We start from the raw sequence: 118828 nt of genomic DNA, 5'->3' as shown, positions 1-118828 counted from the left end.
GAACTTTTGCATAAAAGAAGTCTTTCAATAAATAACCACATATCTAATGCGGTCCTTCTTGTAGTAGACTGAGCAAACATATCCGAATAGTATCGATGGTATAATATGAACTCGTCACTAAGCAATAACGCACACATGACCTGACTAAACTCTCAGGATTAGAGTTTAAAGGTCAAAAGCTTCCCACAGTGAATGGGGGGAAAAAGTAAGCAGATTTGTTGACGTCCCATACAGCAGTAATGAGAATTTTCATAGAAAGAGATCAGAGGAACTCAACATACAGACCCCTTTGAGTTGTAAGTAGTGTTGAGTGAACTTGTGTTTTAAGTTCGGCGTCTAAAGTTCGGGTTATCGAAGAATCACGTTATGGATTCCGCTACCACGGACCATAACGGAATTTATAATCCATAACGCGATTCTTCGATAACCCAAACTTTAGACGCCGAACTTAAAACACAAGTTCGCTCAACACTGGTCGTAAGCAGATTTCAAGTAAAGTAAAACCTTGTTCACATGTGAACCCCATGGTCTAGAATTCCTGCAAATTCTGGGTACAACCAGAGTAGCGCTACCACCAGATTAGATATTGTTAAAGGGTCTAGCGTTTTTATGGGTCTGAAACAGAGTTAGAAGCATCAGACTATGGAAAGGAATTTTTAAAGAAATGAATTGGACAGCCAATATTCAAGAGAAAAATATCCAGCCGACTCTTGCTTCTCAGTGTGGATTTTCCCTCAGTGCCAAACTGATGAACTAAAGAGTTAGATGGAAGAAGGAGGTGCACCTACCCTTTCTGCTGCCTGAGGAGAAAAATGTAATCTCCCCATCCCACAACCGATCCTTCCCAAGTATGGCAGCTTTTCAATGGCCACGTCAGAAAACCCAGATAGAAATGCCCTATATGTCTCAAAAGTTTACTGCAGGTGTGACCTTTAGCTTTTACAAATGGTAAAAACTGTGGACAAATCTGGGGTAAATTCCACAGCAAAATCCAAGGCATAACATTTGGATTGTGTAGCAAAATTTTTAAACTTGTCCTTAGCAAAAAAAAAAAAAAAAAACCCTCCTACCATGTGTAATACTATGTTTTGTGGATATTGTTAGTGGAGGGGTTAAGAGGGCTTGGAAGAGAATGCGTCCTGGAAGCATCTAGTGTCCAGTGGTTGGTGTCTACCTTCTCTGGCTCCAGTGCTGCCTGGTGCGCCAATCACTGGTCTGTGCCTAGGCTTGCAGGAAGGGATCCTGCTGTACAACCAGGAATAGGTGTGTCGCACTCGTAACAGGGATACAAGCTCGGACAATTAGGAAGAGGTGATGAAGGTTGAAGATGCAGAATGTTCACAGCAGCTTTCTGCTCCTTTGTGAATCTGGCAGCACCGTGTGAGAATAAAAAAAACCTCCTGAACAGTCCCTTTAATTCAGAACCTTTCCTCCGACCCTTGGCGACAGAAAAAGCTGAGCAAGCTGTTTGTACTACACATGTCATGTATTGGCACGTGCACAGTGCAAATGAAAAATAAACCAAACACACTACAGATGGCAGAAAAAAGTGTTTTGTGAACTGTCCATAAATTTACAGACTGTGGCCAAAAACAATGTGTAGAGTCCACAAAGAATAATAATAGATACAAAGATTACTTCCAGCATAGAGGACTAGAGGAGTGGTACTGTGCAGTGTCCATACATAGAGACTAAGATACTGAGGATTACATCCAGTATACAGGACTACAGCAGTGTCCATATATACAGAATAAGAGCAGATACTGAGGATTACACCCAGTATACAGGACAGGGGAAGTGGTACTGTGCAGTGTCCATACACACAGAATAAGATACTGAGAATTTCATCCAGTATACAGGACAGGAGAGAAGTGGTACTGTGCAGTGTCCATATATACAGAATAAGAGCAGATACTGAGGATTACACACAGTATACAGGACAAGAGAAGTTGTACTGTGCAGTGTCCATATACAGTCAGGTCCATAAATATTGGGACATCGGCACAATTCTAACATTTTTGGCTCTATACACCATCACAATGGATTTGAAATGAAACGAACAATATGTGCTTTAACATCGGTCAGCTTTAATTTGAGGGTATTTACATCCAAATCAGGTGAACGGTGCAGGAATTACAACATTTTGCATATGTGCCTCCCACTTGTTGAGGGACCAAAAGAAATGGGACAATTGGCTTCTCAGCTGTTCCATGGCCAGGTGTGTGTTATTCCCTCATTATCCCAATTACAATGAGCAGATAAAAGGTCCAGAGTTTATTTCAAGTGCGCTATTTGCATTTGGAATCTGTTGCTGTCGACTCTCAAGATGAGATCCAAAGAGCTGTCACTATCAGTGAAGCAAGCCACCATTAGGCTGAAAAAACAAAACAAACCCATCAGAGAGATAGCAAAAACATTAGGCGTGGCCAAAACAACTGTTTGGAACAGTCTTAAAAAGAAGGAACGCATCGGTGAGCTCAGCAACACCAAAAGACCCGGAAGACCACAGAAAACAACTGTGGTGGATGAGCAAAGAATTCTTTCCCTGGTAAAGAAAACATCCTTCACAACAGTTGGCCAGATCAAGAACACTCTCCGGGAGGTAGGTGTATGTGTGTCAAAGTCAACAATCAAGAGAAGACTTCACCAGAGTAAATACAGATGGTTCACCACAAGATGTAAACCATTGGTGAGCCTCAAAAACAGGAAGGCCAGATTAGAGTTTGCCAAACGACATCTAAAAAAGCCTTCACAGTTCTGGAACAACATCCTATGGACAGATGAGACCAAGATCCACTTGTACCAGAGTGATGGGAAGAGAAGAGTATGAAGAAGGAAAGGAACTGCTCATGATCCTAAGCATACCACCTCATCAGTGAAGCATGGTGGTGGTAGTGTCATGGCGTGGGCATGTATGGCTGCCAATGGAACTGGTTCTCTTATATTTATTGATGACAAAAGCAGCAGGATGAATTCTGAAGTGTTTCGGGCAATATTATCTGCTCATATTCAGCCAAATGCTTCAGAACTCATTGGACGGCGCTTCACAGTGCAGATGGACAATGACCCAAAGCATACTGCAAAAGCAACCAAAGAGTTTTTTAAGGGAAAGAAGTGGAATGTTATGGAATGGCCAAGTCAATCACCTGACCTGAATCCGATTGAGCATGCACTTCACTTGCTGAAGACAAAACTGAAGGGAAAATGCCCCAAGAACAAGCAAGAACTGGAGACAGTTGCAGTAGAGGCCTGGCAGAGCATCACCAGGGATGAAACCCAGCGTCTGGTGATGTCTATGCGTTCCAGACTTCAGGCTGTAATTGACTGCAAAGGATTTGCAACCAAGTATTAAAAAGTGAAAGTTTGATTTATGATTATTATTCTGTCCCATTACTTTTGGTTCCTTAACAAGTGGAGAGGCACATATGCAAACTGTTGTAATTCCTGCACCGTTCACTTGATTTGGATGTAAATACCCTCAAATTAAAGCTGACAGTCTTCAGTTATAGCACATCTTGTTTGTTTTATTTGAAATCCTTTGTGGTGGTGTATACAGGGAGTGCAGAATTATTGAGCAAGTTGTATTTTTGAGGATTAATTTTATTATTGAACAACAACCATGTTCTCAATGAACCCAAAAAACTCATTAATATCAAAGCTGAATATTTTTGGAAGTAGTTTTTAGTTTTAGCTATTTTAGGGGGATATCTGTGTGCGCAGGTGACTATTACTGTGCATAATTATTAGGCAACTTAACAAAAAACAAATATATACCCATTTCAATTATTTATTTTCCCCAGTGAAACCAATATAACATCTCAACATTCACAAATATACATTTCTGACATTCAAAAACAAAACAAAAACAAATCAGTGACCAATATAGCCACCTTTCTTTGCAAGGACACTCAAAAGCCTGCCATCCATGGATTCTGTCAGTGTTTTGATCTGTTCACCATCAACATTGCATGCAGCAGCAACCACAGCCTCCCAGACACTGTTCAGAGAGGTGTACTGTTTTCCCTCCTTGTAAATCTCACATTTAATGATGGACCACAGGTTCTCAATGGGGTTCAGATCAGGTGAACAAGGAGGCCATGTCATTAGATTTTCTTCTTTTATACCCTTTCTTGCCAGCCACGCTGTGGAGTACTTGGACGCGTGTGATGGAGCATTGTCCTGCATGAAAATCATGTTTTTCTTGAAGGATGCAGACTTCTTCCTGTACCACTGCTTGAAGAAGGTGTCTTCCAGAAACTGGCAGTAGGACTGGGAGTTGAGCTTGACTCCATCCTCAACCCGAAAAGGCCCCACAAGCTCATCTTTGATGATACCAGCCCAAACCAGTACTCCACCTCCACCTTGCTGGCGTCTAAGTCGGACTGGAGCTCTCTGCCCTTTACCAATCCATCAAGACTCACTTTCATTTCATCAGTCCATAAAACCTTAGAAAAATCAGTCTTGAGATATTTCTTGGCCCAGTCTTGACGTTTCAGCTTGTGTGTCTTGTTCAGTGGTGGTCGTCTTTCAGCCTTTCTTACCTTGGCCATGTCTCTGAGTATTGCACACCTTGTGCTTTTGGGCACTCCAGTGATGTTGCAGCTCTGAAATATGGCCAAACTGGTGGCAAGTGGCATCTTGGCAGCTGCACGCTTGACTTTTCTCAGTTCATGGGCAGTTATTTTGCGCCTTGGTTTTTCCACACGCTTCTTGCGACCCTGTTGACTATTTTGAATGAAACGCTTGATTGTTCGATGATCACGCTTCAGAAGCTTTGCAATTTTAAGAGTGCTGCATCCCTCTGCAAGATATCTCACTATTTTTGACTTTTCTGAGCCTGTCAAGTCCTTCTTTTGACCCATTTTGCCAAAGGAAAGGAAGTTGCCTAATAATTATGCACACCTGATATAGGGTGTTGATGTCATTAGACCACACCCCTTCTCATTACAGAGATGCACATCACCTAATATGCTTAATTGGTAGTAGGCTTTCGAGCCTATACAGCTTGGAGTAAGACAACATGCATAAAGAGGATGATGTGGTCAAAATACTCATTTGCCTAATAATTCTGCACTCCCTGTAGAGCCAAAAATGTTAGAACTGTGTCGATGTCCCAATATTTATGGACCTGACTGTATACAGAGTAAGAGAAGATACTGACAAACAGACAGTCACTGCCTTACTAACTTACAGGCTGCTTCTACTCCTCTAAGTCTTGAGGACCTTAGGTATTGTCATGTGATATACTTGTGTGTCCACATCTACTGCGCTCATGTATGTATAGGGACTATAGTGCTGTGAACTGAAGCAAAAACTGAAACAAAAGCACAATGTACAATAATTCCCAAATACATACAGACGTGGACAAAATTGTTGGTACCCTTTGGTCAATGAAAGAAAAAGTCACAATGGTCACAGAAATAACTTTAATCTGACAAAAGTAATAATAAATTAAAATTCTATAAATGTTAACCAATGAAAGTCAGACATTGTTTTTCAACCATGCTTCAACAGAATTATGTAAAAAAATAAACTCATGAAACAGGCATGGACAAAAATGATGGTACCCCTAGAAAACACAGAACATAATGTGACCAAAGGGACATGTTAATTCAAGGTGTGTCCACTAATTAGCATCACAGGTGTCTACAACCTTGTAATCAGCCATTGGGCCTATATATATGGCTCCAGGTAATCACTGTGTTGTTTGGTGATATGGTGTGTACCACACTCGACATGGACCAGAGGAAGCAAAGGAAAGAGCTGTCTCAAGAGATCAGAAAGAAAATTATAGACAAGCATGTTAAAGGTAAAGGCTATAAGACCATCTCCAAGCAACTAGATGTTCCTGTGAGTACAGTTGCACATATTATTCATAAGTTTAAGATCCATGGGACTGTAGCCAACCTCCCTGGACGTGGCCGCAGGAGGAAAATTGATGACAAATCTAAGAGACGGATAATCCGAATGGTAACAAAAGAGCCTAGAAAGACTTCTAAAGAGATTCAAGGTGAACTTCATGCTCAAGGAACATCAGTGTCAGATCGCACCATCCGTCGTTGTTTGAGCCAAAGTGGACTACATGGGAGACGACCAAGGAGGACACCATTGTTGAAAACGAATCATAAAAAAGCAAGACTGGAATATGCCAAACTACATGTTGACAAGCCACAAAGCTTCTGGGAGAATGTCCTGTGGACAGATGAGACAAAAATCGAAGTTTTTGCCAAGGCACATCAGCTGTATGTTCACAGACGAAAAAATGAAGCATATCAAGAAAAGAACACTGTCCCTACTGTGAAACATGGAGGAGGCTCTGTTATGTTCTGGGGCTGCTTTGCTGCGTCTGGCACAGGGTGTCTTGAATCTGTGCAGGGTACAATGAAATCTCAAGACTATCAAGGAATTCTAGAGAGAAATGTACTAGCCAGTGTCAGAAAGCTTGGTCTCAGTCGCAGGTCATGGGTCTTGCAACAGGACAATGACCCAAAACACACCGCTAAAAACACCCAAGAATGGCTAAGAGGAAAAAATTGGACTATTCTAAAGTGGCCTTCTATGAGCCCTGACCTCAATCCTATTGAGCATCTTTGGAAGGAGCTGAAACATGCAGTCTGGAAAAGGCACCCTTCAAACCGGACACAACTGGAGCAGTTTGCTCATGAGGAGTGGGCCAAAATACCTGCTGAGAGGTGCAGATGTCTCATTGACAGTTACAGGAAGCGTTTGATTGCAGTGATTGCCTCAAAAGGTTGCGCAACAAAATATTAAGTTAGGGGTACCATCATTTTTGTCCATGCCTGTTTCATGAGTTTATTTTTTTACATAATTCTGTTGAAGCATGGTTGAAAAACAATGTCTGACTTTCATTGGTTAACATTTATAGAATTTTAATTTATTATTACTTTTGTCAGATTAAAGTTATTTCTGTGACCATTGTGACTTTTTCTTTCATTGACCAAAGGGTACCAACAATTTTGTCCACGTCTGTATATGGGGCTGTGCTACAGTGCAGGACTGGAGGCTAAACTGCTTCCCCTCTGCAATATTAAAGCTGTGAACCACCTGAGGCTCAACTCGCCTCATGGATGGTGCGCCCTTGAATGGAAAAGTGCGCAATCTTACAGTCACAGTGTCACTCCATGTAATATTGCACTGGCTCAATAATTATAATATTAAACATAATAATACACCATTTACAATAGATTTCTGCACAAAACCTTTTATCTGGAGTGATGTTTTAAGCATCATCTATGCTAGATTTGAAATGAAGCTTTCCACAAGAAGCAAAGGCTATGTATATGTTAGACTTCAGATACTGTTGTGTAAAGCATGATGTAAATGCTGCAGACCTGTGACAGATTTTACCCTCTGCATCTGCAGCATACATTTAGTTCAGATTATGTGAAGATTCTGTTGTGGAAAATTTCTGCAGAAAGTGGGTGAGTTAAAAAAATAAAATAAAATCTCATCCATTTTGCTGCTACTGTAAATGCTGTGGATTTCAGGTCTGTAATTCTGCTGAAGATATTCTGCCCTGTATCTCTCTTAGTGCATGTTCACATGGTGGATTGCTGCTATTTTTGTACTTTGAATGCTGTGGACCTGCTCGTGGTTTAGACATTCAATGTAGCGAAACCACTAAACCACGAGCGGGCACCCACAGCGCCTTCCAGTGTCGTCTGTCCGGACACTGTGTCAAGAAGGAACATGTTCCTTCTTGGCGCGGTTGTGGCTTTAAAGAGGACCTTTCACTCGTATACAAACTATAAACTAACTCTATCTGTGGGCAGAGCGGCGCCCAGGGGTCCCCCTGCACATACTAGTATGCCTGGGCGCCGCTCCGTTCGCCCGGTATAGGCTCCGGTGTCTCAGCTCCGTCTGTTGTATTGGACTGATTTTTTGTAGGAGGCGTGTCCCTTGCTGCAGTGCTGGCCAATCGCAGCACACAGCTCATAGACTGGCTATGAGCTGTGCGCTGCGATTGGCCAGTGCTGCAGCAAGGGACACGCCTCCTACAAAAAATCAGTCCAATACAACAGACGGAGCTGAGACACCGGAGCCTATACCGGGCGAACGGAGCGGCGCCCAGGCATACTAGTAAGTGCAGGGGGACCCCTGGGCGCCGCTCTGCCCACAGATAGAGTTTGTTTTTAGTTTGTATACGAGTGAAAGGTCCTCTTTAAACTGCTGGAACCATGAATGGCAGCACTGCCTCCTATTGCAAAAATGGGAATGCGAGGCGCAATTTAGGTAGAGAATCTGTGTCCAGAATTCCAACGGGAAATTCCACCATGTGAGGGGGCCATTAAAGTAGCATAGACATGATCTAAAGAGTCACGGGACTGCGAAAGTGCTGTAAGTTTCCTCCTCTTAGGGCTTATGCACACAAGCGTATTTTCTTTCCGTGTCTGTTCCGTTTTTTTGTGAACCGTATGTGGAACCATTCACTTCAATGGGTCCTCCAAAAAAACAAAAAAACGGAAGTTACTCGGTGTGCATTCCGTTTCCGTATGTACGCATTTCCGTTTTGCAAAAAAATAGAACATGCCTTATTACTGTCCGCATTATGGGTTAAGGATAGTACTGTTATATGAAGAGCCAGCTCTTCCGTTCCGCAAAATACAGAATGCACACGGATGTCATCCGTATTTTTTGCGGACCGCAAAATACATACAGGTCGTGTGCATGAGGCCTTACTGAGAAGTTTGTCCAAGATAATTTAAAATTCTACTAATGCCCTCAAACAGGAAGAAGATATGCTCCTCAGCTCCTAGCAAGCTCTGCCTCCAGTGCCACAAGATGTAAGGTAGCTATCCTATAAGTCAATGTTCAACCTCTTAAACAGGCCTTGAGACATGACTTGCATAGTAATTAATTATTCAAGTCATAACTCAAGGCCTGTTTAAAAGATCGAACATTGAGCTTGCTAACAGCTGATTTGCAGGGCCACTTTTGCCATGAGGCAAGATGAGAATCTTGCCTCAGGGGCCAGCTGACCTGCCTATGATGGGGCGGCAGTTTATGCTAGGTCACAAGGCCAGAAGCCTATAAGTCAGAACAGCGCAGGTGTTGTTACTACTGGTGGCACTATAGGAGGGTCTTAATGCCCTATGGGGGCAATATTAATATTGGGGTACTGTGGGGGCATTATTATTATTGGGCACAATATGGAGTGCATTACTACTAATGGGGTTGCTATTGGGGGTACTATTACTATTGAGGACGAACTGTGAGCGGTGGAGACTCTCTGTATGGCACCATTATTTCTGCAGTATAGGGTTTGTGGGCATTGGAGAGAACAGTGGGTACAGTATTGGGGGTAGCAGCAGGATGATATTTTTGGAGCACCAGGAATGGGAGGATTCTGAAAAAGTGAGGAAACTAAGATGTCTGTGTGCCAAACTCTACAGAGACAAGATGCAGCTGATGTCATCATGGTGGTCCGCTTCCAATGGAGAAGATGAGAAAAGAGAAAGTCTATATTAGAGGAGACGTCACTAGATGGTAAGAGGTACAGTATGTGGTGCTGTATTCTCCTGTATGTGTGATAGCTCTGTATGCAATGCTCATCTACATATGGTTTTAACAGTAGTACTGGCGGGGAGGGATTTTTGCCTTAGGCAGCAGAAAGGCTTAGAATCAGCCCGGCTGATTTACGTACCCTCTTCCCAGAATTCGAGAGGAGCGTTGCCTGGCCTATAAGACTCCTCACGCCAATTAGGCGCTCTCCATAAATAGATATACTATCTCCTAAGAATTAATGCCCTCAGATACTGTAATAAAAAAAAATTACATACCGTACACCTTTCGTCGTCTATGGTCCCTCTCCTACTTTTTACAGACTTGTCTATGAGCGCCGCAGTCAACCACTGTTCTCAACGGTATACCTTAGGGCAAATTCACACGACAGTATGTATTTTGCGGTCTGCAAAAAATATGGATGACGTCCATGTGACATCCATTTTTAATTTCTTTAATTTCTGATCCATTGTAAAAATGCCTATTCTTGTCCGCAAAACGGACAAAAACAGGACATGTTCTATTGGAACGGACATATGGACACCATGTGCAGTCCGCATTCTTTGTGAACCCATTGGAATAAAGTGGATCGGATGCAGACCAAAAATACCGTTGTGTGAATGCACCCTACGGATAACCAAAATGTATTGCAGTGGCCCATGCTGCATGTTAGACACCTCATGGCTGGTGTACTTTATGCAATTATTTTGCGCCAAAAAAATAGCGGACTTTTCAAAACTGCATGGCAGGTTGGAAAAAGCGTTGCGAACAGATACATTTGGCAAACTTCATGCACAACACTTTTTCAATCACCCTGCAACATACAATCCTATATGCTCATGAACTAACAATTAATATGCTTGCTAAAAAAAAAAAAAATTAGATCTAATGGCTTGCAATAAATTGGGATTAAGGCAGTAAATCTGATTAAACTCAGACTCTAGCAGACGAGCCAGATTTTCTTCGAGATTATGCTGACTTCTTTGGGGAAAGGTATTTCCTGGGAAGTTAATCTTTCTTTCTGAGAACGTTCTCGGTGACCGCGCAGCCCTTCAAGTCTTCATTATTCGGTTCAGTACAACCACAGTTTATAAATGTTTTATTTGTGGGGTGAACTAGGCTCTCACGCTGGTACATTACACTTGATTCTCGAGGAAACACATAAGGAACATACATTTTACCACAGCTGTACAAATACAGATCTCCTTCACTCCTCATAAATCGTCCTCACACATCCTTATGGTACAGAATTTACAGAAGAACATTAAAGCAGAGCCATACATTAAAAAAAAACAGGAAATGAAACCAAAATTCCCTGGATGAATACGGTTTCTATAGAATATAATTTTTTTTTTCATTGCTTATACAGCACCAACACATTTGATAGCACTGTGCACACATTGGAGCAGATTTATTAACCCTATTGATGGCCTAAACTTAGACCTGCGGTGAAGGGATGGACCCTTTGAGGGTCATTTACAAACTGATATAAGTCATTTTTTTTATGTATATCCCTCACAGATTGCGGCGCAAAGGAAGCTGGCGTAAATTTAGACAGGCGATGGATACGCTGAAGTTAATGTAGAGGCCGGCACCTGTACATAACTGTGGCAGATCCACCACCAGCGCAAGGGTTATTAAGACCGGCGTCTAAAATGCCAGTCTAAATAAATGATCATTTTTTGTCTAACACTATACATATTATGTGTTGGCTTAGTTTGAGACAGGATTTTACACCAGAATTGTGGCACAATTTTGTCATAGAAACATAGAATGTGTCGGCGGATAAGAACCATTTGGCCCATCTAGTCTGCCCAATATACTGAATACTATGAATAGCCCCTGGCCCTATCTTATATGAAGGATGGCCTTATGCCTATCCCATGCATGCTTAAACTCCTCCACTGTATTTGCAGCTACCACTTCTGCAGGAAGGCTATTCCATGCATCCACTACTCTCTCAGTAAAGTAATACTTCCTGACATTTAAAAACCTTTGCCCCTCTAATTTAAAACGATGTCCTCTTGTAGCAGTTTTTCTTCTTTTAAATATTCTCTCCTCTTTTACCTTGTTGGTTCCCTTTATGTATTTAAAAGTTTCTATCATATCCCCTCTGTCTCGTCTTTCTTCCAAGCTATACATGTTAAGTTCCTTTAATCTTTCCTGGTAAGTTTTATCCTGCAATCCATGGACCAGTTTAGTAGCTCTTCTCTGAACTCTCTCCAGAGAATCAATATCCTTCTGGAGATATGGTCTCCAGTACTGAGCACAATACTCCAAATGAGGTCTCACTAGTGCTCTGTAGAGCGGCATGAGCGCCTCCCTCTTTCTACTGGTAATGCCTCTCCCTATACACCCAAGCATTCTGCTAGCATTTCCTGCTGCTCTATGACATTGTCTGCCTACCTTTAAGTCTTCTGAAATAATGACCCCTAAATCCCTTTCCTCAGATACTGAGGTTAGGACTGTATCACTGATGTTATATTCTGCTCTTGGGTTTTTACGTCCCAGGTGCATTATCTTGCACTTATCAACATTAAATTTTAGTTGCCAGATTTTTGACCATTCCTCTAGTTTTCCTAAATCCTTTTCCATTTGGTGTATCCCTCCAGGAACATCAACCCTGTTACAAATCTTTGTGTCATCAGCAAAAAGACAAACCTTACCATCGAGGCCTTCTGCAATTTCGCTGATAAAGATATTAAACAATATGGGTCCCAGAACAGATCCCTGAGGTACCCCACTGGTAACAAGACCATGGTCTGAATATACTCCATTGACTACTACCCTAATCCATTCAACAATATGGGAGTCCAAGCTCAAAGACTGCAGTTTATTGATAAGACTTCTATGTGGGGGACAGTATCAAAAGCCTTACTAAAGTCTAGATAAGAGATGTCTACTGCACCTCCGCCATCTATTATTTTAGTCACCCAATCAAGAAAATCTATAAGATTAGTTTGACATGATCTCCCTGAAGTAAACCCATGCTGTTTTTCATCTTTCAATACATGGGATTTTAGATGTTCCACAAACCTCTCCTTAAGTATGGTTTTCAATAATTTTCCCACTATTGATGTCAGGCCTACTGGCCTATAGTTGCCCGATTTCTCCCTACTACCTTTCTTGTGAATGGGCACAACGTTTGCTAATTTCCAATCTTCTGGGACGACTCTTGTTACCAGTGATTGGTTAAATAAATCTGTAAATGGTTTTGCTAGTACACCGCTAAGCTCTTTTAATAGCTTTGGGTGTATCCCATCAGGCCCCTGTGACTTATTTGTATTAATTTTAGACAGCTGACTTAGAACCTCTTCCTCTGTAAAGACACATGCATCAAAAGATTTATTATTCTTCCTCCCTGAGGTCCTTTTCCTTCATTTTCCTTTGTAAAATCTGAACAGAAGTATTCATTGAGGCAGTCAGCTAGTTCTTTATCTTCTTCCATATACCTTCCTTCTTTTGTTTTTAATTTGGTAATTCCTTGTTTTAATTTCCTTTTTTCATTTATGTATCTGAAGAATATCTTTTTCACTGACTGAGCTAATTTCTCTTCTGCCTGCTCTTTAGAAGCTCTTATAACTTGTTTGACCTCTCTCTGCCTAATCTTATAAATTTCCCTGTCATGGTTTTTTTTATTTTTATAATTACTAAATGCTATCTTTTTATGATTTTGGCCACTTTTGCTGAGTACCACAGTGGTCTCTTCCTTTTTTTTTTTGCTTTTACTGACAAGCCTAATGCAATGATCTGTTGCCTTCAATAGTGACACTTTAAAGTAGTCCCATTTCTCCTGGACTGCATTAAAACTGTTCCAGTCTGATAGGGACTCATATACCACTAATCTAATTTTAGAAAAGTCAGTTTTTCTAAAATCTAAAACTTTTGTTTTTGTGTGGTGTGACTCTATACTTATAGTAAACCACACTGAATGGTGATCACTTGTCACATCTTAGACCACTTCCCTCTTCAGACTAGACACAGAAACTTTCTCTAAACCGAGATGCACCAAATTATGCCACTTTTTGGCGCAATTTACACCAAAATGTAGATGTACTCATATTAGTAAAAGTGGGAAATTGTTATCACATCAGAGTAGGACTACCTAATTCATTCTATATTATGCACAAGGAGAGCAATGAAAGGGGTTTGCTGGCCCCTAAAACATGGCTGAATTGGATCTAAATAGCTAACACTAAGTTTGTAGTATAGTCAGAATTTAATTTTAGAGCCAGTGACTCTTGGCCACTGCCACGTTTTGTGGTCCAATATCCATAGTGATATTACTACAACATTCAGGGGTTGTCTGCTGCTATCATATAGCAATTGTGTGATGGTAAGAAGATAGGGGGCAGTTTACTTGAAAACTCCTTTGACCTATCGGTATGCTTTTGAAGCGTTTGAGAAAACCAATAAAAATGTAAAAACATGGTCACAGTTTGCAGGATCTGCTTTTGGCCATCATCAAACCTAAGACAATGCCCTAGAACATAACAGAACCATGAAGCTGCCATGTTGGATGCGTCCAAGTTGGAAATTTTATTGAGAAAGTTTGCAGGGAATCTGTCAATATGGTGTTTTCATAAAATCAGTTTATTGGGTGTAGCACAAGCAGAGCATTGCAGTCCTCCATATTCTTGTGCTGCAGTTTTCTCCCATTCTTCCTCTACTGATTGATGGGGTTCTCCTGATTATTGAGCACAGGGAGAAAGCTGTCAAACAGTGGCAGGAGGATCTGACGGCTTGTGAGGAGTCTCCTGAGCTTGTGCGTATCATTGAGAGAACTCCTGGCTCACATTTTAATTGTACTGCACCTTATTAACGGTGATTGTAAGAAAACTACATAATTTTATCAAGTAGATAACACCCCACTGATATCAAGGTGTCTGTAGCTACTACAAGCTGTCCTGGATAAGACAGCAGAAATCTGGTCACAGATTGCCTTTAAGAAAGTGATAAGGCTAGTTTCACGCTAGCGTTAGAGCCGGCAGGCTGTACCAGCAGGGAATATCCTGCCGGGGCTCTTTGGATCCGGTGTTGCCGGAAACTATACGATTGCTGTCCAGCCTCATGAACTAGAATGGGGACCGACGAAGATCCGTCCGCAACCCAGCAAATATGCACAGAGTGGTTTTAGTCCCGTTGATTCTCTGCATATTTGCCGGGTTGCGGCCGGATCTCTGTGATTTTTATAATGAGGATTGACAAAGTAAAAGTCTCTGATACGTTGCCTGGAATCTTAGCGCTGCTGATCCCAAAAAGTGACGTGGGTCAAAGTCACCAGGTAATTTTCTGTGAATCTTGTATAGAAAAGATTCAGCAGCGCGGTCCTATACAAGCTTTACAGAGAATCCTCATTATAGACTCACCTGTTGAGTTTAACACTGGATTGGAACGGTGACAATAGTTGTCCAGAGTGAAGAAGACAAATGAAGGCAAGCAGACTTGAACGACAATTAGTACTAGACGTACGCATCAAGGTCAACACTTTATTACCATATACATATATCATCATTTATATATTTATGTCAGGTTAAAGAGCTTCCATTCACTGAAACAAAGGGAATTGTAAAACATCTTCATTAAGCAGGAAGAGGAAATCAGACAACAGATCCTTGGAAAGATCTACTCCTTAACACTGGAGTCTAAAAATGTCACTCTTGAGGCGTCCAGCACAGAAATAGGAAGGCCAAATGAGTTATCACGGCACGCCTGCACAATAGAGTTCAAGAAAAGGACTTCATGAAAAATAACACCAGATGGGCAATGAAACGAAGAAACTGGATGGAGCCACCACTCAATAAAGCAGGCCCTGATGACGATGGTAAATCAGACACTGTGCAGGAAGCACGTGAACTGAAGTGTTCCTTTTTTTATGAGTGTACCTGTGTACGGTCATAAAAAACAGGAATGCTCTTTGCCAAGGATTGAGGCTTTAAAGGGGATTTGTGAGTTCAATATTGTTGGCCTATCCTCAGGGTAGGTCACCAGTATCTGATCAGCGGGGGTCTGACTCCTGGCACCCCCACCGATCAGCTGTTTGATGAGGTCACGATGCTCCACTGAACGCTGCAGTCTCTTCCTAGGCCAGTGACGTCACGTTCACCATGGCCTAGGTGCATCTTAGTCCCATTCAAAAGAATAGGCATAGCCAATATACAATGTATGGTGCTGTGCTTGGTATGCTGTGAGGAAACTGCAGCATGCAGCTGATCTGGGAGGGTACCAGGAGCTGGACCGATTAGATGCAGATGACCTATCTTGAAGATAGAGAGACCATCAATATTGAACTCCCAGAAAATCCCTTAAGAAAGCAAGTTGCACTGAGTCAAGGTATCAAAACAGTAGAATTTCTAAGGATAAATCAACTACAGTAAACACAGATTTTTTGTAGAATGCCTATTAAAATGTATTGCACATGCCACCCTCTAATAGCATCAGAGGCCCAGTGGTCCTTCAGTGCCATGGTCTGAACATGATCCTTCAACTAGACAATGATTCTGTCTTATGTTGGGAAATTGGAGATAGTGTAGATAAGTGCACAGTCTCTCCCAACCAGGCCAGAGGCAATGATCACATTTCTATATTCTGAGAGAGTCTTCATTATTTCACATAGAATAAGAGCAGCTAAAATAAATTAGTTTTCTACAGATACATCCTTACCCTCATCTGGAAAATTGAGAACTTTCTGTTCGATATAGTTTGGTTACTGTACCTGACCAGTATTGGACTTCCCAAGCCAGTATTTAAAATCAGGAGGCCAGTGCCAGGAAAAAATGTAAAAATAAATAAATAAAGCAAATTGATTCTAAAATTTGGCCTGATTTTTTATTTTATTTTTACAAAAAATGCTGATTGTAACAAACCCGAATTTGGGGTGATTCAATGTGGGAGAATCGAGATTAAGAGAGAGAATGAGAGGCTTTTCCAATCAGAGCACTTTCGATTTGGGTCAAATTTATTAGAACCCTAAATGAATTGGATTGCCAATTTGGACCTGAAAATAAAATAAAAAATAAATCATTCATTGAGATTTAAAGGGGTTGGACCATCTCAGACATTGATGGTATATCGCTGGGATTTGCCATCGTCAAGTCGGTAAAGTGCGCTAGGAAGCTGCACATGTGTGGCCACTCTCTGTTCACCTCTAAGGGAGTCTCAAAACTACCTAACCACCGGCTGGGCTATTTCAAGCAGTCCCACAGAGGTGAATGGACAGATGATATTGAGCTTGCGCAGTGTTCTGTCCATTCACTGCTATGGGACTTACAAAAGCACCTGAGTGGGGTGTGATTTCCTTCACTTCATTCTGGAGATAAGTGCAGGTCTCACCTCTGGGACCTACTACTATCAGACATTGATGGCATATCCTAGCAATATGGCATCAATGTCTGAGATAGGCCCACCTCTTAAAAGAAATAGCCTTCCAAATGCAAGGAGTGGAACATAGGAAAAAGTTGTAGTGGAAGGAGGTGTGCAAGTCCCTACCACTCAATGGAGACAAAGTTGGCGTTAGGTTCGAATGGTGAGCAGAAAACCATGGTATGAGGGGAAAATGACTTGGAGAGGCTGAGCGCAGGCGGTCTACACATTGTGGTGAGGGTGAGTTGTATTTCTGGAGGTGGGAGCACAGCCCTTAGACATGGGTGCTAGGTCCCGCTGAAGTGTCCCGTCTTGTCATTCATGACAGAAATAAATGGAATGATTTAGGTCATAGGCCACAGACGAGCAAGTTCAATGTGGGAAACTTGCTGCGTGCGGCAGTGCGAGTTCCCATTCTTAACTCTGCTCCTCTGACAGCATATGTGTCCCTGCGAGACCTGGAATCTACACTGAAATAATGCAGTCAGTGTAATTCAGTAGATTCCAGGTCTCGCAGAGACACACATCCGAGGAGCAGAGGACTGACACACGTTGCGAGTTTCTCGCATTGGACTTTCTCGCCTGTGTCTGGCCATAGGTGGACAGAGATGTAGGATGCGTGCAAGGGCTTGTTGTGACAAAGTTAATGCACACACCAAAATGGTAACTCAAACCTGGTATGACACCATAGCCACAAAACCAATCCCCTGGCCATTATTTTGCAGGAATGGGCATCTCTATCATCTGACGTATGCACTGAAGGCCCATTATGTACAGAGGAAGAAGCAATAGCGGAGAACCTCTTGAAAGCCAAACATGATGGTGGAAAAGCTCAATACAACAAGGGGAGGTGCCGACAACTACAAAAACTACTTACTACAAATAACATGTATGCCAAACAGGTCCCCATATTAACAGGACGTACAGGTTAGTGGTGGGCTTTATGCACTTTTGTATTTACTGAAGCGGTTTTCATGTATTATTTTTCGCGGTCACGGTTCGGGTAGCTGGTGGAGAGTGACATTTTTATTCGTGTAAACATCTAATCAGATACAGTGATAGAGGTACAACATAATACTATACTACACACATAGTCCTAGCCTAAGAGGACTACAATTAACATGCTGCAGTGACCAGTCCGCATCCTCTTCATGATTCTTTATAATGCTATTACGTCATACCCTGCCATGCTTGAGATCCAGTGTGTACATCGAGCTCCGCTCCCCCCCCCCTTCTAGTAAGTGATGTGCTGACATAGGAGCAGAGACCGAACTATCTTAAGAATCGCAACGCACCAAGTCTAGTGGTGAACGACAATGGAAAGTCAGATAGAAGTCAATCCGGACATGGGTACAGCACTCGTAGCGTCTTGGAACACACACTCACATTTACAGCTATTCATAAAGAGAATTTCGAAGGGTTACACTGATCTTTAACTCTGTCACAGCCAGGGGGAAGGCGGGCCTTGCTGGCCCGTTCAGAAATTAAGTAAAACCGCCAGTAGTTACCTGCCATACACATGGCAAAACCGGTTGCTGATCAGTTAAATAAATTTTGCGGAATCTTAAAATCTGATGTCACACCCTCCCCGTGGTCTGGATCAGACAATATGGCAGAGGAAGTATCTGCAGAGGGACCAGTGGGGGACGTGGGGCTCTGGAAATGTCTTCTTTTTTCTTTTTAGAAGATAGGAATGTAGTTATCAATCTTGGCTCGGTGTCTCTGGGCGATGCACTCTGCGATCCACACAATGTTCCGGCATTCCTGCTCCTTTAGCTTCACAAATGCATAAAACACACCAAAGTGGAACTGGTTCAAAAAGGCCAATTTATTCAACTTCACCTGTAAACAGGGAAAAAATAATAATTAACAGTCACAAGGAAGAAATGGGCAGAACATATAAAGCTACTTTCACACTTGCGTTTGGTGCGGATCCGTTATGGATCTGCATAGACTAGTCCGTTCAGATAATATAACCGTCTGCATCCGTTCAGAACGGATCAGTTTGCATTATCTTTAACATAGCCAAGATGGATCCGTCTCGAACACTATTTAAAGTCAACGGAGGACAGATCCGTTTTCTATTGTGCCAGATTGTGTCAGTGAAAACGGATCTGTCCCCATTGACTTACATTGTGTGCCAGGACGGATCCGTTTGGCTCAGTTTCGTCAGACGAACACCAAAACGCTGCGACGTCAGAAAGCCAGAGTGCCGTACTCTCGCGATGCGAGAGCTAGCGCATGCGCAGTGTCGTCACAGTGTTCCTTGCCTGTGCTGGCATCAGCCTCAGGGAAGAAACTACGCATGCGCTAGCTCGCACATTGCGAGATTACGGCGCTCTGGATTTTGGACGTCGGGGAGCAAAGAGGAGATTCTGAGGATGCGGGGCGGTGCTGGGCTCCTTCACGCTGGACTCTTCTCACGTACAGGACACATCTCAAAGTTGAGTTGTTTGGAAGAAACACACAACACTATGTGTGGATAAAAAGAGGCACAGCACACCAACATCAGAACCTCATCCCAACTGTGAAGTATGGTGGTGGGGGCATCATGTTTTGGGGCTGCTTTGCTGCGTCAGGGCCTGGACGGATTGCCATCATCGAAGGAAAAATGAATTCCCAAGCTTATCAAGACATTTTGAAGAACTTAAGGCCATCTGTCCACCAGCTGAAGCTCAACAGAAGATGGGTGTTGCAACAGGACAACGACCCAAAGCATAGAAGTAAATCAACAACAGAATGGCTTAAACAGAAGAAAATACGCCTTCTGGAGTGGCCCAGTCAGAGTCCTGACCTCAACCCGATTGAGATGCTGTGGCATGACCTCAAGAAAGCGATTCACACCAGACATCCCAAGAATATTGCTGAACTGAAACAGTTCTGTGAAGAGGAATGGTCAAGAATTACTCCTGACCGCTGTGCATGTCTGATCTGCAACTACAGGAAACGTTTGGTTGAAGTTATTGCTGCCAAAGGAGGTTCAGCCAGTTATTAAATCCAAGGGTTCACATACTTTTTCCACCTGCACTGTGAATGTTTACATGGTGCGTTCAATAAAAATTTTATGACCAATTTGTGCAGAAATCCATATGATTCTGAAGGGTTCACATACTTTTTCTTGCAACTGTATTACATGTGGTTTTTACCGTCAAAAAGCCATCGGGCTGCACCCTCTCCACTGCAAAGGGAGTAATCTGCAGGAGAAATCGGCTCGTGCTCAAATCCACAGTGCCGCACCTTTTCAGCTGCTTTTTATGTACGCAGAGTGTAGATGAGAATTCAGAAACTTGTATCCATTTTGCTGGTGCTGTACAACGCTGCGGATTTGTCCCATGAAAACTCACGACGGCAAATCAGTCATGTGCGACCCTGGCCTAAGACGGCGCCAAAACAAGGCACAAAGTAGGTGGAGAAAAAAAAAATGGCGCAAAAGTTGTCAAAAAAACACATGTGCAGCATGTCAGAAATAAAACAAAACTGTGGCGCTTGCGCAGATCAAGACACAATCCAGGCGTCGAGATTGATACATCTAATTGAAAATATTTAAAAGGATTTTCCGAGATTTAAACACTGATGACCTATACTCTGGATAGGTCATCAGTGTCTGATCGGTGGGGGTCCGACACCCGGGACCCCTGTTAATCAGCTGTTTGAGAAGGCAGCGGCACTCCCGTGAACACTGCGGCCTTCTCACAGTATACCAAGCACAGTGCAGTACATTGTATAGCGACTATGCTTGGTATCACGCTCAGCCCCATTCACTTCTATCACGTGGCCATCAGTCACGTGGCCTAGGGAAAGCTGCGAGAAGGCCAATCAGCCTTTTCCCAAACAGCTGATCGGCGGGGGTCCCTGGTGTCGGACCCCCACCGATCAGATACTGATGACCTATCCTCTGGGGTGTTTAAGTCTTGGAAAACCCCTTCAAGATTAAGGTTTATTTAGTGCCTGCGCCATTTGTAGCTTGCGCCAAAATTGTTTTAAAAAGCATCGAAAGAAAATGTGTCACGACATGAGAAAAAAAAGCCCCTTTTTGTGACGCAACGTGCAACAGGATGTACCATGAGACATTATCCACTACTTTTTATACCACCTGGTATAGTTTTTATACAAAATGGGCATCAAAAACTGTCTAAGACTGCGCCAAAATGAGGCGCAAAAAAGCTGCACAAAAAATAAATAAAATTTGGAGCAAAAGTTGTCTAAAAACTGAAAAAAAGCAAAAAAAAAAAAAACGTGAGTAGAATGTCGTAAATGAAAGAAAGCGGTGGCACTTGCACAGATCACGACACGATCCAGGCGCAGTAGTGATACATCTGCCCCAAAGTCTTGTTAATATAAATAATTACCAATTACATTTTGTTAGTATATAAAAAAAGTGCTAAAACACCCAGATTTACAGACATCGGGGGCATTTTGAGTTATTAGGCATGGGTAAAATCCTAAATAATTTGGTACCGTATGTCTAGGTAACGAGTTCCTTTAAAATCTACGACAGCGCGGCGCCGTTACTTCTCCTTTAACTCCCACTGCCTGAGACATCTCTGTGAAGTTGATGTAAAACATGCATGACTGTCTTGTTTTTGATCCCACAAAGCTGCACAGTTTAATTACACGGAAATCTGGCACAAAGTCAAAGACCTTATCAACCTGTAAATGTTTTATGCACCACGACTGAACTCTTAATTAAACAGACTGGCAAAAACCAGTTACAAAGCCACTAAAATCTTGGCAAAACATGTTACCCTTTGGCTTAAAAAAAATATGAAAAAAAAATAAATGTGGATAAGGGTACTGGCAGGGGCTCAGCTTCATCAAACAGTCTGTAGATGAAATGCACCGCTTAAGTATCATGCCTGGTGGCGGGGATGGGAAAATGGAAGCATTAAAGGGGTCCTCCGACTTTTATAGAAACCTTTCCAGTGTCCCTAAGGCCCCATTCACACGATCGTATTTTTTTGTCCTACTCTTGTCTGCAAATGCAGTCCGCAGTCCTAGGGCTCATTCACACGAACGTAAGGACTCCGAGCCCGTGCTGCGGACCGCAAAGAGCGTGTGACTCCCGGATTGCGGTGCAGACCCATTGCCTTTTTCACAATGGCCACTAGACCTGCAGCCACATGGGCCATAGACACAATAGACAGGAGAGTCCCCCATTGACATCTATGGGAGCGTTTTCTAGCCATGCTCTGTGACCTGTGCAGAGATCAGGAGGGAGCAGAAAAGTTGCGATATTACCTCTGTTAAATAGAGGTGATGCTTGCCATTGTAATCCTGCCGGTGATGATAATGATCTGACTGCTGAAAAGTCACGACATACGATTAGGCCTAGTGTCTGTTGTAAAGACCACTCTAATATATATATTTATATATAGTGACAAATTAGTATTAGTAGTGGAAAATTAAGAGAAAAATTAAAAATTCTATAAAATATATGTTCAACAATAATTTTCTGATAACCCATTCGGGGTCCCTCTGATGGCAGGTTCCCTTTAACGTGTAGGGCCTCTATACTATAAATGTGAACTACCTCCAGAAGTATATGAAGACAGGCCTCCTTAATTAAAGGTGATGTCTGCATTCAGTAAATACAGTCATGACTCTTCTTCTCTTACTAGCAGAATCCAGGACCTCTGCCATTTGGATGATGACCTGGCACCAGCACAACTCGTCTCTGGCCCCGGAGGATTAGAAAGAGCATTCTGGGACGGACCGCAGCCAACATCTTGTGTGCTAAAAAAGTGACCGAGGCGTAGTAACAGCCAAGCAAACATCTGCTCCTAATGGCTGTTATCAGAGAAGGGCACAGTGTAGTTGCGACACGGATGTGGGGTTGGGTGTTTCAGCTAGGCACCGTATCCCTCAGATGGCAGGGTCATATCAGGCAAAGGAGATTTTATCTTGTAATATTGGTAGAAGGTTGATGACTAGGTAATCGCCGTGCCAAATACATGCGTAAAAGGGCGCGAATGTGTAATCACGGAAGCTTAATCTCCTGATAGTATATCTTTTGGTGGAAACTTACAAAGGCTTTAAAGCGAAAAGTGGCACCATCATTTGGGACTCTTGCCCTTCTCGCCACTTTTCTAAAATTGTAGTGATAAGGGGGCAGGTCTTAGCAGGAGGGGGTGGAGCCTCCATAGCCCACCTCCACAAGCCGGCATAAATTCTAGCGCACATCTTCGCCAGCCCATAGCCAACACAGATTTGGGTTTCTGGCCATAGATGTCACAGTAAAAGCGTAAAGCGGTAGACGTTTCCGGCTGGAAAACGTTAAAACTAAAAAGGTTTGTTGATTGAAACTAAATCTAAAAGCAAGGGCTAAACCCAAAGCTTCATAATAAGGCAGAAGACCCCTAACCTAGAGAGTATAAGATGAGTGATGACCGAGGTGGCCACGTAACGTGATGGAGATTATGCCATCGCCACTCGTTCTGAATGAGTAAGGATCTACGCATCGGTGAAGGCTTTGACCAATCACATTTAATGTTACTCAGCAGTGTTTTTTCTTACATCACATGACAAGCTGCTGGGCTGGACAGAGGCCTTAAAGGAGATTTCTACAAATTCTTGATGGCCTATCCTCAGGATAGGCCATCATTATTATCTTTTTTTTTATTTTTTTATTTAATTATCTTTATTAATTAATATATCAAAACATTAAAAGTAGAAAAAAAGGATACAATTTCTCCCCAACCCTATTTCCCTCCCTCCCCTCCCCGCCCTACCTGTGGTGCGTCAAAATAAGGACCCTTATAAATAAAAAAATAAAGAATTTAAACACAACTAATCAATCCTCCAACCACCCCATATCTTAATCCACTTCTCCTCAGCTTCCCTCTGTTTAAAGATAATTTTCTCATCGTTTTTTACCTTAGCAACTAGATTTCTCCATGTAGTTATATCTGGAGTGTGTCGAGCAAACCAGGTCCGACTGACCAACACTCTGGCCAACATCAATATCCTGCTCAGAAGGATCTTTTGATACTTGTGATTATTTAATTTGAAAAAATCATTAAGCACAAATACTTGTGGTTCAAAAGGGATTCGTATTTTAAGTTTATACATAATACAGTTATTTATATTATTCCAGTAGTTTGTGAGTTCAGGACAAGTCCATATCATATGAAGAAAATCCGCTCCTACGGTGTCGCATTTGGGGCAGTTGGACGTGTCTCTTAATCCACATTTGTTCATCCATAAAGGAGTGATATATAATGTGTGGCAAATATAGAATTGTATTAAAACATGGTTGAAATTCTGGGATAGTGAAACTAAGTTCCCAAAAATATTCCCCCACCCTTCTATTTGTAAATTCGGACAATCCAGCTCCCACGCTTTTTGTCCTGGTGACTGTGTATCACTAAACCGTGCCTTAAGTAATAACTTATATATATTTGATATTTTTATTCTAGGGAGTGTGCCCCCTACCCAATCATTTAAAAAGGATGAATTATCTATATCCAACACCGATTTATCATCCAAACTGGATAGTGCTGAACGCAATTGAAAATACCTAAACTATGAAAGGTTTCTTATATTATGTGTCATCTCTATAAATGGTTTAATATCTCTATCCTTAACTACCTGTGAGATATACAGAATTTTATTCTTCTGCCAAAATGTGTCGGCTGCAATATCATCTAGCTTTTGTAAGTACAAGTTATGCCATAGGGGCGTAAATGTAAGTGAACCCCTAACCTTCAACCATGTCCTAGTTGTCGCCCACATTTTCAGGAGCAATTTTATAGTCTCTCTATAGCCACTCTCATAATTCTTCAATAGACCAGATTCCAACAAGGTAAAAATATTATTGTGGGCATGGCTAGTTACCAATTTCCCCAGCAATGCACTGTTCTCTGATTCGTAGCACATCAATAGCTGGGCTGCAATAAAGTACCCTTTGAAGTAAGGCTACTTTCACACTAGCGTTCGATCGGATCCGTTCTGAACGGATCCGATCATAATAATGCAGACGGAGGCTCCGTTTAGAACGGATCCGTCTGCATTATTTTGGCATATAACAGCTAAGTGTGAAAATAGCCTCGTACGGATCCGTCCAGACTTTCAATGTAAAGTCAATGGGGGACGGATCCGCCTGAAGATTGAGCCATATTGTGGCATCTTCAAACGGATCCGTCCCCATTGACTTACATTGTAAGTCTGGACGGATCCGCACGCCTCCGCACGGCCAGGCGGACACCCGAACGCTGCAAGCAGCGTTCAGCTGTCCGCCTGTCCGTGCGGAGGCGAGCGGAGCGGAGGCTGAACGCCGCCAGACTGATGCAGTCTGAGCGGATCCGCTCCATTCAGACTGCATCAGGGCTGGACGGCTGCGTTCGGGTCCGCTCGTGAGCCCCTTCAAACGGAGCTCACGAGCGGACCGACGAACGCTAGTGTGAAAGTAGCCTAAGGGAGATTTAGCCCCCCACACTCCACTGATCTATACAAATATTCCAGCTTTATTCGAACTCGCTTTCTTCCCCATATTAAGTCATTAATTATTCTTTCAATGAGTTTGAAATATTTATCTTGTATCCAAATAGGTGTATTCCTGAGCACATAAAGAAATTGTGGTAGTATCACCATTTTAACTAGTGAAACTCGATCAGCTCTAGATAGGGGAAGTCTCAGCCAGATCCCTATTTTAGCTCTAGTCCTTACCATTATGGGGATCAAGTTAAGTTGTACAAAATTTTCAACCCGAGGTGATATAGTCAAACCCAAATATTGGGCTGGACAGAGGCCTTAAAGGAGATTTCTACAAATTCTTGATGGCCTATCCTCAGGATAGGCCATCATTATTATCTTAACAGTGGGGGTTTGGCACCTGGCACTCCCACTGATTGGCGGGTTTGAAAGGGCACAGTAGCGCTAAGGCCTCCTCACAGTTTACTAAGAACAGCGCCATACACTGTATAGTGGTAGTGTTGGTATTGCAGTCCAATCACTTTAACGGGACTGAGCTGCACGTATCAATATGAAGTTACTGACCTAGGAAGAGAGGGTGGCACTCACTGGAGCTGATAGGTCACCAATATTAGATAGGTAGGGGCCCAATCTTGAGGATAGACCATCAATATTAAAGTCCTACAAAACCCTTTTAACGAATATTAATGAGCAGCCATTTTGATCAAAGGGGTAGTCCCATCTAAGACAGTCATAGTATATCCAGAGCACATGCCATACATGTCTGATTGGTGATGGTCCCACCTTGGGAACCTCTATCTACTGGAAGAAAAATGGGCCAGTGACCCCCGATACCACCAGGTGAGGCAGGCGTAACCACACGTGTGGGTCTCTCTCCATGTACTCCAGCCACAGGATGAACGGAGAGAGTGAGGCCCATACTCAGTCTTTCCTCTTCTGTGGATATGGAAGAGATGAACATACGTGCTTTATGTAGAAAACAGCCTTCACAAAGTGCAAAGTTTATCATATTCTAAAATGACGGACTCACACCGTAAAAAAGCATTTTGGTGACTGATGGTTATTACATGGAGGTATACAGCTTTCTTCTAGAATATTCCTCTACTGGGGATCCAAGATTAAAACTGTACTAACCTGGCCCTGGGGCATTTCTTAGGCCTCTGTTCACATAGTGTCTTTTGACACCAGAAATTTAGAGCGATCCTTTCTTGGGTGTCTTCTTTCAAAGGCTTAAAAATTCCAGAAATGAATGCTGTCCGTTGAACAGAGGCAGTGGGAGAAGCACTGTCACTACTGGTTCCAGTGGTCATGTCCGGATGGTGGTCATCACCGCCAAAAACCTCATACAGGGAGGGAGCTGCTGGGGCTAACCAGATCCAGCACAACCCCAGCAATGACAATTGTCACTATAATAGGGCTGTTTACCCTGTAAATGAGTGCAGCCCTGGTTACAGTCAAAAATCTGATCAAAATAAAAAAATAAAGTAAAAAGTACTCCTCCCTCATCAGCAGTTGCTGTAGCACCAGCCCTGACCCATTAACTTTAGACTGACATGTAATACATTAAAATAGAACACAATGCCAAGACTTGTACTAGTGATATGATTACTGTAAATACAGCTAGAATAAAAAAAAAGAAAAAGTTATTTTAGATTTTTTTTTAGCTGAGAAAAGACATGGTAAAATGATGAAAAAAAAAATAAAAAGAGTGAAAAAAATAAATAAAAGTGAAAAAAATTGTAGCTGCTAAATGGATATGCTTCAAACAGCTGGACTGTGTCTAGTCCTGAAGAATCAATCAATATACCTCGGACATGAAGCAGTAAAAGGCCTCATGCACACGACCGTTGAGTGTTTTGCGGTCCGCAAATTGCGGATCCACAAAACACGGATGGCGTCCGTGTGCTTTCTGCAATTTGCGGAACGGCCCGGCCAGCCTTTAATATAACTGCCTATTCTTGTCCGCAAGAACCACAGAACGGAGCAACGGATGCGGACGGCACACGGAGTGCTGTCCGCATCTTTTGCGGCCCTATTGAAGTGAATGGGTCCGCATCCGAGCCGCAGTTGGACCAAAACAACGGCTGTGTATGCATGAGGCCAAAGCCACACTCACATGTGTGTAGGGAGGCTCCACTTTAGATTTCATCAGATGTGACGGGAAGAATAGAGAGGCAGAACACCGAAAACCACAATGAAACCCAGTGCAAATCGGTTCTAAACCGATTGAATTACCGGTAGTTGAGAATTTCTCCCCCCCAAAAAATTCAGATTCTAGCAAATGCAAAACTTTTGTTTTTAGTTTTGGATGAATTGCTTAAAATGGCGGCCACCATTGTACAGGTCAGAAGACCCACCACCAAAAAGGGATAATTTTTGGATTCCCTCCCTTCCCATTTTTTTAATTAAATCTTACAGTGCAGTGTGTTCTTAAACAGGCTACACCGGTTACCATCTGTTTACCCATAGACATATAGGTCACTGTCACTTTGACATTTCTAAGGGCTCATTCACACGACCATATGAATGAGTCCACATCTTGGATACAGTCCTGAGAGACCCCAGAGGGTCATACAAGACTTTTCAAGGCAACTGGGGCCCGAATCCAATCCGACGACCGTTTCAAGTGAATAGGACCTGAAACAAATTTCAAAAGATTTGGTCGTCTCTAACGATGAGTCAATAGGGTCCATTGGGGGTGGGGCATTTGTAGTCTTGAAGTGATGTATCCAGAAATGCGAACGGAGTTCAACACCATAGTCCCTCGAGCACCTTCTTACACGGCTGTAATCATCTTCATTTGGTGCCGTTCCTGGGTAAATAAAGCAGAAACCTCATGGGACGGTCTTAAGTTATTCTGGTGATTAAGCCCGCCTGTGCAGAGGTGTCGTGGTCACCCGCAGGCCTTGCAGCCGTATACAGATTACATGTGGTGGCGAGTACACGTAACCCTTGAGTGCAGAAACATCTGCCAACAGCGTGCGCGTTCCTGACCTCGATGTAACGCAGGTGCTAAAGCAGAACAGTCATTTGATACTGAAGTGGAAAAAAATAAAAGCACACACTCAGCAAAGCAGCAGATGGATCCTGCTCTACCATGACAAAGTAGGGGAACGACAAAAGAAAATGAATTTTCATACTACAAAACCATCTGTAATATATAAAAAGGCCAAACGAGGCTCAAAAATAGCAAGAAGGATGAAACCGTTCATCTGGATCTCATCATTCTCCACGAGCAGCTAATGAAGAACCAGAGAAGTTCTGCCGCAGCGCTGCCAAACCTTAATGGGTCTGCCTTGCTAGACATTGTGCTGCTTTTCTGCAGCTGTATGATGAAGGGCAGGTTCCAGTACATCCACATATTGTTACCTCGTGTTCGAAGAATCGGTCTTCCAGGGTTTTATCTCCGGGATTGTTTCCTGCGCCTTCAAACAGCAGTTTATACTCCTGAAAGGAAGACACAAGTGTATGAGAAGCTGCGGCAACATAATCCACATGTACAGACGTAACACGGGTTGTGCACTTGGCAGCTGAAGGCATCTGTGTTGGTCCCATGTCCATATGTGCCCGCATTGCTGAGAAAAATGATGTTTTATTATATGCAAATGAGCCTCTAGGAGCAACGGGGGCGTTACCATTACACCTAGAGACTCTGCCCTCTCTGCAACTGACGCACCCTCTGCACTTTGGTGGACAGGGCCAGGTGTGATCATGCTTGCCTGGTCCTGTCAATCAAAGTGGAGCGGGCGCCGTAGTTGCAGAAAATACTCCAACTTTTTCTCAGCAATGCGGGCACATACGAACATGGGAACAACACCCATGTCTTCTGCTGCCAAGAGTATATAGAAGTATATACAGGTCAGCCAGTTTTATAGGAATAGATCTGCTGACAGATGCTATTTAAAGGGGGTGTACCACTAAAAACACTTATGCCTCTATCCACAGGATAGGGGAGAAGTCTTTGATTGCAGGGGCTCCAACTGCTGGGACCCCCCAACGATCATGGGAACTGGTCTCCGCAAACGCCCCATGAGAATGAAGTGGTGGTGTGCATGTGTGTCCACCGCTCCATTCACTTCTATGGGACGGCGAGTACAGTGCCACTAAAAACACTTATCCCCTCCCATCCACAAAATAGGGGATAAGTATTTTATTGCCAAGGCTCTGACCACTGGGACACACAGCAATCACAAGAACGGGTGTCCTCAAGTGCCATCAAACTGGCCGATAGTAATCCACTTTGGATCCCTATTTTAAAATATTTTTAAATGCGTAGATAGGAATACCCTAGTAATTCACAGAAGTCTCGTTACGAACTTCGCCTACACGGAACCAATACATTTTAATGCTGTACGGAAACCGAATTAAAAACTAAGGTTTTGAAAGAACTGACTTCAGCTCTTTGATCCGAAGCTAGATTCGCTCAAGCCTATCAATAAGGGATATGCATTGGCCATAGACCAGTTAAAGATAATATAGCTGAATGTCATGGTGGGGAAGGAGGGAGGGGGGATATATCAAGACTGGCGCATCCATCCACTAGTCTTGATCTTCCTGCGCTGGCGTGAGAGGCAGAAGCCTCTTAACAAATCAGGTGCATCTCTGCCCTGCCGTGCGCCAGAAACTACAGTCTACGCCAGCTACAGGCTGTAGTAGACTTCAGCCATAACTTCTGCCACTTTCTAGTAAATGCAGCGGTCACGCCCCCTTCCGCTAAGCCACACCCTTTTTCTCAGCAATTCACGTGCGCCATAATGTGTGACTTTTTTTTACACGCAAAAGCATTGATAAATTCCCCCCTTTGTTTCCTCCTACTGATTCACGGAGAGGACCAAAAAAATCCCATAAGACACAAACCATCTGGTCTAAAAGGGGAAAGTTCCTTCCTGATCCTATACATTTAGGTGCATAAGCATTTTTATTATTTTCTTCTAAAAAATGATCTTAATATTTTTTTTTCTGCTGTCACCAGCTCCTGAAGTGACTATTCCACAGATTCACAGCTTTTGTGTTAAAGCCTTGTCACTTCTGGAGACTGAACTTTTTCTTATCCAGTCGGAGGCAGTGCCCCCTTATCTTTTGAGGGAACTTTACATGGAACGGTTTTACACCATAGCCCCCTTAGACACTTCTTCTCAAGACTAAATAACTTAAATGATTTTAATCTTTCCTCATAACTAAGACCCTCCATGTTCCTTATCATTTTAATTGCTCCTCTTTGTACTTTTTTTCCAGCTCCAGGACATCCTTTCTATGAACTGGTGCCCAAAACTGAACTGTATATTACAGATGAGGCTGCACCATTAATCTGTCTAATTCCAATCTCTCCCAATCTCATGAGTCCATACTACTTTTTCTATCCATCAGTATTCTGCCGGCCTTAGAACCAGCTGATTAATGGAGGTCATCTACTAATGTTCTACGCCAGTTTATGGGTGCAGAAAAATGGCATATTTGCCACAAGTGCAGTTTGGTGACAAAATTTGCACCTTTTTAGCCTTTTCAAACACCGTTTCTGCCCCTGGTTATAGTAGTTTTCTGTTTTGATGCACAGACAGCAGAAGATGCCACAAAGTAATTAAGAGATGCGCGCCTCTTGGTAAATTGGTCAGATCTTCTGCCAGTGGGGTTTTTACTAAGGCTGGCATGTGAAACGCCAGTCTTTAGTAAATGACCCCCTGTATGTTGTCAGTTAGTCTACGATCTACACTCCTAATGAATCCGGCTGTTCCTGGGAAGCAGCGAGCTGCGTGGAAAGCAGGAATGTAACATTTACTTACCGGGTAATAGTCCGCTACTGTTTTGACCTGCTCATAGTCATCAGCTCTGGCCAACTGGGCCAATCCTTCAGGGTACAATTTACCGCAGTGTGGGAACAGCTTGGCACGGTCTTCTTTTGAGAGCTCAGTGCCAAATGAATTAATTGTAATTATAAACGCCCGGCGGTCAGCTTCAAACTGTAGAGAAAGGGAGATCATATCATGAGGCTTAAGGCTTAAAGGCATCCTATGCACATTTCACAGACTATAATGCAATGCACAGAGTTTTCTGCCTACGATAGTTATTCTACACTAATCTCGACCTTCCCATGTTGTAAAATGTTCTGTGTAATATGTGCATCATCGAAAAGGCCTAAAACAGCATATATAACAGCTGGACAAAAGATCCCACGTAGCAAAAGGGATTTCAGAAGGTCCAGAAAGATGTGGAGAAAATGCAACAGATCCAGGGCTGGTGGAATAATGGTAAGTACATAGGATGGTTGCGGGGGCAGGGGCTTCTATCAGTATCATGAAAGGCTCAGCGTTGGGCGTGAAATAGCCTTATACTTAGCAAGACCTGCGGAAAGAGAAACTGATACTTTGGCATAAAAGCTACTGTGGAAAAAAATTGATTAACAACTGCAGGATCAGACTACATAAGGTTCATTTGTAGTCCGTAACCATGGAGACACCTCATTTTCTATGGAAGTTGTTTCACCAAAAAGTAGATTTAATTTAATTAAAGAAGCACTTTCACAAAAATTGGTATTCTCTGACATGTTAGAAAGGTGCATGATGTAAACTGTAGTGAAGGTAATCTTCTTACCAGTGACTGTATTTGTGAGTTACAACCTCCCTTCTGACCCTCAGCTGTGTCATGTGACCAACACTCTGACTTTCAAAATAACATCTTATGTGTGCACAGGAAGTCAGTTTCTCTATGTTTTCCTATGGGAGCCCTAATGTCATCTCATGAGAATGAATGGGGAAGTAACTGACTTCCTGTCCTGTATCAGTTGGAATTCAGAGAGTTGGTCACATGACACAGCTGAGGATCAGAAGGGAGGTTATAACTCACAAATACAGTCACAGGTAAATAGATTAGCTTCATTACAGATAACATCATGTAGCTTTCCAACAGATCTGAGAATAAAAAAAATTGCGGGAGTGCTTCTTTAAGTTTTATTTTTTCTTCAATATAGATACAATTTAACAAAAAAATACAGTTGCCATTTTCTCAAGCATGCTGCAAAATGAACGCACTCTTTCCAAAACTTGAAGCCATAATAATAAGAAATAAATATTCCACGTTTTTGGTCCCTACCTCAAGAATGGGACACATGGCATCTGCGGTTGTGCCTCCGAGGCTTTTACAGAATTTGTAGAAAGACTCCAAGTAAGCCTGAAAATCAAAGAGCAATTCATAACATGAACAGCTGTAAATCTCAAATCTAAAAGGGCAGCCATAAATTCCCCTATTCATTTTAAAGGGACTCTGTCAGTGTGTTGACTCTGAAAACGGATGGCAGCGCTAGATAGGTAATTAAACAGCGTTCCAGGTCTCCTAACTGTTTTGCCCGAGTCCAGCTCGGTCAGTGGGAAAAGCAGCTAACTGGAGGGAGAGGGCTGCTTTACATGCTGCTTTCTCCTGAATGGTAGCAGCTGGAAACATGCAACTGGTCTTGTTTGAAAGCTGACATTCTACAAAAGGACAGCTAAAGTGCAAGCAACAGAGGAGAAATCACTGTTAGGAATCGGGTCAGGAATTATCGCAGGTAGAACCTGATTTTACTTTCATTCACAGCATCCCGATTTCTATCTGCGATATCTTCCACTGTGCTGAACATATTGCTGACATTCTGGTATTGTCTGAAAGCTTGGAAGCCAGCATTCAAACAATACCAGTTGCATGTTTGTAGCTGCTACCATTCAGGAGGTAACAGCATCTAAAGCAGCCCTCCCCCTCCAGTTAGCTACTTTTCCCAATGCTGGAGTTGGACTCTGGCAAAACAGTTAAGGTACTTTCACACTAGCATTAAAGTTCCGTCAAAGGGGCTCAATACCAGAAAAAAACGCATCAGTTTTGTCCTAATGCATTCTGAATAGAAAGCATTCCGTTCAGTGTGCATCAGGATTTCTTCAGTTACGTCCCTTTTACGGTATTTGGCCGGAGAAAATACTGAATACCGCAGCATGTTGCGGTATTTTGCCAGCCAAAATTCCAGAACACTTGCTGGAATGCTGGATTATTTTCCATTAAAATGTATTAATGATCCGGTACCAAGTGTTTAGGAAATTGCCCGATTTGTAGAACCAGTTTTCTGGTCTGCGCATGCGCAGACCTTTAAAGATGTGAAAAAAATAAATACCAGATCCGTTTTTACAGATGACACCGGAGAGACAGATCCGGTATTTTAATGCATTTGTCAGACGGATCAGCATCCAGATCCAGAAACAAATGATCTCCATTTGCATGCGGATTTCCGGATCCGACAGGCAGTTCAGGCAACGGAACTGCCTGCCAGATTCTTCTAACGCTAGTGTGAAAGTACCTTTAGGGGGTTAAATATAGCTTTGTGTATGGTTTTAGTAACAACATGACTGGGAAAGAAGTTTTAATCCAGTAAGTGTCGCTACAACAGGTGTCACAATACTGAAGTGTCCTCCACTCTCTGCTGTAAGACCTCCACAGCTTCTCCTCTCTGCTCTTGAGTGACAGCTGTAGAGGAGATGGATCCTACAGTCGAATCTCGAGCAGATGGGAAATAGCAAATACAATTAGGCTCTTAGAAAAAAAAATTGCCTCTCACTAATGGACCAAATAAACCAGTCCTAAAGAAGTGATCGACTTCTGTTGCTCTAAAGGCAGAACATGTGTTGGCCAATATTCTGTGGAAGTGCTTTCAATAACAAGTAGGCAATCAAACATGTCTATCCAAGCAGTTCTCTAAAAATCAAAGAGTAGGCGTACCATAACTTAAGATGGAAGTGATGTGGCAATAAAAAGACACGTGGAACCCGTGGGACTACAGCTAGCATGGGTAATCCACGTTAACTATGTTACAGCTCAAGACCTTGTCCAGTAAGTCGTGAATGGTCAAGTAACTCGTTAAGGAATGCTTCACGTAACCTCATATTTTATTCTTCTTACACTTATCTGTCTCTTTACTCGGCTGTAGCAGTAACATGCTTGTATATCCCCGTGACCACTGCAGCCAATCTTTCAGTGGTGTATTGGCGGGTTTACACAGTCCAAGTGTCGAGGACGGATGTTCCTACGAATGCTCATTGCTGATAATCTAAAGGTCTAGTCTAGTCTAGAGGTGCAGCCGATCACCCGAGGAACGAGCGAAATGCTTGTTCATCAGGTAAAACAGTCTTTTATGCAAGCAAGTAAATGATTATTTCTGGGCAGCAGATCGTGGTGTCTAAACAGTGATCTGCTGCCCAGAAATAATGCAGCTTTATGAGGATGACCAATCGCAATAGCGACCCCTCGTCCTAATACTGTGGAGCGCTTCACCCCCACTGAATAAGCAGCCAGTTGTCAGAAAGACAACTTCCTGATAATCAGACGCTCCCCGTTTTGTGTAAATCCACCATATGGCTTGAGCCTGTTGAGGTCGTGGTTGGTTGCGATGGTCATGTAGGTACAAGAACACCTCAAGACTACAGCCAGGTGAACAGAGACCATCATGGAGCACTGGAGCGGCAGGGAATTTAATGGGTAAGTAATGTTTCTTTTCTTCTGCTGTGCCCAAGGGAAATAAGGATCATGGTGGCAAGTTCTAGCACCTTCCTCACCCAAGCACTAGTAGTATTGTACAGGGTGGGCCATTTAAATGGATACACCTTAATAAAATGGGAATAGTTGGTGATATTAACTTCCTGTTTGTGGCACATTAGTATATGTGAGGGGGGAAACTTTTCAAGATGGGTGGTGACCGTGGCGGCCATTTTGAATCCAACTTTTGTTTTTTCAATAGGAAGAGGGTCATGTGACACATCAATCTTATTGGGAATTTCACAAGTAAAACAATGGTATGCTTGGTTTTAACGTAACTTTATTCTTTCATGAGTTATTTACAAGTTTCTGACCACTTCTAAAATGTGTTCAATGTGCTGCCCATTGTGTTGGATTGTGAATGCAACCCTCTTCTCCCACTCTTCACACACTGATAGCAACACCGCAGGAGAAATGCTAGCACAGGCTATCAGTATCCGTAGTTTCAGGTGCTGCACATCTCGTATCTTCACAGCATATGCTGTGCAGCACCTGAAACTACGGATACTGGAAGCCTGTGCTAGCATTTCTCCTGCGGTGTTGCTATCAGTGTGTGAAGAGTGGAAGAAGAGGGTTGCATTCACAATCCAACACAATGGGCAGCACATTGAACACATTTTAGAAGTGGTCAGAAACTTGTAAATAACTCATGAAAGAATAAAGTTACGTTAAAACCACTAAGCACACCATTGTTTTTCTTGTGAAATTCCCAATAAGTTTGATGTGTCACATGACCCTCTTCCTATTGAAAAAACAAAAGTTGGATTCAAAATGGCCGACTTCAAAATGGCCGCCATGGTCACCACCCATCTTGAAAAGTTTCCCCCCTCACATATACTAATGTGCCACAAACAGGAAGTTAATATCACCAACCATTCCCATTTTATTAAGGTGTACCCACCCTGTATAATTCTGGCAGCTTAGCATCATAGCATTATTTGGATACTGGAGTATAAGAATTTATCAGTGCTTTGTGGAGCAGGTGTCTTTCTACAAACCGGGCAATGTGGTACAATATGAAGTAAATGGGTTCTGAAACTTGGTCAATTTCCACCACATTTGACATTTCTTTGGATACTGCTAATGACACCTAATACACATGTTGGTAAATGTGAGGCAGAAAGCGAGCACTTTTAGGGTATTTCTTTTTCCAAAGGGTACCATGTCAAAATGAAAAAGTGTGGGTTCTAGGCTTCATTGTAATAAACATGGAAAAGCCAAAAAACTTTGACTTTTAGTTTTTTTCTCATAAAGACCAAGTCTTTAAAAGGGGAGAGGTTATTTGTACGCACCTTGTAAAGTGTGTTCCTGATTATTTCAATGTTCATTTCATCCAGATCTTGCTCTGATATGCAATCCTGAAAGAATGCAGCTAAAAAACAACCAAAACAAGTAATGTCCTTAATGCAGATCAGCGATAAGATAACTAAAGCATTCAATCTTTAGTTGTGAGACACGGATTATTATGGCTACAACCACCAAATCTCCAAGATCTCCACTTCTAACTTGTATGAAACCAAAATGATGGAAGAACTTTGAAGTTTCTCATTGCAATTCTTACTAAAAAATGAATTGCTCATGTGCAGACCCAGCATGATCACATAGGAAAAAAATGTCGGAGGGGTAGTTCCCCTATCCTAAAAGGGAAAGATAGCAGATGGAAGGGGGTGAGGGTTACCGGCAGGGGACTTTGTGTTCCCATGCCTGAGATTTTCTTGATAAATGATCATTCATATAATATTGAAGATAATTTGACCAGTTCTGGTTCATGATCAAAAGATTCCAAGCAGGGGACCCTACTCTATGACATCCATATGGTATATCAGGGCAGGAGTTGGCTCCCAAAGAAAGCTCCATGGAAGTCATAGAAAAGGGGCCAATGAAGTGATATGAGAACAAATAGCAGCTCTAGATATGGTATAGGACATGGACAGTCAAAGTTCTCCGGGCAAAATCTGCAGTTCGCAAGGGTTGTAAGACGAGAAAAGGTACTGCCGTCCCGAGACAGTAATGCAGTATATAAAACTTACCTAAAGGAGTGTCAACGAGTATGGCATTGTATAGCTCTGCAGGTGTCTGGGCTATGTTTACAGCTTCCATCTGTTCAAAGCTGCCCAAGGGGTGGCACTTGGGCACAAGCTCAGAAATTGAACGCTGATGCAAGGTCCCGGTAATCAGCAGGATCACATTGTCAATCATATAGCTGTACCTGGTTAGAAAGAAGAAGAAGAAGAAGAAGAAGAAGGTTTCAATTGACTCTCCTTATACTGGCTGTGCCTCGACCATAGGGAAGAGATGGAAAACTTGTAGATTCAGCACCAGTTTTATCAAGATCATTAAAGGAACGATGCCACTTCTGCAAATAGGCTTTTCTGTGTGCACAGCTCCTGTGCAGTTCCATGTGTCGCCATGGTTACAGACCACGATGCATGTGATCTAGAAGTCTTCGGCTACTTCCTTACTTCTGTCGCTCCTACCGTCTGTGGGAAGCAGAAGAGATTGGGACGACGGCTAGATCAAATTACACACAGGATATTTTTTGTCATCTGTAACCATGGAAACAAATAGATCTGCATTGGAACTGTTTACATAAAATGGTACGATGCTTTTAATCACGAATATAAGAATTGTAGGTAAACCCTCAGTCAGAAACCCAGATGCCAATCCCACCCCTGCTCTTTTATCAGAATATTACCACTTCCAAAAAAAAAAAAAAGGAATAAGTATTGAGGCATTTCCAGAACTCCCACAGAAATTAATGCATTCCCAACCTGCTGCTACGTTCATTTTGGGAGCCCCGCGTAGTTCGGGGTCCCAAAAACTCGTGTTCGGTGGGGGTCACAACAGTAGGACCCCCACCAATAGTTATCTAATAATATCCCTCTATGTGCAAAGGAGAACATTATTTTTAATACATGTACCGGTAAATCTAATAAAATGATCAAAATACAGTGTTCTACACAATGAAATATTAATGAAATGGCTGCACCACTCTTACACGTTTCGAACCTGAATGGTTCTTTGGCCTAGTACACCAAGAAGATCTTATACTTGCTTATGCTACAAATTCCTTCATCACAAAACGTCTTAGCCTTATCCTCATATAAAGAAAATAACTGGTAAAATAAAAAATGAAGATCATTCCACCTAAGTAAAAGGCAGCAGGTAAACCCATGGCCCCCCTACGTACAGCACCCGGACGTTTCGACACCAGCAATTACAGAAAAACAAGAGCGTTGTCAGACAGATGGCAGACTAGTACTCCTTCCCGCAAGAGCGAGGACTCACGTTTCAGCATTTGGAATACAACCCATGCGCATCAGAGTTTATTTTTCCATAAACATGAGAAGGGAACATTTGTGCTTGTTGACACTGAGCTGCCAACATCCATATCCGTTCCTAGAGAGGAAAGCTGAGCACAAGCGCAGGCAGAGAGCAAGCCCCTCTGGACAAACAACAGCCTATACCAGGAATGGTGAGACAGTTTGTCAATGTGACCCGAATACAATGCCGGGAAGGAATATGGCGGCATGGCTGGACAAATACCAGACACAACCCGAGGCACAATGCCCTTTATCTAACTACATAACCCGGGGTACCTTCACAGGACGGCATCCACTCTAGATAGAAGGTGAAGCTGTGGAGGAAACATTACTGTCACCACAACAAACCCTCCATTAGGCCAGGTTCACATGCACGGAGCATCTTCTGCTGTAGGAACAAGAGGTGTCTATTATTCTGCTGGTCAATACAGCTCTGTACGCAGCAGTATTTTGTCCTGTTTGTTTTATGGAATCCCTCCCAACGAGGATGAGAAAAAATGGCTTCTTCCTCATGAAGCTTTTACCTTCCTGTGGAGGAACTTTGCAGGATAAGAGGCTGAACTGGATGGAGGTATGTATTTTTTCAGCCTTACAAACTTTGGGGGTCATTTATTAAGACCAGCATTTTAGACGCTGGTCTTAAAGCCCCATATCTGGTGGTGGATCCACCGGAGTTATGAAGCGGCGCAGGGCTCTCCATAACTCCCTAGCTGTCTTACATTTAGACCATTTTTACGCCTAAAACAGTTGTAGAAAATGGTAAATGAGACGGGCCTACCGACCCGTTCCCCGTCCACTTTTTTAAACCTGGCGTGAGCGGGGAAAAGTTGCAGATTTCAGATTCATAAATGACCCCCTATGCTACTATGTCCTCCTTTTTTTTTTTTGCAGGCATATACTGCGCATTTTGAAGACGGAACATCCCCTTCGTTAGGTTCACTGGTAACCTCCTGGAATGAAGACACACTACTGTACAAGTGATGTGCAGCGTCCGGCCACACCAAATTCACTACTAAAAGCCAGTGCTGCCTTCTTCTTGGGTAACTTTCAGCCAAGAAGGAATTCATGAAAAGCAAAATGAGAGGCAATAAATAAAGCCTATAGGAAAGGGGTAAGGTGTTAAAGGCATCTTAATAAGTTATATATACACATTAAGAATTTGAATAGAACAGTTGAGAAATGGTGGAATATGAAACAATCCACCTCCACAAGATACACTGGTGTTCGTGGGAATGGTTTATAATAAGAAGATATAATATGATTTTGGATTAAAGGGGTTAATATAGAATTTGATATTGACCTATCCTCAGGATAGGTCATCAATATTAGATCGGTGGGGGTCCGACTCCCACGACCAGCTGTTTGAAGAGGCCGTTGCTCTGGTGAGCGTTGTGGGTCTCTTCACAGCTTACCACACACAGCGCCGTACATTGGATAGTGGCTGCGCATGGTATTGCAGCTCAGCCTCACTCACTTGAACGTGTGTAGGCCACGTGACCAATGTACAGTGACCTCACAGTTGCTCACTGTTGATCATGCTGATGTCCATTGCCCCAATGTTTAGAAGACATATACTTCTTGGAGCACCGAGAGGCCGGCCAGAGCCCTCAGAGCAGTTTGTTTACACCCCTTCAGCTTTTGTCCCTCCCCTTTTCGTGGATTGGCAGGGCTAGACATCTCATGTAGTCCTGTCTTCTTGCGCATGCGCCATGCCTCCCGGGCTCGGCACTTGAGCAGTGGATCTTCTGCTGCCCTCCAAGGAGCACAGATTCCTGAGTGATGAAATTTCGAGACCTGCCCTCTCACGCCTGGGAGGGCTCTCCCAGTCTCAGTGCTTTCTCAATCGGGATCTGCACTGCTTGGAGAGCAGCAAGAGATCCACTGCACAAGCGCTGAGGCCGGGAAGCATGGCTAAGACGCAAGAAGACCAGACTACAGGTGATATCTAGCCCTGTCAATCCAGAGGAAGAGGGAGGGACAAAAGCTGAAGGTGTGTAAACAAATTGGTGCTCCGATGGCTCTAGCCAGCCTCTCGGTGCTATAGGAAGTTTATCTCATATCAATAAAAAACATATCACTCGTTTATCCGGTGATATGCGGCACCTTTACACAGGCCGATGAGAGGGAATGAGCATTTCTTTCATAGGAATGAGCACAATATTGATAATTGGCATGAACATCGGGCCGTGTAAATGCAGCTTTAACAAGATGGTGCTAGAGCAAAGAGAGAGTGATAGGAGAGATAGGATAGACAGGGAAATACTTTCTCACCCTATACGATGTCCATATGCTCTAATATGGCGTATGGAGAGAGATTGTCCCGATTTTAAAGGTTTACTAGGATTTTATCAGCACAAAAAGAGGGAAAAAACACTACTGTGATTTCGGCAGAAACTCACTCTTCCTTGACCTTTCCTGGCAAGAAAACTTTAGAGGAACAGAGTGAAAGTGTGCGGCCAAAACAGGAAAAAATAAAAAATAAAAAGATGATCTCGGATGACAGTCTCCCAGTGCAGGATTTAAACAAATTTACGTTTCTTGAGATTCTCAGTCCTAGAGATAGGCGAGGTGAAGAAGCGATCATGGATTGCACCCAAGAGCTCTTAAAGGAACACTTCCATAAAAGGTGTTTTTTAGCATATCTCCCTCCCGAAAATGTCACTTGTTTATTGTAGATTTTGAATTTATGTCTCAAACAAATAGAGTTGGCGCACAAAGGTGCCTTAAAGGAGATGTCTCACTTTAGCAAATGCCATTCATCATGTAGAGAAAGTCAATACAAGACACTTACTAATGTATTGTGATTGTCTATATTGCCTCCTTGTTGGCTTGATTAATTTTTCCATCATATTACACAGGGCTCGTCTCCAGGAGTTATGACCACCGCTGCAGAGGTGACGGGAGCTGATGTGCATGTGTGCCCATGCATACTCACACGGTGACGGCCACCAGAGAGGCATAACTTTTTCCTAAAGTGTGCAAGCCCGACCACCACTGCTGGATTACAGAGTGGTCATAACCATGGAAACGAGCAGTGTATAATGTATAAGTGGGAAAATGAATCCACCCATCCCTCTGAGATGATCTAAACCCATGCAGAGACAGGGGGAAGGTCTGTGACCTGCCTCCTTTCCATGCACACCGTCTGCTCTACCATACCAGCTTCCCCAGTCATCTAGAGCAGGGATGCCCAACCTGCGGCCCTTCAGTTGTTGCCAAACTACAATTCTTAGCATGCCTGGACAGCCTACAGCTATTAGAGAATGCTGGGAGTTTTAGTTTTGCAACAGCTGGAGGGCGGCAAGTTGAGCATCCCTTATCTAGAGTATATGCAGCTCTCACTTCTATCACTTCACTCTGCGCATGTAGGGTAGATAGCGACTAGAGCCACATTATTGGTCTAACTGCATTCTAGATTGAGAAAGAGCCTTCAGAAGCGGCCCCTCGTCTGCAGCCACACAACCTGAGCTGGACCCATGCAAAAAAACATTGTCCTGTTCTGCTTGAATAAATCCACTTCCATCTCATCAGTGGTGGTGGTGGTGAAGGGACTATATACAGGAGGACGTAGCAGAAACTAACATGAAATGTGATAGGATGGTCTTACCATGGATAGATTAGTCAAACCTACTTGAATTGTTTTTATGTAGAGGTAAGCAGAAGCCTGGGCAGACGGGCGGCTGTGAATATGGTGTTTCTTTTGGACTTGGCAAATGCATTTGACACTGTCCCTCACAAACATTTAATTGTTAAAGATAGGTTAGAAAGGCCAATTTCACACAAACATACTCAGTGTCAGAAATATTTCCAGTCCTGAATGCTGTTTCTTTGACATGGACCCAAGGCATTATGATGAATTATAATGCTGTGTGTTCCTGCCCGACCTCAACTCTAATGAGCTGTACTCGCATAATACCATCAGTACAAATCAGAGTTGAGGTTGGCTAGGAACGCACAGGATTATAAATCATCATAATGCCCTGGGTCCATGTCATAGGAGCAGCAATCAGGACGGGAAATACCTCTGACACACGGAAGGTATTTCTCGCACTGAAGATGTTCATATGAAACTGGCCAAAGTATAGTCGGTAACTGCATTGAAAACTGTCTCAAGGACTGTATCCAGAGAACTGTGGTCAATGATTCCTAATCCGAATGGACCCTAGCTATAACTGGTGTACCACAAACTTCAGTGCTGGGTCTGCTACTGAACTTAGAAAAATGTATTAATGATATGCAAGATGGAGTTAATAGTACCTTTTTACATGACACCAAGCTATGTGGTACAAGGGTTTGCTCAAAATATTTGCGGTGAGGAGTTAAATTGGTAAAGTCATTTAATTCTGGGAAATAACAGGTGTCAATTTTGGCTCTTTTTTAAGGTAGGAGTGCGGCTAATGTTACACATGTTGGTTATAGTGCATTTCCTTCTGAAATACTGGGGAAATGGGTCATCCCAGATATTGTTCTGATGAAGACCATACTTTAATTAAAAAGTTCATTGGAGAGGGAAAAACTGAGAAATGGAGCAAATTATAGGCTGCTCAGCTAAAATAATCTCTAATGCCTTTACGTGGCAACCAAAACCTGAAAGACATCGAAGGAAGCAGGGAACTACTTTTCAAATGGATCTAAGAATAGCCAAAATGGCAAGAGCTCAACCCATGACTACCTTCAGAAAGATCAAAGAAGATTTGATGTTACCAGTGAGCCCTGCTACAATCAGAAGACAAAAAAGTGAAGCCAAGTTAAAAGCAAGAACTCCACGCAAAGTTCCACTGTTGAAAAAAAATGTCCTGAACAGATTAAAATTTTCCAAGGAACACACTAACTGGCCCAATGAGAAATGGCGCAACGTTTTATGGACTAATGAGTGAGCACTCCATACAGTATTAGAATGTATTGGCTCCGATGAGCCAAAGTTATTACTTTCCTGAACTGTTTCAGCTCCAATGTACCACTTGGAACCGAAACATAGTTCGGGAAATGTTTTTATTTTTTTTTACAGTAGAAATCAATTTATAAAGTTTTTACACAAAGTCTCGTGAGACTTACCGAAGTAATAACTTCAGCTCATCGGAGCCAATACATTCTAATACTGTACGGAGTGCTGATAATACCAGATTCCTAAGTGATTTCAGAGACAAGCATGCTGCACACTGGAGGAGGGACTAAAAGGTTTAAACTCCCTCTCCTACTATGTCCTTCCCCCATACCATGTAGATTGTAAGCCCTCACGCGCAGGGCCTACTCTCCTTCTGTACCAGTTTGTAACTCGTCTTGTTCATGCTTAGTGCAATTGTCTGTATTATGTATGTATACCCCTTTTCATATGTACAGCACTGTGGAATGAAGGGCACTTTAATAATAAATAAGAAGAAGAACTCTGACACATACATTCGGGGAACTCCACCTAGAACTGTATCCTAGGTAGGATGCAAGTATTGATTTGCCCCATCTCTTGTAGACCATGGGTTGTCAGTCATGTGTTATGTGATAAAAAGCCATGTGTTATAGCATGTTCGACTGAGTCTCATCTTATAATATTGCATATTTAGGCTACTGATGTATTTACTTTATATTCGGTATGTGATTTGTCTGTGTTATCCTATATTTAATCACACTTAGTAAATATATTTATTCACATAGCCTGCATAAGATTATTCATTCTAAAATCTTTTGAATTCACGTTTTGAAACAGTTTGAATATGTCAAAATTATTGAGATTATGTTGCCCTATGCCGAAGAAGAGAACAACATCTTGGTTACAGACAAACAGGATTGAGGTAATGGAGTGGCACCCAGCCTCAATCCCATAGAGAACTTGTGGGGTGGAATAAAAAATATGGTTTATATGAGGTAAATTTTAAAAATGTAGAAAAACGGAATGGATGGAATGTAGTCCAATTGTCCAGGACTGGAAGACCTGTTCAGAGAGGCCAGAAGTTGGTCGACTCCATGCAACACAGATGTCAAGCCGTTCTCAGAAACAATGGTTATGCCACTAAATATTAGTTCAGGAATTCAAAGTTAAGTGAAATCTAAAACATTTTCTTCAGTTTACACATAAAAATTTTTAGTCTTTAAAGAAAAATGCTGGCAATGCCATTTTTTGGAACACCCTAATATTTCATTTTTTTTTACTTTATATAAAGTTTGGTTATGGTTTGATTTGGAATTGAATGTGCAGTATTTTTTATGCATTTGCATTTATAGAAATAAACGTTAATAATGATTTTGCTCTTTTTTTTTTTAACTCACTATTTATTTTTATTTTTTTAACACTACTGTACGTCACCTCAGAATAGATGAAGCGGATGGACAATTTTTTTTCCCCCCACCATTCTATGTCCACCAACCAGGACAAATCACCTCATTAGAAAATGTTTCATGAACTATTGACTCTTCCTTTCTGTTTTCCGTATGAAAAATAATGAGAGAAAACCTTTTAATGTTGCAAATGCAGCAGGCACAAGGTCACCAGCTTTCCTAAACCACAAAAAAAAAAAAGCCAGAAAGAAAGAAAAATAACCATAAGCAATAGAAATGAGGTCATCTAACACTAAACAAGAGTCAAACACAAAAGTTCTGTTTTCAATCACACGCGGGAATACTGGTTCATGTTCTGCATCACAAGCGATGTTGAAATCACCATATACAAGATGCGGGAGCCATCAGGATAAAATAAACACAAAGCAGGAGGTAGATTTCGTTCTCTAAAAAAAATTATTGTATTCACTGCAATTACTTAACGGGGTCGTCCCATGAAAAATATTCGACATTTTTCAAACCAGCACCTGGATCTGAATACTTTTGTAATTGCATTTATTCAATAAAATGTATCTGTATAGCGCCACCTGCTGTTTATTTTTTTTCTTATTTCTTTGTACCTGCTCACTGAGAAGGCCGCACATGCTCAATTTCATCCTTCAACTGCCTCCTGAGCTGTGATAGGGAGAGCATGGACACGCCTCCTGAGCTGTGATAGGGAGAGCATGGACACGCCTCCTGAGCTGTGATAGGGAGAGCATGGACACGCCTCCTGAGCTGTGATAGGGAGCGCATGGACACGCCTCCTGAGCTGTGATAGGGAGCGCATGGACACGCCTCCTGAGCTGTGATAGGGAGAGCATGGACACGCCTCCTGAGCTGTGATAGGGAGAGCATATACGAGCCCCGTTAAATGCAGCAGAAAGGATACTGCCCTTGAGCGGACAGCTTGATATAAATTTAGCAGAGCAATGAATGTGGAGATCTCTGGATCCATGTGAGGTACACGGCTGGTTCTAGCTTGGTTAGAAAGAGGCTGTCATGTATTATATGATGTCTGATTTTCCTTTTTTACATTAGTCATGGGATAACCGCTTTGAAGTGGTTTTCTCAACTGGGACACTGATGGCATATCACTAGGATATGCCACTAATGTCAGATAAGTGCAGGTCCCAGAGGAACCCACACCTATATCCAAAACAAGACCCCCAGGGTGAGTGGATTGCAGCTAGGCATGCCCGGCACCCTCTATTCCTTTGTATGGGACTGGCTCGGATATCTCTAGTAGGCCCAAAGAACTAAACGGAGAGGTGGTCGCTCACGTGCAGTGCGTTCTGTCAATTTCTAGGGGACTTCCAAAACCAGCTGAGCACGCTGTCATGTGGTGTGCTCCCCTTCACTTTCAGGGCCCATTCTGGAAACTGAGAAAGGTATAGAACGTACGACGCATGCGTAGCTGTGCTCCACTCACTCCGGGGGTCTCGTTCTGGAGAGGGACCCACACATATCTGACATTGGTGGCATACCCTAGCGACATGCCACCAACCCCTTTAACAGAAATATTTTGCTGATAAAATGCTAAAGACAAGGAGATGGGGATAAAGATGAGCTGTTACCTCTCCTGACATGTCTGATGCAACTACTTACATCCCCTGAATGAATTACCAGCAGTTTGAAATGAAGGTCCAGATGGGTGTTACCATTTAAGGATGTGTCCCTACACAGTCTGACAGTGGCAGCACTGATTGGATAGTAGCAGACTGAGCAGAAACACCACCCCAACTGGTGATGCCCAGCTGGACCTTCGCTGTAAACTGTTAGCAAATCATTCATAAACTAGCAGGAATAATAAAGGAATGGCACATCATAGAGTCCTGAGAATAGATGCAACAGAATTGTTATTACAAGAGGGATGCAAGTATTTACTAAAACAGACATGTATGGAGAGGTGACGGGTCCTCTTTAAAGAGGATGTGCACTTTGGACATTCCCTTTTTTTATAGAGGGATTAAGCAGAAATTGTTCAATTCTCCAGTAGTGCTACCTTCCCAGATAAATTGTCTAGGGGCCTCCACCTCCCGATTTATTTAAAGGTTAGTCTATCCTTTTTACTTTTTTTTATGCTAATGGGAGGTTTGGTCACTGCAGAGTGGGTTTTCAGTCCAAATTCTCTTAAACGTTGAGATCCTGTATGACGAGACAGATCCTAAACTGGTTTAGTGCTGAACTGGTGAGCAATTCCAGCTGCAGTGTTGAACAGATTGCACTCTGAGATTCTCCCCATTATCCTGTCCTCTTTTACATTTGTCTTCCGTGGATGACCAGCCTTCTTGAATGAGTCTGTGACGTTGCAAAAGTCTAGATTTGTAATGACCAGAGTCTCTTGCTATGAATGATGGGGTCATCCCTTTGGCCTTCTTCTGGACAACCTGCTGCCGGCTCACGATCTTAGTTAGGCTGCCATTTAAATAGGGTTTGTCAAATAATTATGGGAAATTAGCACCAGGTACCAGATTAACACCAAAAAACTGGGAGGTATCTAAAAGTGTTCTCTAATTTTAATCAGTGTTCTTTTCCAAATATCTCATTGAAGTCTTTATACTGTGCTTCAGAATACCTCATGAAATATGCCTAAAATACTGCTCTTTTACTCCTGTTTGGATAATATATACGGTTACTTTGACATTTAGGAAATTGTATGTTGTTCTCTACTTTTGATCTCCAGTGTAGGTGCAGGTCCCAGAGGTCGGACCTACACCCATCAGACATTGGGGACAAATCCTAACATTATGCCACCAATTTTCAAGGTGGGAATACCCCCTTTAAAAATTAATTAGGTGTGAACAGAATGGCCCACCTGTCATGGCTGTGTCATGGTCTTGTTGCTATGCCAGGGGCAATGTGTCGTTTATGCAGAATGTGTGTGCACTGCCTCTTTTATCCTGGTTCTCTGTCTGGTGCTGGAGGGGTTAACTACCTGGCTGCGTGTGGCCACTTGGTTTATATTGCCTGTGGCCTGTAGACTGGAGTGAGTTGTCCTCCAGCCTTTGTTGGTGCTGGAGCTTTGCTCCTGACCGGCTTATTCCTTCTGCCCAGTGCTCGAGGGCCACCTTGTTGAATCAATGTCTCTTACCCTTCAGTCCCTACCTTCCCTTGTATATGTTTGGTGTGGGTTATGTTCTGTGTGTGCTGTATGTCAAGTTTGGTGTTCTAGGTTTGGTCTGTTTGGTGTCTGTTGTCCAGCATGGTTGCTAGACATTTCCCCTGTAAGTTGTGTCTTTGGCGAGAGGCCCCCTGGGTTCCCCGGAGGGGGAACCACAAGTCAGTGCGCAGCTCTGCCTGGGGCCGCCATGCATCCTGTCTGCATGCGGGTCCAGGCAGTGACTGGTGTGCTGTATACCTGTGTGTTGTTTGTACTGTGTCCTGTGAGGTGAACGGGTTCCAGTACTGTTGCATGGGGTCCAGTCGTCGTTGTTGCAGCGGCAGGTAAGTGCGTGTTATTCTTGGCCCTTACCTGCCAATCCAATGGCTGTTCCCTGCCTTTTCCTTCCTTGCATCTAGGCTGGTTGAGACTCCTGTTCATCAGTGTCTTGGAAGAACAGGTAGTCTCACCCCTGCTCCTATTCCAGGGATTATCAGGGCGTCTCAGGGTCCGAGATTCCTGGGTATGAGCCGTCCTACGATCTGGGTCCGCTCATACGGTTAGGAGTCAGGGCGAGGATTAGGGAAGCTCTAGGAGGTGACCTGCTCCCCTTTTCCTGGTGTCCAGGCCGAGCTGCTTCACTGTTTACCCACGTTATACGGTGGGGAGTTTTTTCCCACTCCCTATTGTGACACCACCATTTCACCTCGTCAACTTTGATTATAAAATCCACTCTGGATACCATGTCTCAGTTTTGGAAAGAACACATAACGGGTAGGTCATTTGGATGAGGGCATTACGCCATAACTCACAGTCATGGGTTTTAAGTCATACTGTCAGTATTTCAAGTATTTTAGACTCACAGAACCTTCGTCTTTGGGCCATTGAACATAAAAGTCCTAATCCCTCAGTTGTGGATGTAGAAGCAGCGGGAGACCATGTCCTGCCAAAGAACAGCTGCTTCCTTTTTGTGGTCCTACAGGCTTTGGAAATAGAAACCATTAATTATCTGACTTGGCAAACCAAGACAAGTAACTTGGGTTAAGGAGAAGTTGCTCGATAGATGAGAAAACCATTTGTGCCCTTTGCTTTGTGTTACTAGGCAGTAAAACCACTGGATCATGAGGCGATGCCGTGGAAAGCCGAGATCACTGACACAGAAGACAAGAAAGGGTTATGCACGTATATTGTTTAATTGTAGCTGTCACACAGGACCAAGGTCTCCGCGTGTGAGGAATAACAGAATTGTAAAAAAACCTCAGCTGAGGAACTCACGCACCAAACGGTGGCTTAAGTGGGAAAATAGGAACAACTTGAATTTAAAGGGGACCTGTCAGCAGACGATGCGGTGTTATACACACTCAGCATGGATCCATGTAATGAGGGGTTTGTACTATACTAGATTTTTTTGTTGAGTAGTCACAAGTTTTGTCGCAAGCGCTGTTTTAAAAGTTGAAATGAGGGCGACGCATTCGGAGACGAGCTGCCTTCCTCCTCAAGTCATTGAATCGTGACGGCCTGAGGAAGGAGGCAGCTCTCCTCCAAAATTTGTCGCCCTCAATTACAACTTATTTGTTATAGCTAGAGTTAAAGGGGTTGTCTCGCTTCAGTAAGTGGCATTGATCATGTAGAGGAAGTTAATATAAGGCACTTACTAATGTATTGTGATTGTCCATATTGCCTCCTTTACTGGCTGGATTCATTTTTCTGTCACATTATACACTGCTCATTTCCATGGTTACAACCACCCATGCAATCCATCAGTGGTGGTCGTGCTTGCACACTATAGGAAAAAGAGTCAGCCTCTCTGGTGGCCGGAAGCACACATAGCTAGTACTTTTTCCTATATTGTGCAAGCACGGCCACCACTGATGGATTGCAGGGTGGTCTGTAACCATGGAAACGAGCAATGTATAATGAAATGGAAAAATGAATCCAGCCAGCAAAGGTAGCAATATGGACAATAGCAATACATTAGTAAGTGCCTTGTATTGACTTTCTCTACATGATAAATGACACTTACTGAAGTGAGACAGCCCCTTTAAGCGAACCTTTTAGCAGCTTCAAGTTGGGGTTCGGGGATTAAGTGCATTACGTAATGGATTCTGTTCTCATGGAATCCATCACGTAACTCAATGCCGGCATGCCACATAATACAAGTGTATGGCCAGCTCAGAGGGTTCCGTTCTGCTGGCCTTACACCTGTATTATGACGGCATGCAAAGCAGAATGCCTCTAAAGGCTGGCATTGAATAACGTTATAGATTCCGTGAGAACTGAATCCATTACATAATTCACTTAAACCCAGAACCCGAACCTGCCAAAAGGCAGATTCGCTCAACTCTAGTTATAGCTTTTTAATACATTTTAATTTTTGCATGATCAGTGCCCCTTAGATCTAGCATTACAAGGGCATGGTCAAATGCTCCACTGCCACCAGTCACTGGCTGCAGCAGAGCATGTGACCATGCAGGGCTGAATGTAAACACTCCAGGGACCAGGACATGGGCACAGCAGAGGAAGCGTGAAGGACAGCAGCAGGAAGCAGGTAATTAAAGGACATCTGTCAGCAGCTTTGTACCTATGACACTGGCTGACCTGTTACATGTGCGCTTGGCAGCTGAAGGCATCTGTGTTGGTCCCATGTTCATATGTGTCTGCACTGCTGAGAAAAGTGATGTTTTATTATATGCAAATGAGCCTCTAGGAGCAACGGGGGCGTTGACATTACACATAGAGGCTCTGCTCTCTCTACAACTGCTGTGTCCTCTGCATCTTGTCCGACAGGCCAGGCATGATGATGTTTTCACTGCCTGGTCCGGTCAATGAAAGTGAAGAGGACGCGGCAGTTGAAGAGAGCTGAGCCTCTAGGTGAAATGGTAACGCCCCTGTTGCTCCTAGAGGCTCATTTGCATATAATAAAACATCACTTTTCTCAGCAATGCGGGCACATATGAACATGGGACCAACACAGATGCCTTCAGCTACCAAGCGCACATGTAACAGGTCATCCAGTGTCATAGGGACAAATCTGCTGACAGATGCCCTTTAAAAAGTTTTCCGGAGACAGTGGAGGACCAGAGCACCGTCGAGCAGGTACGTATGAATCTCGTGTTTCGAGAGGCAGGCTATGGGAATCGGATATCAAGTAATTTTAACAGAAAACTGCTTTAACTTTTTGTTTTTGAAACATGTTAAATAAATGTAAAAAAATTTTTTTCAACAGAATAGCATGCATTTTTTATGCAATTTTAACGGCACCTCTACTGCTACATGTGAATATATCCCAAATGTAGACATAGAAACATAGAATGTGTCGGCAGATAAGAACCATTTGGCCCATCTAGTCTGCCCAATATACTGAATACTATGGATAGCCCTGGCCCTATCTTATATGAAGGATAGCCTTATGCCTATCCCATGCATGCTTAAACTCCTCCACTGTATTTGCAGCTGCCACTTCTGCAGGAAGGCTATTCCATGCATCCACTACTCTCTCAGTAAAGTAATACTTCCTGATATTACTTTTATACCTTTGCCCCTGTAATTTAAAACTATGTCCTCTTGTAGCAGTTTTTCTTCTTTAAATATTCTCCCCTCTTTTACCTTGTTGATTCCCTTTATGGATTTAAAAGTTTCTATCATATCCCCTCTGTCTCGTCTTTCTTCCAAGCTATACATGTTAAGGTCCTTTAAAATTTTCACCAGAGAGGTGAGCTGGATTAAGTATTTTATATCCTTTAACCTTACTCTGCTCTGGGCTAGGGATCCATGGAAGCAGAGTTGCCCGCAGCTTGCTGAAAAACTGCGGAATTAGGCTAGTTTCACATCTGTGGCCGATATTCTGGCAGAGAACAGCCTGCCGGAGTTCTCCTGGTGCAGCACTGCCGACTGCAACCAGAATGCCCGCCGTCCCATTAACTATAAGGGGTCCGGCCGCAATCTGGATTTTTTTATATTTTTTTTTAATGTAGAAATGTCCAGACAGAAACCGCTGCCGTTTGTGTACATCCGATTGCTAGCATTCCCTGCAGATACCGGCGGCCGGATCGCCCTGCCGCAGATGTGAACGAAGCCTTAGTGAGACTTCAATGCTTTGCTATGGAGAAAAAAAAAGTTACAAGGACCTGATTCTTGCCAAGGATAAACTTAAACATAGGAGTCCTATTTAGGAACACCTCGGGCTCCGGCGCACACACAGCGAGGTCTGCGTTACTCTGTACAATTGTCCGCACTTGTAACTTTGCTCCCAGGAGCTTTCATAATGTTTGCCTATGCTATAAAGGTCTCTGGACACGTAGCTCTATCTGTGCTGTAAGTACACACTAAAACAGCACCTGGCGGGGCGCCCAGTACTCCGGCGGCGGGGGGCAGAGCTGTGTAACTGTGGCTAATTATGAACCACAGCTATAAACCTGTGTCAGTGAGTAACTAGCAGTTCTGCCAGCTGGACGGGGTCCTGCCATGTTGTGGGAAACGCAGTTTACTCGCTAGATCCTTCACCGGGGCGGTTGGCTTCGACTCGCTTAGGATTTCAGGCACCCAAAATGACATTTCTTTTTACATGTCGGAGTCTGGGGACACGGCGTAGATCTTCACACACAGATATGCCCATTCTGTGCATGCTCCTGTTCATTAGAAGGTGTGTAGGGCACAGAAGCCACCTTGATGCCTAGTAGATGGGCCCGACACACGTTTGATCAAAAGTGTGTGCAAAGAGCTTCTATTTTTCCATTTAGAGTAGGTGTAATACCACTTTAATTTAGAATAATCCCCATTTTTCAACTCTATTGTTTGTATGTGAAATGTTGTGCAGCCATTTTTTTATCAACCATGTTTGCTTGATGGATATGCACCTGTGACTATGAATATGAATGTGCTGGTCTAAATGTTCTTGTAGTAATAGACAACCAGATTCTACCTCTGGTCTATAGCAGATCTGCAAATAAAGGCCATACTGTCCATCCAAATTGTGGACAACCCATTCGGGTGCACAGAATGGCATTTAATGGAGAGACCTACAGTCAGGTCCATACATATTGGGACATCTACACAATTCTAACATTTTTGGCTCTATACACCACCACAATGGATTTGAAATGAAATGAACAAGATGTGCTTTAACTGCAGACTGTCAGCTTTACTTTGAGGGTATTTACATCCAAATCAGGTGAACGGTGCAGGAATTACAACAGTTTGCATATGTGCCTCCCACATGTTAAGGGACCAAAAGTAATGGGACAATTGGCTTCTCAGCTGTTCCATGGCCAGGTGTGTGTCATTCCCTCATTATCCCAATTACAATGAGCAGATAAAAGGTCCAGAGTTCATTTCAAGTGTGCTATTTGCATTTGGAATCTGTAGCTGTCAACTCTCAAGATGAGATCCATAGAGCTGTCACTATCAGTAAAGCAAGCCATCATTAGGCTAAAAAAAAAAAAATCTGAGAGATAGCAAAAACATTAGACGTGGCCAAAACAACTGTTTGGAACATTCTTAAAAAGAAGGAACGCACCGGTGAGCTCAGCAACACCAAAAGTACCCGGAAGACCACAGGAAAACAACTGTGGTGGATGACCGAAGAATTATTTCCCTGGTGAAGAAAACACCCTTCACAACAGTTGGCCAGATCAAGAACACTCTCCAGGAGGTAGGTGTATGTGTGTCAAAGTCAACAATCAAGAAAAGACTTCGCCAGAGGGATTACAGAGGGTTCAGCACAAGATGGAAACCATTTGTGAGCCTCAAAAACAGGAAAGGCCAGATTAGAGTTTGCCAAACAACATGTAAAAAAATAAAGCCTTCACAGTTCTGGAACAACATCCTATGGACAGATAAGACCAAGATCAACTTGTACCAGAGTGATGGGAAGAGAAGAGTATGGAGAAGGAAAGGAACTGCTCATGATCCTAAGCATACCACCTCATCAGTGAAGCATGGTGGTGGTAGTGTCATGGCGTGGGCATGTATGGCTGCCAATGGAACTGGTTCTCTTGTATTTATTGATGATGTGACTGCTGACCGCAGGATGAATTCTGAAGTGTTTCGGGCAATATTATCTGCTCATATTCAGCCAAATACTTCAGAACTCATTGGACGGCGCTTCACAGTGCAGATGGACAATGACCCAAAGCACACTGCAAAAGCAACCAAAGAGTTTTTTAAGAGAAATAAATGGAATGTTATGCAATGGCCAAGTCAATCACCTGACCTGAATCCGATTGAGCATGCACTTCACTTGTTGATGACAAAACTGAAGGGAAAATGCCCCAAGAACAAGCAGGAACTGAAGACAGTTGCAGTAGAGGCCTGGCAGAGCTTCACCAGGGATGAAACCCAGCGTCTGGTGATGTCTATGCGTTCCAGACTTCAGGCTGTAATTGACTGCAAAGGATTTGAAACCAAGTATTAAAAAGTGAAAGTTTGATTTATGATTATTATTATGTCCCATTACTTTTGGTTCCTTAACAAGTGGGAGGCACATATGCAAACTGTTGTAGTTCCTGCACCGTTCACCTGATTTGGATGTAAATACCCTCAAATTAAAGCTGACAGTCTGCAGTTAAAGCACATCTCGTTTAGGGCTGCAGCTAACGATTATTTGAATAATCGATTAGTTGCCGATTAATTTCTACGATTAATCGATTAATCGGGAAAAACAACAAAATTACAAAACAGAGAGGTTTATATGATCTTACTTGAAAAATTATGTTCAAAGGCCATATTAAAACAAATTGTGGACGACACTATTATGGGGGATCTGTGGACGACACTATTATGGGGGATCTGTGGACGACACTATTATGGGGGATCTGTGGACGACACTATTATGGGGGATCTGTGGACGACACTATTATGGGGGATCTGTGGACGGCGTAGTCATGGAGAGGGGGATCTGTGGATGGCGTAGTTATGGAGAGGGGGATCTGTGGATGGCGTAGTTATGGAGAGGGGGATCTGTGGATGGCGCAGTTATGGAGAGGGGGATCTGTGGATGGCGTAGTTATGGAGAGGGGGATCTGTGGATGGCGTAGTTATGGAGAGGGGGATCTGTGGATGGCGTAGTTATGGAGAGGGGGATCTGTGGATGGCGTAGTTATGGAGAGGGGGATCTGTGGATGGCGTAGTTATGGAGAGGGGGATCTGTGGGTGGCGCAGTTATGGAGAGGGGGATCTGTGGGTGGCGCAGTTATGGAGAGGGGGATCTGTGGGTGGCGCAGTTATGGAGAGGGGGATCTGTGGGTGGCGCAGTTTTGGAGAGGGGGATCTGTTGGTGGCGCTGTTTTGGAGAGGGGGATCTGTTGGTGGCGCTGTTATGGAGAGGGGGATCTGTGGATGGCGCTGTTATGGAGAGGGGGATCTGTGGACGGCGTAGTTATGGAGAGGGGGATCTGTGGATGGCGCTGTTATGGAGAGGGGGATCTGTGGATGGCGCAGTTATGGAGAGGGGGATCTGTGGATGGCGCTGTTATGGAGAGGGGGATCTGTGGGTGGCGCAGTTATGGAGAGGGGGATATGTGCACTGTTAAGATCCCTTTCCTCATAACAGTGCACAGATCCCCCTTCCCATAGCAGTGCCATACACAGACCCCCCCTCCTCCCCATAGCAGTGCTATACACAGACCCCCCTTCCCATAGCAGTGCCATAGACAGATCCTCCCCCCCCTAGAAATTACTATAAAACAGTCTAATAAGGGAGGGAATATTGTGATCCTTGATAGACAACAATATATAACTATGTGTGGGAATATTTTATTTGATCATCAATGTTACGAGATCTTACATGATAACCCTCTGGAACAGTATCGCAAATGTTTGGCTACCTTTGTGAAAGAAGCATACACCACCCACCTAGGAAATAAATGGGAGATGGACTTTGCTTCCCCCACATCCAGTCATGGCCCATATTCCGTCTACCTATAGTACACAAAGGGAGACAAACAAAAATGACCCAGGGTATCCCCAAGGCGGGTAAGAGACAGTGCCCACCCTGAATAGCCGCAGGGGATACACCTAAAGTGTAACTCGGTAAAAGCTCCCGAGTGAAATAGCAGAAACAAATGAAAAGAGAGCTCATATTACCAAAAATATAAATTTTATTACGATAAGTTAAAAATAACAGAAAAAAAGAAGGGTAAATTAGTACATAAGATGCCGTAAAACAAGGTGATGGGAGCGGAGAAAAAACAGCACCACCCTGGGAGGAAGGAGCACACGGTTGTAACTAATTGAAAGATGTAATATGCATGATATCTAGCATGGGGGTAAGCGATCTTGGGTACAGTGCCCAACCCATGCAAAAAGTGAATGGAAAAATAGAGCCATACAGTATCAGGTAAAGCACGGTCAGCTCATGCACCCCCAATAGAAGTAGATACAAACGTATAAGGATAGAAATATGTATCATAAGGGGCAAAGTGCCGGTGGACAACAATTGACCACACAATCAGCGGGGGGCAATGGGAGACCAGAGCTTACCTGAATAAACCGTGTGCAGAGAAACCCAGGGTGGCGCTACCCCAACGCGCGTTTCGGCGTACCTTCGTCAGGGGGTCTGTTATTTTTAACTTATCGTAATAAAATTTATATTTTTGGTAATATGAGCTCTCTTTTCATTTGTTTCTGCTAAAGTACACAAAGGCTGTAATCCTCTAAAGGATGCGTTCAATGCCTTGAAAACCTGAGTCTCCTGCATGTGAGTCCGCGATGTGTCTGGCTAAGGGGGTATCTCCTCTTATTGCGGATATCCCGGCTAAAATGCTCACCTACACGTCGTCTGAACTCATCAGTGGTTTTCCCAACATAGTGTAGGCCACAGGAGCAAGCAATCTAATTAAAAATAAACTTGGTCCTGCAATTAATGAAGGTCCTCATCTCAGAACTTTGAGAGGTGAAGGTGCTGGTAAACACTTAATAATTGCGTCTCGCTCTAAGATACTCTCCTTTTGGTATGCCCTTCCGCAGTGCCCAGGGGTGGTGGCTCTCCCACTGCAAAAGATTGTTTGTTGCTGTGGGTTTTCTATAAATCCTTGTGATGAGGCGCCCATCCCTTCCTCTAGTAATCGTTAAATCCAGGAAGGTAATGGAGTCATTGTCAATTGTGGAGGTAAAAAACAGTCCCATATCATTGATATTGAGCTGCTCCGCAAAAGCATGAAACCGTAGGGCATCCCCCTTCCACAAAATCAGAATGTCATCAATGTATCACAGCCACAGCTGGACACACGATGACCACTCCTCACATTGATCCCCAAAAACAAATATCTCTCTTTCTTCCACCAGCCCAGATAGAGGTTGGCAAAAGTCAGGGCACAGGGACTGCTCATTGCCACTCCTCGAGGCTGGCGGAAGATTTTCCCATTAAAGAGAAAGATGTTATGTTTTAGAATAAAGTCAAGTAGAGTCAATACAAACTCATTATGCTTAGTACAGTGCGTCCCTCTCTCACTAAGGAAAAAGCGGATCGTTTCCTATCCCCTGGTATGTGGGATGGAACTGTACAGAAGCCTCCACATCCACGTCCAGGCTGGCCAAAAGTATAGTATATTTCCGGAGGGGACCGAATGGTCTATAGTTTCCTAAAACCTGTACAATCTCGCACATGGCTTTCTACAGATATTAGGGGCAACTTTAGATGCAGTGGCTGCATCGCATGCGGCTCTTTGAAGGTTAGCAAAGTGTTTACCAGCACCGTCACCTCTCAAAGTTCTGAGATAAGGACCTTCATTAATTGCAGGACCACGGGAGTTATTTATTTGATTATTTGCTCCTGTGGCCTACAGTATGTTGGGAAAACTACTGGTGAGTTCAGACGAAGTGTAGGCGAGCATCTAGCCGGGATATCCGCAATAAGTGACATACCCCCTTAGCCAGACAAGTCGCGGACTCACATGCAGGAAACTCAGGGGTGATTCGTTTTCAAGGCATTGAACGCATTCGCCAGTCACCCGGAAGGGGCGATATCGACAATAGGCTTTATACAAAAGAGGCTTGAGTAGATTTTCCGCTTATGCACAGAGAAACCTAGAGGTCTAAATGAGAGAAGCCGCTATACTTGCTTCATTTAGCTCCTTAATTTATTCCCCTAGTTCTCTAAATGACTGACTACTGCCCTTCTTATCATTGATAGTGCGTTCAGGTTAACTATTACTAGGAACAGCCCCTGGATAATGGTCTGCGATTGTTCCCGCATCCCCTAACATCCGGGTGACTGTCACTACTGATGGATTGAGTCACTATGATAAGGTGAATGCATCTATCACAGAGTACCACTATAGTATAAAACGTAACCTTTATTATAATATTATATTAAAATAACCCTACATATAGCACGTATTGAACAAAACAACACATAGTACATATAGACGGGATACGATGGTCGTCAGTCTTTCATGATGTAGGAAGGGGAAATTTCATAGGCAGGGTGGATATAGAAACTCGGGGCTCTCTCCCTACTAGTCACCCTAAACTTTGATCCCTGCCTACAAAACGGAATGGCCGCCCCGATAGGGGCGATCCCGTATTCAGGAACCTTCTATATGCCCTAGGATGGCCCTAAAACCAGGTGATACCTGCCCACCCTGGGTGGAGGGTGGTGAAGATTGAAGCATGTACTGTTATGCCGATCTACAATAAAAACGACCAATACTGACGGATGCTGGAGAATATTCCTTTATTTCTCCGATACCGGCCCACCCTATTGGGGTGGCCTATAGTTGATAAAGTGGCCTAATATAGATACACACAAAATAATAAATGCGGAATATATCAAAAATGTATTTGCTCATATGATGATGGAATTCATATACCCACAGTAAAGACTATTATGAACAAAGCAACTGTCCAAACAGACACCAAGTACACTTTAAACTATTGTATATTAATAATGTTTTTATAAGGGTACCTCGATAGTTAGAAGGTCCCTTTGTTCCAAAATCCCAACGCGTTTCGCCCGGTTTAATAAATCGGGCTTCATCAGGGGACACTCAACACGTGTCCCAATAGGCATCAGACAGGTATAAAGCATAGTAGTCAAGCATTCAATGGTAACAATATACCAATAATTAATAACATATGAGTTTATTTATCACTATGAAATTTTGTCATTTAACGCTTAGGATGGATTGCGCTTACTTGTTACTTTTTGGATTGATGTGATTGTGAACGCTACTTATGAAATACATTGTATCTTTTGAACACAATGTTCTTCTGTACAGCTGACAGGATCAAGCTGAGGGGCAGTGTTTTAGTGCGTCTAGTTCCCCACCGCTGCTCTCACTATTCCTGATTATACAGCAAGGAACAGAAGTATTTGAACACCCTGCGGTTTTGCAAGTTCTCCCACTTAGAAATCATGGAGAGGTCTGAAATTCACATTGTAGGTGCATTCCCACTCTGAGACACAATTTTTAAAAAAGTTCAGGAAATTACATTGTATGCTTTTTAAAGAATTTGTCTTGCACTGCTGAACATAAGTATTTGAACACCTGAGAAACAGCAAGAATTCGGGCTCTCAAAGACCTGTTACTGTGCCACCTCTACTCCACTCATTAATCTAACTTAGTAGCACCTGTCTGAGCTCTTTAATGACACCTGTCCACCTCACAGTCAGTCAGATGCCAACCACTACCATGGGCAAGACCAAAGAGCTGTCAAAAGATAGAGACAAAATTGTGGACCTTCACAAGGCTGGAAAGGGCTACGGGGCAATTGCCAAGCAGCTTGGTGAAAATAGATCAACTGTTGGAGCAATTGTTAGAAAATGGAAGAGGCTAAAAACGACTGTCAGTCTCTCTCGGACTGGGGCTCCATGCAAGATCTCACCTCGTGGGGAATCACTGATCATAAGAAAGGTGAGGAATCAGCCCAGAACTACAAGGGAGGAGCTGGTCAATGACATGAAGAGAGCTGGGACCACAGTTTCAAAGGTCACTGTCGGTAGAACACTACGTCGTCATGGTTTCAAATCATGCATTGCACGGAAGGTTGCCCTGCTCAAGTCATCACATGTCAAGGCCCATCTGAAGTTTGCCAATGACCATCTGGATGATCCAGAGGAGGCATGGGAGAAAGTCATGTGGTCAGATGAGACCAAAGTAGAACTTTTTGGTCTAAACTTCACTCGTCGTGTTTGGAGGAGAAAGAAGGATGAGTTGCATCCCAAGAACACCATCCCTACTGTGAAGCATGGGGGTGGTAACATCATGCTTTGGCGGTGCTTTTCTGCGAAGGGGACAGGACGACTGCACTGTATTAAGGAGAGGATGAATGGGGCCATTTATTGTGAGATTTGGAGCAACAACCTCCTTCCCTCAGTCAGAGCATTGAAGATGGGTCGTGGCTGGGTCTTCCATGACAACAACCCAAAGCACACAGCCAGGATAACTAAGTGTCTCCGTAAGAAGCATATCAAGGTTCTGGAGTGGCCTAGCCAGTCTCCAGACCTAAATCCAATAGAACATCTTTGGAGGGAGCTGAAACTCTGTGTTGCTCAGTGACAGCCTCGAAACCTGACAGATCTAGAGGAGATCTGTGTGGAGGAGTGGGCCAAAATCCCTGTTGCAGTGTGTGCAAACCTGGTCAAGAACTACAGGAAATGTTTGACCTCTGTAATTGCAAACAAAGGTTTCTGTACCAAATATTAACACTGATTTTCTCAGGTGTTCAAATACTTCTGTTCCTCACTGTATACATTTTGGTTATCCCCTGTACCTTAGCTGATTAAGCTGCCTAAGGATCCCTCTAGACAGATATATCACGGGCAGAGGCACATAATTGCTTACTTAGAGACGGTACTTTGTGATCTGCGGCGGTATGTCCTGTCTGGACACGCCCCTCTCATCTGATTGGCCGCCTCAGACAGGCCCCCTGCTCGCACCTCAGGCACATCCCTATTTAAGGAGGAGGAGCCGGCGGGCGCGTACGGCCATACTAGTGCCGATACAGCTGCGCAAACCATGCGCGGCGTCCTCCGCCAATTTATTTAGGCAACTAACCAGTCACTCTGTAGACTTTGCCCATAAGTTCCTGAGGAGGTGCCCGATATAGGGTCACTAGAAACGCGTCGAGCAGGGCTGGGCATGATTAGTTAGAATTTTATTCTAACGGTGGTAGGGGTCCTCTGGGTGACCACTCTGACTGTCAAGTATACGGACAGCATGCTGGCATATCTTGGGCTAAATATAAAACATTGGAGGCTTTTTAAAATACCTGGGTCACTATCTGTTTTTGGTGGTGGCATTGCTGGGACTGCAAAGATACAACAAGCCCAGCACTGTCTATTGCCATTCTCACTGCGGATGGTTACCTCATCATTGTGGACATCCATAAACAGTGCCAATAGGCATCCGCAGTTCTACAGGGGATAGTTGTACATACATATACATACATACATACATACATACATACTTCATTTGCCTCTCTCTAGATTTCAAGAGAGGGATCAGCCACATTTTAATAAGTATCTTTAATAAAGTAGTATTTCTTTTAACCGTCTTATTAGGCAGTGAGTATCTTTTAAGTTAGAGACGGAAAATCGCACAAATCATCCCTTTGTGATAACATTTCATTAAGTTTCTGCAGGTGGCAAAAATAAAATAAAAAATAATAATTTATAAATGACAGCACTCCTGGCATTATTTAAAGGGGTTCTGCAGTTTGTTTAAACTGATGAGCTATCCTCTGGGACCCGGGACCCCCGCCGATCAGCTGTTTGAGAAGGCTGCGCCACGGCCTTCTCGCTGTTTACCGCAGTCCCAGTGACGTCACGACTAGTATCAACTAGCGTGGGCGGGGCTAAGTTCCATTCAAGTGAACAGAGTTTAGCCGCACCCCAGGCCAGTGATACTAGTCGTGACGTCACTGGGCCTGCGGTAAACAGTGAGAAGGCTGCGGCGCTGCCTTCTCGAACAGCTGATCGCGGGGGTCCCGGGTCCCAGAGGATAGATCATCAGTTAAAACAAACTGTAGAACCCCTTTAATTTTTTTTTAAATGACAATCACTAAGCAGATAAATAATGCAATCTTTTTATAATATGGGTGGTTATGGATGCGCTGATAGGAATTATGTCAGGTCTCTTTTCATTTATTTCCATTAATAAGGGGCTTTCCACTGGGAAAAAAGACAATTGGGTTTTTAACAATTTGTTTTCCTCCCCTAACCCTTGCATAACGTTCAAGTGGTTGTCCTAGTTCAGAGCTGAACCCTTCTCTCATTTTAGGCCTACTGCACACGACCGTTTTTTTCCCCGTTTACTGGCCGTTTTTTGCGTTCCGTATACGGAACCATTCATTTCAATGGTTCCACAAAAAAAACTGAATGTTCTCCGCAAGCATTCCGTTTCCGTATTTCAGTTTTTCCGTTCCGTTTAAAGATAGAACATGTCCTATTATTGCCCGCAAATCACGTTCCGTGGCTCCGTTCAAGTCAATGGGTCCGCAAAAAAAAAAAAAGGGAACACATACGGAAATGCATCCGTATGTCTTCCGTTTCCGTTCCGTTTTTTGCTGAACCATCTATTGAAAATGTTATGCCCAGCTCAATTTTATCTATGTAATTACTGTATATGCCATACGGAAAAACGGAATGGAAAAACGAAACAGAAACGGAAACACAAGGGAAACAAAAAAACGGAACAACGGATCCGTGAAAAACGGACCGCAAAACACTGAAAAAGCCATACGGTCGTGTGCAATAGTCCTTAGCCTGTATGAGTGGAGTATCGAAGCATTTCTAGCTCTGATGCTCCCCCTTGCCTTGTGCTGCATTGGAGCTACAAATACTCCGATGCTCCACTCATACAGGGTAAACGAGAGAAGGGGTTCGGCTCTGAACTAGGACAACCTCTCTAATGCTCCCTCTGATCACTCATATAATACACAGCAATACTTCTGGACTGCAGTGTATTAATGCCTGTCAGCATCTAACAGGCTTCAGATGTATAAATATATCAGGGGTCAGTACAGAGATCTATCCCATCATCTATTTATCCCCAGGACTGTGACGAGGAGACATCCTCTGCATCTGGAGGAAAGAAGGTTTGTACACAAACATAGAAGAGGATTCTTTACGGTAAGAGCAGTGAGACTATGGAACTCTCTGCCTGAGGAGGTGGTGATGGCGAGTACAATAAAGGAATTCAAGAGGGGCCTGGATGTATTTCTGGAGTGTAATAATATTACAGGCTATAGCTACTAGAGAGGGGTCGTTGATCCAGGGAATTATTCTGATTTCCTGATTGGAGTCGGGAAGGAATTTTCCCCCCTAAATTGAGAAAATTGGCTTCTACCTCACAGGTTTTTTTTTTTTCCTTCCTCTGGATCAACTTGCAGGATGACAGGCCGAACTGGATGGACAGATGTATTTTTTAGCCTTACAAACTATGGGGGTTTTAGACGCCGGTCTTAATAAAGCCCTGCTCTGGCGGTGGATCTGCCAAAGTTACGAGGAGGCGCAGGATCCACTGCCGCTGCTAAATGTAAGAGAGCTTCCTAGTTGTCTTACATTTAGACCTTTTTCTACTCTTGAAACAAGCCTAATGGTAAATGAGACGGGACTGGCGTGAGTGGGAAGAAGTCGCAGATTGCAGCACAACTAACCTCTGCGCCGAAATCTGCACCTGAAAAAGGCCTAATTTAGGTGTATTTCAGCTTGATAAATGACCCCCTGTGTTACTATGGCAGACCTCATGTAATAACTCTGGAGCGTCGATTCGTATTGCTCTGTGTTGTGCTGTACCCCTGTTATTGCTACTAGAAGTTGCACTAAAGGTACAGATGGATGTTACCAGTTTGGGGTGTGTCTCTGCAGACAGACACACCTGCTACTGGTAACACCCAGCAGTACCTTTACTGCAGACTGCTGGCAATTTATTTGTAAACTTCCAGCAGGAATAATAAAAGAACAGCACAATATAGAGTCATAACAATAGATGCTCCAGAATTGTTACGTGGGGAATGCAAGTATTTACTAAAAAGACCTGTAAGGAGAGGTGACTGCTCCTCTATAAGGCAGGAATAGGTTTCCGGTCATTATACCACCGATAGGCACAATACACTGCACTCCCAACTATCAATACAATACATGTACCCCAAAATGGGGGCACAGAAACTGTTACTCATCTAGCATAAACCATGCATGCTGTATATTACACACTCCGTACTATGACAGTCACAAGGCAATGCCAGCTATACCCCGTAGATGCATGCAATGGCCCTTCAACAATGTCAAATAAAGATTAAAGGGAGTGTGTTATCAGGAAGTTCACCGCTAAACCAGCCACACCTTGTAGGGCCCGCTCAGCTGAACGTAATGATACCTTTTCACTTTCAAGTGATCAATTCAGTCTGGAGAAAAAGTACTTCTAATCCCGGCATCCTCAAACTGTGGCTCTCCAGCTGTTGCATAACTACAACTCCCACAATGCCCTGCTGTAGGCTGATACCTTTAGGCTGTTCGGGCATGCTGGGAGTTGTAGTTTTGCAACAGCTGGAGGGCCACAGTTTGAGGATGCCTGTTCTAATCCATATATAGATAAGCAGTTAAGTGCACTGAGGGCGGGACCAAGCCACTCTGTGCACCCTTACTCCTTCTACCAGCCCCTTCCTCCGCTTCTTGAGTGACAGGGCCAGGTTCCTGCATAGTCAACTCACACGTCTGTCAATCAAGGAGAGGAAGGGGCAAGGGTGCACAGAGTAGCTTGGGTCCACCCTCAGTGCACTTTACTGCTCACTCGCATATACAGTACAGACCAAAAGTTTGGACACACCTTCTCATTCAAAGAGTTTTCTTTATTTTCATGACTATGAACATTGTAGATTCACACTGAAGGCATCAAAACTATGAATTAACACATGTGGAATTATATACATAACAAAAAAGTGTGAAACAACTGAAAATATGTCATATTCTAGGTTCTTCAAAGTAGCCACCTTTTGCTTTGATTACTGCTTTGCACACTCTTGGCATTCTCTTGATGAGCTTCAAGAGGTAGTCACCTGAAATGGTTTTCACTTCACAGGTGTGCCCTGTCAGGTTTAATAAGTGGGATTTCTTGCCTTATAAATGGGGTTGGGACCATCAGTTGCGTTGTGGAGAAGTCAGGTGGATACACAGCTGATAGTCCTACTGAATAGACTGTTAGAATTTGTATTATGGCAAGAAAAAAGCAGCTAAGTAAAGAAAAACGAGTGGCCATCATTACTTTAAGAAATGAAGGTCAGTCAGTCCGAAAAATTGGGAAAACTTTGAAAGTGTCCCCAAGTGCAGTCACAAAAACCATCAAGCGCTACAAAGAAACTGGCTCACATGCGGACCGCCCCAGGAAAGGAAGACCAAGAGTCACCTCTGCTGCGGAGGATAAGTTCATCCGAGTCACCAGCCTCAGAAATCGCAGGTTAACAGCAGCTCAGATTAGAGACCAGGTCAATGCCACACAGAGTTCTAGCAGCAGACACATCTCTAGAACAACTGTTAAGAGGAGACTGTGTGAATCAGGCCTTCATGGTAGAATATCTGCTAGGAAACCACTGCTAAGGACAGGCAACAAGCAGAAGAGACTTGTTTGGGCTAAAGAACACAAGAAATGGACATTAAACCAGTGGAAATCTGTGCTTTGGTCTGATGAGTCCACATTTGAGATCTTTGGTTCCAACCACCGTGTCTTTGTGCGACGCAGAAAAGGTGAACGGATGGACTCTACATGCCTGGTTCCCACCGTGAAGCATGGAGGAGGAGGTGTGATGGTGTGGGGGTGCTTTGCTGGTGACGCTGTTGGGGATTTATTCAAAATTGAAGGCATACTGAACCAGCATGGCTACCACAGCATCTTGCAGCGGCATGCTATTCCATCCGGTTTGCGTTTAGTTGGACCATCATTTATTTTTCAACAGGACAATGACCCCAAACACACCTCCAGGCTGTGTAAGGGCTATTTGACCATGAAGGAGAGTGATGGGGTGCTGCGCCAGATGACCTGGCCTCCACAGTCACCGGACCTGAACCCAATCGAGATGGTTTGGGGTGAGCTGGACCGCAGAGTGAAGGCAAAAGGGCCAACAAGTGCTAAGCATCTCTGGGAACTCCTTCAAGACTGTTGGAAGACCATTTCAGGTGACTACCTCTTGAAGCTCATCAAGAGAATGCCAAGAGTGTGCAAAGCAGTAATCAAAGCAAAAGGTGGCTACTTTGAAGAACCTAGAATATGACATATTTTCAGTTGTTTCACACTTTTTTGTTATGTATATATTCCACATGTGTTAATTCATAGTTTTGATGCCTTCAGTGTGAATCTACAATTTTCATAGTCATGAAAATAAAGAAAACTCTTTGAATGAGAAGGTGTGTCCAAACTTTTGGTCTGTACTGTATCCTTATAGTTTCTTCAGAATAAAAAAAACAACGGTTCACTAAGTGAAAGGTTCTATATTCAGTAGAGCCATACAAGTAGCGTACTACAAGACATGGTGCCTGGTTTAAAGAGGAGCAGTCGTCTCTCCTGACATGTCTACTTTAGTGTCTACTTGTATCCCCCATGTAATAACAATTCTGGAGCATCTTCTCTTATGACTATGTTGTTCCCTTATTATTTCTGCTACAAGTTATGAATGAATTACTAGCAGCTTCCAATGAAGGTCCAAAGGGGTGTTATGAATAGGGGGTGTTGCCCTACACAGTCCAAAAAAGTGTCAGACTGAGCAGGGACACACCCTCGACTGGTAACCTCCATCTGGACGTTCATTGCAAACCGAAATTCATTTATAAACTTCTAGCAGGAATATTATATATATATATATATGGAACCATTCACTTCAATGCGTCCAAAATAACTGATCTGTGACGGAAGTGACGCAAACGTTTGTTGTTTGTTTGTTTTTTTCTGAGGATCAGAGGAACGGACAGCTAAACATCGACATGAACCCAGCCTTAGAGATAGGGTCAAAACAAGAAACAAAAAAGCCACACACTTACGTGATGAAATCTAGGAAACTGGCGAGAGGCTCGTACGACTGATTTCTCATGTGCCTGAACTCTACCACCATCTTTTCCTTGAGCTTGTCGTCAATGACAGAAACGGCAAGTGGCGAGGCTTCATTAGACAGGAACGTCCCATAGTCTGTACTCTGAAGATGTAGCTTGAGATCTGCAGGACACAAGAGAAAGTCTTCAGCATGTTAGCAGAAAAAAAAAAAAAAACTATTGCAATTCTTCCCAACTACTGCTTACTGAAACTGCTCCGACGGGATAGCAAGCTAGTGAAGAATTCCAATGGAATGGTGGTCATCAGCTTAAAGAGCATCTGTCAGCAGCTTTGTACCTATGACACTGGCTGACCTGTTACATGTGCACTTGGCAGCTGAAGACATCTGTGTTTGCCCCATGTTCATATGTGCCCGCATTGCTGAGAAAAATGATGTTTTACTATATGTAAATGAGCCTCTAGGAGCAACGGGGGCGTCACCATTACACTTAGTGGCTCCGCTTTCTCTGCAACTGTCATGCCTGCCATCTCCTTCAGTATCCAGCGCAGGTACAATACAGGAAAGAAGCTCGCCGGCAGTTCTCTTCTGTACTGTGCCACATACTGAAGCTTGTGGCAGGCACGGCAGTTGCAGAAAGAGCAGGAGAGGCAAGCGGATTTATTTTTTTGCCTCCGATCTGAGATTTGATTGGGGGTTTTATTAACATGGGGGTCTGATCTGAGGTCTGAATGGGGTCTTAGTAACATGCAGGTCTGATCTGAGGTCTGAATAGGGGTCTTAGTAACATGGGGGGCTGATCTGAGGTCTGAATAGGGGTCTTAGTAACATGGGGGTCTGATCTGAGGTCTGAATAGGGGACTTAGTAACATGGGGGTCTGATCTGAGGTCTGAATAGGGGACTTAGTAACATGGGGGGCTGATCTGAGGTCTGAATGGGGTCTTAGTAACATGGGGGTCTGATCTGAGGTCTGAATAGGGGTCTTAGTAACATGGGGGTCTGATCTGAGGTCTGAATAGGGGTCTTAGTAACATGGGGGTCTGATCTGAGGTCTGAATAGGGGTCTTAGTAACATGGGGGTCTGATCTGAGGTCTGAATGGGGTCTTAGTAACATGGGGGTCTGATCTGAGGTCTGAATGGGGTCTTAGTAACATGGGGGTCTGATCTGAGGTCTGAATAGGGGTCTTAGTAACATGGGGGGCTGATCTGAGGTCTGAATGGGGTCTTAGTAACATGGGTTACCCCATAGAAGTAAATAGGTTTGCATCTGAACTGCAAAAAAGGGATCTACATTTTTACGGACAGTATACGACCATCTGAATGAGCCCTTACGTGGAGAAAGCAGCAGAAGAAAGGACATGTCTCCCTGATAAAGGACACACCTCTCTAAACTTTGATAGGGAGAGAGCTGCAGCAGAAAAGACCCATCCCATGAGAAAGGGCATGTCCTTTAACTACAACAGAAAGGACACACCCCTGAGCTGCCAGCCTGAAGGGAATTAAGGAGAGAAACTGGAGCAATGAACGAGGAGATCTCTGGATCCATGTGAGGTACAGGGCTGGTCTAGCATTGCTTGAAAGAGGTTTCCATGTACTATATGAGGTCTGACCCCCTTTAATACACACAGTGACCACTGTTATAGCAAGTAATTTTTGGTTGAACAAAACAAAACAAAAAAATAAAAAAAATTAAACTTTGTACGATCAGCCTTACAGACTTATGATGTGTGGCCAGAGATTTGGGTGTTTTCACAGCATATTTCCGTGTAGGTGTGAGATGAACAGTAAAACCGTAGAAGCTAAATACAAATGACTATTTTAAAAAAGACTTCCACACTACTTCACAAGTAGAATAGAGTGTACTTCAGCGAGGGCAGAGAAAGGGTGCTTCTCTTTTAAATTGCACCCTATCCAATGTATCCTCCGGATAGGTCAGTAATATCAGATTGGTTGGGGTCTGAAACACCACCGTCCACCTGTAGGTTAAAAGGGTTCTCTTGGAATTAAAAAAATAAAACTACTAAAAATAATTAAATATTATTTTATTATAAATATATTCTCAAACACCTTTCATTAATTATAATGGCTTGATTTGTCTGGGGAGCAATCATTAAGAAAATAAAATGGCTGTCGTCCTATTAGTACACACAAAACTCGTCCTAATCACACAGGAGGACAAGTTACTTCAGAACACTGAGCTAAAGAGCTGCCTCATCCTCCTCTCTGCTCATCAGGGATCATGATTCTGAATACAGATGATAAGATCATCAGCTGAATATATGTAGGAATGGAGTTCATGAGGAGAAATGAAGTACAGAGAGGACAATGGGGGTGTAGATAATGAGCAGGAGCACTTGTTTACAGTCTCCATTACCACAGCCCCACATCACCACAGTCTGTCCTGTCCATCCTCTCTGAATTTCATGTCTCCTCATGAGCTCCATTGCTGACTAGATTCAGCTGAAGATCTTATCAGCTGTATTTAGGATCATAATCCCAGACAAGTAGAGCAGAGAGGAGGATTAGGCAGCTCTTTAGCTCAGTGTTGTGAAGTAACTTGTCCTGCTGTGAGATTAGGACAGGTTTTGTGTGTACTAATAGGACAGCGGCCATTTTATTTCCCCTGATGATTGCTCCCTAGACAAAACGAGCCATTATAACTAAATGGACATTTATTTGGGAATTTTAATTTTCTTAATTCCCAGAGAACCCCTTTAACTGACTACAAACAACTACTAGGTAGTCTGATCTTGCATTCATATTGCCAAATATCTGCCCCCTACATCCTAACAAATGAATATCACTAAGACATAGGGGAAAGAAGTAAAGGACTGAATGATCAGACTACACAGGGGTTGTTTGTGGTCTGTTACCATGGCGACACACGTGTCTACCACTCCTGTGCAGACCTAACATGTAATACTATCCAATCAGTTTTTTCACAGCCAGATTAAAAGGGGTTGTACCAGGAAAAATATTCTTCTCCTGGATCTGAATACTTTTCTAATTGCATGTAATTAAAAATGATATATAGCTCATTGACGTGAAGCGAAGACTAGACCGGTCTGGTCTATACCCACAGAAGAGCTACTGTAACACAAATTGCTGAAAGAAGTTCATTCTACCTATGATAGAAAAGGGTGAGAGAGTTTACTTGGTATGGGGCTGCATGGTTGCAGAGCATTCAGAGTGCCCATGCTGACCCCTGTCCACTTCCATAAATGCCTACAATAGGTGCAAAGGTATTTGAATTGAACCATGCGGCAATAGAAGAAGTTCTCTAGAATTAGGTTTTCTTCTAGATCATGTGGATGGCCAGGTATGTGTGTGTGTCACTTAGCTGGGGAAGAGATGGCATCAGGATGCACTATGGAAAGAAGGCAAACTGGCACAGAATGGTTTGAGGAACATGACAAAAGAGTTCAAGGTGCTAATGTGGCCCCCAAATTTCCCAGATCTCTATCTGATCAAGCATCAGTTGGATGTGCAGGAAAACCAAGTCCGATTCATAGAAGTTGAACCTTGCAACGGGACTCCAAAACTTTTCATACGTCATATCGGCAAAGTGAAGCCTCATTTGGCCTTAGTCTTAGGGAGTGGTGGGAAGGCCAGAGAGGCCTGGAAAGCTTCTCATTAAAGGAGTTTTCAGAGAATAATTTTTCACGGATGACCGCATCCTTAGGGGAAGAATCGTACTCAACTACTCCTCCCCGACTCCGGTCCCGCATGCTGTCTCTTGCACGTCCATGTTCCCATCCATGGCTTGTTTACTTCCTCCCCAGCACTAGAATGCTCATCTGCCCTACTTCAGCCAACCACTGGTTTCAGTGGTGACGTGTCCACAAGAAGCACATTACCTCTAAAGCCAGTAGTTGACCATCCCAACACCGGGGTGGAGGTAAACAAGCTACGGACCAGAAGATGGACACCAGGAAAAAGTATTTATTCCTGGACAACCCCTTGAAGCTCAAGCTGCTGGGCTCATTACTGAGCAATATATGGCCTCAAGTTGCTCACACACAAGCTCAGCCACAGAATCCACATGTGGATTAACATTACCTGCTGGGCTGCAGAGGAAACAACGGCAAGCACAGGCACACCCGGTAACCCACATGTGGATCCTGCATGAGGGCTGCACCATGTATGGGCACACTTAGTGCAAAGTGGGATAGAGCCAGGATGCCAAATGCAGCTGGTATGAGAACTGGTGAACTGATGTGAAGAAACCTGATGTCTTATGTTTGGCTACCAGGCGAGTGGGGGTTTATTTTCTGTTTTACTGTGTTATATACCATATTGCCAGGACAACGGCTTATTGCAGACTAAATAAAGCCAAGTTTGGACTTCAAACTCTTGAAGTGTCATTAACATTTGACATCTTCAACCAGGAAACCTTTAAAAGAGAGTTACGAAACAGCAAGGCTGTAAAAAGTGCATGTCAGTATAATGAACCCTAGGCATACTGCCTGGTAGTGTAGATCATGCCGAATGCAGTGACACCTGTTGTTGCAGTAATCAAAGGTGTCTACTTTAATTTTTATGTTAATGAGGTGCTCAGAGCACCTCCTTGACCTTTCTGCCTCGCACACTCATTGACAGGGCCAGGCATCCTCACTGCTCAGATGCCTGGTCCTGAAACAATTAGTCCATACGCAGGTCGGATCTAGGTCAGATCTTAGTGCTCTGAGCTGTGCATGTGCCGACTGAACTCTTGCCGGATCTAAGTGCAGATAGTTCAGTTCTCGCTCTGAGAACGGAGCTGTGCATGGGCAGATGTTGCTCTCACCAGAGCATGCATTACATTTTGGGGTTAGTCATCCAGTGAGGATGCCTGAAACTGGCAATCAGGTGCTCCAAGGGGCTAGGCCAGCCCTTTAGTGCTCTGACCACCTCATTAGCATACAAATTTAAGCCCACATTTCTCTAAAGGGCACCTCTGATTGCTGCAACAGAGGTATTACTCCACCGAGCAGGGTCAACAGAGTAGGCATGGTTTTCTAGGGTTGATCGTGCTGACAGATATTCTTTAGTAGATTCACTAGACTTTTGTAGGAGACTGGAGCATAGAGTACCATCGAGCACACACGTCAAATTGGACACAGGTTCTTAACTCATTATATGGTGGACCTGCCCAGACAGATTTGTGACATAAGACAGTCCAGTCAGTGATGCTTGCAAGAAAATAAATGGCAATGTAATATGAATACTATAATAATTAACATGGAGAAAACTTAATACCAAACCTATTGTCACGCTACATTAGACAGCTTACGTTTACTGAATAAAATTGTTTTTCGAATCCGATAATACAAGAGATATATGGTTCTCAGCGGACTGTTAAAAGTAATCACAAGGAGATTTCATTGCCTTGTTGGTTTCTACAGGCAGATCTTGTCTGGTTCATACGCCGCATTCTTCTCCGATACTCATCTATAAACAGGTATTTTATATGGAAATACATACAACCTTATAGCACCTACTGATGGAAAATTACTAGAGAGAGGAACACAGGACCCAATCAGATGGCACGTTTCAAGTGAATAATAGAAAGCAGATGAGTTGCCACTGCCAACACCACCATTCTTAGAGTGTTACTTCAAAGAGGAAAGCAGCTCAAGTTCTAGTAGACATAGCCAGCCATGTGCGATGGCTGCCCATTAATTTGCCACTGCAGGAGAAATACATGGGCTCTTTATCTAACATTATAAGTGAGAAAACAAAAAATGAGTCTACCTCTTAGTGATTGGTCAGTTCAACCTTAGATGATGGGACACAGAGATGGACAACTGGACACAAGGATTCAGACAGGACATTTTCTTGATAGACAAAGTAAGACAACCAGCAGAGAAGAAGTGGTCTCAATCCTACATATTCACAATGGGTTGAGGATCACAACAGTCCATATGGGCATTATACAGTATCTTGACCTCTGTATCTAGTGTAGTAATTGACAAGTTAGCACATTCAAAAAAGGTACTAGCTTCACTTACAAGATCCCTTGGTTTACTGAAATCAGTGCCTGTGATCCATGGACCACCTCCTTGGATGCAAGACAATGAGGACCTTGGGTTTCATCTCATTGATATGATTCAATCAAGGATGTTGTAAGATCAACTACTTGCTTTATGAACGTGCTTACTGTTCAAATACTACACTATTACCGTAGTTGTGGGTTTTGACTTAAATTTTTTAGTTTCCTCTGGAAACAAAATATTTTCTTACTTGGATATCGGGGAGGTAGATAGCCGTTAACCGATCCAAGAATGCATATTTATGTGAGAAGCTGGGCAAATAGCCTGAAAGTTTCCAGAATAAGCTAATATCTAAGCATAATCTCTGACATGGTCCAGTTTCTTCAGAAACTCAGAAGAACAGAAGAACTCACAACAGTCTGCTGTCTTTCATTATTGAACTATCGAACCAAACCAATGGAAACAGTCTGAATGCTGGCTTTCATGGTTTCTTGTTATCAGAGGTTTCATGTCTCAAAGGAGTTGTGCCAAGGTTTATCCCTTATCCACTGGATAGTGAATAAGTGTCTGATCAGTGAGGGTCTGACTGCTGGAACCCCCACCGATCAAGAGGACGAAAATCCTGGTCCCACCCCATTCCCTGTATAAATAGAACAAGTGCCTCTACATTACTGCCCGAGATAGATGTACACTTGAAACTATTGATATAAGGGGAACTTCACCAGAGACTTATCGCCTATCCTGTGGACAGGGGACAAGTGTAAAGCATGCCTACACTTTCAGATAAGGCTAGGTTCACATATGCATTGTGAAGTCCGTCTGTTTCGCCAGAGGAACAGACTACTGGATATCCCTGTATCTAGCATAGCCAGACAGCACCACAGACCTCCAGATCCCCATTGACTATACTGGGATCCAATGGGGAGCCGGCTGTTTTCCAGCATAAATGAAAGCTCTCGGTCGGATAAAAAGTACTGCATGGAGTATTTTTTGTCTGGTTGAAGGCCAGCATTTGTGCCAAAAAGCGGCCGAGTCCCATTATAGTTAATGGTGATCGGGCAGTGCACTGTGCTGTCCGGCTATGGCACAAATAGTGAAGTCCGGAGGTCTGTCCTTCTGCCGGAACAGACTACCGGAGTTCACAACACATATGTGAACCTAACCTTCTGAGTAAGCGGTCATGTGTGTGTACACAATCTCTGACCATTATATGATGTGTTTATGTATTTTTAGGTTTTCTCCTCTGCTGGCTATATATCTAATTTTCGGTTCTCCTTAAAGGGTTTCTACCACTTGCTGTGGACACATTTCGTTTTCAGACACTCAGCAGTAACTAAGGGAAAAACTCAAGCAAAAGAAGAAACTAAAGACTGCTCTATGCATAATGCTGCAGCAGTAGTAACACATGCAAAAATTTATTTTTTGATGAAAACATGACAGTTACACTTTAACTACACAGAGAATTGAGCAATGCGCTTCCGATGCTACTGATGAACAGCTGATTGGCGGGGGTGCAGGGTGTCGGACTAAGAATAGGCCATCGCTTAGAAAAAACTGGACAATCCTTTTAAGAAATAGAAGAGCTACAGAGTACCTCAATATCCAGTATAAGCGTTCATTTGGTATAACAGTTTAATGGCTTCATGAATTCGCACAAAGCGGCATAAGAAAAGTATTTACCTGAAAAAGAAAACATACTACCGTAATATATTCTATTTGCATAAAGGGGTTAGCCCACAAAAAATATTCTACAGTTTTCAAACCAGCACCTGGATCGGAGTACTTTTGTAATTGCATTTAATGAAAAATGTATCATAGCCACTGAGTTATTCAATGAAATCTATCTGTATAGCGCCACCTGCTGTTTGTTTGCCTTTCTTATTTCTTTGCCTTGCTCACTGAGATGGCCGCACATGCTCAGTTTCATCCTCCAACTGCCTCCTGAGCTGCAGCATCATGGATACGCCCCCTCCAGCTGCAGCATCAGGGATCTGTTCTGGGACCCATATTGTTTAATATCTTTATCAGCGAAATTGCAGAAGGCCTCGATGGTAAGGTGTGTCTTTTTGCTGGAGGGACACACAGGGTTGATGTTCCTGGAGGGATACACCAAATGGAAAAGGTTTTAGGAAAACTAGAGGAATGGTCAAAAATCTGGCAACTAAAATGTAATGTTGATAAGTGCAAGATAATGCACCTGGGACGTAAAAACCCAAGAGCAGAATATAAAATCAGTGATACAGTCCTAACCTCAGTATCTGAGGAAAGGGATTTAGGGGTCATTATTTCAGAAGACTTAAAGGTAGGCAGACAATGTCATAGAGCAGCAGGAAATGCCAGCAGAATGCTTGGGTGTATAGGGAGAGGCATTACCAGTAGAAAGAGGGAGGTGCTCATGCCGCTCTACAGAACACTGGTGAGACCTCATTTGGAGTATTGTGCTCAGTACTGGAGACCATATCTCCAGAAGGATATCGATACTTTGGAGAGAGTTCAGAGAAGAGCTACTAAACTGGTACATGAATTGCAGGATAAAACTTACCAGGAAAGATTAAAGGCCCTTAACATGTATAGCTTGGAAGAAAGACGAGACAGAGGGGATATGATAGAAACTTTTAAATACATAAAGGGAATCAACAAGGTAAAAAGGAGAGAATATTTAAAAGAAGAAAAACTGCTACAAGAGGACATAGTTTTAAATTAGAGGGGCAAGGTTCAATAGTGATCAGGTTTAATAGTGAAAAGAAATGGGCACAGGAGGTGGCACCTTTAACTTTGGACTGGAGAAATATATATAAAAATGTTAAAAGGAGTACAATTTCCAGCAGCTTCCGATTGACGCAGTTCTTTATCCTTCACCGGACCTATGTTACCCCAAGGGTCATGAGCAAGATGTATAAAACAGGAGAAGCAAAATGTTGGAAATGCGGAGAGGAGAGGGCCGACTTTGCCCGTCTGATCTGGTCATGCCCGACTGTACAAGGGTACTGGTCTCATGTTTTCCAGCACCTTGAGGTAGAGACAAAGAAACCGGCCCCTTTTGAGATCAGTATAGCAGTCCTGGGAGATACTGGAAGAATTGGAGTAGATAGAAAAAGTGAAGGAAAATGGGAAAAAGGTCTGATGCTGGCACGGGTTGTCCTGGCCAGAGGATGGGGAGCGGCTAGCCCACCAAACGTGGTAGACTGGAAAAATCTATGTGAAAGGGTGACAAGATATGAGAAAGCCAGGCAGGTGAAGCCAATGAATAAATAAATTCGGAGTAAAAAGGGGGGAACCACAAGATTCCGAAATGAGGTTACTGAAAGAAAAGGCCATTGGGATACTCCCAAGACAACCAAATAGGGTGGAGGGGAGGGAGGAGGTGAAGGGGGGGGTCGGGGATGGGAGGGGGGGGGGGGAATTTATCCTTGTTAAAAATGAAGGAGATAAACTGTGACATGACTTTCTATAATGGTGTATATTTGTATTGTTATGATACTCTTTTGTAATTTATTACGGTATATATATGTATTTTTGTAATGACCAGTTTTCACATATGTCATGTTTTATTGAGAAGAAGAAAAATGATAAATAAATATAAAATTAAAAAAAAAGAAAAGTCCTTGACTAGAATAAGAAAAAAAGGCATATACATCGGTGAGATGTAGAATGGTGTGCACATGCGATGATTGGCACATCTGGTTGTACCTTCAGTTGTGCTTGCACATTTCTCAGCTGTTTCAGTGCCTCAAAAAAAAAAAATAATAATAAATTAGAGGGGCAAAGGTATAAAAGTAATATCAGGAAGTATTACTTTACTGAGAGAGTAGTGGATGCATGGAATAGCCTTCCTGCAGAAGTGGTAGCTGCAAATACAGTGAAGGAGTTTAAGCATGCATGGGATAGGCATAAGGCTATCCTCCATATAAGATAGGGCCAGGGGCTATCCATAGTATTCAGTATATTGGGAAGACTAGATGGGCCAAACGGTTCTCATCTGCCGACACATTCTATGTTTCTATATGTGTAATTGTTTTGGTAAATAAATTCCATTAATCCATTCACAAGGTCATGCTCTTCCAGAGGTTTTTGTAAGATTATTGGGCAGTTTCTCTGCCTACAAGATATTATCACAGATGCTTGGTTTACTTCTGCAGTTCTCAAAACTGAATTGGACTCAGCAGAGATCACATGCCTCTTCTTCACAGCACAAATGTTATAACATGAACGGAGTTGAGAAAAAGACCTTAATCCTAACTTCTACAAACCTATGAATGCAGAATCAACCTAATCAAACTAATATGAAAAGTTGTTATTCTAAAAATCTTCATCTACTTGCATATTATAAGTTATACCAGCAAGAATTAGTCTTTATGTAGAAAACTATGATTTAAATCAAGCCTTACTGACTAGTGATTTAAATCAAATCCACCCTGGTTGGCACACATTATAAGGGGGTGGTTTTTGTACTGGCGCACATTATAAGGCAGGGCTGTGGAGTCGGTAGATAAATGCTCCGACTCAGACTCCTCAGTTTTTTGTACTTCCGACTCCGACTCCCCGACTCCGACTCCTCTGTATTTAATATGCAAATGTATTTTATACATTCCTTGAAGGAAAGAAAGAAGTTCTTCTAAGCTCTTCTAGCACAGAGAGGTAGTTGGGCAGAAGCTGCTGCCTTCTCCTTTGTGTGCTGATCTTCTGCTGAAGACAGGGCAGTGGGAGGATCCAAGAAGGGACATTTATTTTAAAACATGATTTCCCTAGAATAATCCCATAGTCATGTTTAAAGTTTAAGATAACATTCTGAGTTTACACGTTTTATAGCCTTAGCTGAATGACAGCAGTTTTTCCAATGGTTTACAGCAGGGATGTCAAACTTGTGGCCCTCCAGCTGTTGCAAAACTACAACTCCCATCATGCCTGGGCATACTACAGCTATCAGGGAATGATGAGAGTTGTAGTTTTGCAACATCTGGAGGGCCATGAGTTTGACATCCATGGTTTACAGCTTCAGTCTTGAACTATTGACCCTCCATTCCCTTCACTTATACAAGTGTCTCTAGTCCTGCAAAACACATATTTACTTAATCCCTTATCAGTGAGAGGCGAGGATAACCATGGGCATTGTGTTCCCTGTAACATCAGAACACAACACAATGGAAAGTATATGTATTGCCACTCCTAATTGTGCATTGCGTGCCATATAGTGAAGCATATGAAAAGCATGCTTCTTCACATCACTGAACGCGTTTGTTTTGCGGTTACGTGAGGCACTGCATGCATTGGCCTTTATTCTTACAGTAGAGAAGTCATTAATTATAACTGTTTATGAATTCGGACATTTAAACTTGATTTTTTTATTCCACTTTAAATTTAGTAGGAGTCGGAGTCGGAGTCGGTTCATTTTTTGCCGACTCCGACTCCAGGTACCCAAAATTGACTCCGACTCCTCGACTCCGACTCCACAGCCCTGTTATAAGGGGGTGGTTTTTGTACTGGTGCACATTATAGGGGTATTTTTTGTGCTGGCGCACATTATAAGGGGGTGGTTTTTGTACTGGTGCACATTATAAGGGGGTGGTTTTTGTACTGGTGCACATTATAGGGGTATTTTTTGTGCTGGCGCACATTATAAGGGGGTGGTTTTTGTACTGGCGCACATTATAAGGGGGTGGTTTTTGTACTGGCACACATGCTCTGTCTATTGTATTCAGCAACATCTATAATACATGCAGTTTCATTGCAGAGTGTGTCGTGCAAAATGCCCCAAGGAGGCCCCACTGAGACTTTATTGCCCAAAGGGCCCACATGAACCTGGAGCCGGCCCTGTTTGTGGGGGGGGGGGGGGTGTCTTTTTTCAGGGGGAACGTTCTTTCTGCTGTAATTCATTAATAATTGTGACTTCCCTAGCACCCTGCACCTGACGACTTCCTTCATTTCCATATAACTCACCTGGATCTATTACTATACATATACACCATAGGTTTAAATCGGAGGATTACGGAAACTGTGGAATCTGACAACCATCAAGAAAAAAAATAATCGTTTCTTTGGCAGGACCTGGACAACAGGTAAGCAAACCTATAGGTTCTGTCATGGTGGTTACTGAGGCATTAGTCACGTAATATCTTCTGTGGCCGCGGGATCACATGTGGTTGACGGGTTTATACAGCTCAATTACCTCAAACCACCACATATTTGTATCTCAGAAGTTTCCATGCCCCAAAAGATAAAAATCTGCCATGCCCAGAAATACACAAGCTATCTGATAAAGGCAAATTGTGAAATTCTACTTGAGAAAGTCGCCAACAAGGCTAGCACTCCAAATTTCAAGTTCCCTTCTATATTCTACTTGTACCAATGGATTTCTGTGGTGGCGACCAGTGATTGTAGTCGTCCCCCGACCCACCACCAAGTTACGGCAATAAAATAGGCTGAAGGGTCTAAATGGAGCTGGAGGCAGTTGAAGGATGGAACTGAGCATGTGCGTCCATTTCAGAGAGCAGGACAGAGAAATTAAAAAAAGGACAAACAGTAGGTGGCGCTATACAGATTTCAGTAGCTATGCTAAATTGTTTACAAAATTATTCAGATCAGAGTGCTGGTTTGAAAAATGTAGACCCCCTTTAATTGCCACGTGTAAAACTCCTTAACTGGTCATTCAGACTACATGAAATGGGAAGACAAGAGGTTTCAGCTATTTCGGACAAATATGCCGAAAGCCAATATTCAGCAAAGTACAAGCTCAGCAATCTGCTCCACGTTTCCTCTTTAAGTCCAATCCCTAATTTCCACTAATATAAAACATGTGCTCGCCTGGACTTCATGTAATACCTAATCTTACTACAAATGCACGACGCAGCAATAAAGATTCATTTCCACACAGTCATACAAGTAAGGCTACGTTCACACCCGCGTTTGGTGCGGATCCGGCATGGACGGATCCGTTCAGATAATGCAACCGTACTGAATGGATCCGTCCAGATAATACAAACGTCTGCATATGTTCTTTTACATATCCAAGACGGAGCCGTCTTGAACACCATTAAAAGTCAATGGGGGACGGATCAGTTTTCTATTGTGCCAGATTGTGTCAGTGAAAACGGATCCATCCCCATTGACTTACATCGTGTGCCAGGTCGGATCCATTTGGCTCCGTTTCGTCAGACGGACAGGCAGCGTTTTGGTGTCCGCCTCCAAAGCGGAACGGAGGCAAACTGATGTATTCTGAGCGGATCCTTAAAATGCAAACTGATCCGTTTTGGACCGCTTGCGAGAGCCCTGAACGGGTATGTCATCCGTGTCCGCGTCCGTTTTTTTCTACAAGACCTTGGTGCAATAAAATTACACTTTTCATTAACCTTCCTTTTTTCCCCCCGTCAGACAAAAAAAAAAAAAAAAAAAAGGAAGACACAAGGAAACACAACTGAAGCAAAATCGGACACGGACCACTGAAGCCAAATCACTGACAGTGAAAAAACACTGTCGTGTGCATAAGGCTTTAATCGATAGAATACTCGATTACTAAAATAGTCAATAGCTGCAGCCCTAATTTAACCTCTCGGATGCAGTGGTGCATTGACAGCGCAGAACAGGAATGGCTAGGAGAGGGGACCACCTGTACCAGGAGACCACTCACTGGTCATTAATAGCAGGAGTAATCTAGGTGCCGTTTCTTGAATCCCTGCCATCAGCAGGCACAGGCTTCGGACTCCTCATTAGAGACGGACTGCACTGTATAGACCCCGGCACTGCTGATGGTGCCTATGCTACCACTTTAATCATTCGCTCACAGCATACCTGTCATGCCTATATCAAGAGGAGAAAAACAGAACTGGATCGCACATCCACAGTGCTATGTTTGATCTAATTAAACTCGCTTCTCAGCGCCATATTAAAGTGTACAGCCCCCCATACTGCATGCCGTACAAGAGGCATTAGTGTACGTTTTGACCAAAAGGCATAAGCCCACCCACCACACCAAGGTCACCTCTTTGAGTGGGACCTACTCTGACAAAAAGGTGCAGCACAATGCGGTGACAAAGCGGCACTGCCCTAGTAGGTGGCAGGACCCAGGAGTCAAACAGCAACCCTGCTGTCTGACAATGCCACCCATGGCACTGGGCCCCCAACAACCCACCAGCACAGCACCACAAAAACAAAGGCCACCACGCAGTACTGCACCATGTGAACAGTTGTCTAACACAACATGTCCACTACTATCAGGAATTGCAGGTCAATTACCACTTTATGCGAACTACTGTGATTAAAACCACCTGTGCCGAATGGGAAGAGTGCTGATACCAGTAATAAAGAAGAAAGATTCAACATGCATATATCAAGGTATCATATATACCTGTCGTGCCTTATCTTTCCCCTAACAGGTCTATGTTGTGCCATTCCTCTGTTATTTCTACTATAAGTTTTAGACTGAATTGCCAGCAGCTTGCAGTAAAGGTACAGATGGGTGTTACCAGTTGGGGGGGGGGGGGGTGTCCCTGCAGTCACTGATTGGACAGAGTCAGGCTGGTAACACCCAGCAGTACCTTTACTGCAGACTGCTGGCAATTTATTTGTAAACTTCTAGCAGGAATAATACAGTAATAGTACAACACAATTTTTTACATAATCAACACTTTGCCACAATTTTTTGGCATGTGCACAAAAAACGCAATTTGACCGCATTGTGTGAACGCATCCTTATAAAGGGGCACCCCCTACATTAGCTAAAACTGTAGTAAAGACAATCAAACAACCCTTATGCTCAAAAATGAAGTCTCCGTGGCAGATTTACTAAGCCTGAAGATGGCGGTCTAGACCTGCTCCGGATTTATCACCGGGGCTCAGGCTGGATGGTAGCTGTGGCGCAGGGACAGACACTTTTCTCCAACTCCAGCACTTTCTACGAGACAGAATTTGACGCCAGAATTGTGGCACAATTTTAGTGCAAAGTGACAGATCATCGGCTGCAGCCCCTTCCTGCCAAGTCCCCCCCCCCCTTAAGGGCAAGTTAGAAAAAGTGTAGAAACCCGAGTTGCGCCAATAGGTGCCCGATTCTAGGTGCAGACACATTAGGTAAACCAGGGTCACAGTTCTCTGTACCATGTACTCGTTATATAACACCTGCGATTGGTCAGAGGCTACCAGGGGAATAAATGATCCCTAGTCAGCTTGCATCTACAGAGCCTCTATACGGCCTGGCACTGAAAAATTCTAATGCTACAATAAGGGTCCATTCACACGTCTGTGTGTGGATCCGCAAAACACGGACATCGGCGATGTGCGTTCCGCATTTTAGGGACCGCACATTGCCGGCAATTAATAGAAAATGCCTTTTCTTGTCCGCAATTGCAGACAAGAATAGGACATGTTCTATTTTTTTTTGGGATCCGCAAAATTCCGTATCCGGTCAGCACATCGTGCTGCCCCATAGAAATGAATAGGACCGCAATTCCGTTCCGCAAAATGCTGAACAAAATGTTTACTTCCACGCCCCTATGGCTTGATCGCAGACTGCGTCATATTTGACTGAAATTGTAGCACAGCACGCAGTGGCGTAGAATGACCGATGTGACGGACGCCAATGAACTAGAGTTGTTGCGATACCAATTTTTTGATTCGGTTTCGATACCATGAAAAAGTATTGCGATACTCGATACCATTCGATACCACGCGAAAAAAATAAACAAAAAAAGCCACGTGCATTCCTCATTTTTAAAAATGGCGAATCGCGCAGTTTTTATTTTATTTTTTCTGTTCCGGCATTCACCACCTAGATTTTTTTAATATATTTTAATAGTTTGGACTTTTCTGACGTGGCGATGTAATATGTTTATTATTTAAATATTTTATATGTGAAATTGGGAAAAGGGGGTGATTTATACTTCATATTTTAGTGTTTTTTGTTTGTTTTTTTTACACTTTTTATTTAATGACTATTTCCCCCTTAGGGGCTAGAACCTGGGATCTTTCATCCCTTTTCCTATTCAGCCTGATAGATCTCTATCAGGGTGAATAGGACTCCACACTGTCCCTGCTGCTCTGTGCACACAGCATCAGGGATGTTACCATGGCAACCAGGGCTTCTGTAGCGTCCTGGCTGCCATGGTAACCGATCGGAGCCCCAGGCTTACACAGCTGGGGCTCCGATCAGAAGCTGCCACTGCACCACCAATGAGGGGGGGGGGGGGAGAGAGAGGTCCCTGTGGCCACTGCCACCAATGATTTTAATACTGGGGGGTTGAGAGGGGCCGGCACACTGTGCCACCAATGATTTTAATGGGATGGGTGGGTTGAGGGGGGGGGGGGGCAATGATAACTACCTCTTTATACAGGAGGCGGGTACTGGCAGATCAGCGGCAGTTAACTGCCGCTGATCGCAGCTCCCTGTCAGGGGCAGGGTGCCGGCAATGCGATTCTGCTGCCGGCACCCGCCTCCTGTATGTGTTAAAGACTGACTACTGTATATGAGTCCAGACTTTCACTATCAGGCCACACAGAGCGGCGCCCAGCAATGTCCCAGCACTCACCATTAGTCCTGGGCGCCGCTCCGTTCGCCCGCAGGGCTCCATTACTGTCTCCTGTCCTGCTCCACATGCTGCTGATTACTATCGGAGCGATGGGAGGAGACATCAGATTCACTAGTGGGCGTTCCTTCTCCCTGGCTGTAGCGCTGTCCAATCGCAGCGCAGGGAGAAGGAACGCCTACTAGTGAAGCTGATGTCTCCTCCCATCGCTCCGATAGTAATCAGCAGCATGTGGAGCAGGAGAGGAGACAGTAATGGGGCACTGCAGGCGAACGGAGCGGCGCCCAGGACTAATGGTGAGTGCTGGGGCATCGCTGGGCGCAGCTCTGTGTTGAAATAATCCTATCATTGGTGGCGCAGTGCGCCCGCCCCTCCTCCGCCCCTCTCTTCTCATTGCCGGCGCCGCCCCTCCTCCGCCCCTCGCTTCTCATTGCCGGCGCCGCCCCTCCTCCACCCCTCGCTTCTCATTGCCGGCGCCGCCCCTCCTCCGCCCCTCGCTTCTCATTGCCGCACCTCCTCCGCCCCTCGCTTCTAATTGCCGCCCCTCGCTTCTCATTGCCGCCCCTCCTCCGCCCCTCGCTTCTCATTGGTGGCAGCGGCAGCAGCACAGGGGGAGGGAGGACAGCTTCCTTCTCCCCGTGCTGCTGAGAGAACATGAGCGCGCCGATAGCAGCGCGCTCATGTTCAGAGATACTAGACTGCGCAGAAGCGCAGCCCAGTATCGAAAAAACGGAAATCCCGGTATCGTATCGATACCGGGACAAAAGTATCGATTGGGTATCGAAATTTCGATACCCGCAACAACCCTACAATGAACCCCATCATAAATGAGTGGCCTTCAATAGGCTCCGATGGATCTGTTGCAGCTTGGATTCCGTTTTTCTGCTACCATAGCGGAACGGAAAAATGGAATTCCTAACCCAGATGTGAACTCGGCCTAAACTAAAGCAAATTTGCAAAAGGTGTAATGAAAAAAGGTCCTGAATACTCCAAGACGTGTAATAAAGGGGGATTCCTGCTGGCAGACCCCCTTCTAATCTACGGGGCCGCTGGGCAGCCTTCTGACATTGCAGGAATGAAGGACTGGACAGGTTATGTTTTACAGGTCCTATGGCTCCACCTTCTGGAGATGCATGGACTTTTACCATCTGAAGCGGCCGATACCAACCAGGTGACCCTGCTACCACCAGGGAAGCTACGGGCACAGACATTCCTCCATGATGCCCGCATGGCCCAAGGCCTCCTCCACACGTCAGTGAATCATGTGCTGTCCATGGTCTCCACGAACCGCTCACATATCCATTGACTTTAATGTGTGTATTCGCACATCCGTGGTGTGACCACTGACCCAAAACACTGAAGCATGCCCTGTTTTGTCCGCGATTATGGATCCCTCACACACATAGTCCACGAGTTCATGAAATGCCATCTGTGTTTAGTCCGTGGTTTCTATGGACCACTGGTAGGAGATGCTTGTGAAATTAATTTCCACCCTAATAAAAAGGTCCCTGGAATAAGGAGAACTTATGGAGGACAAAAACAGACACATGGACCAAACACTATTCCTTCGCAGACATCTTCATGGATGAACCACTGACCATCTTGTCACGAATCTCATCATGACACGGACACTTTGTCCACTGCTGAAAGCTCCTCTCCCACCCTCAAGAAGGCTACATCCCCATGTTGTGGTCATGCTCTGGAGAAAGACACCACCGTCCCTTCATTGTGAGGCTTCACTTGGTTAGGACATTACAAGGTTTCTAAGTTACGTTGCCCATTAGCTTTTTCCCATATGGACTTTTGCTCCCACGTGAGGAGATCACCAGGTTTCTATAATCCACTGATTTATGAAGTTTCGAGAAAACACCGTCCTGCAATATTGTTTGAAAGCCAAATATTACATAACCCGTCTGTAGCCCGATACACGTACGCCCATAGGGATGCTTAGTAAATACGGAGCCGAAAATAAGAAGGGAACATCATGACCCAGAAATACAACCTTCACCTATAAATACATGGTAGCCTGATTTACCCAGAAGGCCACACAATGATTTAACTGTTCCCTTCCCTTTTTGGGATGAAAACAGGTAAGAAGTGTGGTCAGGGCAGGAGCAGCAGAAATGAGGGGTGCACCAGCAGGCATGGGTGCTGCACAAAGCCTATGGGCTCTGCCCTGACTATGAACATCTTGTCCCGTTCCAAAATGCTGTGCCCGGAGACGGAGGCAGAGAATTACAGAGCTGTGCTGCCACCTAGTGTTCCAAAGACGATAGTCAACGATAAAGTCAGATTTAAGCACTGCGCTGCCATCTAGTGGTTTTTTTTTGTTTGCTTTTCCTAAGTTTCTGTTATGGCATTCACCACATGAGATATTTTTTAATAGTTTGGATTTTTTTCGGACGCGGCGACACCTGATATGTTTATTTTTATTGTTTATATGTTTTTATATGTAAAATTGAGAAAGAGGGGGGACATAAAAAAATATTTTTTATTTTTATTTTATTTATTTTTTATAACTATTAGCCCCCTTAGGGGGCTAGAACCTGGGATCTTTTAATCCCTTGTCCTATTCACCCTAATAGCGATCTATTTTTTTACACTCTCCCTGCTGCCAAGGGAGCTTACCATTAGGGATGAGCGAATCTACTTCGGATGAAACATCCAAAGTCGATTCGCATAAACCTCATTAGAATACCTTATGGAGCGAGCGCTCAGTACAGTATTAGAATGTATTGGCTCAGATGAGCCGAAGTTATTACTTAGCGAAGTCTCGCGAGACTTTAGGTAATAACTTCCTAAAAAAATTTCTACTGTTAAAAACTTTTTCCCGAACTCAGGTTCGGTTCCAAGGTACCACTTTAGTTTAGAGAAGGCTCTTCCGGCATGGATTGTGCCCAAAGTATATAAAGCAAGGTCCATAAAGGTTTGGTTGGGTGAGGAAGAACTTGACTGACTGCACACAGTCCTGACCTCAACCCCATCCAACACGTTTCGGATCAACTAAAACGGAGACTGTGACCCAGGTCCCTCTCATCCATCATCAGCTTCTGAAGTGAATTACAGAGCTGTGCTGCCACCTAGTGTTCCAAAGACGATAGTTCAAAGATAAAGTAAATTTAAGCACTGCACTGCCATCTAGTGTTAGAAAAGGATTACGGCAATAGTCTAAGGTAGGAATGGAAAAATGTGCACAGCTCTAATGTATAAGACAGGTGCGCGGTGCCCGACACTGTAAAATGAAGGGTACAGCTTCACACTTTATGGGGCATGATGGGAAATAGATATACCATTAAAACTAATTACAGCGGCTCGCCTCCTTGTAGCTATGACTATGATGAGGGGACATCCTCTGCGTCTGGAGGAAAGAAGGTTTGTACACAAACATAGAAGAGGATTCTTTACGGTAAGAGCAGTGAGACTATGGAACTCTCTGCCTGAGGAGGTGGTGATGGTGAGTACAATAAAGGAATTCAGGAGGGGCCTGGACGTATTTCTGGAGCGTAATAATATTACAGGCTATAGCTACTAGAGAGGGGTCGTTGATCCAGGGAGTTATTCTGATTGCCTGATTGGAGTCGGGAAGGATTTTTTTATTCCCCTAAAGTGGGGAGAATTGGCTTCTACCTCACAGGGTTTTTTTTTTTGCCTTCCTCTGGATCAACTTGCAGGATAACAGGCGAACTGGATGGACAGGATGTATTTTTTCAGCCTTATGTACTATGTTACTATGTATATCTGTATAGTGCCACCTGCTGTTTGTTCTTTTGCATCCATCTGACAAATGCATTGAAAAAAATGTATCCTGTCTCTCCAGTGTCATCCAGAAAAACGAATCCAGTATTATTATTTTTTGCATTTTTAAAAGGTCTGCGCATGCCAGAACACATAATGCCGGATCCGTTTTGCCAGAACACAATGCCGGATCCGTTTTGCCGGAACACTTAATGCCAGATCCAGCACTAATACACGTCAATGTAAATTAATGCCGATTTCGGCAAGTGATCAGTGTTTTTGGCCGGAGAGAAAACTGCAGCATGCAGCTGAGCTGCAGCAGAAAGGACACTCCCCTTGAGCTGCCAGCTTAATATAAATGTAGCAGAGCAATGAATGTGGAGATCTCTGGACCCATGTGAGGTACAGGGCTGGTTCTAGCTTGGTTATAAGGAGATAGTCATCTACTATATGATGTGTTCAGTTTTTACATCAATCATGGCATAACCCCTTTAAGAGTTAAAGGTGTCTGCATGTGTGTGGTGCTTTCTTTTTCTAACCTAGAGTCGGGCTCCAAACTGTTCTCAGCATTCTCAGAAAAAGAATTCTCTTGGATCAGGGCAGAACCAGCAATTTTTAAGACATCTGTTAAAAAAAAATATATATACTGTATATTTTTAATCCACCGCATGTCAATTTACGCGGAAATTCCACCCTATGTGGCCGTACTCATCGAGACAAAATCAACATTTTTGATCAGTGGGGTCCGGGGGCCAAGACCCTAATGATCGCTACAAAGAGGAGAGAGAAGCACTTGCATAACACGCTGTCTCTCCTCACGAGCCCATCTCCGGCAGCGAGGAGCGAGAGCTCCATCACATGCTGGAGTAGATTTGCGCTATAGTTTACACCAGTTTTTGGCATAAATGGTCGGAAATTTATCAGACAGGCAGTGGCCCTTCCGCTACGACCCATCCACTTTATTGAAATGTGGCGAGAGCAGCGGAAAAAGTGTTGTGCTGCAAATCGCTTGATAAATTCTCCCCGCTGTCTTACGCTTTTAGGGGACAGCTACACAGCGACACTGGACGCGGTCAGGATCACAGGGGCATCGCAGAGAAGAGGCGATTCCATAGAGATGAACGGGGTCGCAGGACAAGTCACTAGTGTGCTGTGACTCCTAAATCGCAAAAAAAAAACTAAAACAGCAGAGTTGTAATTTTTGAGATTCAGGGTTCGCAGTCCCGGCACAGAGGAGACTTGCGCTGCAACCCCAATTATTTCTATGGGAACCCCACTATACTGTGATGCCCCTGCGATCCTGTCAATCTCGTGTCTGAGCCATTGCTTCGAGTAGCGGAGCAAGTGCAGAGGCTCTGTTACTGCTGGAGCGCATGCACAGTCGGCACCTGCACTGATACTCAGAGCAATGGTGCAGGTGCATGATTGACAGGGCCGGCGAGATGTTGAGCCCTGTCTGTCAAGGAGGAGAGGGGATGTTCGGGATACATGTATTGATAACCTATCCTCAGGAGAGGTCATTAATTGCTGATTGGTGGGGGTCCGCCACCCCCGCTGATCTGCTGCTTGAAGAGGCGCCTGAGGACAGTCCATCAATATCAAAATTGTAGACAACCCCTTTTAAAGGATAGCCGACTGGCCCATCCAGTCCATGGGGACATGGACATATCTGCCAGAATCTCACTGAAGGTCCTATTCTCACACTGACTCCATCAGGGAGCTGCCCTGACGGCTGGACCTGTAGCCTTCATCTCTGAACTCCTGACAGCTCATACATACTCATTACGGCCAAGTCTGATAAGCGCTGTCAGGAGTTCAGAGACAAGGGCTACAGGTCCGGCCGTCGGAGTAGCTCCCTGACGGATTTAGTGCGAGGCACAGAGAAATAGCCTGTAGATGCACCGAAACCGAAAGCTGCAGAGGGGGGGGGAAAAAAAAAAAAAAGGAAAATGTTTAATAAAGACCAATTTAAAAATTATTTTTTACCCAAGTGCAATGACAAAAAACTGCCGACAAGAATAGGCATTTTCTATGATAGAGGCGTCACGTGCGGTCTAGGGCTGCAGTAAACGATTATTTTAGTAATTCGAGTATTCTATCGATTCTTTTTTCCTTTATAAAAACTCATCAGACCCCCCTGCCATTAGTCCCCAACACCCTATGTTCCCCCTGTGTGATCAGCCCAAGTGCATCAGTTCCCCCAGTGCCATCAGCTCAGTTCCCCCCAGTGCCATCAGCCCCACTATCCTCCAGTGCCATCAGCTCCCCCCCCCCCGTGCCATCAGGTCCATTCCCCCAGTGCCGTCAGCTCTCCCCCACCCCAGTGCCAGCAGCTCTCCCCCACCCCAGTGCCAGCAGCTCTCCCCCACCCCAGTGCCGTCAGCTCTCCCCCACCCCAGTGCCGTCAGCTCTCCCCCACCCCAGTGCCGTCAGCTCTCCCCCACCCCAGTGCCGTCAGCTCTCCCCCACCCCAGTGCCGTCAGCTCTCCCCCACCCCAGTGCCGTCAGCTCTCCCCCACCCCAGTGCCGTCAGCTCTCCCCCACCCCAGTGCCGTCAGCTCTCCCCCACCCCAGTGCCAGTCAGCTCTCCCCCACCCCAGTGCCGTCAGCTCTCCCCCACCCCAGTGCCGTCAGCTCTCCCCCACCCCAGTGCCGTCAGCTCTCCCCCACCCCAGTGCCGTCAGCTCTCCCCCACCCCAGTGCCATCAGCTCTTTCCAGCAAGGTCGCCGCCGGCACTCCATCATTCCGCACTGCTCTGCGCCTGACGTCACACAGCGCGTCAGGTTACGGGAGGTCAGTGCAGCGCGACACCATGGACGTGCTGTGAAGTGTCCGGAGGCCCCCTGCTGGAAAGGTGAGTATTCCAAGCGCAGCGGGAGACCACGGAGCGGGAGTAATAGCAAGCGCTTCACTCCAGTTCCGTGGTCACATGACACACAGATTTTTTTGTGTAGAATTACTCGAGTAATTGTTTCAGCCCTAGTGCGGTCTGCAAATTGCGGAACGCACATTGGCCGGTATCCGCAAAACACCACGTACGTGTTAATGTAGCCTAAGACTGACATTCTTTTAACTTTTAAAAATCCACTTGATAAAGCTGGATTAAATTAGCTCGACGGTCTATCCACAACCATTTTCCCACCCAATTTTCAAAACAGAGTGGCAAAAATTCCCAAAGCCCGAATTCTGGAGCGCAGGGCCTGATAAATCCCCCCACAGATGGAAGCAGGCTCGCTCAGACACTTCTTCATGTCATATTGAGAAATCACCACATGACAGGAGTGCGGGTCATGTGACTATCAGCAAGCAGGAAGAAGCTGAAGAAAAGCCCGTTGTGTAATACAACTATATCTTACAACGTATCTACAGCCGCCAAACACCAAGAACACGACCAAAGGGGAACGTTAAAGGGGTTGTCCCACCAAAAATATTCTATGGCTTCCAAACCAGCACCTGGATCTGAATACTTTTGTATTTGCAAGACATTAAAAATTTTGTATAACCAGTAAGCTATTCTATAAAATCTATCTGTATAGCGCCACCTGCTGTTTATTTTTTTTCTTATTTCTTTGTCCTGCTCACTGAGAAAGCCGCACATGCTCAGTTTCATCCTTCAACCGCCCCCCGAGCTGTGATAGGGAGAGCATCGACACGCCCCCCCGAGCTGTGATAGGGAGAGCATCGACACGCCCCCCCGAGCTGTGATAGGGAGAGCATCGACACGCCCCCCCGAGCTGTGATAGGGAGAGCATCGACACGCCCCCCCGAGCTGTGATAGGGAGAGCATGCAGCAACGCCCCACTAGCACCTAGAGGCTCATTTGCATATTATAAAAGTCATTATTTAGCGCGAACGGCGGCAGGCAGGGAGATATAAGTCATACAGTTTTGTTCTGCTGACATTAGCACATCTCTCATGTCAGCAGCTAAATAACGATTTTTTGACAGAAAACCTTTAAAAGAAACCAGTGCCCCAGTCATGAGGCAGACACAGGCCGCACTACTGCCGCACCTAACAGTAAGGCCCAATTCACACGACCGTATTTTTGGTCCACATAGGATCCACATTTTTTGCGGATCGGATGCGGACCCATTCATTTAAATGGGGATGCGAAAAATGAACGTGTCCTATTCCTATTGTTACAATGGGTCTGCAAATAAACGGATGCAACACGGACGTTACCCATATCTTTGCAAATCCACGTTTTGCGGGCCACAAAATACATTTGGGTGTGTGAATGCCCCCTTAGTACACACAGCTTTGATTAGAACTGTTCCGGGGACGGCTGGGTAGGATTTATGTGGGAGAAACTGACAAGAAAACTCAAGAAAATCAGGAGAGGAAAAAAAATAAAAATCCACGTCTGAAAATACGACATGGGTTCTCGACCAGCACTTCATGGTTTCACTTCCACAAAGAAACATAGACAAATGGCCGATCGTCTTCTTCCTCACAGCAACGTGTGGTAATAGCAGCAATGTGGCGATGTTTCCTCACACGGAGCAGCTGGGGGCGGTGGGCGGCCGGGCACTTCCCCTGCAGTGGCTCTACTATATGGTGGCTGTGCACATGTAAGGCCTAGTTCACACTGCAGTGAATCACACACAGCACACGTACCCACTGATATTAGTGTTTAGTCACACCGCAATGATTTTCCACTGACCCTGGGAAAGTCTCGGAGACCAGCACTACCTTGGTCCGTGATGAGGACCAAAATGTGCCCATTGAAGTCTATGGGTGAGCAAAAAAACACTGACAGAACACGGATTTTCCACAGACGACTGGTAGGAGATGGTCTGGATACTGACATTTATTTTCAGCCTAGCAGCGTAATAAGGATGACACATGGAGAGCAAAAAAAACGGACACGTGGACCAACAGCGGACATGATCCGAGATGAACCACCGACCATCTTGTCACAGATGTCATCAAGGACAGGGATGTGTGAAGAAGGTCTAGTACAGCTCAAGTCCACAACAGCGGGAGCTTCTCTTGGGGGAAGAACAGACGGTCCAGCGGTCACATGCGGAGGCCGATGGTCGCGGAGGTTTTATGTTCTGCATCTGGCGGGTCTTCAGCACCATGCAACAGCCGGATCTTAGGTTCTTATCCTTAATAAAGGGGTTGTCCGGGTTCAGAGCTGAACCCGGACATTCCTCTATTTTCACCCCGGCAGCCCCCCTGACATGAGCATCGGAGCAGTTCATGCTCCGATGCTCTCCTTTGCCCTGCGCTAAATCGCGCAGGGCAAAGGCATTTTTTGGAGCTCAGGTGACGTACCGGGGCTCTCCATGGGGCTGTCAGGAAGCCCGTCTTGTCACCGGCACTGATGGGTGGGACTTAGCGCTGCCCTAGCCAGTAAAATGGCTAGGGCAGCGCTAAAGCCCACCCATCAGAGCCGGTGACGTCACAGAACACACTGCCGGGCGGAAGTTTCCGCCCAGCAGTGTGTTATTGACAACAAAAGAGACCTTTCCCTGCTCGATTTAGCGCAGGGCAGGGGAGCGCATTGGAGCATGAGATGCTCCGATGCTAGCCTCAGGGGGGCTGCCGGGGTGAAAATAAGGGTATGTCCGGGTTCAGCTCTGAACCCGGACAACCCCTTTAAGGTTCAGGGGGATAACAAGCAGAGGCTTTCCAAATGGATGACCCATCCCTAGCACAGGTTCTTAAGGTGGGCACCCAACCTGGACTATTATCCTCACAATAGGTCACCAAGTTCTGGAAAACTCCTTAGAAGTCCCACCTCAGAACCCCCTCCAACCTTGATGCGGCGAGCGGATACGACCGGGCTTTGCCATGCTACAGGCACTACAGACACCGCATAGCACAGCCCGTCCGGGCAACCCTAACCACCTCTGCCCAAGGCCTCCAGATCCGACAGGGTGTGGCCCCCTCGTTTTAGGGATAGGTGCAAACGCTGCTGAAATCAAGTAAACAATAGTACCATTAAAAATGTCACAAGAAACATAGGAAAACGCTATGTGTGAATCCAGCCTTAAAGGCGTTGTCCAGGATTTCTACCTTGATGGCCTGCTCTCACTGAAGTGAATGGAAGCAGCGCTGCTGTAATCGCATGGATGTAGTTTGGGCCCAGACCTTCTTCGGAAAAGGCTCCTCATCACCAACAGCGCCGTACAATGCATAGTGGCTGTGCACGGTACTGCACTGAATGGGTCTGAGCTGCGCCTAAGCCATGTAACCGATGAACATTGCGGCCTCCTCACAAGCACAGCGCCAAAAATTGTATAGTGGCTATGCTTGGTATTGCAGATCAGGCCCATTCATTTGAATGGGACCGAGCTGCAAACAGTACATAGGACTGATGAACGGGATGTCACTGGCCTAGGACAAGGCTGGAGCGCCGAGGCCTCCGAGAGTGCCAGGAAATAGACCCCTACCGATTAGATACTGATGACCTATCGTGAGGATAAACCATCAATGTCAAAATCTCAGACATGACAGAAACCCATCGGGCCTCATTATATGGTGTCACTTGTGAGGAATGACATCAGACTTCCCCTCCGATGACAGAACAGCAGGAATGGTGTAAACAGCGCCTCCATGAGGTCTTTCTCTAAAAAGTCATCGATGTGTCAAAAGATGGCTGTCACGGCGGACCACCAATAAAGGACCGAACGGGCCTCATGGTCCTGAATCTCAGCCGTCAGGCTTGGACCATTGAAGATGATTGAGGACTGACAGCGCGGCTGATAGACACGGAAATCACGCAGAGCATGGGGCTAGTCATTCCAGGGATTGGTGGGGTGTCCGCGGGGTCGGACTGGTCCAGCAGATCCTCCAGTGGGCCCAAACGCTGACCATTATGGACCCCCTAATAAAGCTAAGGTACTGTATTCGCAGAGAGTGGGGCCCTCAGGATCATTCCCTGAAGACGCTGGGGGCCCAGACCACCACCAATGTCATCTCCAGACCTGTCTGTAGGATCTGATGAAGGAAAGGTGATCCTGGAGGCCACTTCTCTATGATGTCTAGTGGCACGATGAGGGTTATCACCCCCGCAAGGATGATGATGATGATGATGATGCACCTGACAACACTCTGTACTCCCCTGATCTCTGACAACCCCAGAGCCTGCTCTGCAGAGCTGTCACATAGGAGATGCTGTGCAGCCCAGGGCCGAGAGGTCACCTCTGAGGGTCACCAGTCTGACCACAGCCCCCACTACACATGCACGGCGGATCACTCACCCTCCAGGGTCTCACACTGCACCAGGTTCAAGTAATCTCCCTGGCTCAGGATCCCGGCCTTAAACCCGCGGACCAGTCCTTCCAAGTAACCGCTGTCCACATTGAAGTAGAGCTCGGAGAAGGACGTCATGATGAGGATGATGGCGGCGGGGAAGGAGCGATCGGTCTCCGTTCGGGAGCAGCAGGAGGATGGCTGACGTCACTACAGCGGCTACCGGGGTGGTGGAGTCACGTGAGCACAGCGCCCCCCTGTCACATGATAAGCCTACTGTCATGTAGGAGGAAGAGAGATCACAGGGCTTCTCTGTGGCGTGACGTCACGACTAAGGACCTATCAGCGTTACGGGCTAGAACGAGGCTTGAGGCGCAGGCGGAGTTTGAACGTGCCGAAAGGGATTGTGGGAGCGGCTATAAAGGGGTCGTCGACGCCGGACCTGGGACGTTATAGCGAGTCTCATGATGACATGCCTGTAGCGTTATGTGCCCTGTAGGCTGCAGGGGATGGCCTGACTAAACAACGGCGTGTCTGTTTCCCATTCTGTGCCCTCCACATTGGCTTATGCTGAGCTGGACGTGTGCAAAACGCAGACAAATCTCTAACAGAACTAGAAGCAGCCCTGTACCTCACATGGGTCTAGAGATCTCCACACTCACTGCTCTGGCCGCCAGCAGTGGTGGTCAGTTCGCAGTGTTCGCCAGCAAACACATGGAGGCTGCCATCTTTAGTAAGGTAGACTCACCCGTCCGGCGATGCACAGGTAAGCCCTTACCTGTGCCGGGAACCGGTCTGAAATCAAATGCAGGCAGTTCCAAGAACAGCCGCCGGGGGCCTTCATCGGGCGGTTCTCAGAGTTGCCTGCACCCGGTGACTGCATTTGATTTCAGACTGGCACAGGTAAGGGCTTAGGGTACTTTCACACTTGCAGCAGGACGGATCCGACAGGCTGTTCACCCTGTCGGATCCGTCCTTCCGCTATTTCGCCGGACCACTGCTCTGTCCCCATTGACTATAATGGGGACGGGGGGGGTGGAGCTCCGGCGCAGCACGGCGAAAGGCCGCCGGACTAAAAGTCCTGCATGTCCGACTTTTTAGTCCGGCGGCCTCTCACCACGAACTGCTGTACTGCGCCGGAGCTCCGCCCCCGTCCCCATTATAGTCAATGGGGCGGAGCGGCAGCATGGCGAAATAGCAGAAGGACGGATCCGTCCTGCCGCAAGTTTGAGAAGTACCCTAACCTGTGCACCGCCGGACGGGTGAGTCTACCTTACTTAAGATGGCAGCCCGCATGTGTTCACTGGCTGCCAGCTCAGAGGCGCTTCCTTTCTCAGGGGCTGTGTCCTTTCTGCTGCAGCTCTCCCTGTAACCGTCACTGCTTCTAACAGAAGATATGGCTGGAGGCAGCTGAAGGATGGAACTGCGCATGTGCAACCACGTCAGTAGGTGGATGTGCACATTACAGATTAAACACCTCAGGGCGCCATTTTAAAGAAGCAAAGAGAATTTCTCACAACGGGAGCATTTAAAAAAAAAAAAAAAGTGGTTTTTAATACTGAAATTTATTAAAATAATTAATGGCACAACCCTATTAAAGCAAACTCTATTGTCACAGGACCATCGTGGGAGAATCTATGAACAGTGACTCAAGGAATTCTTATGAAAGGGGTATTCCGGGATGGCTTATCCTCAGGATAGGTCATCAATATGTGGTGGGTGGGGGTCTGACTCTCGGCACTATCACCGATCAGCAGTTGGAAGGGGACACGGCGCTCCAGTGAGCTCTGCTGCCACCTCAATCACAGCGCTGTACATTGGATAGTGACTATGCTTGGTGTTGCAGCCCAGGCCCATTCATTTGAATAGTACTGAGGTGCACTTAGCCCAGGGATAGGCAACCTCCGTCATTCCTGCTGTTGTGAAACTACAACTCCCAGCATGCATACTTGCTCTGCTCTTCTCAGAACTCCCATGAAAAGAATGGAGCATGCTGGGAATTATTTAAGATTAATTAACATGCACTCCAAATAAAAGCTGAAAATGACTTATTGATGGTATACACATCACCTATAATTCATCAAAGCAGCATCACTTCCAATACATACATCATTTAATATAAAACTTATATATATAAAAAGAAAATATAAATAACAATGTGGTTCCCTGATTAATAATTAATATTTTTTTCTATTGTCCCATGATTTTATCTGATGCAGTAATTCATAAATCGCTAAATTAGTCCATTGATTTTTGTCCCAAGATAGTCCAGAGAAAATCCAGAAAAGATATGATGATAAAAATTGTGTTAGTGATAAATAGTAAAAAATAAGTTGAATTGATAGGTGATAATTTCAGTTTATCCTTATTAAGGATGAACTGAAATTATCACCTATCAAGTCACTTTTTACAACTTATTATTTACTATTTTTTACTATTTATCACTAACACTATTTTTTATCATCCCAGATGCCTCAGTGTCAAGGTCCTGGTGCTTGTTGGTTCCTGTTACTCTCGTGTGCTCCTGATCTATACTTTGTTCCTGGACTCTGCTTATCGTCTGATCCCTGCCTGCTTGCTTTGACTCTCCTGTTGCCGAACCAGATTGCGTGCCCTGTACCTGTGCCGCCTGCCCTGACCACGTCTCTGCCTCATCCTTCCCTGACCAGCTGCCACTGACTCAGGGATAGCTCTGGAGTAGCTCCTGGCAACTACCCTAATGGCTGAAGTCTATCCTCACCATCAGAGGCTCTAGTGAAAACCAGGTAGTTGCTTAGACACGCCCCTCCAGAGTATAGCCAGTCAGTGGCACAGTGGGTTCACACCTGCTGATCCGTGACAGTACACTGAGGCCATGGACCCCTCTGGTCATCCCAAGCCTGTCGTCCAGGAACTGTTACGTGAAGTAAAGCGCCAGAGCTAACGTCAGGATATCCTAATGCAGTTCTTGCAAAATGTGACTGGCTGTCTGTCTGAATGCCGTCTCGTCTCTAGCTACTGCAGGGTCGTCAGACACTGCTACTCCTGCAGTTCCCACACTGTTAAGTCCGGATTTGTGAATCGCTGGTGTGCAACTCCCTCTGCCCTAACGCTATGGTGGAGATCCAAAAATTGCTCTTGAATTCCTGAACCAGTGTTTGATCCACTTTGAGTTGCATGGGCAAAGGTTTCCCACTGAGTGATCCAAGGTTACCATCATCGTGTCCCTGCTGTCTGATGAGGCCCTTGCTTGGGCAAATCCTATTTGGGAACATGGAGGTCCTGAGACTACCAATCTGCAGGCCTTTTTGGCTACCTTCCGGCTGGTCTTTGAAGAGCCCGGCCGCCCATCCTCCGCTGCCTCAGCTCTGCTACGACTATAGTCGGTGGGTCAGTACGCCATCCAGTTTTGTTCCCTGGCTGCTAAACTTGCATGGAACAATGAGGCTCAGCTGGCGGTGTTCTGGTAGGGCCTTTCTGACTAGATTAAGGATGAACTAGCTGGTCACAACCGTCCGTCTACTTTGAATGACCTGATCACCTTGGCTACAGGGATAGATATGCGCTTCAAGGAATGTGCTAAGGATGTCGCGTGCTCCAGAAGGCCACCTTGGTTGACTTCATCCTTCCAGAGGCCGCTCCTTCCTCTTTTTTTTTTTTTAACAAAATTCTTTATTTTTTCCTAAGCCAAACATACAGACCTTCATTGCATACAATGTAAAAATAACATATAATTATACAAAAATCAATATAATTAACCCCATTTCCCCCCCCCCCCCCCTTAGTTCACTGCTCCGCGACCCGACTGCACCATTGTTACCACTTGGACTCTGTTTCCAGTACTGTATATGATTGAAATCTCAGGAGCGAAAAACCACTCTTTCAAGCATTACTCTGGTTTTCTTGCTATTCTTCTATAGGCGTCTATGGTATCAATCCGAGCCCTCCACTCAGGGAAACTGGGGCTGTTTTTTGTACCCCAATATTTAATAATCAAGGCCTTTGCGGCCATGAAACCCTCCAAACACACTCGTTTCTGATAGGGCGTTAAATTGGTGGGGGAGGCCTAATATAGTCTGCATAAAACAACAATTCAATTTAATCTTATATCTTCTATATAATTCTTCATAAATGCTGGTCCAAAACCCCCCTATCTCTGGACAATTCCATAACAAGTGACTTAGACCCGCTTTTTCTGCTGAACGTTTCCAGCACGTATCCCTCTTTTCCTTATGTATTTTTGCAAGGAAGGCGGGGGAGTAGTATAGGCGATGTACAATTTTGAACTGCATCAATCTATATTTTTGGGAGATCGATACTTTTTTTTATATTTTGATAGACTACATCCCAATCCAAATTGCTCCTATCGCCCAGTTCAGCTTCCCAGCTTCCCTCGCTTTTGAATGTTGTTATTTCCCCTAAGCAGTCCCGAAGTCTGTGATATATTTGAGAAAGAGTGAGTTGTGTGTCCTTAAATTTAAAACAATAATCCAAAAACGAGTTTGCCCTTATAATCAAAAGGCTTTTATCCTGATTGCTCATAAATACATGACTAATTTGTGAATATCTAAATCTATCTAAGAAGGTAACGTTTGTATCCTTCATCATTTCATCTATAGTAGTGATACTACCGTGTGATATTATATGAGTTAGGGTCCATTCACACGTCCGTTTTTTCTTTCCTGATCTGTTCCGTTTTTTCAGGAACAGATCTGGACCCATTTATTTTCAATGGGTCCTGAAAAAAAACGGACAGCACAATGTCATATTTTTTTCAGGACCCATTGAAAATGAATGGGTCCAGATCTGGTCCAGATCTGTTCCTGAAAAAACAGAACAGATCAGGAAAGAAAAAACGGACGTGTGAATGGACCCTTAAGCGGTTAATACCGCGTGAATTCCAATATTTGTAATCTTCAATTAACATAAACTCTTTCAAATTATAATTGTGCCAAAGTGGGGTAAAATAAGTAGGACTTCTTACACCCAATATTTTTTTTGTCTTCTTCCAAACCCTATCTAACATATCACTAATTAAACACTGTTTTTTTCTTTTCCCCGGGTATCCACTCTCCAAGATAGAGAAGATATCTCCATACGGCCCCTGAAAATCCCTTGATATAATGCTCATCAATGTCGCAGACTGGTGATCTTCCCCCCGTCCAACCCACCACATTATCTGAGCAGCGATATAGTATCCCTTAAGGAAGGGAAGGGAAAGACCGCCATCTCTCTCTGAGAGCCAAAGATATTTTTGCTTAAACTAAACCCTTCCCCTCCCCCAGATTAACTCATTCAATATTCTATCCAGCTGCCCAAAAAATGAATCATCAATCCATATCGGGCAAGCTGTCAAGGGGTATAGAACGATAGGAAGAACAACCATCCTAACCAGTGCTATCCTTTCTACCTGTGACAGAGGCAACTTCTGCCAGGTACGGATCTTCTCCCTCAGCTTATTAATCATAGGAGTTATATTTAAAAGATTATATCTGGTCAAATCTGCACTAATTCTAATACCCAAGTATCGTATAGAATCGGCAAGACCAAGTAGCCTAATACCCGAAATACCATCAGGAGGTGGTCGAGCTAGGGGTAGAAGTTCGGACTTATCCCAATTTACTTTATAACCTGATAGTAAACCATATTCTTCCAAGATATTCATAACAGATGGAACAGCTTTCCATCCCTGCCTCAAAAACACAAGGCTATCATCCGCATACAGACTAATTTTGTCCTCCTCTCCCTTCCCTCCGAAGCCAACAATCTCTTTAGACTGTCGGATTCTACATGCAAGGGGCTCCAATGCCAGGGCGAATATCAAGGGAGAGAGCGGGCATCCCTGCCTGGTACCTCGCTGTAGGGGGAACTGTTCAGAATCAATGCCATTTATCTTTACACTGGCAGTGGAGCCACAATATAGCAGCTGAATCCATTTAATGAAATGTTCGCCCAGATTCATTCTATTCAAAGTTCCCCATAGGAAGGGCTACTCCACCCTGTCAAAGGCCGTCTCGGCGTCCAGAGACAGGATGGAGCGGTCCTCCCCCTCTCCAACATATATATTAAGTAAGGCTCGGCGGATATTAGACTGTATGTTTCGTTTTAAGATAAAACCAGTCTGATCTGTATGGATCAGACAGTGTATGACCCCCTTCAACCTGTTAGCAAGCAATTTAGCCAATATCTTGTAGTCGGTGTTAAGTAATGAAATTGGGCGATACGATCCAACTTCCGTCCTATCTTTATCCTTTTTCAAGATTAGAGAGATACAAGCTTCCCTCACGGACGGAGGGAGTAAACTACTCCTCCAAAACTCATTAAACATTTGAAGAAGGAGAGGCAATACCGTTTTACGATGTTGATGTTCCTGGAGGGATACACCAAATAGAAAAAAAATTAGGAAAACTAGAGGAATGGTCAAAAATCTGGCAACTAAAATTTTATGTGGATAAGTGCAAAATAATGCACCTGGGGCGTAAAAACCCAAGAGCAGAATATACAATCATTGATACAGTCCTAACCTCAGTATCTGAGGAAAGGGATTTAGGGGTCATTATTTCAGAAGACTTAAAGGTAGGCAGACAATGTCATAGAGCAGCAGGAAATGCTAGCAGAATGCTCGGGTGTATAGGGAGAGGAATTACCAATAGAAAGAGGGAGGTGCTCATGCCGCTCTACAGAGCACTAGTGAGACCTCATTTGGAGTATTGTGCTCAGTACTGGAGACCATATCTCCAGAAGGATATTGATACTTTGGAGAGAGTTCAGAGAAGAGCTACTAAACTGGTACATGGATTGCAGGATAAAACTTACCAGGAAAGATTAAAGAGGACCTTTCACTACTCTACAAACTAAAAACTAACTATACCTGTGGGCAGAGCGGCGCCCAGGGGTCCCCCTGTACTTACTAGTATGCCTGGGCGCCGCTCCATTCGCCCGGTATAGGCTCCGGTGTCTGCGCTCCCTCTGACTGATTTCTTGTAGGAGGCGTGTCCCTTGCTGCACTGCTGGCCAATCGCAGCGCACAGCTCATAGCCTGGCTATGTTAGATGGGTCTCAAGTAGCGCCATGATAGCAGGTAAATGTCTAGAGATGGTATCATAGACCACCCTCCGTTTAAACTTGTCCGCCAATCCGCGGACATTCCATGTAAAAATCCGTGACATCTACTCAACTATGGTGGGTGGTCGATATCATCCGCTCCCTTTCTGGTTCTACATCGGGTCCTGCAGCAGTGAAAACATCCCCCCCTCCCCATGGTGCACTGGACAATTAAGGCCTATGCTCCTCTTACACATCGCCTAAGTCTCCTCCCCCCTGCCCCTACCATCCGTCTCGAAAGGCCTCTGTCAGTGGCCTTTGTTAATGGACTGCCACTCCCTCAACAAGTGCTCTCCGTAACTATGCCCCACAAGCTGCAAATTGGTGTTCTGCATTCTGAGATCATCTCCTTCTACGTGCTGCCTGCGTCCGTGAATCCGGTCATCCCATGGCTGCGTCAGCACTCTCCAGTTCTGGACTGGAACTCCAGTCAGATTCTATGTTGGGGATCATCCTGTCATTCCACCTGCCTATCTGAGGTCCGACCTGCTTCCTCGCCTACTGTAGCAGTAGACCTGCCTGGACTCCTGCAGCAGTATGCCAGTTTTGCAGATGTTTTCAGCAAGAAAGAGGTGGTGATCCTGCCTCCTCATCGTCCGTATGATTGTCCGATTGACCTTCTGCCTGGTGCCACTCCTCCTCATGGTCGAGTCTACCCCCTCTTACTTCCCGAGACCCAAGCTATGTGTGAGTACATTAAGGGGGGTTTATCTGAAAATCTACTGCACCAGCCGGTGCTGGGTTCTTCTTTCTGCAAAAAAAAGATGGATCCTTATGGCTCTGTATCGACTATCAAGGTCTGAATAAGGTCACAATCAAGAATCAATACCCTTTACCGCTAATCTCGGAACTCTTCGACAGGATCCGGGGAGCTAAGGTCTTCACTAAATTCGAACTGCGCGGCGCATATAATCTTATTCGCATTCGAAAGGGGGATGAGTGGAAGACTGCTTTTAACACCCGTGATGGACACTATGAGTATCTCGTCATGCCCTTCGGTCTGTGCAATGCTCCCGCAATATTCCAGGAGTTGGTGAACGACATCTTCTGGGATCTGCTTTATGTCTGCATAATAGTGTATCTGGACGATATACTAATCTATTCCCTGGATTTAACTACTCACCAGAAGCATATACGTATTACAGCAGTTGAGAGAGCATCGACTTTACGCCAAACTCGAGAAATGCCTTTTTTAAAAATATACTGTACCATTTCTCGGATACGTCCTCTCGGATGCCGGGTTGCAGATGGATCCTGAAAAGTTGAAGGCAGTAATGGACTGGCCCCACCCACAGGGTCTTCAGACTATACAGCGCATCCTGGGATTCGCTAATTTCTATCAGCAATTCATCCCGAATTTTTCATCCCTTACTTCTCCGCTCTTACTAGAAAAGGGCTGAATGCCAAGGACTGGACTCCAGTGGCAGAGGCCGCCTTCGTCCAATTAAAGAAGTCTTTTGCTTCCGCACCTGTTCTGCATCATCCCGATATCTCCCGACAATTATTTCTAGAAGTGGACGCCTCCTCCATAGGAGCCGGTGCTGTTCTACTACAGAGAGGTTCCAAGGGCAAGATGTTTACCTGTGGGTTCTCCTCCAAGCTCTTCTCACCGGCTGAGAGGAAATTCTGTATAGGAGACAGAGAAATTCTAGCCATAAAACTTGCCTTGGAGGAGTGGCGTTATCTGTTGGAGGGGTCCCAGCATCCGATGATAATATTCACGGATCACAAGAACCTCACATATCTGCAGACAGCTCAGCGTCTGAACCCTCGCCAAGCCAGATGGGCTCTCTTCTTCTCTCGTTTCTTATTTCGAGTTGCACTTTCGCCCGGCTGAAAAAAACATCAAGGCGGATGCTCTATCTAGGTCATTTGACTTCGCAGACCAGCAGTAGGAGCCCCAATGCATTGTAGATCCTGCTCACTTGATTATAGTGGCTCCTGTCCTGGCAAGAGACATTCCTCCCGGGAGGACATTCATGTCATCTGCCCAAATAAACTGTATCCTAATGTGGGGGCACAACTCCGAACTGGCCGGTCACCCAGGTATTCGCAAGACCACAGAACTGGCGTCTCGCCACTACTGGTGGCCCACATTGTCCAAGAATGTCTGTGATTATGTCTCTACCTGCACCGTCTGTGCTTAAAATAAAATCACCAGGAGCAAACTACCTGGTCTGTTGTTATCGCTACCTGTTCCCGATGTACCATTTGCCATGGATTTTATTACAGATCTGCCCTCTTCGGCCAGATGTACCATGATCTGGGTGGTCATGGACCGCTTCTCCAAGATGGACCACTTCGTTCCTTTGATTGGATTGCCCTTGGCTGCGGAACTTGCTAAACTCTTCGTGAAACATATATTTCGTCTGCATGGTATACCTGGGCATATTGTATCTGACCGGGGAGTCCAGTTTACCTCCAAGCTCTGGAGAGCTCTTTGCCTACTGTTAGAAATTTACCCGGACTTCTCCTTCGGTTATCACCCCCAAACCAACGGGCAAGTAGAGTGGATCAATCAGATATTGGAGAATTACCTTTGGCATTTTGTTTCAACTCAATACGACAACTGGGTACAATTGTTACCTTGTTCTACAATAACCATACTAGTGAGTCTTCTGGGTCACCTCCTTTCTTTGTCGTTTTTGAACAGCATCCTCATACTCCTCTCCCTGTTCCTATATCTTCTGGGGTACCAGCGGCGGATTCCTCTTTTACGGATTTTTTGAAGATCTGGCAGAATACCAAGATTTGCATCGAAAACGGTGACCAGCATGAAGATGAATGCGGACAGGAAAAGAAGACAACCGCCTCAGTTCTCGCCGGGAGATAAGATATGGCTCTCCTCCAGAAACATCCGCCTAAGAGTTCCTAGTTTCAAGTTTTCCCCTAGGGTCCTGGGACCCTTCGTAGTTTTGAAGAAGATCAATAAAGTGACCTATAATTTACAGCTACCTCACTCTCTTCGTGTCCCCAATGCCTTCCACGTATTCTTGCTCAAACCGGTAGTCCTTAACCGCTTCTCTACAGCTCTGTCTACGGCGACTCCGGTGTCTGAATACTCGGAAGGGACATTCAAGGTCAAGGACATCTTGGACTTCAGGAAACGTGGTAAGAAAACCTACCTGGTGGTATGGAAGGGCTTCGGTCCGGAAGAGAGGTCTTGAGAGCCGGAGGAGAATATTCATGATCCGGACCTGATAAAAAGGTTCTTGTCCCGTCGTGGACTCAATAAAAAGGGGCGTAAGGGGGGTTACTGTAACAGTGGCTGCCATACACCCCTGTTCCCCCGCTTATCACCGCGGTCCCGAGCGCCGTGCTCAGCGGTGACCTGTGGCCGGTGCTTCCCATTTCACCGCTGCAGTCCTGGGCTCTGTTTCTGTAGGTGTTATTGCTTCTGAGGATTACGCTCCACAACTTCCACTCAGCCCTGGACACAGCATGAGGTTTGCTGGTTTCGTGTTACACTGCTCTAAGGGCGGAGCGCATCACTCCCTGGGCTGTGTGGGTTAGGTCAGGTGACCTCTCTGACCAACTCTGGCTCTCCTGCATATATTTAAGTGGCTCAGTCCCAGATGCCTCAGTGTCAAGGTCCTAGTCTTTGTTGGTTCCTGATACTCTCATGTGCCACTGATCTATACTTCATTCTTGGACTCTGCTTATCGTCTGATCCCCGCCTGCTTGCTTTGACTCTCCTGTTGCCGACCTGGATTGCCTGACATGTACCTGTGCTGATTGCCCTGACCTATTGCCTGACTGACCACATCTCTGCCTCATTCTTCGGTCCTGCACCGTTGCTCCTGATAACTTCTCTGCCTGTCTACTGCGCTTGTACTTATGGTACCTACTCAGGTATCTCCTGATCCACCCAGACCAGCTGCCACTGACTCGGGGATTGCTCTGGACTAGCCAATGGCAACTACCCTAACGGTTCAAGTCTATACTCACTATCAGAGGCTCTAGTGAAAACCAGGTAGTTGCTTAGACACGCCCCTCCAGAGTATAGCCAGTCAGTGGCACGGTGGGTTCTCACCCGCTGATCCGTGAATTTGACCACGGCATCTGAGAGTGCAAAACCCGGAAGCACTTAGCTTTTTGGCCTGAAACGGCTCCCCCACGAAAAGAACGGGATGAGCCATTCATTGTCTGTGAAAGGCCAGGGCTTGCTGAGGCTCCAATGCCTTTTACAGGTATATTCCAATGTAGGCCTACAGGTGGAAACACTACATTGGAATATATCGACCTTTGTATGTTTTAATGCAGGGATGGCCAACCTGTGGCTCTCCAGGTGTTGCAAAACTACAACTGCCAGCATGCCCAGACTGCCTACAGCAGGGAATGGTGGGAATTGTAATTTTACAACAGCTAGAGAGCCACAGGTTGGCCATTCCTGTTGTAATGGATAAAATTCTATTACTTTATACAAATTGCAATCCAATGATTGCATGCTATAGTCACCCAGGGACACTTAAAAAAAAATATATATATTTTTTTTTTTAAGTATAAAAGTTCAAACCAACCCAAAATAAAAATAAACAATTAAAAACCATAAACATAATAGGCATTGCTGCCTCCAGAAATTCCCATACTATTAAAATAAAAAATAAAAAATTCCAATTTGGTGAACAACGCAAAGTTTTTTATTTCAGTTTTAAAACACAGGAAATACTGTACATATGTGGTAATTTTGTAATTTTACTGACCTGGAGAATGAAGAGCACAAGTCAGTTTTACTGCATAGTGAACGCCTCAAAAACAAAACCCATAAAACTGGCTGAATTGAATTTTTTTTTCCAAATCCACCCCGTTAGGATTTTTTTCCGGCTTCCCACTACATCCATATTAAATGGTGCCATTAGGAAGTACAACTTGTCCCGCTGGAAACAAGCCCTCAGACGGCTATGTCAACGGAAAAGTAAAAAAGTTATGGCTCCAAGAATGCAGGGAGTAAAAAACAAAAATGCACACATGGGAAATGGCACGGGGTAGAAGAGGTTAATTCAGTGGCCAAACCCTTTAACTTGCAGATTTGTTGTGGATTTTTTTTCTGCAGAATTTTTGTCCCACATGGACATGTGCAGGAAGAAAATTGAGCACGATATTCAGAAAGTGTCAAAAAACTTGAAAACCAGCTGTTAAGTTTGCACAGCTTGCATAAGGGAGCCTTTAGGCTATGTGTAAAACCTGTGTATATAAAGACGTATGGGAGAAAAGGACGGCACTCACCCCTTCTTTGCGCTGAATCAAAACTTTTTTATTTGCAGTGGTGAGCGGACACAGACATCGGAAAGCAACCAGGTGAATGGGCGACGGACGTTTTGCACCTAAGTGCTTCCTCTGGCCCGTAATCAGGTGCTCAATTCACCTGGTCTTTTTAAAAGCAGTCAGCCAATGACGTGGAGATACATGCGCACAAGCGGTATTACACCTGAGCGGCGCTTACCGGTGTGCGTCACTGTTAACCCCGTCACAGCTGAATGAACAAAATCACATGCAACAATTAAAAACAAAGTTCAAATGTCATGACACCATGTAGCAAATGCTGTGAGGGTATGAGACATTTACAGGAAAATACTCATGTCAATCTTATCATTTAACCCCAGGGGTCCCATTGCGTTGGAGCGCAATATCCACCTACTCTCCCGTCTAAGGAGTTCTTTTTGTTTATCACCCCCCTGCGGTAAATTGTGCAAGATTTCTATGCCTGCAAAGCTAAGCGCTGAACTGTCCCCTGCATGTTCTTCTCTCATATGTGTAATTAAACGCATGCAGCCTCTACCTGAGGAAAGTGAACTAAGATGCTCTCTAATTCTTTCATGGAGACTCCTAATAGTCTTTCCTACATAAAACCTGCCACATCTGCATTTCAGGAGATATATAACATACCTGCTTTTGCAGGTGATAAGAGAGTTGACCTTGTGTTGGATCCCACCAAACTCTAACACCTTCCATTGGGGGTTAAATCTACAACAGGAACAATGTCCACACCTGCGGTTTCCCTTTGGGCCCCAGCTTTCCAGCCATGTGGCGTTTTTTTTTTCTATAAATCTGCTGCGGACCAACTTATCCCGCAAGGTGTGGCATCTCCTAAAAGCTATGATTGGTGTTGTGTTGCACACCTCTTTTAAAACCTCGTCTCCTTCAAGTATGGGCCAACTGTCCCTGATAACCCTCTTAATGAGGGGGGCCATGGGTCCATACTTGAAAGAGAAGACAAAGGCGTGTGCTTCCCCCGTGGAGCCCGTCTGTTGTGGGCCTACATTGTCACTGGGTAAAGGGCACATCTGGGGTTTTACTTGTTCGTCCTTCTTCATGGCCTGTTTAAGTAATCTGAGGGGGTACCCCCTGGCCAGTAACCTGCTTTTCAATTCTAGGGCCTGACGCTAATAGTCAGCCTCAAATTTATTGATTCGTCTCAAACGGACAAACTGGCCGTAGGGTACCGCCCTCTTGACACTTGGATCGTGGTAACTAGAATAGTGTAATAGAGAGTTGGTGGCCGTGGGCTTACTATAGCCCTCGGACACCAACTCCCCATACCTTACTGAGATCTCTACATCTAGAAACTCCAGACGATCCCCCCAAATTTATGCGTGAATGCCATATTCATGTCATTCACCTGATTAAGGTGTTGTACAAATCTGAGGAAATCTGATTCCGTCCCTGTCCATACAATAAGTACATCGTCGATATACCTTAGATAAGTATGGATATACTGAGCAAAAGGGTTAGAGACAGTATATATGTATCTGTCTTCGAATCTGGCCAGATATAAATTTGCAAATGTGCATGATACCGGCGTCCCCATAGCGGTGCCGAACTTTTGCCTGTACCACGCATCCCCAAATCTGAAGGCATTATGCTTCAGAATAAATTCCAAAGTATCATGTATAAAATTAGTGAATACTGTACCTTTGCCTATTTCTGACAGGATGTCCGTCACTACTTTAATGCCTTCATCTTGGGGGATGCGTGTGTACAGGCTCTCTACGTCCAAGGACACTAACTGGAAGCCCTCCTGCCAAGAGAGAAACCTTAGAGTCTGGAGGAGATCCGAAGTGTCCCTGACATATGAAGGTATGCTGCTAACCATGGGCCTGAGCAGCCAATCCACATATTTTGACAGGGGTTCAGTCACTGACCCAACCCCCGATACAATGGGTCTGCCAGGGGGGTGGGTCAGTGACTTGTGGACCTTGGGTACGAAATACCACGATGGTTTTAGCGGGAAGGGTGGCAATAATTTTTCTGCCATTTTTTGTGACAGAGCGCCTTTTTCACAGTGTTTGTGGAGTAAGCTCCTCAAGAGGCCTTGTACCTGATGCGTGGGGTCTGTTTGAACGGTCTCATAGACCTCTCTGTTATGCAATTGACGTTGGGCTTCTGTGACATAGTTCTCTTTTGTCATCAGAACCACATTGCCCCCCTTGTCCGCTGGTTTTATTATAATGTCATCTCGTGCTTGTAGCCACTTAAGGGCCTTTTCTTCATCGGCATCCAAATTCTTGGGCGCCTTGGGGTATACTAATGCTTTCACCCCACTTAGCACCTTTTGCTGAAACACGTCGATGGGGCTCCCAGCGGGCAAGGGGGGATTAAATGTGGATCTGACCCCTCCCCGGAAATCAACCTCTTCTGTGTGTGACCCCATCATGGGGGTACTAAGTGACGATCCCGTCATCCATTCTAAACACTCTGTCTCTGTAGGATTAAGATTGGCCGTGGCGCTAAAACCCAAGGGTCCTATCACTACTGGTATTTCCCCCTCCCTAGGTTCCTTTTTAATGAGTGGAATCCTGCTGAACAATTTTTTCAAAGTGAGCTTCCTAACTGCCTTATATAAATCGACTTCAAAACCGACCGGGTGAAATCGCTCCACCAGACTGTAGTTGAGTCCCCTGTTGAGGACTCGCTCACAGTCTGGTGGAAGCACTGAGCCAGTCAGGTTAATCACTAGATTCTTTGTACATTTGGGGGGTAGTGGGTCTCCTAATTCCTCCAGGACACCTGTTTTCTTTTGTAACCTTGCCTTTTGTGAGTTTTGGCCCTTGCCCCTCCCCCTTCTTGTGTGAGTCCCATAGGAGGGGGTGTCCCCTGGGTGCTACCCGATATGGTGGGAGTCTGCGTGGGGGTGTCATCGGAGTGACTGGAGTCTGAGTCCGTGGTCCAATAATCACTCCTCCTACGCGGCTGCCTTCGCTTCTTCATCCGATTGGTGGTATTCCAGGAAAACACTCTGTCCCCATCAAAGTCCTGTTTGTCCCGTAAAAACTGTGTATAATAGTGAAGGCGGCCTCCTCTACAGGACACAGGGACTCTCAACCTGAAGGTAAAAGCATGTACTGGACGTCACCGTTAGGGCTGATACACACGACCGCATGGTCCCTGTGCCCGTGTTGCAGATATGAATGGGTCTGAGATCCGCAAGATACGTAAAAAAATAGGACATGTGTTATCTTCTGTGGAGCGAAGGCACAGGTCGGAAGCCCACAGAAACTCTACAAAGCCCTTTCATCGGCTTTCCGATCCATTCCTCCGCACCGCAAAAGATAAGACATGTCCTATCTTGTGCCGTATCTTGCGGATTACAATTATGACTACTTTCTCTTTTTCAAAGTGACTAATAACCTTAAAGAGCAACTAAAATTTAATTTAATTTTTTTTATTTCCCAAATGCCCCAATAATCATTTTTCTAGTGTATTTTATTTATTGATTTTGTATTTTTACTATAGATATTCCCCCCTAAAGCGCAGATATCCTGTGTGCTTTAAATTCACTATTTTCTACACTGCTGACAGCTCAGCGGTGTATGAAGTACGGGCTCTACACTTTATGAATGGGGCCGCAGCGCAGTGAGTACGGGCAGGAACACACATTGCTGCTCCTGCCCGTGCCCCGCAGAGGTTTACTAAATGCTGGCATAGCACATTGGTAACCTTTCTATTTTGTGATAATGGTGCCCTCTGGAGTTTGCTCTGTATTGTAATGTGCATGCCCACCTACTGAGGAGGTCGCACATGCTCAGTTCCATTCGTAGACTGCCATTAGCCATATCTACTGTCAAAAGATATGACAATTACAGGGAAATATCTGCAACAAAAAGGACAGAGCCCTCAGATGCCAGATTGAAGGGTACCTAGTAGAGCAACTGCCTGGGGTATGACCTAGATCCATGGGAGGTACAGGGCTGGTTGTAGCTTTGTTAGAAAGGTATTGTCACGTACTATATGATGTCTACCTTTTTATGTTTTACTTTGATCATTTAATTTTTTTAGAACAAAATTTGCAGTTGGACAAGGTCCAGTGCAATCATGTCCGGCACTGTGGAGAAAAATGACCACATGGAAGATAGAGTCCGACACCCACGTAATTTCTGCCTCCACCACTCCTGCCACCTTTTGAGCCTACACCAACAGAGTCCACTACTATGCGGCAATTGTGACAGAGACCAATACCAACATTTTCAGCAGTTGTTTTAAAAAAAAAATTCATTTGGACAAAGTCTGCGGCCAAAATATACACTGACGGTGATGCTGGAGAATACCCTTATTTACCCTTATTTGTACACTTATAAACTGTAGAAACTCTGCAACTGATTTTTGAGGAAAAAAAGTGCAAGTGTGTAATCTCTTCCGCAAAATATACACATGCATTAACTGTGTGGAGCTTTACAAGACGAATCTCAGTACAGCATTAAAACGAATTTTGAAGCGAAGCAACTTCGGATCTTAGAACCGAAGCTCGCTTAACTTACCCCTAGTCATAACCCTTGGAAAGAGCAGTGTATAATGTGATGGAAAAATGAATCCAGCCAGCAAAGGAGGCAATATGGGACAATCACAATACGAAAACTACCTTTTATTAACTTTCTCTATATGATAAATGGCATTGGTGGAAGTGAGACATCCCCTTACACCTACTTAAACAAACTAAATTAATACAAATTTTATTCTTATTTTTTATAGTTTTATAGAAAAAAAAAACATCCACGACCCAACAAAAAATATCCAAAAGACTGATCACTGTCTATCAGGGGATCAGTGATCAAAGAAGTGGAGGAGTCAATGGAGTGAGATATGAACGGCAGGCTCAGACTGGCCCACAGGGGAATAGGTGAATCCCCCGGTGGGCCCTTTTGCAAGTTGGGCCCTTAGTCCCGCATCCCATGCACAAGTGGCACATGGCACAGGCTGTACTACATACAGATACCAGCTTACGCTTGTATAAAAACGGGCTATATTTTTTTAACAATAACATAAAATGTGAAAAAAAGGTCTGAAGACTTTTCAAATGCATTGGGTCACTGATCAGCGAGAGTGAGTGATTGTGTCACTGATCAGTGCTCTGTGGCCCAGGAAGCACACAAGGAGATTATACAAGTGTCAGAAAAAAATAGCGAAATTTGTAAAAGAGCAAAGGTCCTGGGCCCAAAAATTAGCACATATGCTGATCAGTGCTGTGCATCACTGATTAGTCCTTATAGAAAAACTGCACCCACAAAAAAATAAAAAAAAATAAAGATTAGCATTGAGGGTCGGCAGCACGTGAAGGTGTATAGAGAATGGCCCAGGTGTTGGTGGGGGTTATTGTACACTAAGGGTAAGAAAAAATCCACCCCAAAAAGGAGCTAATCAGTGATAAAACACTGACCAGTTCTCGTGCAGGCACCACACAAGGGAGAAGAGGAGGTGAAGCACTCCAGTTTTTTTTTTTATCTTAGCATTTGACCCATCACCTTTAGTTTTCATGTGCGTTTTCTTTTTCTTTTGTCCATTTTGTTGTATGTTTTTCTGGTCCTGGTCTTCATTGGTCTGATGAGTCTCATGGCTCTGTGAGGATAAGTGGTCAGCGTTCTCCTTGTTCTACCACTTCCTCAGTCGGAGAAATGACTTTTACTTATGCTTGTGGCTTCCCTTCCCCCATACTCCCCCCAAAAACCTTAATATAACTCTACCCAACACTGACTGTGCATTAGAGCATCTTGGGAGTTGTCGAAGAGTGGAGGGACGTATAGGGCTCGGATTCCCGTTCACAAAACTGGTAGATAAAGAAGATGGCGTACAAACCTCGGGATGCCATGGATGTACCCTGGGGGAGTGCACAATTAGGAAAAGCAAAACGTATTACATAGAGCGTTAAGCTGCAGCAATCGGGTGCTGTTTGTGTAGAAAAATAGTGCTTCTTTGAGCAAGGAGAGGGAGTTTGATCTCCACTAAGCCACGAATGATCGCCACTGGATCACCAATGAACATCAGAACAGTTCACAGCTGGCACACCTCTCTGTTCATTCCTAATCAAAATGGCGTGAGCAGGGTGGTGTATGTTACTTCACACGACACGATGAGAGTATTTGTCACGTAGTAATGTGTGAGGGAACACCACACTGACAACAGGAGGAAAGGGAAAAGGAACTAGGCCTCAAAGCTAGGGAAAGGGAAACGGACATCACCTATGGAAACCCTAATCCTAGCCCTGACTCCTATCCGTATGAACGGACCTTGAAGGTTCATGCACTGGAACCTAAGACCCTGGAAACCCTGAATTGCCCTGGAGTAGTGTCTGGGCTTGAGACGGCCTGTTCCTTCCAATATGAAAGAACAACAAGAGTAACAAAAGACAGAGGGGAAACGTCAAAATATAAAAGGGAAGTAACACTTAACTTCTGATGTAAATGGACGAGCAGGAACTCAGAAGAGGACCACACCAGCACTTCCAATACCAAACTGAAGCTATCAACCGCATAGCATGATGGGCGAAGCCAGACTAAATAGGGGAGTTGGAATGACCACTAAGCTACACCTGAGACAAGAGGTGTGGTCATACCAGCAACAACACTGAAAACAAGTTAAACCAAAGAGGCTGTCAGATCACATCACGTGCACCAGTCTCTAAGATCTTCTGACACCTGTCACGTTAGAGTCGTTACGTCCAATCACACCCATTGGGGGTGACGGGGACAACTGCTCCTTTGTAAACATGAAGGGTATCAGTGCAGCACCAATCACCACCATTTTGAGCCACTTTCAGCCCCTTTAGTGTTTTGTGTCAACTAAAAATGTTAAGATTTTTTGGGGGGATTGACCTGCCAATTAAAGTGATCACCCCCAATGTAGGGGATGACGATGTTTCCCTGGGAGATGATAAAAAAATGGAAGTTACAGAGTTTTATTATCAGTTTGATCAAAAATTTTAAGTTCTTACTTTATTTCAATACTAAAAGCTTTTCCGTAGTATAAATCTTTTATTTCTACTAAGACATAGTCACTAGATATTATGTATATGGATGCTATAACAAGAACTGCTTATAATCATAACTTAGAGTTGTTTAAGGCAAGTATTAAATTCTTGTAGAGAAAATATAGGTAAATATACAGGTTGATATTATTACAAAGCATAAGACATCTTTCTGACTATCTATAAAAGCAAAGTACAGCTAGTTTTTGCCCTGGTGGCAGTTGGTGCTAGTTTTTCTGCAGTAGCAAATTGCATTGAAGAAACGGCAGTAACAGGTTGCACAAGAGCTGCAGCAGGGCAGATGTCCAACACATGACTCCAAAAGCTGGACACATCTTCTAGGTGAACGCTCTTCACGGGAAGATGCTTCCATTGACAGGGCCTGAGGAGGAGAAGGCAACATATTTGTCTAAGTATTTTATACAGCTGTCATATTTGGCTAGTCATCATTTATACTTGGCTAATTAGCAAAAATGTTAGGTCATGTTCAACTTTTAGAAGGTTGTCATCAGTGGGTGTCTGGGCACCAAGAACCAAACCAATCACCAGAAGTTAGTGATGTACCTCTTCAGCTCAACTGTTCCTGGGATAGGTGCGATTAGCTGTGTACGGGCTCTTGATTCTTATAGTACATGGACAGATAGATTTGCACGGACACTATCAATTTATTACTCTACTCAACACCAAAACCATTCCTATATGTTATCTAAGCAGACCTAGTAATGCTCCTGAATTGTTCTCTGTTCACAGCTGAGAGGTACTGCTGTTCAGATATTCCGCACTGCAGTGCCAGCACAGTAATGTGATCCACATGGATTGGCCGTTCCATTGTAATCATACTCTTCACACAAAATTGTCTGAGCCACATACCAGTAGCATACTTACCAACATATAAAAAAAAAAAGTAAGGACATTTAAGTCCCACCTCTCAGACTGCTTGAGAACACCCACAAACCACCCTGGAGCAGAACACCCAAAAAAATCCTACTTTTGGGGGACAGTTCACAGGATTGTCCCAGAAAAATCAGGACTGTTGGCAAGTATGCTGTAACAATAAAATATTCTTATAGTTGTTTTGAGTTGCACGAGAAGCATAGGAAAAGAACGGGACTACTTGAGTCTCACTTTTTGTGTGATAGCTGAAAGGAGCAAATCCAGAACCAATGTAGTTATGAACTGTAAGACCTTTATTAAGTTCTCTCACATGGACAGCACGTTTCGGGTACTCAGGACCCCTTTTTAAAGTCTAAAATAGTTTAAAACGAATAGAACAAAACATACAAATATACGTACAAGATAACTTTCCTATTTATGTAAAAGATTGAGACATACAATCCACACATGTATTTGTGGATATCAGCATATGCAAACATACCTATCATTCTACGCATACCACTCCGTACATTGATTTTTTGATAGAAACATGAATTTATACCGCATCATATAATATTTATCTATTGAAGTCCATTACTTTTAGAGAATATTTTATTTTGCAACCATAGCATTATTCATTATTTATTACACGCCAAAGTGTGAATTTTTATGTTTTATTTTTTATATATGTCTTTTTATGTTCTTAGTCAATTTTTATTTGATTGTCCATACTATGAATTTCAACTGTACTCTGTTTTTCATTATTAAATTCAATTTTTATTCTTAAATTAGTATCATCCTTTTTAATGGTTTTCTCCCTCAGCACCATTTAGCAAGGTGTGTCGTACCTATTGACACTCTTAGATGCACATTTATTAAGACCCGCCGGTCTTAATAAAGCCCTGAGCTGGCGGTGGATCCGCTACAGTTAGAAGCACCAGCCTCTCCATAACCTTGACGCCTCCAGTGCTAGATCTAAATGTAAGACAGCTTCCGCGTTGTCTTACATTTAGACCTTTTTCTACGCCTAAAACAGGTGTAGAAAATGTTACCTGAGACGGTCCTGCCGGCCTGCCCCCTTCCCCGCCCACACCACGCCCACAATTTTAGACCTGGCGTAGAGCGGGGAGAAGTCGCAGAGAGCGGCATCTGAAATACCCCTAATATAGGCGTATTTCTGCATGATAAATGATCCCCTTAATTATTTTTTTACATAACTAGAAAAGCTATCTTGTACGTATAGTTGTATGTTTTCGTTCTGTTTTATACCATTTTAGACGTTAAAAAGAGGTCCTGAATACCTTGAAAACGCATTGTCCATCTGAAAATATTTAATAAAGATCTTATAGTTCATAACTATATTGGTCCTGGATTTGTGCCTACCAGCATCACCCTAAAACTGAGACTCAAGTAGTCCACCCGTTCTTTTCCTGGACTTCTACTGCTCCTTCGTTGATTGGTTTCTACCCATAGAGACTCAAGATAGCATTGGCTGCACTGACCTCCGCTCCTTTACTCTGAGCTTTCACTGGTGTTGTGCCCAATTTTGCACAACACTAATAGATGAGCGTAATATATTGCCTCGAGGGATTATGCACCTTTACTTATTCACCCTATGAGCGCCTATTTTCTTTGCCCATTTTTTGCAGTTGCACGAGACACAGTGACCCCCATAATACATCCTTCAACTATGGTCCTGCACTTCTCCTCCACTACTCTCAGGAACTTACAAAGGATATCAACAACTATGCAAACATAGTCTCTTCAACACTGGAGAATCCCTTGGGATGCTTGTGTGGTATAACTTTTGGTTGAACTTATGTCATTTTTTAAACTATATTAACGATGTAACTAGGAAAAGAAACTTTGTTGTGACAGGAGGAACTTTAGCATTTTTGGATACAGTAGTAGTAGTCTGGTAGTCTGTTCCTCTGCCCGAACAGACTACCGGATTTACCAAATGGAAATTTGAACCTAGCCTACCGTGTATTGCTTGTAGGCGACAACTAATATTCTTTAATTGTTTTGCTAAATATTATTTGAGTTACCCTTGGATCCACCAGACTGTAATCTTCCATCAGATTCTCTTCAGCAGCTTCTGTGTCCATTGTAAGAATGCCTGATCTTGCTGCAATGAGAAGGTAGAATACATATATTGTCATAACTGCCCCCATGATGAAATGTTATAAATCATACCTCAGCATTTTCACAGCATACATTGGGACCCCCTGATGCCTAGAATGAATGGAGGGACCACAGTGGTAGCAAAAACACAACTGCCCCTCTATCAGACATATCGCCTTTCCAAACCAGGTGCTTTTATGTGGAATTGCACGATAACGTAAAAGGGTCTATGTTGTAATTTCTACACATCAGCAATCCCCACCTGGCCTTAAAGGGGTTTTCTGAGATTTTTTAACTGATGATCTATCCTCTAGATACAGTAGGTCAGCAGTATCTGATCAGTGGGGGTCCGCCACCCGGGACTCTGTTAATCAGTTGTTTCAGAAGTCAGCGGCACTCACAGTAGCACCACAGCCTTCTCTCATTTCACCAAGCACAGAACCTTCAATGGTTCTGAGCTGCACCTAGGCCACGTGACCGATGAACAGAACGTCACATGGCCTAGAGAAAGCTGTGAGAAGGCCACAGCCCCACTGCAAGTGCCGGTACCTACTCAAATAGCTGATCGGCAAGGGTCCTGGGTGTCAGACCCCCCACTGATCAAATACTGATAACCTATTCAGAACATAGATCATCAGTTAAAAAATCTTGGAAAACCCCTTTACAGAAGCACTGCGCTTTACTTTGTTCTGTGCCACATTCACACTAGGCACCAGTGAGGGTCCCATAGGGCAGAACCTCACCATCATAAAACACTTACATCCCTCCCTTCATGTCACTATAACAAAATGTATTTGTATAAAGTTCACATCAGAATCAGGAAAATTATAATAAGTCTACGAATACTGTATTACTGAACAGACACCAGAAAAGAGAAGTAAACCCTCCTTATTCTCGCTCGTGGACCTCAGAACATGTCAAGTATGTTCAAGTACACAAGCCCAAATACTAATTATCTTCTTGTAGGAACACAAGGTAAAATGAGTCTTACCTGGCATATGTAACCCGGACTCTTTGACTTTACGCAGTAATCCTTGGTAGCTATATCTGCCAGTATTTGCCCCAGAGCTGATGTCTTCAAGTCTTCCAATGCTAGAGTCTGAGGTCAGTATGGCCTGAATTGCCTGAACCATAGCCACACAAAGTAGGAATGTATTGAACATCATGTTTGAAGATGTCTACTTAAATAGAAAAAAATATATACACAATGTAGTAAATTACTGTATGTCAAGGGTGTAAAGTAAAAATTCCTGAAAACTGGCATAGAATTAACCAGAAATTCTAATAGTCCAACACCTGGTTTTGGCACAGTACTGCAAGAAAATGAGCACAAGATGCAGAAGGTTGAGCAGAGATAGCCACTTCTGAGGCTAGACTGTTCTCACTATAAGGGTTCATGCACACGAACATGTGCTGTCCGTTGACGTATTGCGGACCGCATTAGCGGATCCGCAATAAACGGGCATCGTTCTGTGTGCATTCCGCATGACAGATGCGGACCCATTTACTTCAATGGGTACGCAAATCCGAAGGTGCGGAATGGAATCACGGAACACTACGGAAGCAATACTTCCGTTCCGCAAAAAGAAAGAACCTGCTCTATCTTTTTGCAGAACGGACGAATGCAGACCCATTCAAGTTGAGTGGGTCTGGTTTTATCCCGCCGGACGTACGGAGGTTGCCTGTACACCTATGGCCGTGTGAATGAGCCCTAAGGCCTCCTGCACACAAACGTTTTTTTTTTCTGCTTAAGTTCTGTTTTTTGCGTTCATTTCAATTGATCCGCAAAAAAAACGGAAGGTACTCCGTATGCCTTCGATTTCTGTATTTCTTTTTCGTTTAAACATAGAACATGTCCTATTATTGGCTGCAAATAACGATCTGTGGCTCCATTCAAGTCAATGGGTCCGCAATTTTTTTTTAATGCATACGGAATGCATCCGTATATCTTCCATATCCTTTTTTGCAGAGCCATCTATTGAAAATGTTATGCCCAGCCCAATTTTTTTATGTACTTACTGTTTAAAAATTATTGTATGCTTCCGTTTCCATTTGCGATCCGCAAAAAACAAATCACAAACGGAAACCAAACAGAAAAACGGAATGGAAGCGGACTGCAAAATACTGAAAAAGCCATACGGTCGTGTGCAGGAGGTCTAAGAGTACGGCCACGTGATCCGGCTTCCTGGCACGGTTTTGGAAGCCATAATCAGGAGTGGAGCATAAAAGGAGAGAAAGTATAAAAGGACAGATACGACATCTCCTCTTTTTTTATTTTTTTATCCTGGTTTACGCTTCCAAAACTGCATCAGTAAACCTGACTGTGTGGCCGCACCCTAAAGTATGAGCACGTTAGTATTTAATTTGAGGATCTTTTTGTAAGGGGTTCCCTATCCAGTATAGTTTCATCACTTTCAGATTAGGGCTTGTTCACATCTGCATCAGAGGCTGTGTCGCAGCGACAGTGGAGAAAGAAGTCGTGCTTGGGGGACTTTTGTTACCGCCAAAAATGCGGACTC

At 44.2% G+C, this 118828-nt stretch overlaps 2 protein-coding genes across 2 annotated transcripts; both read right to left on the bottom strand.

Annotated features, from left to right (window-relative positions):
* Positions 1-14997: 14997 nt before the first annotated feature.
* ATP6V0D1 (ATPase H+ transporting V0 subunit d1) lies at positions 14998-94295 on the bottom strand. The gene is made up of 8 exons (XM_044269586.1): positions 94003-94295; positions 66563-66734; positions 36891-37069; positions 36153-36232; positions 32401-32478; positions 31095-31271; positions 28684-28761; positions 14998-18726 (listed from the first exon to the last, which is right to left on the bottom strand). The coding sequence occupies exons 1-8, from the start codon at positions 94130-94132 to the stop codon at positions 18565-18567; spliced, it is 1056 nt and encodes a 351-aa protein (XP_044125521.1). The 5' UTR covers positions 94133-94295; the 3' UTR covers positions 14998-18564.
* Positions 94296-113511: 19216 nt separating this feature from the next.
* On the bottom strand, positions 113512-117472 carry LOC122920279 (agouti related neuropeptide). The gene is made up of 3 exons (XM_044269661.1): positions 117280-117472; positions 116234-116313; positions 113512-113694 (listed from the first exon to the last, which is right to left on the bottom strand). Exons 1-3 carry the CDS (start codon positions 117470-117472, stop codon positions 113512-113514), a joined length of 456 nt encoding a protein of 151 aa, XP_044125596.1.
* Positions 117473-118828: the final 1356 nt, after the last annotated feature.

This window comes from Bufo gargarizans, chromosome 10 (genome assembly GCF_014858855.1).
Source record: "Bufo gargarizans isolate SCDJY-AF-19 chromosome 10, ASM1485885v1, whole genome shotgun sequence".
Taxonomy (NCBI): domain Eukaryota; kingdom Metazoa; phylum Chordata; class Amphibia; order Anura; family Bufonidae; genus Bufo; species Bufo gargarizans.
The sequence above is the reverse complement of the archived record's forward strand: the minus strand, read 5'-3'. Positions and strand labels throughout refer to the sequence as shown.

What these genes read in the sequence shown, in the direction of transcription:
- LOC122920279 (XM_044269661.1), bottom strand. Translation starts at nt 117,472, where the DNA reads ATGTTCAATACATTCCTACTTTGTGTGGCTATGGTTCAGGCAATTCAG. An exon ending in TAAGACTCATTTTACCTTGT is followed by an intron (nt 116,314 to 117,279) that starts GTTCCTACAAGA and finishes TTCTCATTGCAG; the next exon opens with CAAGATCAGGCATTCTTACA. An exon ending in ACAGTCTGGTGGATCCAAGG is followed by an intron (nt 113,695 to 116,233) that starts GTAACTCAAATA and finishes TCTCCTCCTCAG; the next exon opens with GCCCTGTCAATGGAAGCATC.
- ATP6V0D1 (XM_044269586.1), bottom strand. Translation starts at nt 94,132, where the DNA reads ATGACGTCCTTCTCCGAGCTCTACTTCAATGTGGACAGCGGTTACTTG. An exon ending in TCAGGAACACACTTTACAAG is followed by an intron (nt 32,479 to 36,152) that starts GTGCGTACAAAT and finishes TTTGATTTTCAG; the next exon opens with GCTTACTTGGAGTCTTTCTA. An exon ending in CAGTAGCGGACTATTACCCG is followed by an intron (nt 28,762 to 31,094) that starts GTAAGTAAATGT and finishes TCTTCCTTTCAG; the next exon opens with GAGTATAAACTGCTGTTTGA.